The sequence below is a fragment of the Phaenicophaeus curvirostris genome, chromosome 4 (genome assembly GCF_032191515.1).
Source record: "Phaenicophaeus curvirostris isolate KB17595 chromosome 4, BPBGC_Pcur_1.0, whole genome shotgun sequence".
NCBI classification, from domain to species: Eukaryota; Metazoa; Chordata; class Aves; order Cuculiformes; family Cuculidae; genus Phaenicophaeus; species Phaenicophaeus curvirostris.
In genome coordinates, this window is record NC_091395.1 from 21,184,619 (window position 1) to 21,328,797 (window position 144,179).

Genomic DNA, 144,179 nt, shown 5'->3' on the forward strand with positions numbered 1-144,179 from the left:
TATTGAGGGGATTACCACTAGGATCAGGCTGCAATGAAGACAGCCATGGCAGGTTGTTTTCAGTCTGAAAAATGAAAAGCATGTTATTTTTTTAAGCAGAGAAGCCCAGGAAGGTACCCCTTTTAATTACTGGAAATCAGCAACCTGTCTGTTGTCATTTGGTTTAACCGTGAAAGCTTGCCATGTGCAATGGACCTGCTCAGTGGGTGTGATTTCAGAGAAAGAATCGTCCATCTGGTTTATCCAAATGCTGCTTTAAAGGAGGATGACTGACACGGTTGTTTTTTCAGATTGAGAGCACAGCAGACTGCCTAGAAGTTGGTTACTTACCAGTCTGGATACAAAAGATCTCTGTATTAAGCATGCTGTCAAAGCAGTACTAGCTGAAAGTATTAGCAGAAGCAGGCAAGTAGGCAAGTGGAACTATGTGGTTGAGCAGATAAGCCAGAGCTCAGCAAAAAGTTTTGTAACATGAGGTGATGTGCATACATGGAAGAAGAAAGGCTCGGCTCTCTGGATGGACAATGCTTTTCATAAATTACTGTAATATGTAAAGCCTGAAGTAGAGTTTGAGAATGTGTCTTACAGCAAAAGAAAGGTCACAAAAATTAAGAGTGATCATAAGTACAACTGCATCCTCATTTCCTCTCGTGAATATGATGCTTTTGTTCTGATCTAGCTGTTCTGATATTATGTTTCAGAATAATTAAAATATAATTGCAAGTATTTTTCTTACTTAAAGTTCCCAAAGCTACTGCTAAACATGTTGTCTTGCATATTTGTCTGCTTAATTTGTGCCTAGAGAAGCTTTCTCTTTATTTTGTTTTCCCTCTTTGAGATTTCAGATTATTGGTCTGGAGAAAATGGACAGTTTGCCTTTCTGTTATGTGAAAAGCAGAATAGGATCCTGTCACAGATGAAAGTACTGTATTTGTGACTCATTATAATCCATTCATTGCTTCACGGATCCAGAGTTCTCCAGGGAGTGTCACAAGCCCACATCATATTCCCAAGTGTTACACTTTACATTTGGCTCTTAGGTTTAGCTGACAGACACAAAAAAAGGGGGAAAAAAAGTGCAGGAAGGCAGAGGGACTGTGTGATTCTGCAGGTAGAGATGCTGAGCAGTGATAGCAGCAATTTCAATTAAGACTCATCCTGTTGTGCTGCCGCTCCCCATTCCCTCTGATGTGGTAACAACCACGAGGGGCAGGAATGAACTCCAGGAGCGGGCAGAGATTGGCATACATTTAATGATACCAGGCCCATTGCAGTAGGTGAGTGTTGGCATGCAAGTCTCTGTATTGCTGGAGCAGGCTAACACGGTGGCTTTAAAGAGGTTCATGCATTAGGATGCCATCCAGAAGGAATTTTACAAGCTCAAGAAGTGGACACATATGAACGTCATGAGGTTTAACAAGGCCAAATGCAAAGCCCTGCACCTCAGTTGAGGAAACCCCTGGTATCAATGTAGAATGGGGAATGAGGGGATTGAGCAGCCCTGCTGAGAAAGACTTGAGGGTGCTGGTGAATGAAAAGCTGTACATGAGCCAGCAATGTACTCTCTCACAGCCAGAGTGCCAATTGTATCCTGGGCTGCATCAAAAGAAGTGTTGCCAGCAGGAAAAGAGAGGTGATTCTCCCTCTCTACTCTGCTCTTGTGAGACCCCACCTGGAGTACTGTGTCCACCTCTGGTGCCCTCTGCACAATGATTCATGGAGCGGATCCAGAGGAGGGCCACAAAAAGGGTCAGAGGGCTCTACACCTCTCCTATGTGGACAGGCTGAGAGAGTTTGGGTTGTTCAGCCTGGAGGAGAGAAGGCTCTGAGGGGACCTTATTGTGGCCTTTCAGTACTCAAAGGGGGCATGTAAGAATCATACAATCATAGAATAACCAGGTTGGAAGAGACCCACAGGATCATCGAGTCCAACCAATCCTATCAAACACTAAACCATGCCCCTTAGCACCTCGTCCACCTGTGCCTTAAACACCTCCAGGGAAGGTGACTCAACCACCTCCCTGGGCAGCCTGTTCCAGTGCCCAGTGACCCTTTCTGTGAAAAATTTTTCCTAATGTCCAGCCTAAATCTCCCCGGCAGAGCTTGAGGCCATTCCCTCTTGTCCTGTCCCCTGTCACTTGGGAGAAGAGGCCAGCACCCTCCTCTCTACAACGTCCTTTCAGGTAGTTATAGAGAGCAATGAGGTCTCCCCTCGGCCTCTTCTTCTCCAGGCTAAACAACCCCAGCTCTCTCAGCCGTTCCTTATAAGGCCTGTTCTCCAGCCCCTTCACCAGCTTTGTTGCTCTTCTCTGGACTCACTCCAGAGCCTAAGAAAGGTGGGTATAGACTTTTTTTCCAGGGTAGAAATTAATAGTTCTTAGACAGACAGTTGCTATCAAATCTTTCTGCAGATGGGGTGTCTTGGGCAATGGTGACACAGACCAGGTGCTTTGAATGCTTTGCAGATAAGCTGATTGCCACTTTAGTCAACAGCTTTCCAATGTGTTCAGCCGGTGTGTTGGTGCAGTGTCTGCATAGTGGTGTTGGGACTGTCCAAGTAGTCCAACATTAGTAGGTGTGTGGTAGAGCAGGGCTGGCTTTGAGGGTCGCTTGTATCTGAAAGCTCTTTTCTGGCTTGGTTTTACAAAGTCAATATTTCTCTCTCTCCTTGGCTTGGGAAATAGCTTCTGAGCCATATTTACCTTGGACAGGTTTGGGGACTGCTGCAGAGGTTTGGTATATTAATAGGCTTTTTCATTTGCAGCATGTGCAGTACGTCCAAAGCTGTCTGTTTCTAAATGGAAATCTGGCTACACTGATGCCAGCCCTACTCTGTCAGCAAACCTCTGAATGCCTTCATCTGAGGGAATGTCATTTTGGATGCTTGAAACTGGGAGTGTGAGAATCTCTGTTAAGTGGAGGTGGTTTCATTGGAGTGAAAGTGTCACCTGCACCAATGAAGCAGAGAAGGAGAACAGAGATAGCAAGATGCAAGAGGCCAAATTCAGGCCTTTAGGGATATAAATATAGGTCAGGGTAAATGAATGAGGTTTCAGACTTTTTACTTCAATATATAAAATCTATTTCTTGCCATTTCTAACATGATTTGCAATCCCATTGCCTGCTTATGTATGGAGTCTGAGGAATTCCTTGCAGTCACTTCTTTGTCTGGCTCCTTCCGAAGTTATTGCTCGCGCTTCACAGTTCTTTTCCTCTTTTTTTATCTCCGGACCTTGTTTGTAATAGCCATGAGGAGATAGTCACTTCTGATCACTTTGTGGCATCTGTTAATTTTCTGCTGTTACTTAATGGAGCACTTCATAGAAATATGCTCCATTTCATTCTTGCACCACTGTGAAATATTGTAAGGTTGAGTGTGATGGTTAGAGCAAAGGGGAGGAAAATACCATAACTCTTTTTTAAGGAAGTTCATTGCATAGTAGCAGGGATTCTGTATCTGCCATGAAGCGAGGCTTGCATGGGACAGCTGGGGAGTGCTCTTCCACCTGGGATAGAGCGGATCTGCAGCAGCAATGTAAGAGCACTCTTTACGCGAGACTCAGTGAGGTGGGATTACCCTTAAATCTGTCAGCTTTGAAAGCAGATCAGGTCTTCCCCTGTCAATTCAAACTCTGTGGCTCCACAGGTTTCCCTGGGAAGTCACCTGCTGAGACTTTAAAGAAATGTCTTAGTATGATTGATTTGATCTGGGTAAGATTTGATTTAGAGAGCTATTCAGGAATTCAGGGCACTTATGCACTGAGTAAGTATGGATTTAATGGCATAATTTAAAGCATTGAAGTTTCAAAATGTTGGAGTTGAGGTAGTAATGTTTTGTACGAATAATCAGAAGTGCTTAAAATCAGTCTAGATCTGTCCCTTTGCTCTACAGGCAGGATGGTAGTTGCTAGCTAGCACAGCGTTGTTCATATGCATGCAAATACTGCATATGGTGTTTGCCTGTAATCAGAATAGAGAGTAACAGTGATAGCTGAGCTGTGACAATGATGTAGTTCTGGCTGATGCTTTTGACAAGTACATTTGTATGTAGAAATCATGGATGCCTCTCTGAAATGCTGCTACCTCTTGGGAAACACAACTGCAGTTACGTTTATGATGATTGAGGTTGTTGAATCAAAGAATTGTCATCATAATCTTCTCCACTTGGCCAGCTTTATGCTTTGTGATCGCTATATAGGAAAGCTTTTAGATGTATGCTTAACCAGACATCTTCAGTGAGTGCACACTGGAGTTCCTTTCATCAACGTCACAGTTCTCATAAAAATGAAAGCCTGTGGATACATATTTGTATGCTTGAGATTTGAGAGCAACAGTCTGTTGTATTTTAATCCTACTTAAACTGAGCAGAAAAGCCTTCAAGCACTATGGCTACCTCTGTTCTTACTTGCACTTTTGATGCTTCAGTGCCTGCAAATGTACTCAGATTTCTTTTGTAGTATTTACAATTGGCTTGAATTGTTCTATAAAAATTTGACTAATATAGAAATGCATAATATGTATCAACTGGAAATTCCTGGGTAGGAAATGTAATATCTAAATATTTTCAAGACGGATTTTCACAAGTACAGTGAATGATATCCCTGTAGTACTGTTATCCTGCCTTTCAAAAATGTGGTTAGGCAAAAAAAACCCCTCACTGATTTAAAAGAAAAAAAAGCCCCTTTGATATTCTTAATTTTGCAGTATTTTAGTTAAAGCACTTTAATATACTTTTCTTAGGCTAAATGCCAAAACATAGTTAATAATGGTTACACTTAACTGGACAGCCCTGAGAAATTAACCTGGAAAATACAGACACTTGCTTTTACTTGGGCAGGTTTGGAATGATGTGGTTTTGTGAGGAGTTGAGAGCTAGGGTTTCTCAAAACAAGAAGTTGTCCACAACAAATCATAGCTAATGTTGATCTCCCTGTGTTTTTTCATGACTTTATTAATAGGAGTTAGTTGTCATTGTTATAAACATTAATTACTGCTCTTAAGCACAAGCTTAAACTTACCTACTACAGATAATTTTTTTCAGAGAAAACCCTTCCTGCATAGAACTGGCTTATATTAGGTGACCAAAATGATCCATTATGTCATGGTGAATCAAATAATTTGATCCAGGGAAGCCACAGAAAAAAATACTGAGGTTTTTAGAAGTCAGAACTCTGTTTTGACTGTTTTGAGAATAAAATGTTAAGTGGTACTTCAGCAAGAATTGAAAGCTTTCAGCTCTTGGCAGAGGAGCCCAGTTCCCGGCAAGGCTGAGGCTACAGGTAGTACCACTGTGAGAGCAGATTCAGAGGGGTCTGCACATAGCAGATTGCTTTTGTACTGCTAGTAGGAATTTATATGGCAGAGTGGTGGATCCTTGTCAGGAGTGACTCTTCACAGCTCTGCTCCTGTAGTTTTTCTGTTGTCCACTGTGCATGTGTTTAAACTCATATGTGTAGAGCTTTTCCTCTTCAAGCACTAAAAGGTCTCTCACTTCCTTGTCCAGCTGTTTCCAACAACTGCAGGCAAAAAAAGTGCCTTTGAGATGTATGTCTTTCTGCCAATCTTAATTAAGCTGGATCAAAAAGTTCAGAAATATTCATGGAGGATTAGCACACAAACAAAGAGAGCATGCCTCCAGTTTCTTTAGGAAAGCACAGTATTCCCAGCTAGAGAGAATTACTGCCCCTTAAAGCAATCTGGTTTTATAAACACGTTACAGAAGTTTGCATGGAAACTAAGCCATCCTTAGAAAATCAGATTCTGCCTTGGCATATGCCAACGTATTTCTGATGAGCTCGGCTAAGTGACTACCCTTCTGGAGTTATTTATTTAGCCCTTTTCAAATTATCTAGATTTTTAATTAGAAGCTTGATGGCATTGAGTTTTGGCAACTTGATAGTGGAAGTAACTGCATCTTCTTTAAGGAAACAGCTTTCCAATTGACATAACCCTGTGTGAGAGGGAGGGGGAGGAGGTGGGAGCAGCCTTTCCCATAGTATCCCAGGAAGAAAACAACTTCATGGATTACGAGCTTAATTAGGACTGAAATCCATAGCTATAAGTGGGGAACAAATATAGTTAATTTGATTAAGCCTCAGAGTGAATGAGTTGCACACTGCATTGATTACTTTAAAGCAAATAGCAAAGGCAAGGCTGTTTACTTTATGCTACTATTACTGCAAATGAAATCAGTATCAAGCAGGTTGCTGGGGAGTATAGCTAAGACAACCTCATAACCTCGTCTGCTGATAAATGAATCTTTGGCTAATCAGCAGACTCGGTATGGAGGCTACTCCAGTGGAGCATAAGTGAGTCACAGGAAGGCAGCAACCCTCCTAAACAAGAAGGCTAAGAAATAAACAGGCCCTGGATATGGAGTAAAGGTCAAGCAGTCTTTGTGTTTGAGAGCATTCTTCAAAAAAACACAAGTGCTATAGAAGGAATGATATTGTTTTTTTCCAATGCAAGAGTGCAATTTGTAGGGCCTTTTAGGGTAATTTACATCAACAGTTGGACATCAGAATAACCTATTAAAAATAAAATCCTGTGAGTTTTGCTGCTGACATGAGAAGAGAGACTGTTCCATTGAACAGTGGGAGAACTGGAGAGCAATGTCTCTGAGGGTTCATCACAATATCAGTTCGTTCCTACAACTGAGTATGGCCCTCTGTGGGTCTGTCTGGCTAGAGATATCTTGGAGTGCCATTACCACTGCAGGTAGTGTTACCCAAAAGAGAAAGCAGGGCAGTTTTTTAGCTTCCCATAGGCAGAGTGAAGGGAGCACTTCTAAGCTCCTTTTGATGGGTAGTTCAGTGCAGAACATGTCCTTAACACACCATGTTGACTTTTAATTAGCACTAAGCAGGTCCTAACTGCACAGCATTCCCCAAGGAGGTAAGCACTCCCGGCGAAGCTGGTGGGAGTGAACCTGTGAACAGTCCTCACAGAGCTTTCTGCACCTGATACTAGCACAAGAGATATAGCTGAACTCCCACTCACTATAGAAAATGGTATTGCTCCTACATCTCTGAAAGTATGATGGTCAACCACCTGAAATATGGAGACAGGAATTCATCAAAAGACCCTGCATCTGTTGTTAGTCCAAGCAAGTGCTCTCAAGAGGCCAGCTTCCCATAGGCCATCATGTATAATGTGGATGAAACCTCTTGAATTATTGATCTTGCAGAGGCATATAATTGTAGCTTACACAGTGTGTTTACTCTCAGTGCTTTGATTTATCAGATCTTATAATAATGTTCTCACTTCTGGCGCTCGTGAAATGCAATTGGCTTGCAGTTTAATAAATATTGACTTCTAGCCATTTGCTGCTTTGTGATTATTCCTCCTAAAGAACAAACTGACAGATTCCTTCATTCAGCTCTACTGCAAATGGTGCAGGAGCGGAATGCTTTTAATATTGCATTTTTTCCACCAGGGCAAGACTTGGCTCAGCCATGCACTTCCTACACTTTCTAGATCAGGGCACTGTTTCTATTAACTGATGGGCACCTAAAGACATTTGTGGCCAACCTAACAATCAGCCAGACATATCTTCTCCCTAGAGAGAGACCATTTTCCATCCCTTTTTTTTGTGCTGTTCAGCACTTTCAATAAATTAAGCCATTCCTTGTTGCTCTGATTAGAATGAGGAGAATCTTTGTGCTTTACCTGATAGATTTTGTGTTCGACCGTCTCATCACTGAATTGTTGATGTGTGTAGGACACTGGGCTAAGGCTGCCTGGGGAACTCCTGCCAGAAGGAAGGAGACTCTGAGTAATTTCTTTAAGACAGACGTGTAATCCAGCCTCATATTCCAGCTGCTGGAGAGCCCTTTTCTGCTATTGCCTTACCAATGTTGGCAACATATCTTGAAGAACATTTTAGGTCATACTCTGTCTCTAACCTGAGCTGCCCATTTTCCACTTTGCATCTATATAGTTTATCTCTATTATGTGTTACCATGTACCCACACTCCTTCAGCAATCTGAGTGACAATAATTGTAATACTATACTTAATACACAGTGGAACTATGTAGCAATTGACAGTCATAACACCTTTCCAAGAATGCCAAATGCTCATGTTTTGGATGCAAAGCCAAGAAGATAATCATTTTTTTATCATTTGAGGTGCTCCTGCTGTCCTAGAAGATTTTTCCTGGGTTGAAAACTCTGTGTTAGATGGAATACAAACACGCCGTGGGAGCTTGTCAGTCACACTGCTTGCAGCTCAATAAACTAGAAAGCAGGAGTGGAAAAATCCCGCACATGATATCCTAGTTTCACAGCCTGATTAAATGACTTTCCCTTTGTTTCCGCAGCAAGTCCATGGCAGGTCCATACAATGAATCCACATTTCTTGGTTATCAGTCCCATGTTATGACCCACAAGCTCACCCGGCCATACTTGTCAGCACAGGAGTCAGAATAAAGATTTACATTTTTAGCCTAGCCAAGAGAATCACAGTGTTATGGGTTTTATTTAGAATGCTGCCAGCATTGAGTTCCTGTCCATCTTCCTGTTAATTAACAGTAATACCAGAGCAGTCAGTTTAAGGAAAAATTACTTATTCTGTCCTCTTTAAGGAACATCTTCTATCTGTTTTATTGGTAGATGCTGCAAGAGTGCTCTTTGGATTCAATTATATTTTGAAATTAGTTTAATTTAATTTAATTTATTTAATGAAGAGATATAAATTAGAAAAGATGAAAATAAAACATTAGCTATTTTTTTTCTAATTGGATTTATTTTTGACCTTAAGCATGTATTTCCTTCCACTTTGCTCATTGCAAAAGTAGATGCATTCATCCTAGAAAATATCACGCTTCGTCCACCCCCATTGGTGGAGTTTGCTTCGTACCAGGTCAGGAAATGTTTCTCTGCAAGTATTTCTGGCTCTTGCCCTGACTGTTCTCTGGCAGGCACTCTACAGGCAGGGTTGAAGCACTCGGGAAGGATGCATGGTGGGAAACCTCAGTGTTATCTCAACCTGTCTTCCACCTTTCTGTTCCTGGTGGCCTATATGCATTTCCATTTTCTCCTGGTGTCCTGATTTTCCTTCCTGAGATCTCCTTCTCCTCTATCATCCCCCAAGTCAGTGAAAGAGGATGCTGAGCAATTGAGAGGCAGCCCTAGATTCTGTGCTTACCTTCCTGTTTTCTCCTGCCTAAGCCCCAGTATGAGAAATGCTCCATCCAACTGGGTCTCCCTTGGTGCCAACCTACACTTGGATGATAAAAGTTATGATCAGTCCTAAGAAGTTTTTCCTCCTCTTGCATTCTGGCTGTAAATTTGCCATAATTTAGAACATAAGGTATGGAAGCAGACAGAGCGTGAAAAGGGGAAAATGAGTTTTTGACTCTCACCCGTTTGGAAATCTCCCCTAGTAGCTGTGAAGTTGGTGTCAGTTTCTGTTACTGTTATAACAGGGCTGATGTGTTCTCTCAGCTAACATAGATCTCCACATCTGCTTTATCCACTAGATGGATGACACAAAGCAGCTTGCTTTACAGTGAACACTTTATGCCATCTTTAATCTGAAGTGTATTTCTGTAGTCTGCCAAAACGTTTCGGTGTGAATTTCTTGTTAGGTCAAAAGTATGTTTGGAAGCCTTGATCAGTGCTGCAGAGAAAGATTTGTCTCTGCTAGAAAGATTGGTTCAGACAGACATTGAAATAATTGTATTAGCAATCCCATACTTCTCAGCATGTGTGCACATTTTGTAACTGCAGGACAGCTGAGAAACTCGATAGCACAAGGACAGGAGAAGGTAGTTGATTTTATTGCCTGTGTCTGTATCTATCATCTGCCTGCCTGCAGTATCTCCAAGATGTGATATCCAACCTCTGTAACTGAGATCTTTAGCACCAGCTAATCGATCTGAAAGCTTCTACCCCCAGCAACTTTAATGTGAATGGGTCATTGAGATCTTCCTTTGAATTGCTGCATTTTCCTCTGAGAATTCTCCTGATTGTGTCTGTCCACATGGGTGTAGTTTCCTTAAACTGATGCAGTCTTGTAGTTTTATATTGTTAAACATTGCCTCAGGAGAATCTCTGAAGGTTAGCTCTGTCATCTCTGGGTTAGTAATGTTTTGAAGATATACCATATCAAATTTGAGTAGTCTTTCGATATGATGATCCACATTTGTCGGCAAAAAAGTAACCTGAACTACAGTGTGTTTCTTTTCCTTTTTCCTAGCTGCAGGGTAGTCACTGCTTTGTTTTTTTTGGTTTTTTTATTTTAAACTCTGCCTCAGACTTTCATAAGAGATACCTGTGGCATGCAGGCAGCAAATGCTTCTTTATTTTTTTTTAGCAGAGGTATCTGTAAGCCTAGAAAATATTACATGCTTTTTGAAAAGTTATGCAGCATTACACAGGTGATACGTTACAAACAAAAGCATACTAAGCCTTACACATCCCTTGGAGGGTAAGAAGGTAGTCTCCTGGTCTAATTCAGAGACAAACTGAGGAACAAGGATGTTCATTAAAAGTCATAAAAGATGCCACTAGCTGGGCTGCCCAGACAGCTTCCTCTGGAATACTTTTCTTCCAACTAAACCACAAAGACTGCATGCCCTCCCTTCTTTCCTCTAGAAAGAGATGTGCAGAAATTCATTTCACAGAATTGCCTGTCCTTGATAAAATTCAGCTCTAGTTATGACCCTGTGAGATGATTAGTGAATTAGAGTTCTTAATTAGCATTTTGCATAATTCATGGCAATTACAACATTCTCATGGATATGATTGTCAAGGTGCAGATGTGCAAACGTGCAGCTATAATTTTCTCATCTAAATAAGTCTTTTGGTGAAACCTCTAATTTTTTTACAACTCTATTGTGTAAAGGCCATTTTTCCTGTTGTTATTTTTAAGGCATCAGAAAATGGATGTGAATCTCACTTCAGCTTCAATCACTGAAACCAACTGGTTTTTCAGAAGCTTTATATACTGCTGTAAAAGCTTGCTCCTGGGTGAGAACTAGGCATTTGAATTTTCTGAAGGACCAATGCTACCCAGTTTTTAACATCCCACAGGGAATTATATTGCAGTTTTTCAGTTACAATTGTAAAACAAAAGCTAAATTCAATATGTGCACTAGCCAAGATTTATATGGCTGGATTGTTAATGGAATTAAGCTTCCACTCCTTCTTCAGCTGGAGATAGATTTCAACATCCTTTCTGTTGTGAAGATCCTTTCCTTTTGTCAGAAAAGTATAAAGTATCACATATCTAACGTTACTAGGACTAGCTTTTTGAGTACAGGAAAATCTGGCAGTTACATAGAGTGAGTGGCAGCTAAATAAAGGAGGAAAACAGTTGTAGTAACCAACTAACTTCAGAAAACAAATGCAGTGGCACAGAAATCAGGTGATCAAGACACTTGCACGCAACTCAACACTTCCAGGAACCGCTCATATTTTTAAAACATTATTGAGTTCCAACTGACAAATTTGAATTTTTACTTCCTTCATTAAGTGCCTACACAGGCAGTATTAAATGTAATTAATTTTACTTTCATAATTATAATCTAATATGTAAATCCATTTACAGTATTCCATTCTATTAAAAGTACAAATAAAAGTGATAATTTCTAAACAAAAGTTATGAATTTGCTTAAATGAAAGGCATTTGTAATTTCCCACAGGAAATTTTAATAATTTCTGCATTTGTAGTCACAGAACATGTAGACGTTTCATGCAGTCAAGGTCTGACGGAGGGAAACCACAACCATTATATTCTTATTAGAGGCAAATGGCACTCGGAGGAACCTGGACATACATTGTTGGACATACATTGTTTTTAGCAACTGATCCCTCCCTCCAGCATCGCCCAAAGGGACTAGCTCGCAGAAGCTTACCAGTCATTTCTAACAGGAGTTCCAATCTATACAATGATTACTCTCCTTTCTGGCCCCCCTCTACCTATAGAACTTGAAGGAAAAGCTGTTGCCCTGATCAATTGGAGTTTGATTGCGCCCTTCCAGTAGGACTTTTTTACCTCATTTATATTGTACCCTGGAAATGTGTGTCTGTCATTTAGGTCCCTGTCTTTCTGTGCTCAAGTTCTACAACACAGCAGTACCGAAACAAAGAATCACATCCAAAAAAACATAATACCTTGCTTTTTCAAAGTGAAATGTTGAAGAAGCTTCTTATCTATTTTTACCACATTCTTTTAATGTCTTTGTTGCTTTGAGCACTCTGATGTTGCTTACAGCAGCTTAGTCCCTACATGTCATTAATGCAAGTGCTACCTTCAGCAGGTTTATACCCTTCCTTTCTCTCTGTAACTCTTTCTTTAGTCCTAAGGCAATGCATGAAAGTGCATAGTGGTGTCCATGTTTTACTCTGTCTGCTAGTTTGTGAATTCTCAGCGTCCCTACCCAATATACTTACATTTGAAAAACTTTTCATGGATTTTAAACATGTATCTTTTAAATTGTCCACCAGTGCAATTAGTGGGGAGGGGAAACACCAAAAACTCTCAGTGAAATTAAAGCATTTTGTTCCCCAGTATAAGAGGAAAAATTAATGTGAATTATTAACCTTGGAGAAGAATTAGAGGACACAGGAATGCAGCTTCCATCTCAGTGAAACACAATGGCAATTTTGCCTCTAGCTAGAAATAAAGAAACATTCAAACAAAACATTTCTTTATGTATTTTTTTGTTCCCTGACAGTAATGTCTTGTTCATGTTAGCCAAAAGCATTTATGAATTTGGTTTGAATAGTTTCAGCCAAGGGAGGATAAGGTTCTTGAGAATTTGGGAAAACCTTGAAATATTTCAGGTTCTCTTACCTGAATGACATTTCACTTAAGTTCATTTCTAACTTTTTAAGAGAAAATAAAGACCTTCTCCCATAGAGGAGAGTTTTCAATTTTCAATTAAGTGAAATATTTTGACAAACGAAGACTGTAACATACTTTCTCCCAAAATTAGGGGAGGGGAAACAGAGGAAAGGGGAATTGGTTTCTATTGAAGACAAATGTTACAGTTTTGTTTTTATCAGACAGAGAACTAATTCTCTCTGCAGCGGGAATGAGCCAGACACATAGAGCCATGGAAAAAGTATTTGAAACGCTAAATTATCCAGTAATTTGATGCGGTTTCTGTCTGTAACCTTGAAAAATCTTATCACAAGCAAGCAGTTAAAAACCAACAAAAATAAACAATGGTTTCCAACTGAAAGCTGCTACTTGGGAATGATCAGAGCGGTCCACTGGCTTGCTCCAGTTCTCATTCAGGTCCTCTCAGAGCTAAAATACACTGGGGGAAATTTTAAATGTTACAGGGGAAAGTGAAGTATCCAGTTCACACACATGGCAAATTAAACTCCTCTTGACATAGTTCTTCTTCAGTCAGCAGAGCAGCAAGGCAAGGTGGCCTTTCATCTATATGGCCAGACCCTGAGTGTTCCTGGCTTTATTCACCTGAAGGCTCAGAGCTGTTTCCCCATCAGGATGCTCCCCGTGGGTGTGCCTTTCCTCTGTGACTTTGTGAGATTGTAGGGAAAACTGACTGCTCCTCAGATATAATCATGTGGCTGTGAACTACACCTCTTGAACCCTCTGACTCATGAGAATCATAGACTGCCAGGTTTGAAAAGACCTCTGAGATCATCAAGTCAAACTGTACCTGTCCACTACTAAATCATATCCCAAAGCACTTAACCTACACATCTTTTAAATACCTCCAGCGATGGGGACACAACCACCTCCCTGGGCAGCCTGTTCCAGTGCCTTTTCATGAAGAAATTTTTCCTAATGTCCAATCTAAACCTCTCCAGTGCAACTTCAGGCCATTCCCTCTCATCTTATCAAGTGATCACTTGGGAGAAGAGACCAACATCCCCCTCACTATAACCTCCCTCCAGGTAGTTGTAGACAGTGATAAGGTTTCCCCTCCCCCTCCTTTTCTCTAAACTAAACAACCCCAGCTCCCTCAGCCATTCCTCATAAGACTTGTTCTCCAGCCTCCTCACCAGCTTCATTGCCCTTCTCCAGACACACTCCACAACCTCAACACCGTTCATGTGGTGAGGGGCTCAAAACTGAACACAGGCTTTGAGGTGTGGCCTCTGCAGTGCCAAGTACAGGAGGAAGATCACTTCCCTAGTCCTGCTGGCCACACTATTTCTGACACAAGCCAAGATCCCGTTGGCCTTCTTGGCTATCTGGGCACAGTGCTGATTCAGCTGGCTGTCTATCAGCACTCCCAGGTCCTTCTCTGCCAGGTGTCTTTACAGCCACTCTTCCCCAAGCCTGTACCATTGCACAGGGTTGTTGTGTTCCAGCTGCAGGACTCGGCACTTGGCTTTGTTGAACCTCAGCCCATTGGCCTCAGCCCACTGATCCAGCCTGCTCAGATCCCTCTGCAGAGTGTCCCTGCCCTAAAGAAGATCGACACTTCCTCCCAGCTTAGTGTCATCCATGAACTTACTGATTCAATCCCCTCATCCGAATCATTGATAAAGATATTGAACGGAACTGGACCCAGCACTGAGTCCTGGGGAAAACATCCAGCCTCCAACTGGATTTAACTCTATTTAACATAACTCTTTGGGCCTGGCCACCAAATAATTTTTTTTCCACAGCAGACGTTATGCTTGTCCAGGCCAATGGCAGCCAGTTTTTCAAGCAGAAAACTGTGAGAAATGGTGTCAAAATATTACTAAAGCCCAGGTACTGTATATCCACAGCTTTTCCCTCATCCATTAGTCAGGTAACCTTGCCATAGAAGGCAATCAGGTTACTTGGGCAGGATCTGCCTTTCACAAGCCCATGTTGAATGGGCCTGGTCACCTGGTTGTCTTGCGTGTGCTGTGTGATAGCACACAAGATGACCTGCTCCATAACCTTCCCAGCACTGAGGTTAGACAGACAGGCCTGTAGTTGCTCAGACCCTCCTTCTGGCCCTTCTTGCAAATGGGTATAACATTTGCCAGCCTCCAGTCAAGTGGAACCTCCCCAGTCAGCCAGGACTGCTGCTAGGTGATGGAAAGGGGTTTGGTGAGCACCTCTGCCAGCTCCCTTAATACCCTTGGGTAAATCCCATCCAGCCCTATAGACTTTTGAACGTCTCATTGGCTGAGCAGGTCTCTAACCATTTCCTCGAGGATCATGGCTGTCTGTCTTCTGGCTCAGGAGGCTGAGTACCCAGAGAACATCTTATCTTACCATTAAAGACTGAGGCAAAATATGCATTACGTACCTCAGCCTTAACCTCATCCTTTGTTACTATTGTTTTCCTAGCATGCAATAAAGGATGAAGATTCTCCTTGGCCCTCCTTTTGTTGTTAATGTATTTGTAGACAGATTTTTTATTATTTGTCACAGAACTGGCTTGTTTAAGTTCTAGTTGGGCTTCAGCCTTGCTGATTTTCTCTCTGCATGATCTTACTTCATCCTTGTAGTCCTCCCAAGATGCCTACCCCTTCTTCCAAATCTCATAGACTTCCTTCTTTTCTCTGAGATCCACCCAAAGCTTTCTGATCAGCCAAGATGGTTTTCCTCCCTGCCAGCTCATTTTTCAGTGCACAGAGATGGCCTGCTCTCACATCACCAGGATTTCCCTCACAAAGAACATCCAGCCTTCTTGGGCCCTTTTGCCCTTTAGAACTACCTCCCAAGGAACTTTATCAACCAGCCTTCTGAACAGTCCAAAGTCTGCCCTCCGTAAGTCCAAGGTGGCCTCTCTACTGACCCCACTCCTTACTTCTCCTGGAACAGAGAATTCCATCATCTTGTGATCGCTGTGCCCCAGGTTTCCTCCAGCCGTCATATCTCCCAGAAGGCCTTCTCTGTTCATAAACAGCAGCTCCAGTAGGGCACCTTCCCTAGTCAGCTCGCTCACTAATTGTGTTAGGAAGTTGTCTTCCACACACTCCAGGAACCTCCTGGACTGTTTCCTCCCTGCTGTATTATACTTCCAGCAGACATCTGGTAAACAGAAATTTCCCACAAGGACAAAGGCTAGTGATCATAAGGCTTCTCCCAGTTGCTTGTAGAATCAGCCTCTTCTTGCTGCGTGAATGGTCAGTCTATACTGACACATACATCTATACACCACAACGTCTGACTTATTAGGTGTTCCACTGATTTTTACCCAGAGATGCTCTGTTGCTCAGAGATGACTCTGTTGTCATCGCCATTGAGCTCAATGAAATCAAGACACTCTCTAACATAGAGGGCTATCCCACCTGAAGAGTTTATAGCCAACCATGGCTATAACACCATTCTTTTCGATGCTGAAATAAGATGTATCTGAGGACAGTCTGTGTGACACGTTTTTGACCAATGTATTCCTCAGCTGGAGTAAAATACTATAGTGATGTGCTTGCTTTGATTTTGTTTATAGTATTACAGGTTTTGGTCTACTGTACTGTAAGCATTCAGTTTGCCATATGTTAGTGGAGGGGTTTGTGGCCACTGGTGTGTTTGGGTGGCAAATGTAGCATGGAGCACTTAGGATTCAAAGTCTTCACAGTTTATTCCACTTGTGGGATGACAGTTTGATGACCATGAAAGTCCCTCCAGTTTAGTGATCCCAAAATTCTGGTTTCCTTCCAAAATTGCCAATATATCAAACTCCTGTTGTCAAATTGATTTCAGAAGCTGCAATTCAAATGAAGACAACTCAAGAGACTCATTTGCCCTTCAAGGTCTGATACGGATGCCCCTAATTTTTGCCTATCTTTATCAGTGTAGAAACAGCCAAGAGATCAATCTTGAGAGCAAGGATTCAGAAGCTATTTAACCCAGGATTTGAATGTGTTGGCATCCATCAGCTGTATGCCAGATTCCCTGTCAATCCCTCCCTGTCAGTCCTCCAGGGACCTTTGCTTAGATGTGTCTCCCCTGAGGCAGAAAATAAAGTGATGAAACGTAGATCATATATGTATGGAACAGCTGAATGGCAGAGCAAGATACATGTCTGCTGTTGTGTAGGATGATAAGGGAGTAAATAAATGGGTAAGAGAGCAAAGCAGGGTGAAGGAAATCTTGAACACAGATGAAAGCATGATCAGCAGACACAGCAACAAACCCACGAGCAGAAGGATAGTGGATTAGAAAAGAAATTACAAAAGGCAGAAATAAGCAAGAAGCTACAGCTAGTTAATTTGATGTCTACCAGGAGCACTTCATAAACAGTGTAAATTTTATTGACCTGCCCACAAATCTTAAAGCAACTCTCAGTTTTCATACTTTTAAGGTATTGCGATCATTGGGCCTGACCTCTTGGGTGTAACAGACTATTGAATTTTATCCTGTGATTATTGCATCAAGTTTCATGCTTTTTTCCTAGCTTCAGAAGTAAATTCATTTTCAAAGCCTTCCCTTAGAGGCAACATATTCAATTCACCAGTCCTCTTTGAAACATCTCCTGTATTGCTTTTCTCTCTGTGGGTTTTGTGCAGGGAGAACAGAGTATTAGGGACAAAATCAGAGGTTGAGGAGAGTGAAACAAAGCTGAAGACAGTTTGATCAATAGGCCTGTTAACTGGACAGGCTGCGAGAATACTTTGGCTGTACAACTCATCAGTAAAACTGCATTTGCACTGTACCAGAGTGTGTCAATGTACCAGCAGAATTACTGCAGGTTTAGAGCACAATGTTATTTCAGTATTTTCAGTACGGTTTTATTCATTTTGCAGTCAATCTGCTTAGGGAAGACCCTCCAGGTGCAGTAGGCTAAGCAGGTATGTGTAGTTTCAAAGCCATTCCATACCTGTTTTGGTCGTACTGATACTGCCAGCATCTCTCCAGGTGAGCAAGATGGTGACCTATCCAGTCACTGTGGATGTGGCTGCTTAAGGAGCAATAAACCTTTGCTATGGGGGAGAATATTGTAAAGCAGCTCTTAGTAATAAATCTCACTAAAACCTATCTGTCTTATAGAATCATAGAATAACCAGGTTGGAAGAGACGCACCGGATCATTGAGTCCAACCATTCCTATCAAACACTAAACCATGCCTATTTGCATGTATCTACCAGTGTTTAGTGAGTGTGCATTTGGGACATACTTGATTTATATTGTCTTTTCAAGTGTCTCATAGTGGCAGAGAGTGAGAAGGGCCCACATAGAATAGTTTGAGTTGGAAGGGACCTTAAAGATCATCTAGTTCCAACCCGCTTGCCATGGACATGGACGCGGGCACCTCCCACCAGATAAGGCTGCCTGAGGCCCCATAAAACCTGTCCTTGAACACCTCCAGGGATGGGACATCCACAACTTCCCTGTTCCAGTGCCTCACCACTCTCATGGTGAAAAAATTCTTCCTTATATCTAGTCTAAATCTGCCCCTCTCCAGTTTAAACCCATTGCCCTTAGTCCTGCCACTACAAGCCTTTGTGAACAGTCCCTCTCCAGCTTTCTTGTAGACCCCCTTCAGGTATTGGAAGGTTGCTATATGGTCTCCTCGGAGCCTTCTCTTCTCCAGGCTGAACAAGCCCAACTCTCTCAGCCTGTCCTCATATGAGAGGTGTTCCAGCTCTTTGATCATCTTTGTAGCTCTCTTCTGGACCCATTCTAACAGTTCCATACACTTCTTAAGTTGAGGATTCCAGAACTGGACACAATACTCCAAATGAGGTCTCACAAGAGTGGAACAGAGAGGCAGAATCACCTCCCTTGACCTGCTGGCCACGCTTTTTTTGATGCAGCCTAGGATACGGTTGGCCTTCTGGGCTACAAATGCACATTACCGGCTCATGTCGAGCTTCTCATTGACCAGCACCCCCAAGTCCTTCTCTGCAGAGCCATTCTCAATCACATCATCTCCCATCCTGTACTGAAATCGGGGATTGACCAGAACCAGGTGTAGAACCAGTGCTGCTGTTGCCAGATTTTTGAGGCTGAGAGCCTTTCTTTTTCTGAGTAATGTCTTTCTCTACTAATTACCTTGTGTGGTGCAAGACATTTAGGCATTAGTTAAAACATTTGAATCAAGTTCTAATGTGTTTCCTGCATTTGAATGTCATAAAATGGTAAATATGGTGAAGATGAAGCTGATGGTGTAGTTGCTTCTGGAATAAGATGCTACTTCTTGTGGAGATAGCAGAATCTTTCCAGAAGTAATACTGTTACAATACTTTGATTGGGCAACATTATTCAACTGCAGTTTCCATGTAGTCTTAATTTAATGTGATTCCACTAGCAGTTCACTGTAAATAAAGTTGTCAGTGTTTTCTGTAACATAGAAAATAACGTTCATGTGAAGCGAAATGAGAGTTATATATCAGCAAGCCTGGCATATACTCTCAAAATGGTAGGAGGGGAAAAAGTTGTAAAAGAAAATAACGAAAAATATATTCTCTATAATATTGTCAAAAAAGGAGAGTGTCAGTACTTGAAAGAAATATGATAAACTTTAAAGACTTCTTAAAGTGTAAGCAAAGAGAAAACATGAAAATTTCTACACGTTCTGGTATTTGGATAGTAAAGTATCCTTAGAGCTTTAATTAAATGTAAAGGATGTGTTCAGTGCTCAAGTTAAAGACCTGTCAAATATCTTGGAGGAAAGAGGGGTCTGTAGTCTGAAAACAACACACAAACTCAGAAAGATCTGGTTAGATCAGCAAGACAGGTTGTGCATGTGTGTGTGTTTTCAGAAACCATTCAAATGAACAAATTTTATTATGGTCAAGATTTTTTCATCATATTGAGGTACTGAGCAGGAATGGTATTTTCAGACCCTCAGCAACAGATTTATTTTCTTTTTACACACAGAGAAAAGTCAGTAGAATGCTAAGGATATGAATCTCCAAACTCTTAAGTACATGCTTATCTTGAAGAAGCCACAAAGTCCCACTGAATTTGACAGCCTGTCTTTTCAAAGTGGATAGAACAGGATATAAGAGTAGAAGTCAGTTATTTTGTGAACAATGTCACATTATTTTGTACCACTGTCTTGTAACATAGCTGAAAATGGCACCTAAGGAAATGCAGAAAGACTGAGAATGTCTTTCTGGGGCGTGATCTTCCATAGCACTCTGTGAAAGTGGTGCAAGTTCTCTAAAGGCCTTTTCAATAAAGCCTGACCATCTTCTGAGTTGGTTTTACTCTCTTCTATTAAGTATGTTTGTTGGTGGGTTTGGTTGTTGTTCTTTTAAATGATTTATTAAGTTTTATTTATTGTTTTGAAGTTATACTTTCAAATGACTAGCTACACGAGAAGATGCTTTGGGAATCCAGACCAAGTCCAGGCCAACCATTCTAGATTGCTGTTCTGGAAGATTCACAGAACATATCCCTGCATACAATCACTTTTCAAAAGCCCAGGTTGCCCATCCCTGCACAGGTGCTTTGTAAGTACAGGGGGAAATTTTGCAGGAGAATCCCATTTCACAATGTGAGTGTGCGCTTCTCAAACAAAGGTGTAGCAAGTCTGATGATTCCTTTTCACAATCATTCCTATTCCTACCTCAGCTTTTGTGCCTAGAACTGGAAGTGTTGGTACAAAATCATGAATGTTACACTGCTGATAGCAAATCTGTGCTTGTACTCAAGATGTTACGTCACAAAAAGACACAGGTGCTCCCTCTTCCTTTGGAAAAAGTAAACTGTGCAAGCTCTGATGACAGTAATGAGGAAAAGGCCTTCTAGAAAGCAAGAAGGTCTATATAAAGACAAGCATTCTAATATGCCCGGGCAGTTCTAATGCACACTATACCTTTTCTAACTGACATTACTCTGCTTGTATATAAACACTCAGCCCTTTGTAGCTCCTGTGTCGTACTGTTCTTGTTAATGCTTGCATAGATGAACAAAATCCATGGTCCCAGTATACATTTACACATATGGCTCACTCCTATATCACATGTGAGGCCCTAATAGGTCTGAATATTGTCAGAGCTGAGCATTTTTTTGCAGTACACTTGTACAATACGTGCTTGAAAGAAGATCCTGGTGTGTATTTGTAATGTGAATATGACTATAACAATCATGAAGTTTATTTTTGCTTTGAAGAAGAACACGTATGTCAAGTCAGAAGTTTTGACTTTATAGATTTTTTTTTTCTTTACTGTTTACCTTTTTTGGGAGATTTACAGCACAAGATCCTGCTCTCCTTTATGCTTTGGTCATAATTGTCTTTCTGCACATGTTTCTTTCACCAGCCTCCAGCCTCATTGATCAGTATGTTAGGGCGAACTTCTCTTCCTCCTCTTCTCAGCAATGCATCCCAGTGCCCTGGCCAACATTTGTTATTTATTTAATGAAACTATATATCAGGCTATTCTTTTTTGTGGAGGTAAAGGGTCAAAGAGAGCACTGCTAGTGATGGTAGCAGGTTGATTTAGCAGGAAAGCACAGGAGTGACCAAACAGCATTGTATTTCCCACTAGCTGCATGTTCGAAGAGGGCTGAACTCTGTCCTCTTTCTGCATGACTGCTAATGTATACACCAATACTGGTACCTCTAGCAGTCCTTGAATGCCACTCAATTTGACCACCGTGACATCTTTGGCATGTAATTAATTTTGACTGAAAGCTTTGACAAATGGAAACACTGGATTTGTTTAGATGTCTCTTCAAAGATCTCTCTTCTTTTAATGTTCTGAGAGTCAGACGGGTCCCAGTTTAATGAAAACACTTGTCAAGGCCAAAAGTTGCTTGAATTTAGAGCACAAAGCATACCTCCTATTCTTCACATTATGATACCTGAAGAAACTCAGTGTTCCCTTCGCTGAGTCATTCCAGCAATCTGTATGAAGTTTGGAAACAAGTGTGTGAAACTAAAGACTTGTGGGTTCTCAGGTCATCCTTCTGTGCACTGATCACAGAGTGGTCCAAAAAAAGAACTCTTAGACACCAATCCCCTAATATTAACCATGTCATTAAGTACTCCAGTGACTACCTGTGTCCAGTGGACAGCAAATAGTGAGAATAGACATCATGGTCTAAAACTTATTTCTGAAAAGTGGGCTTGTACCCAGATGAATACATTCCAAGAACCAGGGTTGTTTTGCAAACTATATGCTGTTTCATGGCTGAATGCGTGATAAACAGTTGACTAGCCTCACTGACAGCTTGAGTGAGAGGAGAGAATAAGATAACTGGTGGAGCTGTTAGTACCACTCAGACCATTGTACACACATGGTTTGCTGGAAAATTGCACCGTCTCTGGTAGCAGTTAGCTATGCTTTTTGCTGGCATAACTGTTCAAATGTTCTCTAGTTGCTAGAAGTTTATGCTGCTGTTAATAAAAGGTTTCTCCCCTAGACAAGCATTTGATCTGAGCCAAGAACATTACAGAATGGCTACTTTTAGCTTGCTCAGTAAATCAGTGTTTGCTTTTGCATCCTGCCATTGAACTATTTACACAGACCATATTCACTGTGGGGCTTTCAGTACAGAAAATTTTTTCTTATACACAACCAGAGCACTTTTGCTAAATTCCACTGATGTGGGCTATAAAACCCATACATCTACTGTTAAAAATATGGCTTTGATGTGCCAGATACACTCTGGTGTTCACAAGCCTCCTATGTGGTATTATTATTATTATTATTTGGAAGAGAGGTGGTGAACCATAATTATGCTTAATCACAAGAACCCAGAAAGATATCAGAGGAAAGGCACATTTTACCCTGAAGTGCTGTTTGAACTCTTTGGAAAAATGTTGAATTACCCTTACAACTATTGCCGATTAACTACTTAATGAAGCATCTGCAACTGCTGGCATGTCCCAACCATGTCACTGTGATGCTTGAAGGACGATGGAGATTAACTAAAAGATTGATCACATCCATTTCTTAGGTAGCAGCCAATCAAATCTAATGAGGGGTACTTGGAATTGAAACTCGCTTTGGAAAAACATTGTTTTGCTATTGTACAAACACCTCTTTTTAGACCAACCTTGTTTATATTGCTTAAAAGGTAACTATTCCTGCTTCAGCAGCGTTAGCCTTTTACCATATGGACAATGAGTGTTTATTTAGAGCCACTATTTCTGCCTCTTGTTTCCATTTGCTCATGTACAAATATAGGGCAGCAAGATTAGATGTGTGAATTTAGCTGAATTATAGGTAGAAATTCCGTACAGATATAAATACTACATGTGATGCATTAACCTAAGTAAATATGTATCTTCATATGAATTCATACAAGAGCAGCTTATATATGTACATATGTATCTGACCATTACAGAAAGATATGGTTTAGACATATGCACATAGACTATGTAATATTTTAAGCATGTAAAAGTCTTAAATTTATAGAGATTTAGAAAGAAAGCAATTTGTGTATGCAGTGAAATTCGTGTATGCATGAATTTATTTTTGTGATAGATCAAATATTATTTTTCCATAATTCACAGTATTGCCTAGAAGATTCACTGTAACTTTAGCATTGCAAGCTTTCAACATAAAGCTTATTGCATCTAGAAACAGGGACATTTAAATCGAGGCAATCTGTCATTTCTGGAAGAGCTCCTTTCATGTTGAAATGGAGCTTGGCTTATGTAGCAGCTGGACTGTCTTATACAGAGTGAGTTTAAATGTGGTAATGGACATGGGATTCACCTAGCAAGAGCGAGAGTGTGTTCCCTTCAAACATTGCTATAGTTCTCTGCTAGGGAAGAATGGCTCGATGCATTTTTCTGTTTTGAGGGTTTCCACTCTGCAAGGTCTTACTGTAGGATTAAAGATCCCATTTTGTTCCCAAATGAGCAAGAATGGGCAATCACAAAGATGTATTTATAGCATCCTGTGATCACCTAGGGCTCCTGTTGCTTTCAGGCGATCTGGTTTATTCAATGCTCAGCTCCACCTGGTTGAGCAGCCCCTCAGCAGTTTCCCATTATAGATATTCTCCAACCTCAGCTTTGAGGAGAACTGTTGGGAGTACTGAGCTGGTCAAAAAAGCCATTTTTTTTCCCCCTTAGATTATAAATCAGTCTTTCTTCTTTTTGCTTGTGTTCTGTTTTACTCTGACACATGTGATATCCTGTGGTAATAAAGTGTCAAGTACTTATCTCCCACCGGCATTTCCTGGTCTTCTGCAGCAGGTGTTCTTCTCTCACAGAAGTGTATGCTGTAGCCTTTGTTGGATGTATTGAGGGGGATGTGGAATGGGGAAGTGGAGGTTCTGCTAGTCCCAGGCTGTGGGGAGAACCTGAGAGTTTCTCCAGCTATAAGTCACTCTTGAAGCTTAAGAAAGCAATCAGTCAGGGCTGTTGAGGTTGAGTAGAAATGATCAAAGTCTTTTTTGGGAAGATCATGTGTCATCATCTCATCTGGGACTTGCTCTGTCTTGGAGAAAGCAGGATTTCTGTCTTTTACTCACCTCTCATGATCAGGCAGGTTTTGTTATTGCTGGAAGTGTGCAAGATACTGTGAGTGTCTTTGTTGTCTCCTTCTGATGGATGCTGCTGGAATGACTGGTTGAGGGAAGCGCAGAAATGATGAGGCCTAGGTTTCTCATCAGGAGAGCAGCCGTGGAGGTACATGGTAGCACAGCTAGACATCAGTGGATCCCTCAGAGAGGGGTTTGAAAGTAGAGCCTGGTCTGGATATTTCTGAGCACGTAAAAAATGGGGTTTCTGAGGACTTAAATTTTATTGTTACAGACAGCACTGGCTGGAGTAGCAGTCAGATATATGTTTTAAGGTACATCTCAAGCTGGTTTGCTTTTCATATCTGAGATGGAAAGTTCAAAAGTGCCTCAAAAAACTACATTCTTTCTATAACAAGCCATAGTCTGTTCTGCAGAACAACAGAGATGTCTTTGTTTCATAAAAAATTGTCAAAGCACCTGTTCAAAGAAGACTTGCCATGATTTATTGTGTTTCTGCTCTCTGCTGGCCAATAAAGATTTGCATGATTTCTACATAGTCATCATAGAATGCTTTTAATTCCAATAATTGTTTTTAACTTCGTAGACTGCGGGGAAAAAAATAACCCAAAATGTTAATGTTGGTGTTAGCTGTCTTTTATCACTGGATAAGACAAGAACAAGGCTGTCTTATTAAAACAGTCTAAACATACCTTCCCTAGCTTAAATGTTCTCATCTTCCCTGTGCTGATCTTGGGGCCAACCCAGCTTTTTTTTCATGCATTAAACCAGCACTGAGCTTCAAAGAGGGTTTAAATCCTTTACCACAGATGCACTATTCCTAGACAGCCACTTTGGGTGCAGACCATGACTGCTTTTTGTATTTCCTTCTGATGTGAAATAAGGTTGCTCAGAACTGTTCATTTAGGACCTATAGAGTGTGACCTCGTCTCAAGAAAGGCTCTAGGTGCAATTTATTTTAGAAATGATTGTTGGAGACAGTGATAGAGAGCTGGGGAAAGGACAAATGAAGCAAAATGCACATGCAGAGAGAGTTAATGCAGGCAGCCTTGAATCTTCAGTGGTGATTACAGACAGTAACATGTATCTTTGGACTTGTGTGGGGATCTGCATCTTCATCCAGATGAGAGAGGTGAAGTTGTGGCAGAGCAGGTTTCCAGCATCCTTCTCCTTGATGCTGCTGCCTGAGGAACTGACACAGAGCCACATTGGCTACTGCTGGCTGCAGCCCTGCTGCTTGCTTTCTTGACCCATTTGTGTTGTCTCTGCTCAAACATCCCTGCTGCTTGGGGAAGAAATCATGCAACTAGAAGGCTGGCCAAGCCATTGGGTTGGGAGTGAGAGGACTAGCAGATGGCTGATACCTGCTTTGGTGCAGCTTTGGCCAACACTGGCAAGGAAAAGGAAGAGCAAATTTTTCTTCCTCACTTCAATCATCTATTGTATATGTGTCAGCCAAAATCACATTTCTATACCCTCTTGTATTTGTACCCTTTGCCATGCAAGCTCCCAAGTACAGTGGCTCACAGAGGTTGCTGGCTTAAGTATTATGATGATTTTGGCATTTTCCATTTTCTGAGTGCCAGGCAATGAGAATATAGAGCTCCTGACAGACCTAGGATGCAGCTGTCTTTCTGGTACCTCTACCTGCTGTAATAGGATGTGATTGTGTAAGAAAACCAGAAGGCCGAGATATCAAGCAGGTCCCACTTCCCCTTCAGGCGCAGTGGGAGCTTTGCGTTCAGATACCCCAAGATGCTGAAAATCCAAGTCCAAATCCCCCATGTATCTGAATTAACTTACCTTGATTATTCCTTGTATTTTATTACAATCTTTGCTACGCTCCATGGTCATGAGAATGCTTTACCCGTCTGTCCTCTCTCATTGTATCATTGTCTAACTGTTCATTTCATTAATGAAAGTGAATGAGCAGCCTCCCCAGGCCATTGTGAAGTCAAGATTTCAGTACCTGGAGGTTGCATAAACGCAAGCAGTTCTGAATCAATTACCTCCATTCTCACCCACTCTTTGTGATTTATCATAAGTAGCCACAGCTTTGTGTAATAAAAATGTGCTTTTATCCACTGCAAGCTGTTACCAGTGCCCTCACAGGAAGCACTTGCTATCTGAGAGTCATTCTACAAATATCTCAGTTTGTCTGTTACTACAGTTTTTATTTCTCTGTCAATTCACCTGGCTCAGGTTACAACTTTTAATTTCTAAGGTATTCACATTTTCAGAACAGAAACAGGCTGAATTACAAAGATCTAAAGTTTGACAGAATTGATTAACTGCTCCTCAACTGAAGGAAAACAAGCTGAAAAGTGTTTAAATAATAGCAAGAGTTCCTCCCTTAGGTCATTGAGCACTTAGGTTTGTGGCTAACTGTAAACACATGAAGTAGAGAAATACTGTCTCTGGTATAACTGGGGAGCAGAGCCTCGACCACTGCTTGCATTTTACCAATTTGTTTAAGAAGACAGAGCATCTCTGAGAGCTGCACCTCACTTGCACCTCCAGGCAGTTCCTCCTCAGGAAATGGGAGTTATACTTAAATTAGATTTTTGGTTTTCACCTCCTGCTTGAAAGCTCCCCAGAAACTAGACTTTGAGAAGAGGAAGAAAATAGCATATTTCCTAGCAATTTACTTCAGTCTCAGTGGTTTGGTGAAATATTTGGTCTTGGGCAGAAGGGATCTCAGTGCCCATGAAGCAATATTGTTAGTACCTGCACATTCATATTAAAAAACTTGTGTCTGTGCCTGCAGAATCCTTTGGGACTCCAGAGCCCACTCAGAATGAGAACTGAGCTCATGTTTGTGGCCTGTGTTTGCCTGCTGCTCTCTGTACAGTGCTGTTGGCTGAGGCTTCCCCTGTTCCTTCCCAATGCCTCGTGTAAGGGGATTAAATAAAAACATAATAAAACTCTAGGCCAGCAATCTTTCATTGTAGCTCAGACAGACAATAGTAATTTCTTTATTTGTGCCATAAATCCTTCTTCTCTTTGTGTTCCTCGAGGAGATTAAAATTAAGGGCATCACCTTTGGCACTGAGGCCTAGACCCCCAAGGCCAAGTGATGGTTTTGCTGCTTCTGCATGCTCTCTCACCCTCATCTTTTTAGATGTCTGATTCTTCTAGTGTATAGTTTGTCTTTACTCTTTCAATTTGTACAGTGGCTCACATGCTGCAGCCTTAATCTGCAGCTACAAACAATAATACCCTTCTCCTGTTTTCCTAGTGCCTTGCAGATGGTGTGCGCAGGACAAGGTAGGAAAAAGGCAGAATAGGCTCAATAATAACAGCAGAAAGGCAACAATAATGCATAAAGTCTTAATAAATTTTGCTGTTATTTCTCAGAGCATGGCACAATTCGGTACACTCCTTACTAGGCCAGCTCCTGGGAGCTTGGGACTGTGGAAGTGTCAGGCTTTTTTTTTATTTTTATGATTTATTTGGTATTTTTTCTCACTTTATTTGTTGATTGATTTATGTAATGATTTATTTACTTTAGCCGGCAAAGCTGCATAGCAAGTTGTTTCTTAAAGACTTAAAATCAGAAGGTAAATAAAAAAATAAATTGGATTGTTTTTATTAAAAGCTCGTGTAGTTTTTAACCAGTCTTAGGATTTAAAGGGGAAAACAAAGCTGTTTATTTTCCTTCTCAGGTGCAGTAGACTCCTTGGAATGAGGAATGGCAGGCTCATGCCAACAAAAGTAGAGGACATTGATAAATTCCAGCCTCTCCCTGCAGTTATATTTATGAGATTTTAAGAAATGGATATATACTATCTAGCAAAACACTTCTTTGGATAACTAATAATCTAAACTGTCAGATTCTCCTGCATTAATTTTAGTTCTTTTCTTTCACAGCACTCTCATGACTGAAAATAGGACAGCGTAAAAAGTAAATAGGAAAAGTGACAATGTGCTAGATGCTAACTCGGGAGTCCCGGTTACCCCTGCATGACATCCTCGCCATGCCATTCTCCCTGAGCAGTGCACGTAGCCCTCCTTTCTCTCGTGCTTTTTGCAGACTGCTGATCTTCCAAAACTTGTGCAAGTCAGGGACGTAAGGAGAATATGCAGGCAAATTGAAGATGGTGCCTTCCAGCCCCTTTGTTTCCATCTCTGGCCAAAGAGACAAGCAGTATTATCACAGTTATCCTTTGGGACCAGCTGACCAGTCATCTGTAGAGGGCTTATTGTTTCAGACCAGAGCCATGCCCCTCCCACTTGATCTCAGAGTTGACTGAGTCATTCTAGCTAAAACCAGAATTTTCTTCTTTCTCTGCTTGCTTTTCCATTGCTGTTCACATTAGAGGTGAGTGCTCTTCTGCTTACCAGTCTGTATTGCATTGTTGCCATTGTAATTTTGCTCATCTCAAGATCCTCCCCTCTCTTTCACTCCCAGGCAAGGGCAGGTTGGCAGGAGAGGAATCAGGAGTTGTGTTCTCCCTCCTGGTCCTCTGGCCTTGCTTCAAACTCATTCCCACTGCAGTGTTACCCGTGGTCTTCATTCCCTTAAGTGTGGTACATGACATCAGAGAAAGACACTGTGCTGAGAACACCAGCAGTACACTAGCACCTTTGTGCCCCATCTCTTCCCCTTCCCTCTCCATAGATCCACATCTATATCTATTTGCCTTCACTTCCCCAGTCTTTTCAAGTCTAACTTTCTGTCTCACACACACTCTATCCTGTGATATATTCACTGTCTGGGTGGTGGTTGTTTTTGCCTAAGTCTGCAAAGCCAACAAGCAAGGACCCAAGTGAAAGGGTTGCTTTTTCCATAATTTCTAGTGACTGTGGCGTCATTCTGGTCTCTTGGCTCCCAGCGGGTCTTTTGTGACTGAGAATGGAGGCTCCTGGGAAGCCCATCCATGCCCACGCTCTCATGCTTCAGCTGTACAGAGAGCCCTGACTGCCTGCAGTGATGCCCTGGGTAGCAGAGGTGTCTGCTGTCAGGGAGTCTGACACCCTCCCAGCCAGGCCACCATTCCCAGGGCCCCCCGGTGCATAGATATGAGCTGAAAGGCAAAGCCACTTGGAAACCATTTTTTCTTGTTCTGGTGCCCATCTGCTCAGGAAGGTGATTGACAGTCAAAGGGTGAAGGGCCAGACTTTGCTAATTGTCTAGGGCCCTTGCTCAAACATGGCTGCAGAAAGTGGGATTCCCCGCTGGCAAGGGAAGAATGGGAATGATTGTAAGGCCTGACACCGTAAATGCCACCTTTGTGAAGATTTATGCTTGCTGAGGTCTGATTTTTACAACTTGGGATGCTCCAGTCTTTTCCTCTTTCCTTTATCTCCAAAGAATCCTCTTCCTTCTTTATTTCTGCTTCATCAACAAGCATTGTTTCACTCAGGCTTGAATCCCCTTTCAGTGGCTTAGTCAAAGAAAAGATGTCCCACCCTCCTAAACAAGACTCTTGTAGGAGGGGGCTATGTTATTTTTTTGCTTTTCCTCCTCTTTGTCTCACAGGGTGTAAGGAATGTCTCTTGGTATTCTCAGAGGAATGGGAACATTTGCATATTAATTTAATTGTGTCTGTTCATGCAAAACTACTCAACTCACAGTAAACTAGCCACAGTTATTAAAATTAATTTGCAAAGGAAGGGTGCTATTGTTTTTCAAGACAACCGTTGTCAAAGCTTATGTTTTCTTGTGTGCTAAAAGCACCTTCCTAGTTGCTTACTTCCCTTAGAGGCATTAGAGAATAGCTGGAGAAAAATAATAAAGTTCTTTGGAGAAAGTAGTGACCTGAGAAAGTTTTGCACAGGCAAGAGCTCAGGGGAAGTCTCAGGGATTTTCAGCTGTTCTCAGAGCAGGATTTCGTCTCTGTAACTCAGGCCTCCAAGATACTGACTGAGAAGAGAAAAAACAGTCCCTACTACCTTTAACAGAGTAGATAAACCCAGCTCAACTCCAGCAGCACGTTTCCATAAAGCTGCTTCTTAGATATATTTCCTCCTGGTTCAGACATGCCTCTCAAAAGAAACCCGTGTAAAACTTTATTGCTTGGGGTTGCTGTGTTTGCAAGTCCAGGCACTGTCTGTGTACTTGTGTATATGCATGTACACCGCAAGTGAGACAGCAAGACGGGTCATTCACAGAAGTACAGGGCTGTGGCTGAAAAGGCTAGTTGTCTCCCTCTGACAAGCATGGTATTTTGTGATCTGCATTGGGAAAGTTTTCTCAACACCTCCTGATATTGTTCTCTGGAAATACAGCATTAGATAGGAGAAATCTTGTCTCATTTCTCTTTATACTCAGTTACACTCTCTTCTATTTTTTGTCTTCCCTTTTTTATGCTTTCTAAGATGTAAAATATATATATTTCTAAAGTCTGTCATGATCAGCTAGAAGCCAACGTACATTGTTACTCAATATGTGCAAGACTAAATCCTAAATACTTTCCCATGCTTATACTTGATAGCATTTAATAATTATAAATAACATTGCAGACTTGGTTACCAGCACACAGATGTGTGCACAAAGCAGCAGAAGGTTTTCTGGAAATTTTGACAGTTCCATACATAATCCATGGATGGGACATGACCCGTGTCTGGTCTTAAAACGTATTATCAGAACTATCACTGGCCCAATACCCAAAGTAATTTAGCTTCAGGTCATGTACACAGGCGTAATACACAGGTGGTTTGGCCACATTGCTTTTGCAACATTTGCTCCTGTGTCACTGATAATAAAACCATTGAAGTGACCTTGGGAAGGTAATAACTGCTCATTGATTTAGATTTAAAGCTTCCATAGTGGTTTTTTTTCACTGTGTGATATTTGTTAAAGGAAAAGAATACAAAAATGAAGCTTGTTTCCACAATCTCCTTTAAAAGAAATAAACAGCTGGTTTACGGAGATACAGAATGTTTATTCACTGCATGGCCATCTGGAAACTCCCAGAGACTTTAAGTTTCCTGGTCTTGAGAATTCCAGAGGAGAAGGGCACACAAGAGCTATGTACCCAGAAAATCCTGGTTTCTGTAGTAGCCAGCCTGTCAAAGTGCAGGGTGATGAGCTAGTTTCAATGGAATTTTGTTTACTAGGATGAGTTCAAGAAAACTACATCTTTCCAAAAAAACTTTTTTGTTTTAGCAAATATTCAGATCCTTTGGATTGCATCTGTCCTCCTCTTGAAAGTAAAATTTGAGCTGCAAATTTTGGATGTTTAAAGGTAAGCCTCTTTATGTTGTTGATTTCTTGACACTTTGGAAAATCTATTTACCAACTTATAGATATTAGCATGGAGTTAAAAGGGTGATACAGGACTGCTAACTTTGACAGTCAGGGCATGCATGGCTTGTCCCAGTCTAGTGCACATCACACTTCTGACCATCTGGGAAATCTGATGGATAATCCTGAAAGGTATTCATGCTTAAGGAAATCTTCTCATCTGCTTTGAACTAGAAATTTTGATTTCATACGCCATTTCATAAGATGCAACAGTATGATCTGTGTCCTCTTCAGTAGAGATATTTTGGTGGAGAATAAAGTTTTGAACATGTGAGGTGGAAGAACCCAGAGGTTTTAAAATGAAAGTATGGCCAGTGGGAGCAACTGTGATCAAAGGCAACTGTGCTGGGGCATGGGAGCATCCTGAGAGCTTTTGCTGAGGAAAGGTCTTAGCAGGATGCGATTAGTTCTCATCAATCTATTATGAATTACAAGCATCATTCCAACAACTTAGTGTGCAGATCAGAGTCTTTGGATTAGCAGGAAAGGCACATTTTAAGCCATGTCACTCATACTTGTGGCTGGTTTATGTTTAAACACTGCTGCACTATTTTTAAATTGTGCCTTGAAAAAAATACTTTTTTCAAAATGGTGAGTTTTAAGTTATACTTCCCCATTGCTACAGATTTTCTTTCATGAAAAATGTTTTTTTTCAGTAATATGTGCTTTTCTTCATGTCTAAAATAAAGCAGACATGTTTATTTTTTTAATTGATTGGCAAAACACAGTGGCTTATATTAATTGCTTGGTGTATTTTTAGTATGGAAAGGGATACGTGACTCTAAGAACATGTGGGAAATACTATTTCATATATCCCAATCACACTGGCTTTTAAACAGTTACGCAAATTTATATAAAGTTTAACTCTGTTTCTGAATTCCAACTTACCGCATACTGCACTCAAGAGTCAATCATAGTTGGGTTAATTAATTTGATTTAACTACAGAGATCCTTTCCATTTATTTCAGTGGACTGTGGATCATGCTGACATATAATACAAATCGCTGCTTCTTAATTAACCCCTCTACTCTTATCTGATCTCTTCAAGTTACTCATCAGGTGTACAAGAGAACAGGGACTGAAGCCTTAGTCTTATGTATCAATGAATGTCATCAAGAGTGGATTATCCAGCTGTTTCTTCTGTTGCCCTGCAGCTGAATTGGTGGTTGTCTGGTGCGGGTGGTGAGGTTTTGGGGGTGGGTCTGTTTTGTTTTAGTTTTTTAATGCTAGTGGAAGACTTGCAAGAGAAATATAAAGAAACCTGCACCATAGAGGCAGGTACCTGCCATGCAGGTGATGCCTAGGACAGACAGGAACTTGATTCAGATTTTGTTACAATTGTCAGGGCAAGTCTGCCACCAGCTACCACCAACCTTTCTTATCTTCTTATTTTTAGCAAACTAACATTTTATGTTTGACCAGTTAGTATTTGGGGTCCTAGAATAATGGTGAGCCCAGCTAAGAGAAAGACTGAGTGGGTTTGAATGAGGAGAGGTGTTCACCTTTCACCATGATACACAGAATGCCAAATACAGAGATAGAGAATCTCAGGAGACTTTTAGAAGTGAAACTGAAGATATAGAAGATATTGACGATGCAAACTTGAAACACTGTTAATACAAATGGTCCATCTTCACAATGCTACCTTTTGCTCTCATAAATTCTTTGTTCTTTATAACAGACCAAAATATATTGTATGCAAAAGAGCAGGACAATACTGATATCACATCAGACCCCAGTTGTTGTTTCTTTTTTAGATGAGAGGTAAGCTAGATGGCACTCTTGCAATTTAATTCTTTGGATCTTGAACCACCTGTATACCTACTTCAATTTTGAAAATGCTAGTTAGGCTCCTAAGTCACATGGACCTGCTGAAATTGCTTTCATTCATATTTCAAGATGTCAACGCGGAATTGGCAAAATTTCTTAAAGTGCAGGTACTGCAGGCTGGACGTTTCCTTGTGTCATGGGAGATTGAGCCAGACTCCCCAAGTTAATGCATAGTAGGCACAATAGCAAAGATGCTTACTTGCAGAAAAAAAAATAATCTCAAAAAGTACATTTAGCCTGCCTTGCAATACGAAACCACAGTAAATTACTGTAGCCATTTACCTGTATACTTTTACATCCATTCCCTTAAAACAAATGATGCATTATTGATGACCCCATTTCAGAACAAAAATTGATGTCATGCTCTTTTGTAAATTTTCTTTTTAATTAATGCTGGTTTTGAGAATGTTATTTTAGAAACTGCTGCATACTTTCAAAGCCATCATTTGTACATTGCTTCCCCAAGATCTAAGTATCACCAAGTGAAATTATCTGTAAGGCATCAGACTAGATGATCACAGAAGTGTCTTCCAGCCTTGATGTCATCTTTGTGGGGCTAAATTATGCATAATCTTTTAGAGATATCACTATGGAGGCACATCATCCACTAAGTAAATTGGCATCCTGAGCAGGACAGCAATGCCGACCAATGAAGGATCTGACCAATGGGTTATCAGGCTGGTAGAGACCACGTTTTCTTCATGTGCTAGTATTGTGCACAGTGGTACTGCTTATGCACCTCTTAGTTTCTTGCAGAGAATGAAGAAAAGCAAAGAATATCAGAAGGATAATTGAAGGAGGAACAATGGATTTCTGAGAATACAAATACAATGAGAATACAAATTCTGTTATAATCTAACCGGGCTAACTGTGGCTCATACTCTATCCAAATACACAGACTTCCAGTAACTGCCATAAGTTAGTTTCCAGCAGTGGGCAGAACCAGCAATATCAGTGGAAGGGTTAAGATCTGTGCTGCAAAGATATGTTAACAATGATCATCTACTTCCACTTAAGTCTTGGGCTGAGCTGTAATTAGAACAACTTATGTCCTGGAGTTCAAGGTTTAATAGCTATTTCAGTGTGCTTTCTGTTGTTGATGTCAGGCTTGGATAGTCTTGGTATGCACGTAAACACCTAACTTTATGAGAAATCGCATGAAGGAAAGACTTACCATGATACACATTCAGTGTAATTCCACTGACCAAGGAGGTTGCTGTGTAAACCTGGAATAAATAAAACTAGGAGACCAAAGATGGGCCACTAAGTCTTGTGTTCAAAGGGCCCCCTCCTAAAAGGTATCTTTTCAAGAGGAGAGTGTTACCTATTGCTGCTTTTCTAGTTACAATGAATGGATGTGTTCAGTTCTGGAATCCCCAACATAAGAAGGATATGGAACTGTTGGAACAGGTTCCAGAGAAGGGCCATGGAGATGATCAGAGGGATGGAACATCTCTGCCTAGTTCCAGGATGAGGGGGAATGGCTTTTAATTGGAAGATTTAGATAAGACTTCAGGAAAAAATTCTTCACTATGAGGGCAGTGAGGCACTGGCACAGGTTGCACAGGGAAGTTGTGGATGTCCCCTCTCTGGAAGCGTTCAAGGCCAGGTTGAATGGGGCCTTGAGTAGCCTGGGCTGGTGGGAGGTGTCCCTGCCCATGGCAGGGGCGTTGGAACTAGATGATCTTCAAGGTCCCTTCCAACCCAAACCATTCTATGATTCTGTGATTCTATGATATTACAGGAAGAGAATATATGAAAAATTTACAGTATGCATGGGGAAACAGGTATGCTTTACACTACAGATGTTGGGTACTGTCTTACAGTTTAAATGATTAGTGTCTTAGAGAGTGTTTATTCACAAGCTATTTATTTCATACTACGGCAAAAAGGAAACAATTTAACTGTTCAAAATACTGTGCTAGTCATTGAAAGCCAAAAAAAGTGCTGCTTGATGACCTGATTCTTTTTCTGTTTTGGAAAGAGTTCCATGTATTGGAAGAGCAGGGATCAGGTTAGCTCTTCAAGCTTTGTATTGATTATAGAGTACATGGAAGGAACAAGGTGGGAAGAGTAGGAGACAAAACTGTTTTTTACTGTTGAACAAAGCTGAAGCTGAATACTAGACAAAATTCAGAACTCTTTCAAGGAAAATATGCCCTAAAGAAGTTTGGAAACATATGTAATGTGATTTTAAAAAAATAAATAAACCTCACACACTGCAAAAAGAACTCATCATTGTAACTCTTTGCAACCAACTATAATTTAACACATTACATTTGCATATGGAGGAGAGAGAGTGGTACAACTGGAGAGTTTCAGCATATTTTCTCATCAGTATTAAGAAAGAGAACAACATAAGCGGATTGGCAGCTGTAATCATTCCCCCATGCAGAAAATGCACACCCTATTTGTGCAGAATATTTTACTTAATCGTAAAGAAAGTAACACTTGCATCTCAATACTATTAAAAACCTGGAAACTATTGAAAAGCTAGACATACCTATGGATTGTTCTGATTCTGTGACTGTAACTGAAAAGACAAGCTAATATTGCATGCAAAAGTCTGTTCCTTTCATAAGGCCATAAAATGTTAAAAAATCAAGATTATTAAAAACTCAAAAAAACAACAGCCAAGGAGAGAGAGGCAAAATTGTTTTGCATGGTACTAAGTTCAGGACATATATTTTATCAGTGTTGTGCTGGATGATTCAAGTGCTAAACTAGTAAGTGTTAATATAATATTAGGAAATTATAATGATGAATATAGCTGGATACCATCTGGTATTAACTCAGTTCCGAAGGCATTTAAAATTCTGATTGCATAGTTCTTTGTAGGATTACTGGGTTGGAAAGCTGTAGTGAGGAATGTTGTAATTTGCCTGGTGCTAGGATTACTGAAGAGTCTGCCATTGCTGACTTGATGAAAGATATCTTCTTATTTTAAAACAAACAAACAAACAAACAAAAACCAACAAAACCAACCCAGCAAAGTACAAACAAACAAATAAAAAAAACAAAAAAAAACCCTCAACATAGTTCAGGAAAAGAGTACTTTTTTTTTCTGAAATTTCTAATTTTTTTTCTTGTTTAATGATGGTGCTTTCTGGAAGCCACAGTTCTGAAGCCTCAATCTCATTCTTCTTTATAACCTAAATTGTCTCAAGTAGTCAGGTTGTGTTTGCTGTGCTGGGTCATTGAGGACATCGTCTCGCCAGATCCGTGCAGGAGAATCAGCATACGAGAAAAGCAAACTGCATCTCTCAATCTGCTCTTTCCAACAGGACAGTTTTCAGGTTTAGGTTCTTTTTTTTTCATATTTGCTTTTCATACTCCAAATAAACTTTTCTTACAAGAAAATAAAACCCCCTTTCTCTCATAAATGCTCTTTGACTTTAAAGAACCTGTTGAAAAGCATTGGCTGTTATAGGCTAGTGACAGAATAGGTAAAAATCATAAGTTGTAGATTGGTGAATGTGAGTAGCCAAAGCTTAAGTCAAAGGAGTTGGTTAGGTTGCACAGAAGTAACAGATGTAGAAAATATGGGGGGTGCAAGAAACATGTTAGTTTTTCCATGAGCAGAAAGTCAGTCGAAAGAGCTTTAGTACCTCAGTGCCCCATACATATTACACCTTATTAAAGTAAAATAAGATTGTTTCTTTGTAAAACACCTGCTAAAAATTTAACACTTAAGACAATAAAAGAGTTATCTGGTAGCTTGAGTGCAATTCTTCGTCCTTGAGTCTGTGTTTAGCAGTGATTCCCATCTGCAGATGTGGAAATCCTCTCTGACGTTTAATTATTGTGCTTACATAATCTATATTTCTCCCCTAATCCCTAACTTTCTGTGAATGTTTTTTTGGAAACAGTCATTGCTCTTGATTGATTATGTTTGCCTTTCTTTTACAGTGTTTGTTTGGGGTTTTGTTTCTGTGCTGTATCCATAGTTTTCACATATTTCCTGCCTATTACTGCCACACATTAATTTGCTGTTATGTCAGTATTGCATTGCTCTTTATTTACTTATGGCACTGAGTGAATCAGCTCTGAAATAGCAATTGTGTTGTCCATCCTTGGACCTTTGGGATTCTTCAAGAACTTGTGATTTCGCTGTTAATGTCAGGGGGTTTGAACATTAGACATTGGTTCACCAGAAATTGCTGATATGTTAGAACAGGGTGGCAACAATGCAGAACAGCTTTATCTCCTAATAGCATAAATGGCCACTGGAATCCCAGCTGTCTTAATTAAGCCAGTGGCTGTGGTTTGGAGGGCTGGTAAATACTCCTCTGTTTCTTTTCTCAGCAGTTACCTTCAGGCAAAATGAAGGTGCATCTGGGCTTCACATTGTTCTGATAAAACAAAAAGCTGGGATTTTTAGAAGGCAATAGTGTTTTGGAGTGCCTCTCCTCTTAGGCACCTGTCTAAATATTTGCATCATTGGGAGAGACTGAAAAAAGGAAATGATGAAAGGTTTTTTTATCAAGTCTTTGTTCTTCTTCATGCAGATATTTTCTGCTCCTGCCCTTAAAGAACCTTTCATTAGCTGTCTTTGTGTGTGCTTTTCAAAAATACAGAGCAAATCAGGAGAAGCCAGGATGTGTGCATCAGTAATAGGGCAAATGTTAAGAATTGTTCCTCTGAGACAACATTCATTTGGGTACAAGACTCAGATGATCAGACCATTCGACTTTCTTCAAGCTGTTGCTTAAAGATCTTTCTGTGTTATCCCTCTTGCAGGACAATGGTCCAGCTGTCCCACTGATTGTCCTTTGTAATTTATTTCTTACACTAGTAAGAGAATCTGTGGTCAGTCCAGTGCAGGTATTCAGTTATTTCCTGCCCACACTGAGCACCACCCTGGCTGCATATATGTTGTCTGAATGTGTTATTTGCTAGCAGGTCAGGTTCTGAAACACCATAGTTCAAGATATTTCCACACTTACATGTCTGATGGGTTGTTACCACCACAAAGGCAATTGGGCTAAGCCAGAGTGCAGACAGGCTTTCCTGCACTGAGTTCACCTGCAAGGCTCTGCCTGTCTCCCAGGACAAAGGCACATTAGTCAACTCCTCTGTGACTGCCATTCATCAGAAAGGCTCTTTGACCATCTTTTTTGCATGCTCTTGCCTGTTACAACAGATGGTTTCACTTTTTACTGTAGACATAGTCTTCTTCCTTGTATAGCTTTAGAGACAAGGGGTTACTCACCTATTTGATAAATTTCAGCATTTGTTTTGAATGCATTTCACTTAATGCCTTGGGTTTTTCCTGACATACTGGCTTTCAAGGGCATTTAGGCACTTGTCTGTATTGCTGGTGGCTTTTTTCTGTACTTTTTAGTGGAGCTAAAGTGACTGTGATTCCCTCTCTCCTCGTTCTCCCCTGATCCCCCCAGTCCTGATGCTTTTGCTTTCCTACAGAGGAGTGATAAATGGCCCAGAGCGGAGTTTGATGAGGTCAGGTGTTACTGTCGGCCGTAAATCCTTCCTGCTTGTTGGTTCAGCAGCAGTCTCTGGCCTTGGACTTTTATGGCTCTCTCAGTGCGGGAGGGACAGGAGTTCTATGGGCTGTCAACACGCCACAGTGATTAGCAGAAGGATTTTACTTGAAAGCTTCATGCACCTAGAGAAACCGCTCCAAGTCCCAGGAACAGAAAGATATCTTCTAATCAGCTTTGTTCATAGAGCTAGAGCTGTCCTATTTACATAGTATAGGCCTATCTGCTACTCATGGAGTATAAAGTTAAGCAGGGCATCAGGATTAGATTATCTCTTAACACAGACAGCTGAGATACAGGTATATGCAGATATTTGCTGTATTAACAACTGTAGGTGTGTATGTTTGAATCAGCAATATATTCACTTTGGTTGCCATTCAAGCAGAAGGTGAATGTGCATTACTTGTTTGGGACTAAATGTGATAGTGCAGCATATGCTGCAAACAACAAAGTGTTTGGAGACTGTCAACACAAAAATCCATGGTAGCTGGTGGCTACTTGAAGCTCTGCTCTCTCTGTGATGGTTGTGGCAGAAGTGACGAAAGCAAAGGATGGCTCTATGGACTTATTCCAAAGTACCTGTGCCACTGCTGCACATAACAGAGCAGGTGATAGGAAGAGATGAATGGACATTTAAAATTGTAGCGTGACCTGTGTCCTGAGACATTTTCACTGCCACGGAGTCAGCCTGCCATTCTGCATAGATTAGAGGATACAAGTGTGGATGACAAGAGAAAATGTTTCCCTAAAACTCAATAAAATTAGTGCTGCCATTAGCTCTGCATTTAGTCGAGCACTCGTTCTCCCCAGATACCACTATCATCAAGTACGTAAAAATTTGTACATGTAGTTAGACAACACTTCAACAGAAAATGAAGCACATCCATTAGAGGGTGGAGCATAAATTTCTTCTCTGTGCAGAAATCTGTTTAAGATTCAGCAGGAGAGTAGAAAAAAGGTTTTTAGTTATTCATTTTTTCAGTGAGAAAAATCAAGACATATCAGCTAAAGAATGCTTGCTTAGAAACACTTCTATTCTGAAATTAGCCAATTTAAAGGGACCTAATTTCCCGTGCCACAATAGAGGAGCAGCTCAACATGCAGCATTGCTTTCGATTTCTCAATGCAATTTACCTTTGATTTTGTTAATACCATTTTGGTAAAATCGAAACTATTCTGGATGGCTTTCTGTGTTCTGTAATATTCTTAATGTTCAAGGAGGAGAGTTGTAAGAAGATTGACATCAAAAATTATGTTTGTTTATTTGGATTGCTGGAAGGTGTTGATGACTTCTACCTTTTCTGTCTTGTCTCTTTAAACCTGCTGGATCATACAAAGGAACATGAATAGAAGAATTTGCCTCCAGAATTTTTCATTATTAATAATGCTCTATGACTAAATTGGAAATCTGGTACTGTACCCCAAGGGGGTGATTAATTTAGCAGACTAGGAGTTTTGATTAAAAGGGAATGAAATGTCTGACACACAGTCTATTTATCAGTTATTATGATATTAAAACACTCTAATCATTGTAGTGCTTAAATTGAGGCTTCATAGCTATAATGTCACTTCATAGTGCTCTTTTAGATCTGGTTGTAGGATACAAGTTTATTTTCAGCAGATGTGAGAATATAAACAGATGTAGTGGTCTCTGATAAGAACAAAGCAGTTGTTTGGTAAGAGCTCTGCTCTTTGCCCCTTTCCCATTCGAAAAGGAGATGAGGGGAGATTTTAAGATGTGATCTGTACAAGCAATGCACGCATTATAAGATGCAGATATCCCTGATGCCCCCAGCAGCTGTGAAACGAACATTGTCAAAACTGGACAGAGCCTATAGGACACAGGAAAACATCTGAGCATGTAAAGTGAGACTATGTTTATCTCTTTACCTTAAACATTTTGTCTGAGCACTACCCACTCATTGCACCAGCTTGTCTGTGGTGCCGCGGTTCAGCGGGGGCAGTGCAGGAGCGGGCCCCGCTCTCCCTCGCTGCGGTGAGCTCGCGCTTCCAGCGAAGGCTTGGAATCAAATCTGATCAGTGTAATAGTCATGTTGGCAACTAAGATATAAGTTTAGACCTCAATAAGATAAATGCTGTATCAGTACTAAATTTTCCATTGAATGACCAGGATGGTGATGGTGACTGTGACATTCTGTGAGAGAACAGATTGCTTTTGAGAGCAGCAAACACAATAAAGATGAAAAATTTCCTTGATCCTTTTGCAGCTTGGCTAAATGTCATATCAGGGTATAGTGTTGATTCTGCTCTTTAAGATACCATCGGTGATGGCTTCATGGAGCAGCCAGTCAAGGAAGCCACAAGAGCAGAAGCAACTTCTAAAAGCCAGGCCAGTGGACTGCATGACATTCATAACATTATTGTCAAAGGACCGCTCTGCCACAGGGTGTGCAATGCATTTTGATGGAGCGTTCTTGCAGAAATAGGAAAAGCTAAAACCACTCCTGCTTTCTTATTTAGTTTCAAAAAGGAGAAGGTATAAGAGGCTAAAAAAGTTAAATTATAGCAAGTAACATAAGGACTGTTTAAAGAGACGGTGACAGAGCATATGTACCCCATTTATCCAAAAAAAATCCCCTTGAGAAAAAGCCAGAAGGAAGCTGAGATGGCTAAACAGCAGGTAAAGCATATTAGCAAAGGCAAGAATTCATCCTTCAAATAGCTTGGACCTGACAAATGAGAAACATAGAAGGACTCAAACCAAACCACCTTATAAGGGAAAATGCAATAAGAAAGACCAGAAGAGTTAGAGAAAGAACAAAAAAATCCCTAATAACTCCTGCGTCAAACACACAAACCAGGAAGCTTGCTGAAGTCTGTAAGACCAGTAAGCAATAAATACAGAGAAGGAGTGTTCAGAAAAATGAAAAATTTTGTGATTTTGTTGTGGAGGAACATTGGGTGCTTCCTACAGTGGAATGCCTCTCCTGTCAGAGTATGGATGAACTAGGTCAAGTGGTGGCTATAGCATCTCCTAATCTGTGTTCTGGTATCAGAGGATAAGGACCAATATAACACCACTTCTTTGCTGTTTCCTAAGGGAATCCCAGAGCTCCACAGTAGTAAACTTGATTATAAATATCTTGATAGAAGCTATAATAATAGCAGAATAATAACAGAATGCATGGGGCTATGAATAAATATCAAAGTGACAAAGAACCAGACAGGGTTTTGTGGTGAAAATCATGCTTTCCCAATCTGGTGGGTGGCACTGGAAGAGTCGAAATATGGATGAGACAGCTCTCCTACCCCTTTCCTCAGGTTAACCTGAGCACAGATCAGGGGGTTGTGCTTGCATTGATCTCCAAACTATCCTGCACTGCATAAATATGTCTCCCACTCTGAAGACAGGAACAGAAGTGAGTACCTTACTGAAAAAAAGAAGACCCAGAAATGTAAATAATTGGCAACTGGAGCTGTCTGGAGATTAGGATGTGTTTTTAAGAGAATCAGGATGTGAAACAGAAGAGGGAAACTTCAGGGCATAAAACCAGATGTTAAAAGAGATATAATTGGAGAGAACATCACTTTGTAAAGAGTGCTTGTAAGGATGTGAGGGAAGAAGGGGAATGTGCCCTCTGAATCAGCAGCAGATAGAGGAAAGGGAAGTCTCACCTTTCTCCACTTGCTGGATTAATTCTTCTAGCAAAAAAACACAAGGAGACCTGTGGGAGTAAAAGATCTTCAGCAGAGTGTTTGTTTGTAAATAAAACAAATAGAAAAAAGTGTCAGAAAATAAATGCTTCCTTAAAAGAGAAATGTAAACCAAGCCCCAGCAAACTATCCAGCATAAACTGAATGGGCAGCATTTGCCTCCCCTCTGCAAGTGCAGGCTGGCTTGCTGCCTGCTGCTGGAGCTGCTACAGGTGAAGATGTGTGAGAGGCTGCTTGGATGTTCTTCTCCCTCCCTCCTGGTCCCCTGGGTCCCCTGCAGCTGCTTGCTGCTGCATGACAATAATGAGGACATTGCTCTGTATGTGATACTGCCTCAGTAGGGTCTTTAGGAAAGCTCTCTACAGCTATTCTCTCGAGTCCTGCAATAACGTGCAGCCTGAGCAGGCAGTGCTTGTGGGCTCAGCATTTTCCTCTCTTTTATTTGCCTGTTGAGGGAAAATATTGTCATTACTTCCATGATCCCTTTTAAAATGATGGAAAACAATAACTTACCAGAACAAGTGGCTAACATTCCCTGCCAGGATAACGGCAGACATTTATGCAGAGAGGGAGTAGCTTTATGTGACCCAGTAGTTCTTAGTTACACCAAACTCAAAGTACATTGATGGACTGTACCCTGCAGAGGATTCCTGGTGGGAATACTGCCAGCCCAACAGCTAGATTATTGGGCAGTGATCTGTATGCACTTTCAGTTCCTAATGGGACGTATTAAAATACTCTGTGACCACAGCTGTCAACCCTGCCCCTCTGCTGGGGTTTTTATAGAGGGATTTGGATGGTGGTGTCTCAGCCATTGGACTTGCAGCCTTAATGGTAAGTTAAACAAGCAGGGATTGTGATGTTGAGTCCTTGAACGCAGGAGACTGGGTCTTTTTCCCTGTGCTTAGCACAGAAATTCCTAAGCAGGAATTTTTGGTCTGTAGTCTCCTGGAAATCTGGTTAGAGGACTGAGATAGTCCCATCTGGTCAAAAAAATCATTTACTTTATCTTATACACTGAGTTTCTTTTATTTTCAGTGGGATTCAACACAGGAAACCAAGCAAGTGTGTGAGTGAGGCAGAAAAGCACTTGGCCTGATGGAAGCTTCAGATTAACTAACACGTGAAAATGGAAGGAATTTCTGCATTTCTGCGTGAACACTGAATTTTGAGTGCTCTTTTTCAATATCTTTAATTCATTGTTATGGATGTTGTTTTAGTGATCCAGCACTTGCTGAGGTGGAAATTGTTAGAGAAAAAAAAACCTATCCATGAGTTAGTGATAGAAATATTGCTAGACTTTTATCTACTTTCCTGCTTTGATTTCTCTGGAGCTTACCTGAGCTGCCTGTTGTCCAAAGGACATTTTTGCACCAATAAGTGGTCGAGTGCTCACGAAGGGCATAACACAATAGCTGTCTGTAAGGGATGGAGAGAAAGGCTTTCTTTAACACCACTGTACATGGCAAATGCAATTTTCAGCTGTGTATGTCAGCATAGCAAGTCATCTTGTTCCCAGTCAGTGTGCTACAGGGTAATTGAGAATACAGCTTATTGCAGGCTTTTGTTTCTCATCCAAGATTTGTTCCTTTTCATCCTTTTCTGTGCCTAGTATAATAAACAGAACAGGAGCTGAAGGCAGTTTGGCTGGGGAAACAAGATTCAGTAATTAAAAAAAAACCAACTCCACGGAAAACCGAAAAAAAAAAAATCTTGTCAATAAAGAGGTGGAAAGATACCTTTTTTGACAGAGGAAGAGGGAAAGCAGAAGAAGGCAAAGAAACATCTGAGCTGTTACTCCTGACCTTCTCAACCAGTCTGAATGGAGGTTGCAAATAATAAAAAACAGAGATCTCACTATTTCCTACTCAGGCAGACCATATTTTATCAGTGCTTCCTTATTCCTCTTAACCCTGTTAAAACCAGAATGGCTGACAGCAGAGGGTCTCTTGACGACCCTTCTCACTAGAAGTGAGGACACAGGCTAGGTGGAAGGTAAGCACGAAGTGAATACTTCTTGAATCTTGGATGTCCTTATAATAATGAATATTGTCTTTTGGCACTTAATTCCTTAAGCAGCCTGGAGAGAGACCTAGAGAGCCTGAGTGTGTTGGGGAAAAATGAAAAAGAAAACCAAAAAAACCCAGGAGCAGGGCAATGAAAGAGAGGCACATTGGCTCTGCTTTCTTTTTGTACTTAAAGCTTTTGTGTACATAAAAATCCAGTTTTATGAGATCTTAAAAATAGTGCACTTTCACCAATTCCTTCCCTAGTTTTGAGCATGAAAAGCTGCAGAATAGCTACCAGGTACTCTTGTTGATGTGGGGAGGATCATCGTTTGGTTTTAATCCAAGTGCTAACTATTACAGATGAGCCTAAAGCATTGCTGTAGTTACAAATTATCCTGCCTCTTCTTATAGTGATATTTTTGTCTTTACTTTTCTAGAGACTCTTAAACACGAAAGTGGCATAGATAAACCTTGTGGCTGATGTGCTTCAGCAGTTCCTATGTTTCCATGTTTTACCTGGCCTACTGTGGCTATCTAATATGGGTCAGTTTACCTGGAAAATGTTATATAGTGTTTGGTGCCTGGCTACGGATCTGATTCTGCTCCCCAATACCTGCTAGCAGTTTCCCATGGGCACCTGGAAAGTGTGGCAGAACTGAATATCATTCAGACAGAGAGTGCTGAAGGGTTCCTGCCAGGCTAGTCAGTTGTGATAATCCGCTGCCTGTGACCTCATTAAAACAGCCTGATTAGGGCTGCTAATCACATAAATAAAGAATTAAATCATAGCATTAACCTTCTACAGGGAAACCTGCCCTGGCAACACTGACAGAATTAGATCTATTAATTATTTACAGGGTCATTTGATAGAAATGTATATAGATGGCAGATTATGAGCACTTGAAGCAATAAGTTAACTATAAATTATTGCTCGGATAAGAATCTTTTAATATTTCCCTCTTAATGTCCTGAACTAAAAGCCACCTTGCTTTTATTTCTATGAGACAGTAACATTACAGATCATTTATTGTAGGTAGATCCAACAGAAATACTATGTCCCAACGTGAAGGATTTTTGTGCTCCTTTTAGCATTTAAGGCTCCTTGTTTTGTTTGAAATTCCTACTGTGCAAACAGAGATTCCGTATATAAATTCAGGGCCAAATCCTCACCTGTTATATGGCCTGGTACTTCCTTAGTGGCCAAGCTATTCAGAGAACCTGAGCACATTTCTTTGCCACCACTGAACTAAAAGTCACTGTGCAGAAAATCTGTCTCACCAATGCTGCAGAGCATTAGGATGCTCTCTGCTGTGGTTCTATATGTTGGAGGCATTCAATTCCTTTAAATGCCTTGTAGATTTTCCCTTCTATCTCAGCAGTGCTTGGAAAAAAATGCTCTTGAATCAGATAGGATGATGAGTTCATTGTTTTACTGATTCTTCTGGGCTTGCAGGACTGACAATGGTACTAGATAGGCTTGTTTGCTGACCAGAATTTGAATGTGTATCTGCAGATAGCACACAAAAGACTTGGGCATGTGGAGTGGAGGAGGGTGGGGAGACTGGAGGGAAATCTGTCATTATTTATGGAAATATCTAGTATTCATGGAGCCATCTGCTGTGAATGATTCAAGTCTGAGAAGTGTCATAAAATGAGAAAGCATAATGTAAAAAGAAAAAAAAAACCTAAATTTGCATCAGTCAGAAACCTGAACCAGTGAATATATAACCTCAGGATCTGTCTTTTTAAAAGTACTTTTTAAATTTTCTGCCAGATTGAGAGATAAAGATATTTCTCAGGTTCCTTTTTTCACCATTCTTGGAACAATTAATTCCATTTGCTCATTTCCAGTCCTTTAATTATTGATCACATCTTTTCCTTTTCTCTTCCTTACTGTTTTGGGCTATAAGATAATGGAGGGAGTTTAAAAAAGGTGTTTAGGAGACTGCTTAGACCTTAAAGCATTGAGAAGGTCTTTACTGTAGCTGCCATTTTCTCTCTGATAATGAAGAATCAATTTTGTTGCCAGAATTATATCACTATTAAGAATTTCTATTAATATTGAGGGTGGGACACTCATAGCAGTCCTCTGGAGCAAGTTTCAGGCAGAGATTGGTCTCTTCCCCTGTACTATGTCCTCTCAAGTAACTCAGATACCTTATTTATTGATTTGCCCATGATGTTCTTTACACAGTGAGGATAGACAAATAGCGGGGAAACTGAGGCAAAAACAAAGAGGCAATGATTTGCACAGCCACACAGCAAGCTACTGACATAACTGGGAACAGCCTGCATGTTTTTTATTTCCCTGGAGCAAAGACCTGCTCCAAGTCCTTTTCTTGGGAGCCATTGGGAACCCCTTTGACATGTTGTGGTTTTTTTGTCTTTTCTGTATCTCAGTTACACTTTTAGTGGCACAGTATGTTACTAGCAGGTGCTGTTGTGTGGCTGGGAGTATTTGTGTTGCCATACCTACTTTCCTGTCTACCATGGTATTTTCTGTCTACCCATCACCCCTTGCTGAAAAGAAAAGCTGACTCAGCAGAATCATGGCGTGTTAGAGCAAAACTTTATCTTCAGCCTTATTTCCTCTCCTATAATGTCACAGTCCATGGCTATGCATTTACAACAGCATCTGCTTTTAAAAATACTTCCTTGCTTTTAATTTGCTCAGTCATTTGTGTTGTGTTGTCTCGAAACCCAGCAATGTTCCTGTTTTCTGTGCAGGGCTGCCTTTCTTCTTACAGTATTCTAGCTCTATGCCTTAAAAATTGCATCTCCAGCCTAGTAAAGCACATAAGAATATGCTTAAGCACCACAGGTTTCAGTTGATGCAATTAAGCGTGTTCTTAATTGCTTGCTCTTTGCCCCTTTCTTCCTATTTTGGGCAAAAGTCTTCATGAGAAGGCCAACAAAGCAGTTATAGTGATACAGTTGCACACTCACTGCTTCTTCCTCAACGTAGTGATTCCCATTCTCTCCAGATGCGAGCTTTGTGGTTTCCTGAGGCCAATGATTCTCCAATGTGATATTAGGATATAATCATGGCGGGGGGGAAGGAAGGCGGGGGGATGGGAAAATACTTCATTTAGTGTATTCTTATTCCTCAGGGCAGGATCAGCTCTACCTTTCTTTTGCCCAACGTGTTCGTGTAGCCTCAAAAAAGGAACCATAGTAGAAGTGCAGCAATTATTTTCTCATGTTCAAAACATGTCTAATATCAGCCTTGACTACTTGATCTGTTCACTATGCATATAGGGAATAGGTTCTGCCTTTCGTTTCTGCTTTTTGCAGACATGGAAACAGTTAACTGATCTGCTCTCTGGCTTCTCTTCTGCAGACTTGTTTCATTTTTTGAGGAGCTTGTGCTTAGCCCAGGTGTAATGGTTTCACATCTTAGAAGAAAGATACCTTAGCTCCTGCTGCAGGCAATGGTATTTTTTTCTCAGTATCTCATTAGCTCTAGAAACAACTCCTTCCTTTTTTGTATAATTTGTTAGCTTTCAGCTGTGGGGTTTTTCCTATAGCAGAGAAAATCTGGAGCAAGAGCACCTGGCTGTGAATTACAATGCTATGGAATACTCACCGTAAGTTTTCGGACAGGTCATATTTTCCTTTTTTTAATGATATAGGACTTGTTCCAGCCATGTTCATGCTGAGTTGCACCTCATTCAGTCAGTAGCCCCTCAGTAATTAATACATCTGCAGAGGAGGAAATACTGTGTGCCAGGTAAGGGAAAGTTTGCGTCTCACCACAGGCCACTCTTTTTGCTCAGCTCTATCAAAAACTGTGTTTAGGCCAGTATTGAAAAGCTGATTGCACAAAGACATCTGTGAAGTACACAATCGTGGTCTGCAGCACACTGGAGAATGGTCCTTTGTTTTCTTGGGACACCAAACCCATGCAAAAAGTAATATTTGCAGCTAATCACCACAGTAATTTGAATTTTCATTTAGCCATTGTGCTAACAGAGGCAGCTGGGAAAAAAAAAAAAAAAAACCTAACAAAAAAACCCAAAAAAACCCAGCACAAATAACACAGCCATAAGTACTGTCAGTTTTCAGCACCAGGAGCTGCTGGAAGTAATGCTGATGCCTCCAACTCAAGAAATCTTTTTAATGTGTAATGATATATCTGAGGCCAAAAGAGGAACACATTTTGTCTTGTTTGCTTAGACTCCAGAACAGAGCTCTGAGTCTCTGGACATAATGATTGCTTAGGCAAGTCAAACACTGTATATCACCTGCTGAGCATCTGATTCATTGACTGAATGGATTGAAGCCAATTTAACCAGCTGGAATCTGTAATATTGACTTCAATGGTGTGATACTGATCTATATCTCCCGGAGGATTTGGCCTAGAGACAAAGAGAGGTAGGGTTTCCTTTGGGTCACATCTTTTCTGCAAGCCAAGGCAGACAGCATCTGTCTTGTGCAGCCTGGTTGTTATAGAAGTGGTGTGTATGCTCATGTGGTACCATGAGGTTTTGTCATACCATGGATCTTTTGTACAGGGAGTTTCAATCAGGGACTACAATCCTTCTTTCCTGGCTCTTTCCCTTTACTTCACAGCTGGTATCATCTTACAGCGATTCTGGGACTCATTCTCTGAATGTACTGACTCCCATTGTGCAGATTTCTGTGGGCGCTTTTGCTGCTGTGTGGCATTATTCTGGGGGAAGGAAGGAGGCTTAAGCTGGCATTTGTTTTCCCTTCCAACTTCCGAAGGAGGATATGGTCCTGGTATTATGTCCTGGATGGTCCTGCTATATTCCTTGCTCTGTAGAAAGACCCAGCAGAGCCAAGAAGTATGACATATAAGCGTGAACAGCAGTGGAGGACAAGAAAGACAAGACCTATCTCTCTGAGTATTGTGACAGCCCTGGTGCTCAGTACTGTGGATATTACAGTTTTGATACTACGGTGCTGTTATTCATCATTATTTTCTAGCTAGGTGACTTCATTTCACTAAATCTCTACAGCTTTCTGCATCTGTATAACCAAGAAACCAGAGGGACAAAAGGCTAAGCAGAACTTATTATTGCTTTTTATTATTATCACATCTTTTGCCTTCTTTTTAAGATTTATGAGCCTCTATTAAACTCAGGAGCTTGAAAAGCTAGTTGTAGGTTCATGTATTTCCATTGACATGGGCTCATTCCTATACTAGGTGTTAATAATACCTGATGCGTGCAAATGCAGCTGCATTTGTGGCAGCTTGATGCTCAATCTAATTAATATCATTACCCTAGTCCACCCTGAGTAAGAATGGAGTTTGGGTTTTGCATAATTGTAAGGCTAGAAGTGGGCACAATTAGAATCAGGAATCTGAACTCCAGTGCCTTGAAGGCTGAAATCTGAAATGCCAATCCTCCATTCCCAGGGGCCTAGATATAGGAAAACAATGCAAGGGGTTGGCTTTTTACACAGAAGAGGACCCAGGAGAATCTGCAGTGCACTGTCCAGCTATAGCAACCATTTGCAGATGCAGAAGGGATTTAGTAACTCAAACTCAGGATCACTTTGGGTTCCTCTTTGGTCTTCTTTGATCCTCTTAACTCTTAACGCTGTTGTTCCCTTTGAGTCAGACAGAGCCAGACTGCCCACCACAGAGCATGATTTCACATGCTGGGCTTTCTAAAGCAGTATCAGGACTTTGGTGGCTTGTGGAAGTAATGTTTGTTGGGTACGTTGATGGGGTCAAAACCATGTGCGTCATCACTTCATCGCCTCCTCCAGGCAGCAAGCTTCTGCTTTCTTTGGGGAAGATGTTTTTTCAGGTCTGGCTGAGATTTTGTATTTTCCAGAGCAGGTCTCAGCCAAGCACAGCGTGCTTTTATTTTTGTTGTTCCCAGCATTATTAGCACACAGGCTGTTTTCAAAGATAACGATGTGAAAAAACAATAGCATCTTGCCAAACTCCTCCGGTATACTGTTTGCAGGTTGTGCTATTTTATCAGTGTCCCGCTATTCAAACTGGAATGGTTTGTAAACTTTGTCTTGTGAGCTACACACGGAATGAAAATAAATCCTTCCCTCCCCTGCCAAACAGACATACCTTCTTCTGATACTTTCCCGTTGCTATCTTCGTGCTGTGTTGTAGGGATCTTGTTTAGCATTTAAAAAGCGACTGCTGCACTCTATTATCAAAGACATATTTGTTAAAACATGCATATGAAAGGTTTTGTAATTGAAGTACAGCTTTGATATATTTAATAGGATGTAAAACTGCCATCCCTTTTTAATAGGAGATGCTTTATGTGCATTAGAAGTAATATAATAATGCCTCTCCACTGAGCTCTACCCATTAGCAGACTTTTTTCTCTCTTTCTTTTAGTTAATCTTAAAACTTTAATGTAATCTAAACATGCCAACATCTTTTTTTCTCCCCTTTATGTACCTGGAAGCGCTTTGAACTGAACTTTCAAATAAGAGCTAGCTACAAACATAGCATCGATATACAGTGCTCCAGCACTGCCTGACAGATGGCCCATAAACTGTCACATCTCCTTGCCTTAGAAATGTTAACAGTAATAGGAGTGTGGCTATATGTAAGAGCAAGCAAGCACATATGAGAATAACCTTGTAAAGAACAAGCCACTGTATGAGTGTTCTTTTCTATGTTCCCATGTCTCAAATTTAATCAAATACCAGAGCAGCATAAATAGAAAATGACAGAACAATACCCGTAATAATGGTCTCTTCAATAAACTATATCCATGTTTCAGCCTCAGCGTGTTTTACAAGGAATCATTGTAACAATTCGGGAAATGAGGATGTAAGCTGGTAAACAAAAGCATGCTAAATCCAACTAGCTCTTTGCGGTACTCGCAGTTTGGTGTCTCATCTTACACAGATCTGCTCTCTAATCCTTTCAGAACTCAGTACCATAGACTATTTTGCAAGCTGGCTAATCAGAATTAGTTGCTCTGGAAAATCTTGGATGTGTCTCCAGACCTTGTCAGAGGAATCCAGGTAAGAGCCTGCTTCTCCTGATATCTAGTCTGGTGCCCCACCAGCATCCAGCAGTACATATTAGTCATGGTTTTTTAAGAATATTCACAACATGCCTGAAATGTTGTTGCTTCATTTAAAAAATGAGACTTTCCAAGAAGGAACTATTTCCCTTTTGATTTCAATGCCCTGCTGCATTGGGCAATATCAAATTTGCGTTGCAGCTGTGTAAGTGTACTTACTGCTTTTCCTGAAAATATCTTTTGATTTATTTGCTAGTGTATTTTAAACTTGAAAATTTTATGCTAGTGATTTACAGGAGGCAGACAGCTGTAAACAATGGATATAGTCCTTGGCAGAATAACCTTTTCGGTTACTTTTTCATGTGTTCATCATGTTTTAGTAGCTGGGCACACATGTGAGGAGGCATGTTGTAAAGCTCCTGTTTTGGTGACTGTAGGGATTCTGTTGTCATCCAGGTCTGTTTGCAGCAGCAGTTTGCAAAGTTCAGGCTCTCTGTTTCCCAGCAAATTTTTTGAAGAATAACTATTCCTTTAGACTGGCAAAGTAACTGGGATTGCATAAGTGGCTATCATCCCTCAAATTACTCAGCCTGAGCTTTGTTTATAAAGAGTTGTCAGATTCCCATCTTGGGATGATAGTTGCCCAGTGCTGCAGTGCTACTGCTTTTCTTCAGCAGCATTTTTAACCTGGATCTTCTGGCCCACACTGGAGCCCACAAAGAGTCCTGTCAGCAAGGGGACACATTTATTTAAACTATACAGGTATCTGAAAGACCTGTAAAACTGTGTATGTAAATATTTGATTGTGAGAATGTATTCTATGAATATAAATTTATCTTTCATGAATAAACAGACAGAAAAATCCATTTCACATAAAGAATAACAATGCATTCTTTTCATAAAGAAAGGTAGTGCAATTCACTCAATTTGCATTTGGATATTACCATTGTTCAAATAAGTGGTATTTGTTTGGGTTCTTACATACTGCACTAACCACACTGGGTAGTTTCAAAGTTTTCTAAAACTGGTTCTTTTTAGCAAGTGTAAATCCAGCTTCCATCCCTGCCAACATCTAAATTCTAAAAGAACCCAAGTGTATACAGTAAGTGTCTAGCATATGAAAAAAGCATAGCCTTTTTCGCGATGATGCACATCTGAAATTTGGGCTGACGTAATCTAGGTTTAATTAGAAATTAAAAGGAAAACATCAAGCCACAGTTCAAGGATATTGTCAAAGTGTCAGCACACAACTTCAGTAGGCACAGCTTAAAAGCAGAGTGAATTGATTGTCATGAACTCCTCAGGCTTAACTAAATTAACTTTAGTGAAGAGCTGACTAGCTATGTTAGGCTGGGCAGATGAAACATTTAAAAAAAACCCTAAACAACCAAACAAAACCAGTATATTATTTAGGACAAGTTGGTGGAGAAAATAAATAAGTAGTACTGCAGTCAATGTATCATAAAAATTCTAGGATTTTTGTTTTCTAAAAAATTGAAAAAAAAAGCATGCTGGCAGCAAGCTTTGTGGGTGACATGAGTTCATCCCACCAGGCTCTGCTGGACAAAATTAAAAGTTATTTACCCATTTCAATCAGATTTTGGATTATGAATATTTTTGTATAAATTAGCTCTTATCTTATTAATGCAGGACAAAACCATAGAACTGGAGCACACCACTAAACAGTTGTCTGCTGAATGTAGAGTGGTTGTCACTGGGACTATATCCAGTGACCCTCATAGATCTCCAGGACACTTGGCACAGGTAAATTATATAGTTCTGGTTTTTGCTTATATTTGGTTTTGTATTCAGATAGCTAAGTCACCACAGGTGACGTAGAGCACTTTTTTGTTTAACTGTCAGCATATTTGAAGTCTTTCAGTCCTTTCTAAGCTCTGGGATAAATATACAATGGATTTTTAATTCTAGCTCAGACGTTTAGTTTTTCTGTCTTCTCATTACATAGTAGGCATGTAAGGAAGCTGTTTAGGCAGAATTAAGTATAAACATATGTTCAAATAATAATATGTCTTCTCTGTGTGTTGGGCTTATGAAGGACTGAAAGCAATACGTTATTCCAATATGCTTTAGTGATTTATTTCAGGGGGGGAAAAAAAACCAACCAGGAATTACCAAGAGCAAAGTACTCTTAGAAAGATAATAGTTGAAGCAAAACATTCACAAATGTGTTTCTGAACTACGAAGGAAAGAGATTACCTTTACAGAGCAAGGCATGCCCTAAGTGTACTTCAGAGAACTGAATGCTACATGTTGGCCTAGTACACAGGAACAGATTTCTTAAGAAAAAGACCTCTTAGTTTGGGAAAAAAAATACTCAGTTTACAGTAAAGAGGCATGCATATAAGCAGAAAAGGCAGGTATAGCCTTGTCTGAGATGCATTCACTCAAGCTTCTCTAAATCTTCTCAAAACACATCAGAAAACATCTGCAGTTTAATACTGATAACTTCTGTTCACAGGAAATTTTGCATTAGCAACTATGAGAGCTGCATTTGAAGGCGTTACCATCACAATAGTGAAGGGGAAAATATGGATTCAGTGTTAGTTCTTTGCTGAAACACAGTGTGGATCTCACCTGAAGAACCCATGAGTATTAGTTACACCCACAGAGAGGATGCACGGCATTTCCAAAATCAGCGCTTCCCTTCACGCAGGATTAGTCTTCTGGGAATTAATTTCTTCCCTTGCTCTCTGGCACATGTGAAAAATATTTTAACCTTGAAACACCTTTCTGTCTTTCCTCACCTCACTGAAAATAAGCCTAGGAGTCTTAGCCCTCATCTGTGAGGCTGTGGAGGTAGTGGTTATATAGTCTGCTTCCACAGAGTAATTCCACCAAACCTGACAGATACACAGCCCTGGATGTGCAGGAACAGAATGGTAAGTCGCCCATGAGAAGTGATTCAGGTTCAAACTGTCCCTCTTTTGTAAGGTACTAGTTACTTTTTTTTTTTAATAGTAGAACTTTATTAACCCTTGTCTCTCTTCACAGGCATGTGCCACTGGAACAACCCTTCGTCATGCTACGTCAGGCACATTAAGATTTTTAAGATGCCTCAGTTCTGGTCTGTGGCAAAAAAAACCACTAAACCAAAAGGATGTAAGAGAGGATGAAAAATGGTACATTATAAAACAATACAGGTAAATTACTGCAGAGCAGATATCCAGCATTATCAGGGGTGGGGTGACTACATAAAGGCCCTTAAAGTCTGTAAGATATTGCTTACAGAGCAGCAGCAGGCTTCAGGGGCAAGCCCTGCCCTGATCAGCTCACTCTCATGGACAGACGTGGCAAAAAATCCACAGGTCTTTTTTCATAGAAACACTAGGTTGTAAAAGACCTTTGAGATCATCAAGCCCAACCATACCTGTCAACTACTAAATCATATTCCTAAGCACTTTATCTACTCACCTTTTAAATACCTCCAGGGATGGGGACTCCACCACCTCCCTGGGCATCTGTTCCAGTGCCTGACAACCCTTCCAGTGAAGAAATTTTTCCTGATGTCCAATATGAACCTCCCCTGGCACAACTTGAGGCCATTCCTTCTCGTCCTGTCACTTGGGAGAAGACCTACATGCCCAGAGAATTTGTCCCCAGAGAACTGACAGCCTACAAAGGAATTAGGTTAGGGCTGGTCTGGTTGTCTGAGCCTGCCCAATGTTCCCTGATGGAGCCGCTCAGGATAGGTCCTGCCCCCAATGCCCACTGCTGCTTTTAAAGGCAATGCCTTAGAGAATTTAAGGCTCACGTAGGCTCTAAGGATTACTTGTTCTTAGAAGTACCTTGGTGCTGCAGCTGAGTCGATGAGCAATTATTGGTCCCCAGAAGTAAATTTTTTAGCTATATTCAGGGTGGAGCTGGCAAGGCAACAGGAATTCATCTTCTCACCCAGGCAGTGGAAAGAAATAGCTCTTCTCCAACCACTGTGTTGTCAGGTCTCTAAGGGTAAGGTTGGGGCTGGGTGCAGGTCCAGGCGCTCTCAATGACTTACTGTTAATGCTTCTATGGTGCAACGTGTCCTACAAATAAGATAAAAGAGGCATGTTCATCTTGCATTGATATGAAAATCTGCCCCCACTGTGTGCCAATGGGCAGCAGATTCAGTTAGATTTTTAGAAAAAGCAAATTGTTGTTCACACGCATAGTGAAACCAGAGGTCTCTTGTAAACCAGGGCATTTATCCGAGTCATTAAATAGAAGCTGTGGGTCACTCATAAGGAATGGGGTGCTAGGGATAGTGCCTAGAGAGTAATGAAAGCAGGGAAATGCCATCCTGACAATTACAATCTTATGTTGGCATTGTCTAAAATGGAAAAACTAAGAGTCTAAAGGGCTATAACACTGATTCTGTAGAACATTAAGCTATTACTTTATGCTGATGATATCCTACTGTTAATTAAGAACTCACATGCTTCCCCTCCTGCTTATAATGAATATTGCTCTCTGAGTACAAAGTTATCATTGCACAAAATTAATGACTCTGAGACTGCAGTGATTCAGCCTCCTGGAGTTTGCCCTTCAGCCCAGCTCACCTCATGGAATCTTAAGTGGGCATCCAAAAATATAGTACCAGTACTTGGGAGCTGATATTAACAAAGCCCTTGACGATGTAATTAAATATCATTTCAGTCCAATTATCAAGCAGGTATGAAAATATTTGGAGGGATATTTAGTGCTAAATAAAAGCAAACTTGCGTGATTCGGTAGGCCGGATTCTGCCCTTATTTGCCATCCCATCAGGTTGTTAAAGTAGAAATGAGAACACCATGTAAGTCAGCACACTCAAAGTCACTGTATAAATCATAGAATCATAGAATCACCAGGTTGGAAAAGACCCATCGGATCGAGTCCAACCATTCCTATCAAATACTAAACCATGCCCCTCAGCACCTCATCTACCCGTCCCTTAAACACCTTCAGGGAAGGTGACTCAACCACCTCCCTGGGCAGCCTGTTCCAGTGACCAATGACCTTTCTGTGAAAATTTTTTTCATAATGTTCAGCCTGAATCTCCCCTGGCAGAGCTTGAGGCCATTCCATCTTGTCCTGTCCCCTGTAGCTTGGGAGAACCTTCCTCTCCACAACTTTCTTTTAGGCAGCTGTAGAAAGCAATGATCCTATGAACCTATGACATTATTTCCCACTGGCAGCAACAGTTGTGTGTATGTTGAGCTTATATTGAGCATAAATAAATAAATACATAAATAAATACAATGAGAAATTTGAATAGTTACAAATAATTATATTCCAAACTCACACCCCAAAAAAGGACATACAGTTGGAAATACTTCAGCCAGTACTGATATTCAGCTGGTTTTTTAAGGTTATGTAGGTGGATTGTGCAGGTACCATATTCAGCACTACAGAATTCAACAGAGCCTAATCTGTACTACCAACTTCACATTTGCCCACAGCCCAAGCTTCTGATGCTGTAAAATAGCAGACGTCCTTATAGATTGCTATAAAATTTTCAAAACAGCTACAATAAATACAGAACATTTCAGGTGACAGAAATGTCAGAATGTGAGAAAGAATTAAAGATGCCACAGGAAACATTTGAAAATAGCTTATCCTCTCAGAACAAGAAATGTTAGTATTCTTCCTAAACATAATATATTCAACTAAATTTTATGCACCAAAATCATGCAGATTTTTATGGGGTTTTTATTCCTAAAAGGGATCATTTTGAATGAAAATGGCTATATTTTATGTAAGTTTGTATTTTTTCCCCTGCCTCACACTGTAAACTAATATTGCTATTAAGCAGAGGTTGCATTTCAGCAGTAACTTGAATGGAAATATCTTTCTGGAAAGTACATGAAATCCTGTTTGATGAAAAAAAATTATATAAATGTGAATCAATTATTCTTGGAGTGTCTTGAAAAATTAATCCATGACAGACAGTCTTATTCAAGTACTTTATAAACTGCATTATTTTTGGCCATTCAAAATGTTCTGCAGAACTAATTTTATCTCTGGAAAGAAGCAGGTGAGATTTCAACAAAGGTTCTCAGATTTTTTTCAGCCTGTTGTGGCTTTCGCCAGGTGGGGCAAAATAACAGAAATTATCTTGCTGGAAAAATGGTCAATGCTGTTGTTTATGATATCCACCTACCAAACAGGAATCTAATATGTGCTAGATAAAGCAATGGTACATACTTACAATATGGTAGAGGACTGCAAATAAAAGGTGTCAATAAAAGAACAGTCTGGGTGGCAACGGGAAAAACCAAGAAGTTGTTGCTGATATGAGAGCGTGATCCATACTGTACATTAATGACTATGAAGAGGGTATCATCCTGCTATAAAACAGCTTTCATAACAGCCCTACAGCAAATACATAGAAGATAGCACTGTAAGTACATAATAAATTTTGTAGAAAATGCTCAACACACTGTAGTTTCTCTTCAAAACTGCAGCCTAAGAGGTGTACTTTTCTCCTCAGATTTCCACATTTACTGAGTTATATTCTTAGCAAATTTCTGCATGGGAAAGTGGCAGCTTTCTGCACGTACATTCAAGCTGCCTGACTGTGCTCTAAAAATTAAATTCACAAGAATATCTAAATTGACAGAGACATCTACAATAATCAAAGACCTCATGAAGATGTTAACTTTATTGTTTAAGGATTATGGAACAACAGAAAAAGCCTCAGGGACATTGCAATCCTTTTTCCTGATCCACGTTTGATTGCAATAAACAAAAAGTCCTCTGTAGATCACTGGATCTATAAGTAATGGAGAAAAGAAGCCAGAATGAATAGAGGCAGCTTAGTGCTAGAGTTCCTTCAGAGATGATTTGAGGTTAACTGGTTCAGTTTATTGGTAAGAGGTTATGCAAGACAAAGTAATAGAGTCTACTTATATTCCTAAATTACTCAAGGTTTTTCAACAAAAAAATAACTGTAAATAGTTGTACAAAGATCTGTCAGAAACCACAAGATAAAATCATGGATGAAGGTCAGGCTTAATAAGTGCAAAAATAAAGCACATAGTTAAAAAAAGTAGTGGTTATACATGCTCAGCAGTATGCTCTAAATCAGTTAAGAGAGAGACACATCAGTGTTAGTCTCAATAAATTAGAGGAAATTAAAAAAGAACAGAATAGGCGACATCACTGTGCCATTACATAACTCTAATATGTGTCTTCACCCTAGATAACAGCTGCAGTTCCGATACTGGTCTCAGAGGGAATTCAAAAATAACTGGAAGGGTTTGGAGATGGATTATGAGAACAATGAAAGGAAGTAGGTAGTTTCCTGTCCAGGAGAGATGAAAGACCATGTTTTGGTTCTGTAGTAAACAGATGACTAAGATGGTTATGGGGAAAAAGGTCTTGGCTCGCAGATTAGGGAAAGAAAATGGTTATTATCTGGTGTCTTTCAGAATACAAGAATCAGAGGCTATCACATTAAATGTTCAGTATGCAGATTTGAAAGAAGTAGACCAGTATTTCTACACAAGCTGCATAATTAAACAAATTACTTCTTGACACAGGATGTTAAAAAGAAAACCTGCATGTTCAAGAGTACACCAACAATTCACATGGGTGCAAACTCTAATTGTACAAACTTGTACAGGCCAATAGATCAAAGGAGAGAGAAAGACACCACAGCTAGCTCGGGAAAACTCCTAAACATGGATCACTAGAAAATGCAAGGATATTGCTATATGCTTGCCCTGACCTTACTCTCCTCTTTGCCTGTGTTGACTACTTGTGCGAGAGTAAGCTCTGATCAAAGAATAGAACCATAGAATCATTAAAGCTGGAAAAGACCTCTAATATCAAGTCCAACAGTCAGCCCAATACCACCATGCTTATTAGAGTGCATCCTGAAATGCCATGTTATTTGAACACCTCCAGGGTTGGTGACTCAACTGCTTCCCTGGGCAGCCTATTCCAATGCCTGACAACTCTTTACATGAAGTAATTTTTCTTAATATCTAGTTTAAACTTCCCCTGGCCATTTCCTCTCATGCTAGCACTTTTCACGTGGGAGAAGAGACCAACACCCACCTCTCTTCAACCTTCTTTCAGGTAGTTGTGGAGAGCAATAAAGTCTCCCCTCAGCCTCCTCTTCACCAGACTAAACAACCCCAGTTCCCCCAGCCACTCTTCATAAGACTTCTCTCCAGACCCTTCACCAGCTTTGCTGCCCTTCTCTGGACATGCTCAGCAACTCCATGTCTTTCTTGTAGTGAGGGGCCCAAAACTGAACACAGGATTTGAGGTGTGGCCTCAGCAGTGCTGAGTACAGGGGTACAATCACTTCCCTAGCCCTGTTGGCCACACTATTTCTGACACAAGCCAGGATGCTGTTGGCCTTCTTGGCCACCTGGGCACACTGCTGGCTCATGTTTAGCTGGCTGTTGACCAACACCCCTGTGTTTTCCTTAGGGCAGCTCTGCAACCATTCTTTAAGCCTGTAGCATTGCATGGCATTGCTGTGACCAAGGTGCAGAACCTGGCTCTTGTCCTTATTAAACCTCATGTAAACCTCAGATCTACACTCCCATGCCTACCATCCAATTAGTGTCATCTGCAAACTTACATAGGGAGCACTCAATCCCCTTATCCAGATCATTGATAAAGTTTTTAAACAAGGTTGGCCCCAACACTGAGCCCTAAGGAACACTGCTTGTGACTGACCATCAGCTGGATTTAGCTTCATTCACCACAACTCTCTGGTCTCGGCCATTATTTTTTTTTTTATCCAGAGAAGAGAACACCCGTGTAAGCCATGAGCTGCCAAGCTGGCCAATCAGGACCTGCCTTTCATGAACCCATGTTGGCTGAGCCTGATCCCCTGGTTGTCCTGCACATGCCTGATGGGTGTGCTCAAGATGAACAGCTCCGTAAACTTCCTGAGTACTTAGGTCAGGCTGACAGACCTGCAGTTTCCCAGATCCTCCTTCTGGCCCTTCTTTTAGGTGGACATCACATTGGCAAGCCTCCAATCATGTGGGACCTCTCTCATTAACCAGGGCTGCTGATAAATGATAGAGAGTGACTTGGTAATCTCTGACAGTTCTTTCAGTACTCTTGGGTGGATCTCACCTGTCCCCATAGACTTGTGAGTGTCCGGGTGGGGTAGCTGGTCATTAACCTCTTCCTCCTGTCTTACGGCAGGGGGTTATTCTGTTGTCTGTCCCTGTCTTCCAGCTCAGGGGCTGAATACCCTGGGGATATCTGGTCTGGCTATTAAAGACTAAGGCAAAGAAGGAATTAAGTACCTCAGCATTTCACTCATCCTTGGTGTTAATGTACCCTTCCATATCCAGTAAAGGATAGAGATTCTCCTTGGCTCTCTGTTGTTGATATATTTGTAAAAACATTTTTTATCTCTTACAATAGTGGCCAGATTGAGTTCTAGCTGGGGTTTTGCCTTTCTAATTTTCTCTCTGCATGACCTAATGCGATCCCTGTACTCTTCTTGAGTTTTCTGCCCCTTCTTCCAAAAGCGGTAAACTCTCCATTTTCCCCAGAGCCCAGCAAAAGCTCCCTGTTCAGTCAGGTCATCTATCTTTCCCACCAGCTTGTCTTGTGGCACATGGCAACAGCCTGCTTCTGCACCTTTAAGATTTCCTTCCTGAAGAATATCCAGGCTTGCTGGACCCCTCTGCCCCTCAGGACTGTCTCGCAAAGGATTGTCTCAACCAGTGCCCTATACAGGCAAAGTTTGCCCTCCAGATGTCCAAGGTTTTGCTGGCCTCTCTCCTTACTTCACAAAGAATCAAGAACTCTATCATTTCATGGTCACTAAGCCCAAGGTGGCCTCTGACCACCATATCTCCCACTAGTCCTTCTCTATTTGTAAACAGTAGGTCAAACAAGGTACCTCCCCTGGTAAGCTCCCTTACCAGCCGCGTCACGAAGTTATTTTCCACACACTTCAAGAACCACCTAGACTGTTTCCTCTTTGCTGTGTTGTATTTCCAGCAGATATTTAGTAAGTTGAAGTCCCCCACAAGTACAAGAGCAATTGTGAGGCTTTTGCCAGCCACTTGCAGAATACTTTGCAACACCTTCATCCTGATCAGGTGGCCTATAATAGACTCACAGTAGGATATCTGTCTTGTTGGCCTTCCCCATCATCCTCACCCATGAGCATTCAACCTTATCATCACAATCATTGAGCTCTATGGAATAGAAACCCTCCCTAACATACAGAGCCACCCCATTGCCTCTCCTTCCATGGTTATCCCTCCTGAAGGGATTATGGCCATCCACTGCAGCACTCCAATCATGAGAGACATCCCACCATGTTACTGTGATGGTGATTAAGTCCATAGCTATCCTGTTGCACAATGGCTTCCAGCTCCTCCTATTTGTTGCCCATGCTGCATACTTAGACATGCATAAGTGGGGCTATCAATTTCACCCCTAAACTTGCCATGCCTGGTTATACACCCTTCCCCCTTCAAACTTAGTTTAAAGCCCTCCTAGTGAGCCTTCATGACAACTCATGAGTGAGAACCTGTTTCCCGCTTCAAGACAGCCAAACTCTATCTGTCACCAGCGGGCCCAGTACAGTGTAAACCTCCCCATCATCAAAAGAACCAAAATTCCACCGATGGCACCAGCCTCTGCACCATGTGTTAATCAGGTGAATTTTCCTCTTCCTTTCAGTATTCTTCCCTGCTGCTGACAGGATTGAGGAAAACACTACCTGGGGGTAGTTGTGACCCAATAATGCTGTTGTCTTGGCAGATGAGGTAATCAAGCATGGTTACCCAAGATGAGAAGAAATACTTCTGCAGTACATGTCTAATATTACAGCTCTTGGATTCTGCATTCATGCTCATAGCATGACCAGCTAAAAATTGTGGAAGGAAGCTTTCCAGAGTGGTGCATACATCATTTAGACTGTAAATAGAGATTAAAAAGCCAGATCTAACAGAAGATAATAAGCATAAGGGGACAGGAACAGGTTAACACACACTTTTGACACACAGTACACAAGAGATGAATTGTTAATTCAGACATGAGGACAACCAGCTAACATATGGGCTGTGCTAGATACTTAACTGAAGACAGAGCCAGGAGAGAGCTGTTTGGAACAGAGTTAAAATGGGAGCATGCAGTCTGTATTTCTAATCTGTTAAGGAAATAATGCAGTGAAATACTGTCTAAATGATAAAATGGAACTTATATCAGGGACTAGTTTCTCATCTCAAATAAGTGACAGTGGCAGTAGTGAAACAAGAGAATCAGCTATCTGGCAGATCTTCACCAAAGTTGATACCCTTTTAACACTGATATACCCAAATTGTCTCATGCTACAGAAATCAGTGTAGCTGTGTTAGATTTTACCTATCCCAGTCAGTCTGCCAAGGTTTGTTTTCTTTCACCAAAAAACCCAACTAAGCACTCTGCAAATAGGCTCTAAACAGCCTCAGCAGAAATTTTAGCTTTATTTGTTGCTCTAGTTTTTTATGACAGTGACAGGATCTAAAGTTACTAAAGATCAGGCTATAGTGTTTTATTATGCATTACACAGTACAGTTTAGAGTGAATATTTTAGAGTGTTTCCATTGCAAAACTTCTGTGTTAGAACTCTGTTTGGTAGCCATCATAGCATGAAGCTGTGGCCTTTCACAGACAGAAGAGGCCAATGGACCTCTTGACCTTCAACTTTTCTCACAGATTTTGGAAGGTAGACTCTTGCTTTTAAATTCTTGTCCCATCATCCATCTTACTGACTTCAACTGCAGGTTCTGTGGAAAAGGAATCATTTGACTCAGTACAGTGTTTGTGGTCTTAGTTTGTGTCTCTAGGTACTACCATACTACAGATGTGATGCAATAATAACTTTTTATTTTATCAGCTGCCTTGTGATGGCTTTTTTTTCTTCTGAGCTTTAAACTTTTTTTATTTGATTGTATCCTTGCCCTAATTTCAAAGATAGAAAATAATAGACAGTCTAAAGAACAATCCCAAATGTCATAGCTAGAGCCGATCTGCAATTCAATATAATAATTCTTTCGGTTTTGATGATTTTTTTTTCCTTTCAGATTTGAATAATATCATTTGGTGATGTTACTCTATCTCTCTGTTTTAATTTGAAATCCTATTTTTAATCAATTAGGAAAAAATGACCTAATTAAGGAGTAATTTAGGCCAGCAACTTAAACATTGCTTTATAAAGTAGCTGCGTTTAATTGGAAATGTGCTCAACTACTGCATTGCATTAGCAAGTAATTTGGAAGAATTAGCCAATGGGATCCCCTGACTGCTAGTTCAGAAATGATAGTGACAAAGCTGATGTCCAAAGCTGTCTGATGAACTTGGGTTTTATTAATAGCTTTGCAATGAGCCTTCAGGTCCAAGCAACTACAGCCTCTCATTATGCAAGACACACACAGCAAGTGACTGCTTGCTCCCAGGAGTGAGCACTGAATAGTTCTAAAATGATGTGATGGATAAAAAGTTCAAGAAGCAAGAAGAACAGTGAAGGAATCCAGCTAGCTCACCCACCATCACCAGCTCAGTCAGTGGCAAAGCTAGCTGTTTAAAAAGCTCACTAGCCATTTCTAGGGAAAAAAAACCAACTTTCTCTGGAGCAGTACCACAATACATGTGGTTTTAACATCAGAAAGATGGACATGCACACCTGTCTGATATTTCTGTGCTGCCTATGATGCATTTCATTCTCATTTATTATTGTTGCTTTTAGCATTCTGTTCTTAGAGGAGCAGAGTGGAATAAACAATTATGACTCTGCTCTGGGCATCGACACACTTCTGAGCAGCCACTTGCTTCCAGCTGATCACCTAAGGTTGCCTTATTGCAGAATAGGTATTGTTGGACAAACTTATCAATGCATCATTTATACATGCTGGCTTAGAGTTTTTCCTCAGATAACAGCTCTCAGGGAAACACAAGGCCCTTGCTGATGTGACTGCTTCATGACTGGGAGCAAGAGCACTGTAATCTTTAGAGAAAACAACCACCCAAAGAATTCTTGCAATCTTGGATCACTTCAGTTTTACAGTAATAATTTCTGTCACTAAATTTTATGTCAGGCCATTATTTGTTTTCTGAATCTTTTGGGTGGAATCTGAACTACTTGGTATCTATGTGGCTGCAACACCAAGGAACACCCAGGAATCCGAGAGCTGCTGTACAAGGCCCTAGCAGGAATGCATGCACCTTTGTGATGCTGCAGAGAGGACAGATATGTGACATTTGGGTGACTTAGTACACAGCTATCGATGCCTTACTTCTGGCAGCAGCCAGTCTCACTTGGTCCAGCAAAGCACAGAACAGCAGGCACGTAAAACTCCCTGAAATTGAGCTGTACGGCAAGGCTGGTGCTCTGCATATCACCTCTAAAATCAAACGTGCCTGGATAAAAGAACTCATGGCTTTTGTAGTCAAATATTGAGTTCCCCAGGAGATCTAAGTGAGGAAAGCACGCCTCCTGCTCCTTCCTTTAAGTCAATAGTAGCAATACATTATCAGATAGCCTATTTTCCCAGATACATTAAATCTAGTTTGACAAAGGTGAAAATGTTAGCTGTTTGCAGCCTGACACAGAGTTGGCAAAATCCTGGGCCCTTCAAAAGTATCATCTTTGATTTTAAATTGTGTCATACTTCAGCAGAGAGGATATGCAGTCAACTAACCTGGTGGGCTACTTCAGTGACAGCTTCATTTCAGCCTTCAGGCAACACGAGCTCTGGAAACAGCAGTGCAGAATCCCAATCTTGCTGAGCTGTATTCATATATGAAACTCTCCGCTATCAACGGGATCTATAGATTTTCAAAGGAATTCAGTGCAAGACATATCTCACCATAATCCATCCATCTTACATGAATGAGCTAAATTGCCCTTCTGGAGGTGTTGACCTCACCCATCTCAGTTATTGACAGAGAAGAGGCAGCTGTTCCAGCATGCGTTCTGACATTTTAAATAACAGAAATTTGGCCATCCAAATTCTACCAGAAGAGATTGTAGCAAAGACGGGGCCTGTTTGCTGCATAAAGTACAAGTATACAAAGCAAAGTGTAATCAATATTTCTTTGCTTTCAACCCAAGCTTAATTACACTGAGATAGTCTGACATGCACAGTGTGCAAGTGTTTTGTACCACAGTAGCACTGTCAATTATAACCAGCAACACAGTAAGACTTTGTTACATAGCTGAGAAGAAGTGTCTAAATTGCATGGAATTGTAAAACAGGGAAAGAGAGGCTTGAATCCTAAAAATAAGATGAACTATGATGAGATATGAAAGTCCAATCCCTTCTCTGTCTGGGGTGAGACAAGGAGCATAACAAACATGAAGGGGGAAATGAAGTAAAACAGGAAGAAAAATGTCATGCATTTCTCTTTCAGCTTCCCTCCTGCAAGAGCTCTTGAGTATGATCACTATGACCTCAACCACTGAAACCATCAAGAGCTATAACCATCAACTGTAGCTACACAGCGTGAACCTCATTCTCACTTATGGCTAATTTAGAATAAGACTGTTAATTCTAACTAATGGTTAGAATAAGTAGTGTTAATGATTAATAATGATTAAGAGCTAACCATTGGCAATATGCATTTGCTAATGAAGGTCAATATAGAAAAGTGCTGTTTTGAAGTTTGAAACTCACCTGATTTATCAGATGCTTAAACACTCCCATCACAGCAACTACTAATTCCCTAACTGAAACACATATATGATGTACATATATTCATTTGCAAGAAGCTGTTATGTTCCAAATAACCCACATAGAATTCAGTACACAAACCCATTGAAATTTAAGAAGAATTTAAAGCCCAAATGTCTCTGCATTCTATCCAAACACATCAAAATTGTTGCTTCAGCAAGGCTGGCAACTTTCAGACAAAACCCACATAATTTTATGCATGCATTGAAGATCCTGTTGGATGCCTCTGCCTAAAGATACAGCCTAAGGACAAGGATATCTTCCACTGCTTTAGAGGACAAGGTTTTTGACAAAGAGCATAGAGAGAGAGCACTGCCTCAGCAGGGTGAATCCCAGTGCTGGATAGTCCACTTCGGAGGCACCTAATTTTGTCTTGCAGCATGGAGAATCTGTATCTGACCATCCTGTGCTAAGCAAAGGTTTTCTAACAAATCAAAATTACATTATCCCAGCTGTATTACTGTCATATGATCTTCTGACACAGAATAGGAATGGGCTGATGTCTCTGTTTCATAATACTATCAACCAAGAAGTCTGGGTACTGGTAAAAAAAGTTGTAACATGAAACAATATCTGGATGCTAAATCCAGATAATATCTATTTAGAAAACAGGGATGTGTGGGGTTTTTTTAACTAAGGATAATTAACCACTTCACAAAAGCATGAAGAGAAGTAGCAAATTAGAAAAAAACAATGGTCCATGATTAGTGGAATATGAAAAGCAAGTCAATTGTCCCTTCTGCCCCTGAAATCAATGTGTTATCCAAACTCTCAGCGGGTAGGAAAGAAAGGATTTTTTTTTCTGAAAAGTAAAAGCAATCAGTGTGGACTAATCAGCACCAGACTAGACATTTAAGAAGGTCAACAACTGCAACCTTTAAAGACTTACAAATCACTGTCTTGACTGAATATAATAATATTTTACAAAATAAAACCAATGTACATAGTGTGATATTCTGGCTGGTTTTCTTTGCTTTATATCTGGAAGGGAAGGCTGGTTTTTACAGAGTAGCTCTGACTTTTAAAGCTAATTTGAAACCAACCATTTTCAACCAATGGCATCAAAATTGGCATTAAAACTGATTTTTCATTTGTTCAAATGAAAAACATTAACATTGTATCATTTTATTCCTACTTACAACACATATAACACTTCCTACTTATAACAGTTGCTTATAAGCTGTACAGAATGTGAACCCTTAGTAATTAAAAATCATTTGCACAAGTCTAAACCAGTCAGAGAGTATAGGAAGAAACAGAAAGCAAGTAATTTGTGTTGGAGGTAAACTCAACTCCGCAGATGAGCAGCTTTCCCTCCCGTAAGGGAGAGGTGCTGCTTCTATCTCCTTGTGCTAGGGACAACAGTAGTGATGGGCTATGAAACAGAAAGTCTGAGCTGTGGGGTGGGGGCACATTACAGGTGTCAGGCAAAGTCAGTGAAATGTGCTTTTTCAGAGATCACTGGTGCCAGAATGTGCTGATTTAAGAGGTAAAACAAAACCAACAGCAAATAAACCCAAATGAAAAAAAGGATTAGACAGCAGGCAAGGGTATCCTGTAAATAGACCCTCACTTTTGCTTCCTTTTAATACAGCCAGGGAGCAAGGAGACCCATGTTTCCAGTGCTTATAGGCCTAGTTGAAGGCATTAAGATATTTTGTAAAGAATGAGAGGCCGGGGGATTAGGAGTGATGGGAATTCACAGAGCATTTGTGAATTAGCACCAAAGGCTGTCTGACTCTGTAGAAAGTTTGAAAAGCAGAGGTAAAAATGGAGATATCATTATAGAAGTAAAATAGCATGAATATTTCTCTAGTTAGAAACAATGTTGTTATTATTTGAATTTAGCCCATTATACATGTATGTTAATTTCTTCCTGAAATTTAAGATATAGAACAGACTGAGAATTTCTATTCACTCTGGCTTATCGTGAAAGCACAGGGGATATTAACTTTGGTAAGAGGATTAGCTGATACTCAGGGTATGGGTCTAGAGTGGGACTTCATGGTGTGACTGCAGCCTGCAGAGCCCATACAAATACTAAATGCTGCAGCTGTGTGTGCTAAAGAAACACACATAAAAAAAAAACCAAAAACAACAAACCCCACAACTTTATTTCAGGAAAAATGGCTAAGAAAAGCAAGCCTCTTAGAAGAACAGCACTGTACTGTTTACAAATAGCTATGTAGGAGTGGGGTTATGTGGTTGAAAAGCCCTTTGTCTGCCAGGTCCAAGTGGCACAATGTCCTGATGAGCATGCAGATGCTGAAAGCAATTTCTGAACTTGTGTTCAGCTGGTATAGAGTCAATTTTCATTATCTGGGATGGGACATGTCTGGGGCAGCTGACCCAAACTGGCCAAAAGGGTTATTCAGCACCATAATGTCATGCTCATTATATATGGAGGAAAGTTAGCTAGGAAGCTACTTTGTTTAGTGTCTTGGTTTTCATAGCTGGGTTTCATGGCTGGCTTCATGGCTCAGGTGCATGGCAACAGAGCACAACTAGGGACTGGAAGCATGTCAGGTGAGGGTTTCTGGATGGTGAATGGTTTGCATGGTGTATCAACTGCTTTTCATATTTTTCTATTACTATAATTTTTGTGTTTTCTCTTCCTTTGCTACCCTCTTAAGCTGTTTTTATCCCAACCCACAAGTTTTACCCTCTTTGTTTCCAATTCTCCTCCTCATTGCACCAGTAGCAGGGGAGGGGTAGGCAAGCAGTGAAGTGATGCTTTGTTGCCAGCTGAGGCTAAACCATGACAGTCCTTTAGGGCACCAAATGTGGAGCACGAGGGTTGGGATAATGACATATCTGACCAGACCATGTTAAAACAAAATTATATTAACTAAATACTTACTGGACACAACATTTTACTATTTGTTGACATGCTTGTATATGTACATCTTTATGTGTAGTACATATTCCCTGTGATGCTGTTTATTCTCTAAGAAATGGATTAAGATTATCATGTTGCTGTCTTGTGTAATATCAATTTACAATATGATGACATCATTGACCATGAGTTTAGGCTGGTATGTGTATGTGGCATTGATGTAATTTCCATACCTTGGATACCATCTCTTAGAATTTGTTAATAATCGCACCCAATCTGTGGGGAAAGAAAGGAGGGATACTCACCTCCCCTTTCTTCCTTGGGCTAGTTGCAACAGCTTTTGAGAATTTTGAATATCCTTGAGGTGTTCAAGCCAGCATGTTCTTAATGCAATGTCTCCTGAAGGTGTCCAAGGTCTTGTTCGGGATTATAAAAAAAATATTTTTTTAAGAATACTGTCCAGAGATCTGCTCTAGGACTGGAGAGGCATGGGTGGCATGGCATATAGGAGAATATGGGCAGGTATCTAGAGAACTTCACTCCCCCACAGCAACAGGACCCCAATGGAGTGAGAGAATATTTGAAAGAAACACGCTGTGTCTATTCCAAAGAGGCACAACTTACCACATTTTACTGGGCCTTGGCCAGTATCTACCAAACACTGTTCGATATTGTGCAGCACCCTCCAGGGTAAGAAAGAGGAAAAAGATAGGCAGGCACTGCAACAGCTCCAACCCTTGCCACGGGCACTGCAGCTACTTCAACTCCTAGCGCAGACACTGCAATTGAAACAGAGAACCATCCCATGCCAGTATCAGTGGCCCATGTACAGGAGAAGAAATTCACAAAAAAATCAGTTTGTATAGTGAGGGATTATGATGAACCAGGGTCATCAAAGAACAGGAGGAAGAGACCCAGAGATAATCACTCAATCCCTGTCCCCAAGTAAGCTGCAAGATAACCCTTTCGGTGAAGTTTTTCCTAATGTCCAGTCTGAACTTCCCCTGGTGCAGCTTGAGGACATTCCCTCTTGTCCTGTCCCCTGTCACTTGGGAGAAGAGGCCAGCTCCCTCCTCTCCACAACCTCCTTTCAGGTAATTGTAGACAGTGATAAAGTCTCCCCTCAGCCTCCTCTTCTCTGGGCTCATCAACCCCAGTTCTTCAGCCACTCCTTGTAAGTCTTGTTCTCCAGCCCCTTCACCAGCTCCTGAAAGTTTTCAGGCTGCTTCAGAAATGGTTGATACTGAAACACAGCTCCTTTTAGCACCCCGACTGATGGTGCTGGGCTGGATGGTCAAAGGGCGGGTCACCTCTGTACATCATGCAACTGGTGCTATGTGGAGCAAGTGGGTCACACTGATCACATAACAGTCTCAAATAGGAAATTCCATGCTCCCAGGAGTTTTGGAAATGATCATGGACTGGCCAAAGGCAAATACTTTGGAATGTCATCAGAGGAGGAAGTGTATTTAACTCCTTTTCTACATGTTCACACAAAGGCGTTATCTGTTTATTTTGTGATTAGTTATGTCATCTAAGTTGTCCACAACAATTATTCCTGCTCCCGGTTTTGTGCACCACTGTAACACTCTTCCTTGATTTTGTTGTATGAGATGTGACATAGAAGAAATTTGTCACACTTTGCTTTTCTTGAGGGATGCCTGTGCGACTTCTGGTTTACATAGGCAACTATTTTCCAGTGTGAGAGAACTCAACAAGATGTTGAGCTTTGATGACAGGTTGCTGCAAAAAGTGTATGACTTGTAGGGTGTCATGGCAGTTTAATTCTCAAAGTTGAAGGGATTTTCTTGGTAGCAAAACCTGCTTTGTTGCCTGACATCTGGGTCTTGCTGCCAAAGATGTGGAGCTGTAGTTTCAAAATTGCTTATATGTTACCAGTATGAATTTTTTCTCCTAATGATATCTGTAAATCAGAATAGGCACATAAATAGTGCCTAAATTCTGTTTCTGAAGTGACTTGGGCCAGAGTGAGAGCAGTATTTTGGAACCTAGAGTTATAAAGTAGCTTAATAGAAGGATTGTCAAAACAGCTCATAAATGCTTCGAAATCTGCCATTGGGACCATTTTGGAGAAATGCACTTGCCAGCACCCTTGAGTTCTCTTTATCTTTCAAAAATTCAGGAGTTCGTCAGAGAGGAAGGGGTTATTTAAATACTAAGTTAATTTCAAAGCACCAATTTTTTTTAAAATGCAGGTTTCCTCTACAAGCAGTGGAACATAATTGTGATTTATAAAGGGGAGGAGGAAAAAGGTTTATTTTTTTACAAAAACATGGAAAGTTTCATGCAAAATATAAATTAATCCCTTTCAAATGGATAATTTAGACTTTATTCCTCACTTCTCATCCCATGGATTTTTTGATGGGAAAAAAAATGACTGACATAGGAGTAATCACCCCTGAAGGCTGGTTAGTGAAGGAGGCAGAATGGCCTCCAAAACCAGGCAGCATGAGATCATGGCACATTATTGCCCAGACTAGACCCAGAGCAAACAATATCCCTGCAGCTTCTAGACCTGTGATGCACCTTGCTTTCCCATGAGAGTGAAACAGCCATGTCAGGCACTGAATAGTTATCTTAGCCTGGGGCTGTGTGGCAGCATCACCCTTCTGGGCCATTTAATGTTCCCTGCACGTTTCCCTGCCATTCAATGTTCCATGCAGAACTCATAGCAATTCCATGCACTTCCCCAGCACCACTACAGGCAAACATTTGGACATGATTTCTGTTCTCTTACTCTAGCCTCAGCTGCTCATTAGAGAAAGCTATGTCAGCAGCAATGCTTCCTCCCTGTCCTTCACTTTTTAAGCCTCTGACTAGCTAGTGCACAACTTTCATTTTCTCCTGCTCTATCTCTACCGGCTGATGGGGTAATAGAAAGATAGACGTCACTAAACACACCAACAGAAAGAGGTAACAGTAGAAAGAAACACACTAGCAACTTTCATTCTCCCCATTTACAGACAATTTTCCTTCTTGTCAATCCTGGGATGAATGTGGCTGCTCCCTTTCTCATAACTCTGACTATCAATCTGACTAGCAACTGCAGTGCCAAACACTCAAGACTCAAATTGCTGGAAAAATAATATCCTTTTTCTCAAAACCAGGTGAAAGATGTATTTCTTCTGACCTAAGAGTACAAGAGAGGTAAGTAGCATTGTTGTGTCATGCGGCTGCCTCTGTCTTTATCAGTCTGCTTTTAGTCACTGTCGAATGAAGGAAGCTACTTGTTTACTGTTTTCAGACTATAAGCTACCTGTCTCCTTGGAAGACAACCATTTTATCATGGCTTTCCTCTGCTCCTGTCCCCTCCACCCTGTTGGTACTAGCTACCTTTTACGGTGGAGATGTGTAATTCCTTGCAGAGCTCACCAAAGGTGTGCTCCCACTCACGTTACGTCTGCTGCTCCTGTTGCAGACCTCAAAAAGGCAGCCTTTTGTGCCCACAGGTATGACCACCTTTTTTTTCCAAGTACTGAGAGGCTTGGCTTACAGAAGATGAGAGTGAAACTTGCATGTCTAACATTAAATAGTTAGGCTCTCTACTCGTTATATGCTCTATGCACGCTTTATATACAGGGCACTCTATACTGAGAGATCCCTCGGCAATCAACAATGACAGAGATGACCTACATAAAATAAGTGCATATTATGCTAGTTTAATGCACATACACAGCCAACTACTTGCATGACAGCCACTTTAAATCTTCATAGCTTTACAGCATTTACTTGTTTAATGCTTTTTAAAACATAATGAAACAATCAGTAAACTTCAGCTTTTTTTTGTTAGCTCACAAAGGAAAACATCAAAGATGCTAATAAGTATGTAAGAGTCAAGTGGATGATCAAAGGGTCCTGACAGTAAATGTCATGCATTGAAGTATGTGAGAAATTAAATGTTTCTTATGGTCTTTCTATGAATCATATGGGTGGCAAAATGAGAAAAAAAAACACACATATCTTCCCACACTGCAGGTAATACCAGTCCTCTTTGAGGCCACCTCTGCCCATCACGTATATTATATTACAAGAATTAAAACATTATTATAGCCACATTGTATTGATAATGCTTTTTATTTTCTTAACAGCCATGCTCTTCCTAAGCTGCCTGTTTCACATGCTGGAAATGAATGCTTTCACTAGCACAGACTGAGCTTATTGGCACTAACCATGTTGGGAATATGGGAATAAAGAGCTTCCCCCAGCAGGGCAGCCCATGTAGAAGCTCCCTCCTGCCTGGAAAGAACCACTGGGAAATGCAGATGTCTGCACTGGAGGGAGTGACTCACAGAAAGGGGCTATGATACCTGGCATATAGGGGCATGCTCTGCTATCTGGCATCACCGCTGTTTCTGGGAATGTTGCTTCAGCATTTCTCCTGTCTAGACGTACCATTATTTTGCCTGCGCAAAGCTGCCTGAGCCATCTCCTGCCAATTAGTCCCCTAAGAGGCCTCCACCAGACATTCTGGGAAGCGGCTGTATACACACACACTGCTTTTGACAATGTCCTTCAGAGGAGAGAGTTTTAGCAACTCCTTGCATGAGAAAAAAAAAAAAAAGATACTTAAATCACTTGTATAGGGTCCCAGGGGAGCACGGAGTAAAAGTCAGTTGATTTCCAAGGCAGAAACAAAAGCTGAGGGTATAGAGCAGCCAGGATAAAAGCACAGAAGTACCAACTAGGTGACAATCCACTTGCAAGGCTCCTGTGCTCAAGGGCTTGCTGTCCTGCCCCCTCTTTTACATGGGATGGCCAATTCCGTTTCAAACACAGCAAATTTAGGTTCAAATACTACCTTGTTCCTCCCTCTCGCCTTAGTTGCAAGGAAGGGCAAAGTTGCTGACCATGGAGCAGAGCTTCGCATGTTTTGATCTGACTCTACTTCCGTATATTTGATGCTGTTTATTCTCACTCTTTCTGCATACTAGGTTTCCTCCTCAGGAACTGAAGCCAACAGACCTATTTAATCTTTCATAGTGGCCACAGTGATAAGTTCTTATTAAATATTTCATATTGTTGTACTGATAAAGAACATAAGACAAAATTTTGCATGAACACAGTTCCAGAGGAGTATCTGCTTAAAATTATAACCCTTGGGAGAATGCAGAAAGAAAAAAGTAGCTATGTGGCTGGGAAAAAAAAAATTAAGGTAAGCAGGTCAAGCCCATAATGAAGTGCTTGTAAACAAAGAAAATCCAAACATTTTCAGTAATCATCAGCTCTGGTTGTTTCACAGGCACCCTCTCAATATACATATTTAGTGGTTTGTGGCTATTCTGCTTTCTAAATTCATGTGCTGTTACCTTTTTAAAGAAAACACGTAACTCTAGAGGGCTGAAAAGCGGACAAATGCAAGCAGCCCAGATGCATTGGCTGATAGCTGTTGCTTTTTACAGTTGGTATGGAAGTTGGGAACAATATGCTGCCATCACCAAGTGTGTGCCTTCATTTAACACACCATCGCAATCCAAGATGGATGTGGACACTTGAAATTACCTCTGTGGCTCCAACATTAATGGGATTCCAATGTGGGAACAGCTGCCCCATGGCAAGAGGGACCCTTAGCTGAGCTAAAGCAAAGTTTCAGACACCCAAACCTATTGCTGCAGCTTGTTGCTCCCCTCCTTTTCCGTGGAGTGGGGGGGGTGAGGAAATCACCTATAAACTAAGTCTAGGGACTACAAGGGACTACAATCTACAAGGCAATTCAGCAGCCCTGTTCTCAGACACTCCATGATAACATCCAAAGTCTCAGCCATCCCCCAAGCCTTTATGATTTATCCCAGCGACAAAGCCTGAGCATGCCACAAGCCAGATACAGACTTGGTGCTTTCAACATGGCCCTACGATGCTGCACTGCCCCTTGCAGGCTCTGGTTCCCATGAGGGATAAATGTGGAAGCGCACCCCAAAACACTGCTGACACAGCCCTGCCTGCCCTCCTGGATGCTTTCCCCATAGGCCAACACCACAGGCTTCACATCCCTCAGTGTAAAAATAAACATAGCTGCCAAGTTTAAAAAAAAAATAAAACAGAAGTTCATAATATTCACTGGCAAAGACCAAAAGCAAAGAAAAAGCAACCGCTAAGCAATTAATTGAAAAATTATTGGCAGACCAGGCCAGAGTGTTGCTGCTGCCTTTAATGATAAATGATAATAGGGGCAGTCAACGCCATACAGCAGGATAATACAAACACACCCTCTAGAGTGAAAGCACAAAATGAGACATACTATTATCATAAATAGATTAATTAACTAGAAATAGAACATTAAAGAACAGGGGTTATTAGCGTGCAGACAATAGCTTATTCCAAGCCTGAAGTTGATGAATACAGGTAGCCAGAAATGCGGCACACAAACACTGAAACAGATAGCAGAAAAATGTTTTGGAAACTACAAGGCAATTATCTCCTTGTGTGGCTCCTCACTCCACCCACAGGGAAGCTGCCCGCTCTGGGGGCTGTGGGGATCCAGTGCTTAGCTGGGAGCTTTCTGTTGCACACAGCTGAAAGTCAAAAGCAGAACTTGGCCAAAATATGGTGAGACTTTTCCACCTGCCCACAAAATGCGGCTGCCTGGTAGGAAGGATCACAGGTCACACTGAAGAATGACATAGGATATGTAGCAGGACGTTTTAAAGTTTCAGAGAGAAACACTTTGCAAAATCAGTAAATGTCATCTTTTATTCCTATTAAGACTTATCCTGGTGAAAATGACACTGCTTTTCCCAACAGCAGTTTGTCAATTCTGCATCAAGAAAAATGCAATTTAGAAATGTCCAACAAGGTTTCATACTAAAAACAGGTAACAAAGAATTCCTGTAAATACAGAATCTACTCAAAGAAATCTCAGTCGTATTGTGTTCAGAACTGGTATGGCAGAAATACCTATAAAGAAATACCTATAAATAAATATACATTTTAAGGTGGTTACCATCCTTCTCCCTGGGTCCTCTATAAACTCCCAGGGTGCTCTACAACAGGGAAAGATGGATATATTCTCCTGCAGAGAAAAAAGAAAAAAAGTTTATTTCATTTCCAGATGAAAGAAGGTATTTTACTTCACACTTGATTTAATTTGGGGAAACTCTCAAGACACAGAAATTGTTCCCAAAAGGCCTAATACTGTTCACCCTAACACTGAGGTGAACTGGAACAGTGCCGTGGACCTCCAGAGGTATTCACAGCTGGGACAGAGCGAACCCTCCATGTCCAGCATGCCTGGATAGGGGGAGGATGTCTGAGTGTATGGCCCTTGCAAGATCCATGCAGGTTTTATTCCTGATTTAGGAGGAGTTGCATCAATGCAAGGTTCTCCTGAGGCTCCTGTGCAGAACTGCAGAAAAGAGGGACTTTATTCTATGAATAAACTCAGTGTAGCAGATGTGATCCATGTTAACAGCAGAATGATGTAGTTGTAATGCTGGGTATAATATTAATATTTGTCCCGGAGCATGGCAGCATTTCTGACAGGCTCTTGGGATTCCGCTTCTATTAATGGAGATCAGGCGTTTTTATTCTATCATCTTTTCTTGCCCAGTGCTTCTCGTTAACTGCGAATAAGGGCTCAGCATCCTTTGTGTCAGAACTGGACTCTGCAATGCAGAGCCAGAGATTAAAAATGCATTACATTTCCCCTAAATATAAGGAAAAAAAGACGCCGAATCCTCATACAGCTGGCTTATTTTCTAAAACAAATTCAGACCAAAATGAAGTGAAAAGATACTCGTACAAAACGCACACTTTAAAGACAGTATGCTACCATAGCCTATTGCTATCGTTATTATTACAACAGTTCTAGCAGGAATCAGGACCCTCCTTCATCACAGATAGCCTGCATGGCCTTTATGGAGATGTATGTGTATATTTATACATAGAGAGAGACAGACATATGCTTTTTAATATAGATGTAACTTATAACATAGATGGCAAAGCATAAATAGCTAGAGACTTCCACATGCTAGAGAAATACATCACCCAGGCTGTTTTAATCTCATCTTTAATTCTCCTTTTACTTTCCACAGAATTTATGAAAAGATTGCAGAGATCCACAGTATCTCATCAGATATTTATTTATTCATTTAAAATATTAATACTGGAGAATCCCATTGCAATATTGCCAAGCAGGAAACACCAGACAGAAGCAGAAACATACTGCAAACCAGTAGACTTGGCTGTATATAACACCTTCTTAACATCTTTCTGGGCTTTATTTCCTCGCTTCTTTAAAATCCAGCTGTGGGGAGACTTTCAAGCATTTTCTGATCTTGCAAGGCAAATTGATTTGTGCTGATATTTGAAGGGGGGATTGTGTCTGGCAAGGATTCAGAATAGGACTAAAACCTCTGAGTTCAGTTTCTTCAGGTTTTGAGTGCTCACTTGGACAGGTCTCCAAGAAGAAAAGCTCTGCTGAGCATACTGTTTGCCCTCTAACTACCTGACCCCTTCTCTGTCTCTTATGTCAAGAAGGACATGGAGCTTTTTAAAAAATACAGGGAAAGGTGAGATGTTTCACCAGGGAGAGGATCCCAAATCCCAAATATCTCAACAAGATGCTACTCATTAGTCTATATTCTTTGAACTGTTAAGGCATTTAAATCTGATTTCCCACAAATCATAACACTGATTCAGCAGGCTCGCTCAAAAACATCACTCTCAGACTTAAGAAAAAGGTGACATTACTCTGCCTTGCAGATCACCCTGGAAAGCTCTTTCCTCCCAGGCCAGCTGTGACACTCATATTCCTTATTTGTAAGAATTCATCTGTAGGATCCCGCTGGCTTCCACTCAAGCCCCTTTCTCAGAGGCACATCCAACACCACTGTGCCAAAACTGGATGCAGACCTGCAAAGTAGGATCTGCAGCTTGCAAATGTTAATTCACCTGTAGCAGAAGCAGACTGGGGATCATTCAAGGGGCTGGTCCCTGTTATGCCAACAAACTCAAGAAACAACAGTGATAACAGTGAGACCTCTGAGGGCAGGGGTTTGAAAATTCAGACCCAACAAAACATGCCTCTCCACCTTGGCAATGAAGAAAGCTGCTTATTTTCATACATAGCAGACTCTTGACTTCTGCAGGTTTGATCCCTAAGAAAATTTGGTGAGATCCTGGTGTGTCAGCCAGGGACCCTTCAGATACCTTTGCCTCTGCCTCCTACCAAAGGCAGCAATAATGCTGGTGTTAACAGCAGCAGAACCCCTCTGAAAAGCTGATCTTCACAGCAGAGCAAAAGCCAGCAGAAGGGGGAGAAGTGTGTATGTACTCTATTTGAGCAGGCAACCCTTCACTTAATTCAGTAAGCATGATGTCAAATTTCTTTCACTCAGAAACGGGATAGAAAACGTAGCTTTAAGCAATTAACACAATAGCAAATGTCCCTAGCATTGCCCCATATGGCGTGTAATTTAAATCATCTATCTTGTTCTCTATAAATGCTGCTAAAATTGATACATGACAATTTTAAAGCCAACTGAAGTTTAATTAATGTAAATTTTCTTAACATCTGAGATTTAAAATATTAAAAAAAATAATTAGAATAAAATCAAAGATGTTCTGCTCATGCTGAGCTTTGCAACATAAAATTGAGGGGAAAAAAAAAGATAAATTATAACATATGATGGAATTTCAGCTTTTCCCTTCACTTAAACAACAATGTCCAGGAGATGGTTCTCCTTTCTCTCTGTAGGACACAAGGGGTGTCACTGAAAGGTGTACCCTCCCTGTACAAACACAGCTTGCACAGGGAAGGCAATATTATCCAGGGAAAATGGACCACTGAGGGTATATGTATGTGCAACTTCAACACTGGAAATTCTCTCTGATTCTGTCCTGGACCTATGTGACAGGTTTCAGAGAAAACCTAGGGAAAACAGAAGCTTTGAGTAGCTTTGAATGAAATCCGTACTAAAATGCTATATATGTAGTTATGCACCTAGCAGAGTGGGTTGAGAGGCTTCAGGCACGTGTCTGCAGAGAGGGAATAAAAATAAACCTGGCAAACCCCTGCTTCTCAATATCTGACCAACAAATTGCCTGAACAATGGAGTGTCTCAGGACAGCAGCTCCACAACAGCTGGAGGGATAGTACCCATTTCTGAAGTTGTATTTATAGTACTTTTATTATTACTACTAATACCACCACCTCCAATTACTATCTGCTGCCTCTACTGTGAGAACATTGCTTACGAGTAAATGAATGAAAGCTTATAGTGGGGGCAATTCACACCACTGAAATCCACAGACTATAAATAAAAAAGGTAGGAATCACCCAGGATGCTTCATTTACTCTTGTAGATTGTGGCAGATTATTTGCCTACAGCATAACTTCCCCAGGTTCTCTATTCTCTCTTTTCCTTAAATATTTGTTCAATACTCCCCCCCCACTGTGAAAGGACATCCCTTTCAAGGTGTAGCCAGCCCCAGGCGTCTTTTGACAGCAGCGATAAAATTGACCTGAGTTATTTCTAACTCCAAACACTAGACCAAATTCAAAAAAAGCAAAACTGAGCAAGTGGATCTGTTATCACCAGAGCGTATCTGCAATCATGAGAGTACGCAGGAAACCCTGCATTTGCCTGTCTGGTTGTGGCATTTTAATCTGAGCTTTTCCTCTGTTTCAGAATGCATGTTTGCCACATATTCTTTAAAACTATACATATTTATTTCTCAGGCTTTTGAGGATGGACACAATTCCCTGAAATAAAGATTGCTATGAATGGCTGAAATGTCCCTTAATTACTCTATCAGCCCTCCCATGTGTGCTCTAAACTATAAGCTGGTTTAATTTCAAAGGTAGAACAATATGGTCTGTAACTCATACTTGCAGGAACACTGAACAGCATCATAATCTGTTTCCTTTAAGAGTCTGAATTTATGGGAGGAAAAATAACACCAGAATCAGGCCAGCCTATAAACAAAATAGTGACTTAGTAATCCCCATTCAGTTTTCATTCTTTCATACAACACATTTCTGCATATCTTATTAATGAAGATTTTGCTGCTGCAATGTGCCTTCTGTGGGGTAGAATTCAATACGTAATTGTTATTACTATTAACGCAACTAAGCTTAGTGTAGTTTTCCCTTATCTCCAAGGTAAAATATGATTCTCAGGTGAAATATACAGCTCTTTAAATCTATCTTACATCAGGACTGCTGTTGATTTGAAAAGGGTTTCGTTTGAGTGCACTGTGTTATTCCTAATGATTAATCAGTGTGTGCTGCAGCACACCCCACCCACGAATGTCTGCAAGTTCTTAAAATTGAAATTCAAACGAAAATAATTGCTAGATTTGGGTTAGGTTGTTTTTTTGTTCTGGATTGGTTTGTTTTTAAGTAAAACACAGCTAGAAGATGTAGAGAAACACCTCTTTTTAAAACTAAAATGTTTACATGTGCATGAGCACAAAAAACAGTACTTCATTATTTTGCCAATATTGGCTGAGTTTTTCACGTCCACTACTGCAGTCCTAGAAGATTCAGCTCAAATGCATCGGCTGTATGGGTGAAACAGCTTTTCTACAGAACTATTTAATATCTCAGAATGATTTCAAGATAGACTGCAGCTTTGCTATAGACACAGACATCATGAATGTACACACATAAAGGCACAAATTACTGTATGCTTTTCTCTTTTGTTAATGACCAGGTTTGTTCTAGCAAAATGTAGGTCGTTTCACTCCTTCTCACTTCTCTTACTGACAAATTCACATGCAGCCGTTTCCTCAAGCCGTCTCCTCTGTGTCCATTTGCATATTGCTCCAGTCCCCAGATCTTCAGCTGTGAGAATATTAACCCTGCCTATCAAGTGCAAGGGAGAACGGCATATTCCCTACTCCAGAATTAATATAAGGCATCTATTTTTGACAAGGTAAATAACCCTGCTTAATACAGACTAGCAAAGACTGACAGTTACTTACAAAGGAGAGAAAAAAAAATGCAGAGTGACTGACTGTGCAGACAGCGCTGGCACTTAGACACGAACTCATCTTAAATATCAATACCGGCACTCATGACAGCCCTTGGAAACACATTCTGGCAATAAAAACTTCAGGATGCTAGTCTTCAGTCTAAGAATAATTTTTTCTAGAAGTGTACAGTAGAGGCAACTAAACCCCACCAAATGCCTGTCACACCCTGTATATCTATTAAAAGGAATACATAGCCCACTACTCCATATAGCTGCTTTTTATTCCACCTGGCACAAGAGATTAAGGCACAGTCACATGTGGCAAAGCCCGATTTTTTCCTCTACCTCTCCCCAGTCAAAACAAATTTCCAAAAACAAAAGGAAGGCTTCTAGTGCTTGGTACTCGCCCTTTGCCACCCATGTATCACACATAATTAGCAAGCTAAACCTACAAATTAGATGTCGTAATTTGGTAATTATGCCACAATCTGGTGCTTTTTAACCTCTTTTAGCCCGAAGGAGAACATTCCAAGTTATGTTTTGCTATTGAAATCACAGTCAAGTGGTCTGTCCTTACTGCTGATATTTCATTCTCAAGTGAGAACTTAGAGGAGGTTGAAAGCATGCGAGTTTCAAGTTTTTGTTGTTGTTCTGCTTTACTTAATATCTACAGCCAAGACTCTCATCAAAAGATATATTGAAAATGCCCACAAAATACAGCCAGCATACATTCTGTTTCAGTCCTCAAATGATATAAGATGCAAATGCTTTTTCAAAACTCTCTTTAATATACAAAACGCAGAGGTTTTACTTACAGGGGATAGTGGTAATAAATGTCTAGAAGAAACCCATTCCTTTTATTCTACTAGTGAAACATCCGGATTCTTTCTGTGCACTGACACTAGAGTTATATTTCCTTAAAATTGTCAAATTGGAGGTCTAAGATATTTGCTTGTGTTAAGAATGTAGGGTACAACTGTTAAAAAATGCTTCTAACCTCTCAAAGGAGCTTCCCAGTATAAGCAGCCAGTTCAGTGAGTTCTTCAGAAAAAAATGTGCAAAGCTGCATGGTCCAGAGTCTCAGGAAAATCACGGCAGCACAAATAGCAGCAGACAAGAAGCCCCTTTTGGAAAATCTCTCATTTTCCCTGACTTTGTAATCAGCCCTTTGTGAGCAGCTCTTGAGCCTCTCCAGTTCCTAATCAGTGAGCATGATGGAGAAGTGGATGCTAGATGTATTTTTTTTTCCTGCCTTTAAAAATTGCCCCATACACTGGAATGGTTATTTAGAGGAAAGAAAAGCAGGGTTCTGTCCAAAGCTTGCATGTGGAGGGGGGATGCGGGGAGCAGGAGTAAGTCTTAAAAATTACGTGCAAATGCCCAGTAACGTGGGTAGCCCCTAGCCATAGGGTGCCGAATGCTCCTGATCTTCAGTTTGTTTCCTATTACATTTGCTATCAACATCATTATTATCCCTCAGCCGTGGCTCTGACTAGGGAAGGTACTCAAACAGGCATCTCATTTTAAGCACATGGGAATTCCCAAAAGGATTAACGAGGTAAAGAAATATTTGGCAGCCGTATTCACCCTCCCAGACCCCAAATGGTGATTCTCACCGTGTCCTGCAGAGCTTCCAACAGGGGGGTTTATGTAAGCAAAGGTTTGAAAACAAAATAATTGCCTTTCATTTTGTTCCCCCTCCACACCTCTTCTCACAGCACCACCATCTGAGCATCTCACTGTTTCTCTAGCTGGTTATGCATTTTGGATAGTGTTATATGGGAAAGAAGTAGTGCACTGGAGCTCTTTTTGAATATTCGTGTTAATGAGCAAATATTAACTAACCAGAGCAAGACATTTAAAATCGTTCTGGATCCATCAATAAAATCAATAATACAAATAATATTTTTGCCTACCTTTTCAAGTATGCTAACTGGAAAAAGTGACTGAGAGGCTTTGCTGGTTTTACTTAATTGGTGCTGCAGAGAAATATTTGTTCATTCCTTTGATAAAGTCTCTAATGGCACAAGTAAATCAAGGTCAGTTTTCCCAAATCATGACATAAAACCTGATAAATAACTGACAGCACTTTCTTTGCAACACTTCAAATGAGCAATTTCCCAAAATGTCAGGAACCACAATAGGAATCAAAACGAAGTCAAATGATAAAGGAAGCTTTTGCCTGATTAAACTGCTTGAGAGAATGTGTATGGAAAGGAAAAACAAGCCTTCAAGGAAATACTCCACTATTTTGCAGTGAAATTTTTTAGTTCCAGGTTAATTAATGCTGCTGGAAGTTATTGTTTTTTTCCTTACCCACTTCAGTCTGATATCTTAATATGGCTTTTAACGCCAAGTGTTGACTTTATGTAGTAGATTTAGGAATATAGAAAGCAAATACTGTCATAAATAATACTACTGCATTTAGCATGGCTCTGGCTTTCCCCTTCAAAGCACTACATTTTTAATCTACAGAATTAGCCAAAGCCGCAGCTATTGTCATTGGCTGGCATGCCTAAAAGTTAAAAATAAATAATATTTGCTGTTTCTTTTAAAATGGCTATTGTCAGTCCCCTAGTAATCAGGAGAAGCAGAAATATTCACCCTGATGTCACTGTGAAAATGAAAACCAATACAGAAGAGAAGATGTCATATTTGATTTAAGGATTACAGAAGCTTGAGCTACCTGCTGGGGAGTCCACAATGAGAGGGCAGAGGCTTTCAATAATTTTTTAGTAAATTTGGTGGAAACTCAGTGGGTCCTGGGATCCCAAGGAGCCACTTTGTTTTGAAAAGTTTTCAACTCACATTTTCAGCAGCAGCATTTTCCCATGTGCTTTGCTGCAGTGCAGACAACCGCAGAGGGATAAGCTGCTAAAGAAAAATTAAATATTTGGCTGAGAAGATGGTGTAAAAATCAGTCCTCCTGCAAATATATTGCAAAACTAATTGTCTTCCCTTTAGGTAATAGCTGCAGTCTCTTTGCTCTGAGTGTCCCTCTCCCCTCCTGTGCTCCCTTGCCCTGCTGCTCCCTAAAACCGTCTAAGTCTTAGCTCTGGGAAACTTCCAGCATTTCTCCTCCAGTGAGCTGCTTGGACATCAGCTTCAAACATGTCTCCCAGAGTTGGATCCCCCAGACCTTCACCTGTAGATGGATGCACGGTACAGTGGAACAAGCAGGACAGCCCTTGGAAATTATTATCCATCCAAGCTCTCCCCACCTGGGCTTGTCAGACAATCTCAGCCTGTTTTTGAAATTCCCAAAAAGTAGGTGCAGAAAGTACAAGAACTACTAAGAGGCACATAGGCATAATTACTCCACATTTTGGGTGTATCATTACTGAAATACCTTAGAACGTAGTTCCACCAGATTCACAGGATTTTGCCACAGATGTGTTTTTACTCTCTGCCATGACCTTTGCATGTTCATCTCTGCCCTGAGCCTATTGCAGAGCCTTCCCATCTGTCCTCCTCACTTCTGCAAACAGTTCCCATAAAACACACAACCTGAGTGAAGCCAGAAGGTGTGTTTTCATGGCATGCAGGATCCCCATCAGTTCACCTGGATATTGCACACTCTGGGCAAAAATCCACATGCCAACAGGAGCTGCAGCACCCCAGGAACATTTCCAGCACATAATCTGTGCTCAGCTACAGAGCAGGGGTTGTCCTGAAGCAACAAGGAGTTTACCAACCCATAATTAAAGGCGGAGTGATGGAAGTATTGGCCTTACAAATAAAAGAAGCCCAGGAGGTTTCAGGAGGTGCAAAAATTAACCTGATTTATTATTCCCACCATTTTGGTATTTCCTATGGATTTTCAATTATTTCAGCTTCAGAAGGAGGAGGTTGAGTGACCCTTCTACACCTCCCAGGCTCCAGAAGAAAAGTTTTATTTGCATTTTATTTCTTCGTATCTGGATCAAATGAATGTGGGAGCTCAGGCGATTAAAGGAGCGGGACATGTTTTCCGTGGTGTTCCTGCAGAAAGCAAACTTTGCCTATATCAAACCTTCAACAAACACTCCCACAGTTAAGCAAAGCTTTGTCACAGTGATGTGCCCCTCACCAGAAAACATGGGCAATCTGCTCCAAGTGTGTTTGAGCAAACCTGCCACAATCCCCGGCCAGGGACCCCCATCCCTCATGACTAAAACATGAGCCACTGCCAAATCGCTGACAGCGTTACCCACTGGAGACCCCGTGTAATGCTGCATTTTGCTGGTGTGGGAAGTGCTTTCGCCTGAGGTAGCTTTTGTGGAGGCCATGTTTGCGTGCAAACCTTCACTTACATCAACACAGGGCAGCCGAACCAATGTTCATACAAGTGTAAACTTACAGCAAAAGGCAGGAGCCGCCGGAGACATTACAGCGCTCGAGCCAGTCAGCGTGGTGAGTGGCCTCATCTTTTATTGAAACCTTCCCCTCAAAGGAGAGCTAAAAATTCACTTGACATCGTCAGGAAAGTGTCTGTTTTGGCTGCAGAGAATGGTTCCCGATCACGGAAAGATAAAAACATCAAAATAAGCTAATAGGGATATGCCTTGAAATTTGGTCCCAGTGGGCAAGGGGCCAGGTTTCCTGGGGCTGCATTAAGCATAGCTCAGGGCTTCACAGCACGCAGGCGCATTGGGGCCAAGAGAGGCTGAGTCAGGCAGGGATAAGATGCCCCAGAAAGGATATCCAGCAAGGCAAAAAAAAACCAAAAGAAAGAATAAAACCAAAAAAAGATCCTCTCTTCTCTAATCCCCTAGCCAAGGGGCAGAATGAAGTTGCCAGGCAGGATTAAAGCCTGTCCAGGGATGAGGGATTGGCATCAACCCTTGTTAAGAAGCCTGGACCAGTTCCCTCTTGTAACCTCCCCAAACCTCCCTTGCATCCCTATTCTCACATACTACTTTATTTGTCCTTATGAACCTGTTAACATTAACACAAACCTTAACATCTTAACATTAGGTTTTAGCCTTCTTCACTGTCTCCTCCTCTTACTCCTTTTAGATATCTTCTCAGCTGAGATGCTTACATTTGTGTTCTTAGGGAAACAAGGGTCATGGGAGTGCAGTGATGATGTATTGAGTCCACCACTCGATTTCAACCAGTTTTTCCTTTCTGCTATGTGCTTTCTGCAAGTTTCCTGCAAATTGATGTTGAAAGTAAAGAGGGTCATCCTCAGAGTCTTCACTGAGGGAAAGCTTTCAGAAAAGTTTACCACTTATTAGACATGGCAAAACCAATCTTAGAGACATCTTGACTGCACTCTGCTAGTTCTGGGCTGATGTAACTAGTGTTTTTCCAAACCTAGTGCCTATTTCTCCAGTTCCACTCCAGTTCTATACACCAGTTACTATTTTTAAGTAACTAGCTTGGTCTCCAACATAGTGGAGTAGTACAACATGGTGTAGCAAATGATGGTGCCTGGTGTTACACAGGCAAGCAAGAAGATCAAGTTCCTTCTCCTTGGAGCTTCCTATTTAAGTAGATGTAAGTCTATTAACGCCAGTGTTAGAGTAGTTAAAAATAAAATGGAAAAAAAAAAAACAGTAAGGTCAGATTTCTAAACCACAGATGAATGACCTGCTAGTATAGGGTAAGAATCAGGCAGGGAATCTGCAGAGGTCTTCAGATCTCGCAGAATCCTATGCAACAGATTTATCTTATTTTTCTTCTCTAACCCTACCAGCTATTAATGGTTTGAACAGTGCAGTGGTTTTTTTAAAAGCCAATCTAACTCATAAGCAGACTTCTTGATGACATTTACCCAACTGAACTATTTTAAAAGATCATTTAATAAAATACCCTGCCAGAACCAAGTACCAGAGGTTAAGAAAACATATGTTACAGCTGTGTATCTTTCTTAGCTCTGTACTCGTGCATCAGCCTAAGCTCTGCCTAGCACTTACTGAGCGTTCCAGCATTTAATTATTGCAATGTGAAAAATCATTCAACAGTATGATGATTCTTTAAGATGAAATCTACAATCACATGGAAAAGTTGGATAAGGTAGCCCCAAAGTAGACCTTAGAGAGTGAATCTGCTCACTATTAGCCCAATGATGCTCAATTTTAAAAGTAAATTGACTGTAAATCTTTGTGCTTGTCAGTCTGCCTGACTTTATTGTACTGTACTGGATTTTGAAAGAGAAAGACCTCATCTCCTTGCAATAATTATGCTCGCCTTTAAGGTCTCCTCACAGCAAGCTCTGAAATGAAATGTTTTCAAGTTTTCATTACACTGATTATCTTTTTTCTTTGCTAAACTGTCATGTAAAAGCAGACTGAAAACACTGAGACTGGTAACATTGTCTATATTGCCACTTATATCTTTCAGTAACACTGCTGCATCTACCAACAGCACGATTTACAGTACAGCATTTTATGTCCCCAGTTGTGCCATATTAGGGCTGCACATTATCCCACCTTTTTTTTTATTAGGACAAAAATGTGCATGATATTGAACTAACTGCCACCTCCAGTAATGCCTTCCCTTGCAGACACATGCCAGTGTTCCATTGGCTTTCCTATCTGTTTCCTGACCCTCAGGTGGAAAGCACTCTCTATGTCGTGATGATTATTTTCCTGGCTTCTAAAGCAGTATAACTTGGCTCCAACTCTGTGAAGCCTGCCAAGCTCTGCCAGCTTATACCAGCTGAGGACCTGGACCAGATTATCCCAACAGCTCCTATGAAAGCCAACTATGGACCATTAAAAAAAAGTATAAAAAGAGCTATTTCTACCCTCTTCCATAACACAGTACTTCCACTCTTGAAAACACATCACCATGAAGTTTTTAATTAAAAAAAATTGATTTCAAATTATTTTAATTGTCCTTTGATTTAGTCACACTGAGTTTCAAGGGCAAAAATTTTCTTTATTGTCATGAAGGCTGGTGTTCTGCAGGACTTGGAAGTTGCCAAGCCCAGTGACTTACAAGATCACCGGAGCCAGCTGCAGGGCAGATGCTTACTAACAACACAAAAAAAAAGAAACAACACCAACACAGCCTGCTAACCTAAAGTCCAGCAGTAAGAAACCTTGCCAAAATACACAGTGCCCGAAGACTTACAAACCCACACAGAGCCTGCAGCAAGGACCCATCTCCTCAGGGGTGGGATTGAATGATAACATTTGCTTTTTCCTTAGCTTTTGTTTATTTTAAAATAATAACTCCTGCAGAAATCTCCATCACAGAAAATGAAAGTTTTAAAGTACTGCTGACACCTCCTGGAAAACTTTGAAAAACCTCCCTGATCACTTCAAAATCAAATTATACTTCTATGGCACTTCCGCATTCTTTTAATTCTTGCTAAAGGGCATTTTTGTAGGTATAGTAGCCAAGGTTAAAAAAACCACATAACTACGGGAAAAAAATATTATTACTACATTTAGCAATTTGTTTCAGGTCTTGTTCTTTCATGCTACATTCTCCATGTTTCCTTTAACTAGAAGAAAATAAATTAAAAATGAATTTTCCCATGCTTGTCAAACTTTCCTTTGCCAAGGCAGCATTTTTCAGGCCTGTCCCTGGACACTGGGGTAGCCAGCTCATGAGCACAGGGTGAATGGTAGCAGGGGAAAACCAAGGAGCTGCCTCACCCCTTTGGGCTACAGCTGTGCCAAGCATGACCTAGGGTCCCATTTATATATATATTTAAAAATATTATATGCATATACACACATTTTTTGAGGACTCTCCATCCTGTCTTATATTTACAAATTCATGTTGCTTTGCTCATAGAAAAGAACTGTCTCAGGCATAGCTGAGAATAAGCCATTTTGAGACACGTGAAAATGCTCAGTGGGCAAACAGAAGTCACCCAAGACCTTGATGCATCCAAGCTGTTGTTTTCTTTCAGCCTGTGCTAATTCTCTCGCTTTTTAAACACAGTGAAAGCACCATTTATTAAAAACATTGAGACAAGCCCCCGAACCCCACCCCAAACCCAAGATTTAAACTTTAAGCATTTCGTTAAAAGTATAACATGCTGGGTTTCTCACTCATTTTCTTGTTTCAGGTAGTTTCTTTCCCATTTTCAAGCTCATTTCCATAGCTGCATGTACAAGAAATATCAAGTTATATGTGAAAGTTGAGACTCATCTTGAAGAAACTTGCCCATTTTGGAAAGGAACTTTTTCAGAAGCACCAACTATTTAGGAAACATTTTATGAAATTAGGAAAATAAAAAAAAAAGCAGCTATTGTACTGATGCATTGATTCTCCTACGCTAACTGCTCAGCTTTTTTAATAAGGTCTAACTAAAAGCTATCCCATATTAAAGAGCCTCCTGTGAAATAGGTGTGTGCTCAGCCAGCCAGGGAGAATACTGCCCCATTTTCCTTTCTATCTGTATCACCATCAAATCAACGTTTCAGGTTTCCCTTTTGTCCTTTTAGCTCTTGGCTGCTGCTGAGTCTCCCAAGGCTCAATTCACCCCCTGAGGAGAGAAAATGTTAGTGGAATTCTCAAAGCAGGGATCAGAGTATGAGAAATGTAAACCCAGCCCATTTCATAGCCTTTTAGCCTAGGCATGAACAACCCCTCAAGATACAGAAGGATTGAGACTGTGAACTGACACATTCGTCATGTAACCAGAAGCTGTGCAGAATGGATCCATTTTTAATTTCTGTTTTGCTGATTTTATTTCTTTTGCTTCAGAAAAATGTTCTTGTCCTTTGCTGTGAGTGCATACACATTATTTATTTATCATCCTATGAATACCAATTTGATTCTTGTCCATAATTAAACTCTGCTGCTTTATATCAAATATACCCTGTCCCATCATTTTGAATATCTGTCACCACCCTGCTAGGGCTGTGTTGGCAACAGTCCTGAAAAAAGGGTGGTCCTCTTTGGGCATCCCTTGGGCCCAGGGCTGCCACTATGGCTCTGTCCACAGATGGATTTTTTCTCCCCTGCTCACAACGTCCTCCTCTCCTGATTTTCAAATACATGCAGTTAGGTATTTCAAGAAGAATTTGCACTTGCAATTTTGTCAACTGCACCTTCCTTCCAGCAACTCAAAGGGGAGGAGCTCATAGCTTAGGTCTGAAACTATACTGAAACTATATTTCACAGAAAGTGTCATTGGGCACTGGAAGAGGCTGCCCAGGGAGGTGGTTGAGTCCCCTTCCCTGGAGGTGTTTAAGGCACGGGTGGAGGAGGTGCTAAGGGGCATGGTTTAGTGTTTGATAGGAATGGTTGGACTTGATGATCGAGTGGGCCTCTTCCAACCTGGTTATTCTATGATTCTATGATTCTATACGGGATAGTATTAGATCCATCCAGAAAAAAAACAGCATCAAGCAACTGATTAAACACTGATATGGGAGGCCTGACAGCAGCATTGGTAGACTTGCACAAATAAATATTTAATCAGAGGGATTAGTTAGTTCTATTAATGGTAAAAACTAATAAAGGGGGAAAGTTGGAGGGGGAGCTCATTTGTGCAACTCCGCTTTTTTTAGAGAAAGAAGAAAAACAAGAAAAAGAAAAAGAAAAAGAAAAAGAAAAAGAAAAAGAAAAAGAAAAAGAAGAAAAAGAAAAAGAAAAAGAAAAAGAAAAAGAAAAAGAAAAAGAAAAAGAAAAAGAAAAAGAAAAAGAAAAAGAAAAAGAAAAAGAAAAAGAAAAAGAAAAAGAAAAAGAAAAAGAAAAAGAAAAAGAAAAAGAAAAAGAAAAAGAAAAAGAAAGAACTTCCTTTGTCCCAGTGCGTTTGCAGCAACAGAAGGGACCTGAGAGGGGGAACATGGTTTTGCTTTTTTTGAGTGTTTTGTGGCGCTGCCTGCTGATCCTCTTTGATTAGTATTGCCTGCCAAAGTAAAGGACTGTAAGGGCTCTTTGTGTGGGTGTTCACCACATCAGAAAAAGCCCTGGTCGTTCCTTCCTCATCAGTGTTGATTTACAAGCTCTTACCCGTATGTTACCTCTTAGAAGGAAAAGCACAGAACAAATGGTTTTGGCAGAGTTTGTGCTCCACATTTTGTAGCTTGTGCTTTGACATATGATCAGAGTGTGTAAGCAGAAAAAGGAAAGCAGCAGCACCTGTTTCTTGTGAGAGCACTGTCCTCTCTACTTCAGCCTTTCTATTTCTGTCCCAGCATACAACATGGTAACCCACATGAATTTGAAATTAAACTGTAAATGAGTCTTTTCTATTTCCTGCCTAAGTAAGGATTAGCATATTTTAAAACACACTAAGGGGGTTTGTACTTTCTGTAATGAAACCTGTTCAAACAGATAATTGATATGCAGCCACTAAACAAACATCTGACTCGAGAAACTGTTCGCTCTTCTGTAAAAAAAAAGAATTATTATTCTCCTACTCTCTGTAAATATTTCCTGCAAGCGATGCTCCCTATTGCACTATTGCAGTGGGCAGTGTCCACAACAAATTTGAACAAGTAGAAAAGCAGACCAAGCATCCCAGCCTGAGTAAGAAATATTGAAATCCTCCAAGCACAGCAGAGAGGGGAAAGAGGGTTCAAGCCACATCTCCTATCCTTTTATGTCACTAAAAAAAACCATTTGTCCTCCATGTTGTGGCATGCAGGAAAAGTCCCCACATCTCAGACTAGGAGAAATCTGTCTAGAAAGCTGCCTGGAGGAGAGGGACCTGGGGGTGTTGGTTGACAGCAACTGAACATGAGCCAGCAGTGTGCCCAGGTGGCCAAGAAGGCCAATGGCATCTTGGCTTGTATCAGAAACGGCGTGACCAGCAGGTCCAGGGAGGTTATTCTCCCTCTGTACTTGGCACTGGTGAGACCACTCCTTGAATCCTGTGTTCAGTTCTGGGCCCCTCACCACAAGAAGGATGTTGAGGCTCTGGAGTGAGTCCAGAGAAGAGCAATGAAGCTAGTGAAGGGGCTGGAGAACAGGCCTTATGAGGAGCGACTGAGAGAGCTGGGGTTGTTTAGCCTGGAGAAGAAGAGGCTGAGGGGAGACCTCATTGCTCTCTACAACTACCTGAAAGGAGGTGGTGGAGAGGAGGGTGCTTGCCTCCTCTCCCAAGTGACAGGGGACAGGACAAGAGTAAATGGCCTCAAGCTCAACCAGGGGAGGTTTAAGCTGGACATTAGGAAAAAAATTTTCACGGAAAGGGTCATTGGGCACTGGAACTGGCTGCCCAGCGAGGTTGTTGAGTCACCTTCCCTGGAGGTGTTTAAGGCACGGGTGGAGGAGGTGCTAAGGGGCATGGTTTAGTGTTTGATAGGAATGGTTGGACTCGATGATCGAGTCGGCCTCTTCCAACCTGGTTATTCTGTGATTCTATGATTCTATGATCTCCTTGCCAGAGGCACCTCTGTACCAAACAGGTACGGCTATGCAGAGAAAGACAAGCCAAGGACACCTCTCCTTAGGTTTTATTACGATTATGCTTGTGGTTGGAGTAACTCCCTTCAACCAAACAACTTTTGCAGCCCCCAGCCTGCCAGACCCCAATGCCGCCCTCTGCAAATGTCTTCTACACACAAGTTCACCCAAATGATGCAACAGCAATTACCCAAATAATACTTTGTACTGAATAACTGCAATTGAGCTTAATGAGTTTGTGAGTGCATGAAGAAACATGATCTATCATATGGGGAACAGGGCACCTGCTAGGCTACTGTGTCCTCTGCTTGGCCCAGGTCCAATAGTTAATTAATCTGTCATCTTTCATTACATCGCTAGGAGGCATGTAAATATATTCCAAGTCCCACATCTATCACAACTATGTCACCATGCTGAAAAAAGCTTTGGCAGTTTGGTCCTGATGGTCTCTAAATATCCATTTCAATTCAAAGGCACTTCAGCCTCCAATTAAAATGGGAAGGCCAGCAAAGATTCAGCAATGAAGCACTTGTTTTTCAGGGGTTTTGGGTGATGATGCAGGGACACAGATTAATTACCATATGACTGTATTTTAGAGTAAAAATAGGAACATTATGCACTTAGTTCATAAGTAAATAGCTATAACAGCTCCCTTACTAAAAAGAAAATTACTCCAAAATTAAAACCAGGCATCTCTGAAGTACCTAATAGTAGATGCATAGTATAAACCTTCCTGGTAAAGTCTTAATTCCCCCCTCAGACTGAACCTCCATGCAGTGCAGCCAGTAAGCAAGGCAAGATCTTTTTGGAAAAAGGAAAAGAGCTTGCAGACTGCAATGGTTTGTGTGGAAACCGTGGCACAGATCATGAATTTGCACGTCAGCTTGGTTAGAGACAGCACACACCAGCTGACAGTTGTGGCAGGTGAAAAAGCATATATTGCCTTTCGAAATGCAAAGAAGGACTTAATGTAATTTGTGGGGGAGGGGTTTTTTTTGTTTTTAATCAGACAGCTTCTACCATTCTGTCACCAGCACTAATGGCCCTAGCTGCCATGAACATTTAAATGTGTAGCTGTGCTACCTTCATCCCCAATCTAATAGTACAGAAACCAAAAGAGTGGGTTTGGGATGTACTTGCTGCTGTTTCAAACTCTTCACTGTAAGCTAGACAGGTACAAATTCATCCATTTGAAAAAGAATATATGGAAGGACTGGTTTCTTATTGGATGCAGAAAGCTGCAAAGAATGTCCTGATTAATTCGATCAGAGACTTGCAAGTTAGCTAATATCAATTCCCACACGCCCCAAAAAACTTTAGTTTGCTAGTGGGGCACTAGACAGACCTGAAATACAGTTAGATGTTCATGTTGTATAGAAAAAGCTTTGCATATTTCCATTAACAGTGATCCCCTTTTCCCTTTCAGGAAGGAAAATATCTCCAAGGAGTCCCTTACACTCACCAAGGACTTGTTTTCTGCTCAGACAACATGATCCTGTCCTTCACACCAACAACATACCTTGAAAGTCTGCCGTTCAGCAACACTTATTACTTCACTCTGAAATACCTTTCCCTTGGTTGTCCCTATGCCCAATAAATAGAGCGCACTTTGCATCCAGCAAAGCACACGTGTGATTGAGGAGTGTATTACCATTTGTGGTGATGAAGCACCTTCAGGAGTGTTCTTTCATACACTACTGACCAAGCAGCCAGCTGGAAACCCACCAGTATGAATTGAAGATGAGCTACAAAAAAGCCGACTGTGGTGTTTTAGGGATTTGTGCAGCACAAGCCATGATCAAAAGCCCATAAGGAGCCACCATGCTTTCCTGTGGAATGAGTGAGCACCTTGCAGGCTCACTTCTGCACCCTGTATTGCCTTGTCAATGCTTGGACTCTTTTTCCCCTCCTTAAAAAACCAAACACATTTGAAAGTGAACTGTAGATCACATCTTAAAACACATGGCAGGTAGACCTGCTAGGACTGGCATCAAAATCGTATTACTCAATAAGAATATTTTCTATTTTATTATATGTCCATGCAGCTATGCCTACTGGGCTTATAACATTCAGGACAAAATAAGTACCTGCTGCCAGTGTGCAATGATGCTCTTTCCCTTATTTCTTGCTCCAGTCAGAATCCTGGAAAATTAATGCTTTGTTTTTAGCTCAAGGTCAAGTGAGTGTTTAAACAAGAAGAAAATTTTTATTTCATACTTTTAATCACCTTTCAACTTCCCTCTCTAAACACATAATGTAGGCACCTGTAGTATTTAGTTGAAATCAGTAGCAGCCCAGAAGGGGTTAATCCAAGATGCAGAGGTTAAAATGTGACTTGCTGATAGATCACACAAATGCCATTTGTTGTGTCATGCTTTCAGTGGTTACTTCAAGGAAATTGCACATAATTAATTCTCCATATCTATCTTGCTTTATGCTAATTAAATGTCTGAACACTTATTTTAATGCAAGTTTTTTAAAAAATTAACACAAGTTCAGGGTATTCTTTTTAGAAGGTAGCAATACCGTGTTTATTACTAACGTAAATTCCCTTAATTATACCCTAACTCGGTTATCTTCTTTACTGAATTTCAATCCTTTTAAGAGTCAGTAGCTCTTTAATTAAGTTGAGAGAGCAAGAGGTGTCTTGTTAATTGTAAATTAAATAGATTTAAATAGACAATAGATTGCAATTAGTAGATTTACTTTTAAGTGATATTGAGGAGTCGCTGGAAAGCTTCAGTGTACCATCTGCCTTGGTTTGTCAGCAAAAAGGGAACCATTCAAACCCTCTTACCTTTGTTCCAGAGAGGCTCCAGCACACTAGTGGCCCTCCAGCCTTCAAAAAGCTTCTCAGTAAAAATATTAAGAAAGTTTAAAAAGAAAAATAGCTCTCATATCAGTCCAGAACTGTGATGATACTGTAAACAGGGAAAGCAGCCTCACTAAAAGTGAAGTTCAGCTTTGAAGTTAATTCATTAGATTTTTTTGCAGGAGATTTGCATGTAGCTGTTGCACAGACTGCCATGGTTCACCTGGCACTGGTAGACCAGACCATGGGCAAGTTCACCTTTTGGTGCACAACTTCAAATGCCTTAAAAAGATACCATGGGTGCTCTGAATTATAGGCATATTGAAAGATTTACATCCTTACATACTTATATGATATTGTTGACGTTACCTCTGAGACCAGTGAATCGAATACATTTACATACCTACAAATAAATTATAGTTAAAAGCCATTAACTGCTAATCATTACTGCTGATGTCCCAATGTTGCCACAAAGACAAGCACAACTATTATTCTGCAGTACAGCAAAGTGTGTAATGCGTATGTGCTTTTACTTCCGAATTAGAAGTCAAATTGATCATCTCTGCCATTAGGAGTTATGGCTCATGGAATTTTATCATTCCTATAATGTGCTGTGAAAATGCAATAAGGGAATAAAACAGAACGGCAACTTACAATAATTCTTTATGGAACACAACAATATTGAATGTGTCTAGAGTGTATTGATAAACAGATCTATTGTAACAACCAGTGGATATTATGATTGTACTACTGTTAATCTTCATACGATCAATTTTCCTCATGGTACATTGGGGAAGCCGGATGCACAAATCCCATTAACGTAAATGGAAAGTGAGGGCAAACCCATGACCAGTGTAAATCAGTATATCTCCTCAAAGTCACTGGACCTACAGCAACTTATACAAGCTTATATACATTCTCTATTATCTCTTCCTCTACTTCATGTCTCCACATAATGCAATAAGAGGACGGCACTGCTATGTATTTGAAACATCTTAGGTTACTGAAGGGCATTAAACTTAATAATTACATATGTTAAAATATCACTGTTTAAGATATCCCTAAATGTGTTCACTTGATTTAAAGAAACACTCTGCTTGAGAGGGATAAATAAGTTTAAGATAAATAATCCAATTTTTCCATATGTAGAAAAAAACATACTCATATCTCAGAAAGCACAGAGAGCATAGTCATACCTGTGAAGGGCTCGTCTACCTTCTCAAGGAAGACATGGCCAAGCAAAAGTAGTCAAGAGAGGACAGACACAAATCCATTGCTCAGCATTTATAGCTCCTTAAACACCCATGGAGATAGGGACAAGGGGAATAAAAATCAATGTGCTACAAATTATTTTCCGAACTATTTCTGACCTCTCCTAGCTCACCAGCAGCTGCTTGTGATCAATTAGCTTGCATCCCTCTGGCTACTCACTGTAGAGATTTTCTAGTTCATTCAGAAGCCTTTATAAATGGAAAACTCAAGTTTTCTCTGTAGTATTGCAGGGAGTAGTAACGCAGTGATGATTTATTAACATTAATGGCCACACAAATAATCGGGCTACTTGTTGTAGTAAATAAACAAGGGTCTGACAACCTGAACAACAAGTCTTACATCAGTAGTGAATGCAGCATCTACCCTGCAGAAGAAAGGAGCTATCACTTCACAGATAGTTATACAGCATCAAACACGACAAAATTTCCAGATTGAGGTGCCTGGGACCATTACTAACAGAAGACACACAAAATGATGCTGTACCATCAGCACGAATGACAGTTGAGGCATTGTTCTGAGATTTCTGGAGGGATGATGGTCACACCTGGGAAAAGCAGCTCTGCCCAGCCTTGCCTCTACATTGTCCCAAGACTCCCTGAAATTCAACCTTTACCTTTCTCAAAGGCATTGTCATGGCTGGAAGTGCCGCAACAACACTGGGAACTATCCCTGTATGATGACGTTCTGGAGCAGAGCTGGGCTAGCATGTACGGATCTGTACCCCTGCAACTCAAACACGGACAGCATTTTCTACATCTCCACAAACGGTGAAATTGCATTTTCTACCTGTTTTTGGGTTTTTTCAGCTACAGTGTTTGAGCTCTTGTTTGAGGAGGATTCTGAAAAGGAAAAGATGACAGCTCTGCTAGACATGTGATTTTCAAGCTGACAGTCTCCCTTTCATTTTAAGGAGCTGAAAAACATTTCCAGTGTCAGATAGATTGAGTTTTAACAACATGACAAACAGGCCCATTTGTTGATCTCAGGTCCTCACTATCTGTCTTCAATTAACGTGGTAAAAAGGTGGCTTGCATCCAATGGCAGACATTTGTATAAACAGCACATGCCATCACAGTTGGAATCGATGTTTGCCACTGATAGATCAGGAAGGATAATTTATGGTATGACACTGGGCTCACATAATCAGAAGTAATGAAGTACTTTGTGAAAATATGACTCTTCCAAAATCCAAAAGTCCCTCTAAGATTTATAGTGAGGAAACAAATCATGATGTTATACAAACATGGGAAAAAAATTGTAATGAATAATCATGAAAATGTGCGGCTGATTTTGGAGCCAGCATGGAGCACACCAGTGATACTACTAATTCAGACGGACCAAGACCATTTCTGTCCAGGACCTGATCACAATGGGCTTTCTGATTTAGTTTCTCCCCTACTTCCTGATAAAATTAGGATTGGCTAGTCCTAATTTAAAACCTCACAATATGTGAGTTTTTACATAAGAAGAAAACACAGCTATTAAAAAAAGTTCATTTCAGAAGAAAGAAAGAAAATAGCTCTAACTGGAAAGATTTCAAGATTAAGTGCAATGGAAGCCAGTGCAGAAGTTACTTGGACAACTGTGTACAAACACAATGTGCAATGTACCAATACTAGAACATCTAGTTTAAAACTTATGGATAATTTCTTATTTCAGCCATCTAAACATTTGTCAGATCACATGGGACAGTGTTTCTTACTACATCAAGGATTTTAGTGAGATGAAGTGTGGTTAGTGGGGGCTGAGCTACCATAACAATCTGACTCCATAGCAATACTGCACATTGAAAATATTTCTCAAAGGAGTATCCATATAGATCAAAACAGCAAGGAGAAAAATTAAGCTATTTTTTATTGGAAAGGTTATTTTAATGGCATTATTGATTCCAATACAACAATAACAACTTAAACATCATTTAAGATTAAGGTGCAAAAATTCTTGATGGAGTCAGCAAGTCCTGAAGTGTTACTTATGTTAAAAGACCTGAGGTCTGCTCAAGTAATTGAAAGCGCATAAAGTCTAGTAGCATCTAGCAGCACAGAAGTGACAAATACATACTCTAAATTCAGGTTTTTTGGAGAAAATAGTAACAGTTTCTCCCTGTCTGAATGCATACAATAGAGGAAGGGTTTATAGTTAGTGAAAACTGTCCTCTTTTTGTGCAATAGTGGTGACTTAACCAACATTTTAAAATAAAAATAAAATCAAGTCCAAATGGTGTTTGGCATGGGCACTTATCAACTGACTTATACAGCAAATCAAGCCATCTGAATATCCAAACATCCCTGTTCTTCTTTGTATGCAGAAAATAAAATTTCAGACCAAAACATTTTGAGCAGAAACCAAGAGATGCTCATTAAACCAGCTCTCCCAGTCACCAGTGTCTGAACTGCTCAGATGGGACAAGGCTGAGCTGAGCTCCAGCAGGGGAGCTAGGTCATTTTATTGTTTGGACTATTAGAAGCATCCAGCAACCTCTTTGGGTCAAGTTTACTAAGCTCAACTTTACCCTTCTGCCTTGGATGACTATAACAGGTGGAGGCCAGATAAACCTATTACACAGCCTTATATAGACTTGCACCTTATGATGCTCAAGCTTAAATATTACTGTAGAAATATAATATAGATCACTGGTCCACTGAGGGAACATTTTACAGAGAACAAGGCCTGGATGCTGTGAGACTGATTGATACTAAACAATTCTAACAAGGCCTTGCAAACAGAGAGCCCAAGGATAAACAAAGGCCAGCTGAAAGGAATACAACAGCTAGTTCAGTGGGAACGAGTACTAGCTGAAAGAGAAACAATTAAAGAGAACTATCAACATAGTTAATTTTAGTGTAACTTGGTTTCTTAGCATGTGCAGTAGTTTAGCCAATAATATGTTAGTAATAGCTTCATGGACAGCTACCTTTAACCAATAATACACTGTAGATGCCCCCGTGGGCACCCAGTTATGTAACCAAAAAGGGTTTATAAAGAAACAGCTAAGCTCAACAAAGTAAACACTCGCTGATCATATTGATCTCTGCATTTGATTCCGTGATGCTCCCATCAACAGTCCATCTGACCATGCAACCTGTCTCCAACAGCAGCCATCAGCAAATGTCCAGAAAACACTAAGAACAGGACTAGCACAGAAGAACCTTTCCTCAGGTACCCTCTGTTCCTCTGTTTTCAGTCAAAGAGATCTCCCGAATCAGTTACTGTTTCTGGCTATTCAGTGGCCTCCAAATAATGCAAACACCTTACCTCCTCTGAAAAATTCAAGAAAGCAGATAATAAGCAAGCAGGCTGAAGTGTAGCTTGGCTTCAGCAGAGCTGACTGCAGACTAGTACTGACTGAGAACTTTGTGGATATTTGGCAAAAACATGAAGAGCAGAAATTGGATAAACTAGAGGTTTGCAGTCTGGGTTCCTCGCAATGCTAAAAAGCTGACTTGTTCTCAGAATGTGGGGTATTTTTAGACCAAAATGAAACGCATATAATTCAAAGCAGCACATTGTCAACAATGTCAAAAACAATATCAAAATAATTAGCTCAAGCTACAGGAAAATGATAAAATTTAACTGCTGCTCATATTTAACTAATAAAGACTTCCAATATATGTACAAGCAAAAGCAAAGAATATCAACTCAATACCACGGAGAAAATCTCCTTCCGATGTACTAACGAACTTCTGTCCAGGCAGTTCCTCACTATACTGGCTTGGTGCTGCAGAAGCTACTGTAAATAATACTGTTATTGTTTTTCTTTTCCCCTTTAAGCTTCAACTGCATTGCCTGAACTTATCCTGCCATCAGAAGCTATTAATAAAAACGTACTAGGTAAAATCTTGTTTCTATCCATATCTTACACATTTAACATAGCTTAGCTGAACACTTAATCTGAACTGTGGTATCAAGTCAAGCTGCATCACCATATAACAAATTCTTACAAATTTATTTATTAAAATAAACAAGAAACTATACATCATGCAGACAGGACAAACTCTTCAAAGTCAGTTTACTGATATTATACACCTAATCCACAATTTCCTTTGTCCCAGTGGTTTGATTTATCATTCAAAGGCACAGATTATCAGCTTGCTCTCACTGACTTTAACAGTATTCCTTACAGTAGTCTTTGAAATAGAATTAGATAACTCAATTTGAGAACTCAGGCCTCACAAATTAATTTTGGATACAAACAAATGATACCTAGCATTTTTTCTCTGCAGAAGGGAACAGAAATCATTGGTGTCTTTAACTGTCATGAAGTAATTAGTTGAAGCTCCTTTCCCAAAGATACTCCCTTTCAGGAAGTTCAGAATTTCAGTTTTATGAAAATACGTTGTGTAGACATTACTTCATGGTCATCACCGATCTTCCTGTTTTGGATATATGAGTTCCTTTCCTCTCATGGCTCCAGTTCTGTGTCCTTCACGATTGAAACTGAGCCCTGTAGCTGTGATTTCCTATGACAGTAAGGGTCTCCAAAGCAACAAGAAAGCTGCACATTGACATATTTCCTCACCTGTTATACTTTCTGCTAGGTCTAGGCTCATGCTGAACCTGCTTTTGTACCCCTTTTCTTGTTTGGCTACAAGTAAGAAAGCAATCTGGCTCATGCCTTAGCCATGTGTCTAAAACACCCTAGTTGGTTCCCTGCAAGTTCATCCAGCTGGGCAGCTGTCATGGGAGCTAAGATTCATAAGGCAGTTTAAAGAGCATTTGGGGATCTTCAAATGTCTATTCAGGTCAAGGCCAGGAGAGCAAGACAGAGATGGAGAAGAAGGCTGAACAAGTGTCAAGAAGCAGGAGTGCTTATCCTGTAAGAGTCGGGTATCTACCACCAGTTTTTGTAACATCACTGGAGTTAAGTGAGCTAAGCTGTCTCCCCTTCTGAGATTTACAATCCACAAACCAATAGGCCAAGGAGCTCATTGTCCTAGGTAACTACTTTGCTCCAAGCAAGAAGAAGGCATATCACAAATGAATGAGGCACAAAGTCCAAACTAAGGGGGAAGCCAAGGCTCACATTATGTTACTTGCTGCCATGTTGTAAGTTATGGGCAAAGTGCCGGGGATGTTTTTGCATCTCCCTGGTGCCAGTTTGCTCAATAATCACAGATAGAAATAAAAGTCTTTTTCAAACCCTGCAGGTGGAGTGGGGAACTTCCAAGCCCTCTATGAAGCTGACTGCATCACAGTGCTGCTTCATCTTGCATTTTTGACAGGAAGACAACAAAAATATGTGACACACAAATTTGATTTACTTTAAGAATCAGCTCACAGATGCAATTTTTCATTCAATCTTTAAAGTTCCTTTTTCTCCTTAATTGTGGCAGGCATGTTTCCCTGCTAGATAAAAAGAGGACCCAAGCAAAATAGATCTGTAAGTCCTAACACAAAGGTCCCATTTAAGGAAAATAAATGCAGCTCCTCCTTTGCAAGCCGGCATCCCCTCCATGCAGAGATCTCCAGCAACAATATAGTTTATTACCTGTTAGTTTCACTTTTAAAGCCCACATGCAATCTGGATGAACTGAGACCTGGCATGATGATTTATGTGCTACAGGTAACTGTGAAAGCAGGGGGATACTGGGTGCTGCATGGAAACGCGAATGCTAGCTCATCACAAACCAAGCAAAGCAGTGGTAAGAAACATGAAGGATTCAGGACAAGTGCATAAGTGGGAGACCAGGCAGCAATAGATCAGAAAAAGTCTCCTTGTCCAATTCAGGTAGATAAGAGGAGTAGACGGTTTCACAGAGAACAGCAGACACATGGGAAAGATATTTCATCAGAAGTTGATCTCCAGGAAATTAAGGTTAATAAAGAGAACTTTTAAGGGAGCTTGGAATCCAATTTCTACATTGCCAAAGGGTCACATCTCATGCAACAAAGGAAATACAGACACTGCTTAGGTGACATGACTGTGTCAAGCTACAGCTTTACAAGCAGGAGGGGAAACCCACTCGTGCACCTTCTGGATGGATGGCAAGGGCTCCTGTCCCACCTACTCACATCCAACTCAGCATTTTCTGTCTGGGCACTGGTGCTGTGTGGAAACTTGTTTCCCTTGGACAGGGGCACCTCTTTCCCCTGACTCGGGGAAAAGTCCCTGGGTGCTCCCTCCCCACAGTCAAAGCAGGGGTGTATGTTTTGTGTTGCACAACTCGAGAAAGCAGCGCTATAGCTCTGTGAGCAAGGAGATACAAGGAGCAGTAAGGATCACCTGTAAAATTATTTAGTTGTCTAAATATAAGAACAAATTGTTTCAATTACACATCTAACCAGGTCCAAGCAACACAAAAGTTACAAAAAAATAAAATAAAATCAAAAAAACTAAGGCAAACTGACCATGCAAAACACATTTACTCACAGGATTGTGTTTTGCAGTTCTTGAGGATATGGAGAGACTTCAAGAAAAGTCAGCTTAGATCAGTGGCAGTACAGAGAGGAGATGGAGAGGCCAACTAACTCTAGAAAAGGCCAGGGTTTAGCACAAGCAGCTAGGCAGTCTGAATGCTGCATGCCCAACACACAAGGCTGGTGACTGCTCTGGAGTGTAATGCAGGTCACACACTTCCATTTCATCTGACACCTGGAGGTACCTTTGCAGTGAACATCATATCAAGCCAACACATTTCAGTAAAAAATGTTGCTTTGGCAAATCACTACTTCGCAGTGGAAAAATACTGACATTCAGAAAAGTTTCCCAAACAGCTCATATCTAAGCATGGTTAGGAAAAGTTGCTCAAGACTTGAAAATTCTAAAAAAATATTTGTTACACTTTTCTCTCCAACCAAGTCTGGCAAAAACATGCCTTTACCTGAATTAGCACATGATGCACACTTGCCAAAGCAAAAGTATTCTATTTTTCTTGAGAGCAGGGTAAAGAAAATACAAAAATTTCCTGGAGTTGTTTGTTGCCAAAATAATGCTGATGCTAGGGTTGTCTCAGGGGCATGATTGATCAGTTGGAGGACATGCAATGTGCTTTTCCAGTAATCACCGTAGAGCTGACAGAGAGTGCTATGCGTACAAAAAAAACAAAAAAAAAAAAAGCCACACCAAAATAAAACAAAAGAACACCCCACTGACCTTCAAAAAAAAAAGGTCTAGAGAATTAATCACCTCTGTGCTTTCCAGTTTGCAGTAAGTATCCTGTCTTATAGGCTTTATCAACTAGGCAGTGATGTCTACAATTGTTATCAAAGCCTTCCAGGACGTTCAGGATGCCATATATTTAGATGCCCAAACAGATTTGCAAGCTCAATGGTACTCACCTGCTCTGCAGATGTTGGCCATGAAATCCAAATCACATTCTGGTTATTCTGCAGAAAAAAAACCCTCAATTTGCAAAAGCAAGGAAGAAAATTAATTTTTACTGACATGTTGATTTATGGAGATTTTAAATCATGAATCTGAAAAAGAAAAGGGATAAATGGATACAGATTTAAAATACAAGTTCCTCTATAGATAATTCAAGGTGCTGAACTGGAAGTTATGGTTACTGGCCTTTGTTTTCACTCATGCCTCATGCGAGGCTGGAGAGCCACCTTTGGCAAGATACTTTCTGCTCACCATCTCCAAGCACTATCCATAAATACTTTCTCCCACTACCTCTACTTAGATTAGAGATCCCTAAGAGCAAGAATCACCTCAGCATGTTCATACAACATCAAGCATAACGACATTGTTCCCTCTCTAGACAACAATGGAACAGAATTATAAAGAATGATAAAAACCTTAACACCTGTCCTACAGCTCCTATCAAGCACATCAACAAGCGCAAAGGAGAAGAAAGAACCCAGGATTGTTCAAAAAAGCATAATTTCCAGCACAAAGTACTCTTTAAGGGCAGAAAATATCTGCAGTTTAGAAGTCTGTGTTTCTTTGAACCTTGCTAACCTAGATGCAAGGAGGATTTTGCCCCTGTGTGAAAGATGTTATTTGGCCAGCTGCAAAGCAGGGATGCCTTGGGGGTAGCCTGGCTGCTGGGCCCTGAGGGTAGCCTTGCCCAGACATGGAACAGGGCCCACCTTGGTGCAGACACCTTGGTCTTTGCCAGGGGATTTACTGGGGGATTTTCACCTGAAAATGGACACCGTATATCTACTCTCAAGGAATTTATGTCCTTCCAGACCCCAAAAGGAAAAGAGCTTGAATCAATTGATCCTCACTTGATGGTAAAGAGCAAGAAAGATATCCTCAAGTGGTAGATGCATGGAGGAGGGATTTGTTTTTAAGCTCAAGGAGTGAAAATCTATGTTCTTAACCTCATTTGGCTCCATTGTCTTTGCCAGTATGAGCTTGCCCTCTATCTTCAGTGTCTTTATACTTTTTTTTAACTTATCTCATGAGATCACTAAGCTAAAAGAAAGGATTTTTATTAAATCTGGCAAGTCGTGGTAGTGTCATGAGAGTGAAAAATGTCAGCCTACTGAGCCTGGAAGTGAGGAAAAAGCATGAGTTGGAGGCAATTACAAAATGTTAATTTGACAGCAAAGGCACAACTTTTGAAGGAAAGAACAATATAAGGCAGACAAACAGAAGAAGAAGAAAAAAAAACATAGCAGGAGCTTATGAAAGAGAAATCATACAAACTTAGTTCGTAGCTTTCTCTAAAAAGATAACTCATTTTCTAGATAAAGGACATGCAAGAATGGAGGCTATTCAAACTTCAATAAAGCATTGGTTATAATGTCACAGGGGAAATATTCAAAATGGAGAAAATGAGGATTAGCAGAGGGATTGAAAGCAGCTACGAAACCAACTAAGAGGCAACAGATTGCACTGAGGAGAATGAACCACTCTAGTAGGTAAAAATTGGTTTAGGGAATAATTTACTGTATTATTTAAATTAATAGCCTCTGCATGGCTTCTGGAGCGTACCAATGTGATTTGCTGATGATACAATGTTGGAACGAACTGCCAGCACATGGCAAAGTTGGCATATTTTGCAGCTAAAATTAGATGGGAGGAAGCCTGGAGGATGGAGCTGAGCAGGGTCCTGGCAGTAATTTGGGATTGCTGCTGAAAAAAAACCTACTGTGAGTTCACTACTTGAAAAGAAAAGACGTGGGAGAACAGGCTGATTATAAAATAGTTTTGATCCCCCTGTCTGAAGGTGCTGTGAGAAAGTCAAACATTCAGACCTGACAGTAAATGATGGACAGGACTCCCATGGGATGAGCACAGCCCAGAAAGCAGGAGGGAGCTCAAGTGCCATGGCACTCTCCTGTGATCAAGACAGGAAAAGGTATGAACTAGGGCTACTTGACTAAGGCTAGTGGCCAGCCCTGATTAGAAGGAGAAACTAAAATAACTTGCTGTGTTTTGCAAAACGAAAGCTGAGAGGGCATGCAGGTTGTCCTCAACTCTCAGAAAAATCAAAGGGTGGCTATTCAAACCGATGTTAACATAAGCATGGCTAGATTTGTCTCCAGTGTAAATAAATTTAGCCTAAAAGCATGATGGGTTTTAACAGGAAAGGTAGCAAACCCTTGCAGTAAGAATAAATGAAGATATAGTAGATACAGACTGGGGAATCAAAGATTACAACTTCTTTTCCTCATTGCAGCACCTCATTTTCTATAAGCTGAGAAACCAGCAGGACTACTTCAGATTTCTGAAATACAGTGAAACTGTGATAGGATTTTCTCCAAACATTTTTATACACATAAATTATTGCCTGTTTTAAAATCCTGCTCTTGAAGACTGAGAAAGCTCTTCTCTTCTAATTAAACTTGGATATTTAAACCAAGGAAAAGAAAGTACCAGTGTGAAGACATTCTCTTATGCTTCTGTAGAAATTACTATACTGGTACAACTCAGGCTGAGGCAACCTGCACTAGAGATTTCTTACGCAACCACTCACAGATAAGGAATATGCTGCTAGTGGGGGAAAACTCTCACAAAAGCATCACTGCCTCACTGATCCTTCAGTCCTAAGCCACTTGGGAGTCCTGCAAAATGCCATCCACCAGGAAACATGAAAACAAGACTAATAGCTGTGCTAAGTACTGAAAAATTCAGTATAGGTATTAGTCTTAGAAGAAAATATAATCTCTTCCCTCTTTAATCTTGCCGCGTTTCACAAGCTACAAAGGACCATTGTTTTCCTCCAGGAGATAAGATGCTATTCCTTTGCGAATACTCCTGCTATGGTATACAGTATATGGTATACAGCCTACAGTATAATATATTCTTTCAAGGATACTTTAACTGGTACACATCTAAGTGGATTTTCAGTCGATGCTTTAAGCTTGTATTCAACTTTGCAAAAGGCTTTTGCACCTAGAATCATACCACTATTTTTCAACTGTATTAGCAGGTTTAACAGAAGGTGCTATTTCTGTTGCCATCATTCTTTGACCATCAGACAGTTTTGACATCAAGACTTTCAGGCTGCAGAAGGTGATCTCTCAGGGTACTCAAATCGAAAAAGTCGTAAGGGCATCCAGGCAAAGGTTCAGAATATGGTTGGAATCTCCTAATTTCTCATAAAAATGCATAGCTACTCAGTAGAAAAGTTTTGACCTTCCAGTCATCACATTTCCAGTAGTCTAGGTAGGCTTTCACAGCACAAATTATTTCTTCCCATTACAGAGTACCATAACTCCACTAATGTTGTCCACATAAGCAGATAACCAATAACAAGTTAGACAGCTAACAACAAAACTTGAATCTGGTGTTTTGAACTTAATCTCTTGGGAAAGATTTGGGTTGCTTTCCAGCTTACAGGAATAAAACAGAGTAATCCTCCCAGGATGTGAGAGGCACAGCAGAAGCTTCAGATGCCAGCACTCATTTCCTGCTTCATCGCAGAGGAGCTGCTCCATTTCTTGTTATTTATGAAATTTATCTCCATACATTTAGACAGTTTCCTCATGACCAAGTCTTCAGAAGAGCTGATAAAAATATTCAGACTCAACAACCATCCTCATGAAAAATGAAGTTTCAAAATAAATAAATCCGTTGCCATCCAATAAAACGCTGATTTTGATAGGATGGTGAGATTTTCTCTTGATTAATGAAAAAAATACTTCTAAATAGATTCCAGGAGTTTTCTGTCTTTAAAAATATACCCTGAACAATAGAAATTTGGAGTTGTTTGTTATCCAAACAAAATCAAGAGTAGAAGGGAAAGTACAAATTCATTATCTTTCTCTCTCACACTGTGTTTCAAGGTGTTCTTGGCAGGAGTTAGAGAAGCAAAATTAATTATCAATACATTGTAACACACTGAAATTTCCACCATTAAAGCCTATGAAAGCACAGAATTAAATGGATCCTACTTATTACCCTGTCCATTTTCCAGTATTGAAAAGGCATGTAAAAAGATAAGCAGCAAAACAAAAGATATGTGGCTAATCCTAAGATGCAAGGACACAGAAGATAACAGGAATGGGATGTATGGAGACAGGGAAAATCCCTGTCCCTCCATTTCTTCTCTTCCTGCACACACACTCATACGTATTTAAATAAGATTCAACTAAAAGCACAGTAAATAGAGGTGGATTTTAAGCTACTACAGAGTCCGTATGTCCTGGCTCAATTCAAAACACTACAGCCTAGCATGGTCCCTTGAAAGTTTATACAGGTACTACAGTGCTGTGTAGAGGGTAGAAGTACCTACTGGTGCCAAGTCCTGGGGATGATTAGAAAAAACCTACTTTTCTTCATGGCATAGGTGAGCATTTTTTGACTAACCTAGTATGCTGTTTCACAAAGTTCAAACTGCTCAGTCACCCATCAATTAAATCTGGGATCAATACTAAGAGGGATTTACTGCCTGCCTCGATGCATACATCTGCAGCAATCAAAGTTTATTGGAAAATCTGTCACTTTAAGCAGAGTTTTTCTTCTTTCCATTAAGGAAAAGAAATGCATTCATTTCAAGAATACAATCTAGATGCGAACAGATGTGAACTACAGGTGTTAATACCTACATGGTCGTCTAAACAAAAGCATCAACAAGTACAACCAATGGATATTTTCAAGATGGTAGAATTACAGTAAACTACAGAATAAACACCTAACTTTGTCTTCTTACAAAATATCAAGTGTCAGTTCAAGTAAAAATTTTTCTAGAAAATATCTTTTCTAGTGAATTTAGCCTACTTTTCTTAAGTTAATTACACAAATGTACGTACATTTAAATTTTGAAATGTTTTGTTAGTTTGGCTTGGGTGCACAAGTTGTTTGCAAGTAGCTGAAGACAGCGGATAGCAAAAATAATCAAAGCAAGGCAGATCGGTCATTGCTCATCACACATGGATTGCCACCTTATAACTTCTCTTATGTGACAGCTGACATGAACTTCTGACCCCTACAAGCCTGGACTGGGTGGCTAAGGCTGCTCAGAAAACGCACACTTCTTCCAATACAAGCTTTCATGCAACCAGGATGCAGATCACAGGACTGACCTGTGCTTCTCAAAAATAATGGGAAAAAATAGCAAGAGATTAGTAAGCAAGTGTCCCTGAAGCCAGAATATTGTGCATCTGAGCTCTTGGGCTTTATGTTCAGCATCAGGATTAAAAGTGAACATCCTGCTTTTTGCAGGTGTGCTTTGTATTTGCTTACTTCCCACTCTTTCAAAGAAAGTTCCTGCCACTCAAACTGCTTATTAGAGTATGGAAGGCAAACACAAAGAATAGATGCAAAAGGAAGGGAGTATATGTTCAACATGGATGATGTACAAAATTCTTGCATTCAAAAGAGCTTGGCTACTCTTTTCAGGAGGAATTGAAGGGATACAAGTCCTTTTGGAAATTTGGCTCCCGCAGCCACAGTAAAGTAAGAAAAAGCATACTTTCTCCTGTGCTTTAGTTTTATTACCTATTTCATAGGAAACACATTTAGGCAGATTTGGAGTGTTTCCCCTTCCCATTCTCCTCCCCAATTCCTACACTTTATTTTGCCATCTAAAGATCTGTGGCATCAGAAGGAATTTTCTCACTAATGGTAATTTAGGTCTCCTTTGGTCTTTTTGTTTCATCTCTCTCCTCTATTTTCTTCCCAGGGACATATACAGCCTTACATTTTCAGTTAAGGCAGGCATATAAGCAAGGATGTAAACAAGGGAATGGAGAGATTTCTCTCCACTTTTCCACCAAGAGAAGATTTCATACATCTCCATCCTGTTGCCTGAAAAGTTGGTTAACTAGTTCTAATGAATCTCAGTGTACTGATGTGGGAAAGTCAGGAAAATACCTTAAAGTGGTTGACCAAACCCTCCCTACAGTTAGTTTAACCAGTGTGGTTGTCTGCAGATGGAGAAGGTCTTGACTGAGACTTTAACTTCCCACCTGCTTAAAATCACTCTTAAGAGTTAAATTTCTCTGCCCAAAATACAAATTAACATACTGAAGAAACTGACTCTGATGGGATGCAAGCATCAGGTTTATCTACTGAGCCCCAAACACTCTGCCTCAATATGTATTTGCAAACTAGCAGTTGCATATGAGCAAAAGGAGCCCTGAGAACTGCATATATGGTAGTCTCAGTGTAATCACTGCTGATGAAACTTGATGCTCTTCCATAATCGCTATAATTTTGAGTAGATTGAGTGCCATTTAAATGACAAGAGTGTTATGACAGATGAAATACATGGTTCCAAAGTTATATCAGCTTCTTTGACATTCATGGCGTGGAATGCTTAGTGGCATTTAATGTTTGTAAATCTTTAGAATCAAGTTAAATATGTTAATTAAAACTGGAAAAGTCTCTCAAACTGAAGTACTCAACGACTGTATCACAGTATTTGTTAGTGCTATATTCTTTTCTTCCTATCCACTGAGAAAGCATGACATATCAGGTCAGTGATTACAGTCAGTATTTGCATTTTTAATCTGTTAGTCCTTCTAGGTAAGTCAGTAAGCTGGCACCCAGCTCACACTGGCTGCTTTCCTCTCTCCCACGTTGGCTGGGTGCCCCAGCCTTCTGGCACTGCTTCTGCCTTAATCTGAACAGGCTTGCAACTTTGCAAGGTGCCTTGTGCTCCCACCCTCATTCTCTTGCACTCACGGGCTGAGCACAGCAGACAGCAGGTTTCAGCAGAGACCTGCAGAAAAACAGCCACAGCTTTGCGGCTGTGCCAGCATGTTCAACAACTGGGGCACAGGGCAAGCCCAGCATTTCCATCCCCTTCCCCAGATGCATCAGATCACCTCTGGCTGTCACAGGGGATGAGGACTTGGGGCCAAACCCAGCAAAATGTTTAGACTGCTTTAATCCAAACTCAAAAAAACAGGATGAAGAATGGAGGGACGCTGAGCATTCTCTAACAGCAATCTGCAACATATCGTAGTCAAAACAAGGATGACAGGATGAGGCTGGTATAATTTTATGTCATACAGACCACAAGCTAGCTTGATGGAGAGAAATCATCTCTCATAGGAAGCACCCCTCCCACTGCAAACTCTAGATGACAGATTTTACATCCCAAAGTAATTTTCTGCCTAGAAATAAACATTAAATTTCTTGAAATGTAATATGAGACAGTTGCTCTGAACGAGGAACAGAAGTTATCAGAACAGGACAAGTGATCAGGGTATGAAATAACTAAGCAACATATTCATTCCATGACATTTCAGCAACAATTTGAAAAATTATCCAGGTGAAACTCCTGTAAGAATTGCAGGCAATGAACAACAGTAATGGTAGGTCAAGGCAATTGACTTCTTTACAACTTAAAACATCCTGTCTGAAAATGACTAGGGATACTATTTAAGCATTTTAAAAATAAGTAAGATATCAAAATGAAGCAGAACATTTTGTAGATTAAGCCTTTGCAGGCCCTCAGTGATAACTTTCCCTTCCTTCATTACTGGCTTCTTTAGAAGGCAAAATTACCTCATTTTACAAAACCAGCACCCTCAACTTCATATTTTCAAGTAAAGCAGAGAGAGTTAAGGGTGCATATGCATGACTAGTTTGCAAGAAGCACAGAGTATCTGACTGGCAGGTCAGGCTGCTAATTCAACTCTTCCTTTCCTTGAGGTTTCAAGGAATTATCCTCAACAATAAGGCCCCCAACAACCCCACACAGGATGAAGAAAGTCAGGATAGAAAACTGTAATCCGTTTTAAGCGGCACATTGGGCACTGACCAGAAACATGGCTTACAAAAACCAGCAAGTCCTTAGCTCCATCACACAAAGTGACCTGAAATTCATGAAATGAGCTATTAATAAGTTAATGCAATCATTATTTACTCCATTATCATAACTGTCATCCATTGTTAATTTCAATGTATGAGCTGCGATTCTGATTTTCACAATTCTGATACAGGAAAAGGAATAAAAAGCATCCAGGTTTGGCAACAAAAGGCATGTGCTCCACCTTGAACATAAGCCTATTCCTAATTTTATGCACACACTCAAGTACTTTTCCAAAGAAAAGCCTAAAATGCCATCCTGCAAACTCTCAGGCACGTTACATTAGACCGGCTTCATTGACACCGAGAGGAATTTTTTAACTCAAGGTAAACTGTTCATGAGGATGTTTGCAAGTCTGAGTCCTACCCAATTCCAGACCAATGAGAGATTCGTAATGTTGATATTGCTTTCAGAATATTTCCCTTGTAGGCTGAGCCTATTTCCATCAGATATAGACTACATTTTATGAGGTAAGTATTGGCAACTTTGATATGAAGAAAAATCCTCTGGGCTGTATTATTCCCTGTAATAAAATAAACTAAGATAGAAATGAAATGGAAACCTGGAATAAGGAATGTAAATGAGCTGCATCATGAAAGCTATTTACAGGTTTGAAATAATCAGATCATCATGCAAGTCAAAAAGTTTTGCAGTTAAAGGCATAGATTTCTAAACCAGCTCAAGACAGGAATCAGAGAGAAATTCATAAAGGAGCTCAGTCCCATTTGAAGCTCATGTAGCTTCATGCTGGGTCATTGCAGTTCCCGGTGCTCAGAGTGGGAGCTACTTGATGCTGAGCATTTCTGAAGACCCAAAGGGTCCTGAAATGACAGTCTATTAATCTTTTGCTCTTTGTCCTTCAGGTACAGTATCGCCCTGCAAGGCATACAGGCAGGCAAGCAGTCACATTTGCCTACATTTGAGTTAATCGGAAAGAATGATGTTGCTATTGAAGGTTGTCACCTCTAATGTGACTCTGCCTTCTTTTGTGCCACTAACCTAAATCTATGAACTATTCAGTCTACCCTTTCTAAGGCTGAACTGACAACTTCATTTACTCCATCCACCAAACAATAAACCATCAGCTCAGAAATGGGCTTAGCAACATTAACAGGAATACCTGTTGAGTAGCCAGTCCTTTGTTATTACTTGAACAGAGACTCCTGATGCCAATATATTTCTGAGATGGCAGTGAAGAAATTGTTCTCACATCTCTTACTGTTTAGTAGTTACACAAAAAATGATAGAAGTACTTGCAATACAGAGGGTTTGTAGAACCGCTTATGTGGTCCCAGTCACCCCAAAAGTTAAGCATGTACATCATTCGAAGTATCTGATTTGGCCTATTGCTCTCAATGAAATATTACAAAAGATTACAGCTACATAATGCAAAAAAGATCACCAGATCTAGTTTTCTCATAGAAAGCTGGGGGTTTTTGGAGAAGAGAGGAAGCAGAGGGTATATGCCTTATGAGATATATTACTTTTTATTAAAAAAAAGGAAAAAGTTGAGAATACAATGTGTCAGTTTCAAAAAGGATTTATCATAACTCTACTGAAATCAGTGGGGACTTTGACATTGACTTTAAGAGAGATAATCATAGAATCATAGAATCATAGAATAGTTTGGGTTGGAAGGGACCTTATGATCATCTAGTTCCAAATCCCCTGCCATGGACAGGGACATCCAACTGCATCAGGTTACCCAAGGCCCCATCCAATCTGGCCTTAAACACCTCCAGGGATGGGGCAGCCACAGCTTTCCTGGGCAACCTCTTCCAGTGCCTCACCACACTCATGGTGAAGAAATTCTTCCTAATGTTTAATCTAAATCTGCCTCTCTCCAGTTTATACCTGTTCCCCCTCATCCTATCACCACAAGCCTTTATGAATAATCCCTCTCCAGCTTTCTTGTAGGCCTCTTTCAGATACTGGAAGGTCATTATAAGATCTCCTTGGAGGCTTCTCTTCTCCAGGCTGAACAAGCCCAACTCTCTCAGCCTATCCTCAAACGGGAGGTGCTCCATCCCTCTGATCATCTTTGTAGCCCTCCTCTGGACCCATTCCAACAGTTCAATCTCCTTCTTATGTTGTGGATTCCAGAACTGGGCACAATACTCCAGGTGACATCTCACAAGAGAGGAATAGAGGGATAGAATCACTTCCCTTGACCTGCTGGCCACACTTCTTTTGATGCAGCCCAGGATACGGTTGGCCTTCTGGACTGTGAGCGCACATTGCTGGCTCATATCGAGCTTCTCATTCACCAGCACCCCCAAGTCCTTCCCTGCAGGGCAGCTCTCAAAAACATCATCCCCTGTGTTGACTGCAGCAGTTACCCCATCATAGAGAGCCACTAAGTTGGTCATACAGGATTTGTCCCTGGTGAAGCCATGCTGGCTGCCATTAATCACCTCCATGTCCTCCATGTGCTTTAGCATAGCTTCTAGGAGGATCTGTTCCATGATCTTCCCAGGTATAGAGGTGAAGCTGACAGGTTGGTAGTTCTCAGGGTTGTCTTTTCTACCCATTTTACAAATGGGCACAATGTTATGCTTCTTCCAGTCACCCGGAACTCCTCCTGATTGCCATGAATTTTCAATTATCATAGGGAGTGCCTTGGCAACCACGTCCGCCAATTCCCTCAGGATGCTGGGATGTATCTCATCAGGTCCCATAGACTTGTATATGTTCAGGTTCCTCAGGTGGTCACAAACCTGATCCTCCTCTACAATGGGAGGGTGTTTACCGCCCTGGTCACCATCTTATTGTCCCATGACCCAGGAGGGATGAGGAGAGCAGTTGTTGGTGAAGACTGAGGCAAAAATGTTGTTAAGTTCCTCAGCCTTCTCCTTGTCTGTTTATACGTGATCACCATTTTCAACCATCAGTGGGTGTACGCTCCTCTTTTGATTGATGTATCTGTAGAAGTCATAATATTTCATCATGAGTTTTCAGATGCTGATCTGATTACGTTAATTCTTCAACACACCATTTTCCTGTTTGTAAAAAGAAAAAATGGGGAAAAAACCCAAACCCAAGCTGTTCCATTCTCACAGAGCTAACTCCCCAAGATGATTTTCTGACATCAAAGATTTTTAATTTTAATCCTTTTCAGAAGCTAATGGCTTAATCTGATAATGGCCAAAAACTTATAAAACAAGCCTTGGTGGTAGATTCTAAAATGTATTTATTTAAAGGTTACATCTCAGTTTCTTCTCCCTACTTCTACTTGCTCCAGAGGCAGGGCCAAGCACACAAAACCTGATGATAATAAGAAACATTTTTCTCACTAGAAAATCTGTGAAAAATGAAACCTTAAGGAAAACAAGCATTTGTGGGAAATTAGTGGCTTTCACTGAAATTTGAATTAATTAAACTACTCACTTAAAGAAGTTTTCAGTAGTAACTTGACCTGTCTCAGCTAGCATTGCATTGGTAACAGTCTGCAACAGGGGAACAGGAGTCGTGACCACTGCTAGTTAGGCTCTCTGCACTGCTGCTAACTTCCATGTTATTTTCTTAGGAAAAATCACCAAAATTACTGAATTAAAATGAAGTCTGAGTAGCTGGGGCAGCAATCAATCAGGATCTTAGGAGGAAAGCAGACTAGAGATGCAAAGGGATTAAAAGGCAATGGTTTTTATGTGCCTTCTTAAGCAGAAAGGGAAACACAGATATGTTCAGATACTGTTTCCCTGGAAATAGCAGAATTTTTGAGAAAAGTCAAGAGGATACAAATCTGAACTCTCTGATGAGGAAAACATAGCAATGCCCATACCTGTTCTCCTTTCAGTCTTGTGATCAGCTGGAATATGTTCATACTGTACCATGTTAGGTAAGGCATCATCTTTGTCAAACATAAAAAGGGCTTCAGGCAAAACAACACTTTTTTCCACCTACATCTCATTTATAACTCTGAAATATCATTGTCATAGTTTAACCCCAGCTGGCAAGTAAGGACCATAAAGCCACTCACTCACTTCCCCCAGCTGGGATAGGGGAGAGAATCAGAAGAATAAAAGTGAGGAAGTTCATAAGTTGAGATAAAGACAATAAGTTCAATAAGTAAAGAAAAAGCTATGAGGGCAAGCAAAGTAAAATAAGGAATTCCTTCACTATTTCCCATCAGCCGGCAGGTGTTCAGCCATCTCTCATAAAGCAGGACTCCATCACATGTACCGGTTACTTGGCAAGGCAAAACACCACAACTACGAATACCCCCCGCAACCCCCTTTCTCCTTCTTCCCTCAGATTTATATATTAAGCATGATGTCTCATGGTATGGGATATCCCTTTGGTCAGTTGAGGTCAGCTCCATCCCCTCCCAGTTTCTTGTGAACCCACAGCATACTCACTGGCAGGGGAGAAAAGGCCTTGACACTCAGCAGTAACTAAAATATCCCTGTAATATCAACATGGTTTTCAGCACAAATCCAAAACATAGCCCCATACTAGCTACTGTGAAGAAAATTAATCCTATCCCAACCAAAACCAGCACAATCACCATTTGGATAAAAAAAGTGGGGGAGCCCACAAGAAACCTGTAAATAGTGACATTCACCACCACATTGTAGGGCAGAAAATTGCCACATGAGAATGTGCACTAAAATTGAGCCAGGAACCTGACTGTGCCAGATGATTTCCACCAGAAGCAGAAGGAAAAATCTCACTAAGGCAACAGGAACAGGAATTATCTTTTTCGAAGATAACCAAACTGGATGAAATATAGGTAAGGCTATACATGATACATGAAACACAACACTATGTGCCTGCATCGAAGTAAGAACATTCCTTTTAGGACTGGAAAACCTAGGCTTTACCTTCCAAACCACACCATAAGATCTTCCCATTTAAATCCAGCAAACAAGCCAGGAAATCAGAAAATAGTACTTGGAGCAAACTACACTCACTCACGCCCAACCTGTGCATGTTAAAGTAGCCCCCTCTTCCTGTGAGTGCAGGTCATGCTCAATCCATCAAATCTGTGTCTTTCCAATTTAGAGACAAGAATGTTATGTGGAAGTGTTGAATGCTTTGCAGAAGTCCAGGTAGATGATGTCACTCTTTCCCTATCCACCAGTGCTGTAGTCCCGTCGTAGAAGGCCACCAAATTTTTAGGTACAATTTGCCCTTAGTGAAGCCATGCTGGCTGTCACCAGTCACTTCCTTCAGTTCCATGTGCCTCAGTAAAGTTTCCAGGAGGATCTGCTCCATGCTTTTGCTGGGTACAAAGGTGAGACTGACTGGCCTGGAGTTCCTCAAGTCTTTCTTTTTCACATTTTTAATTATGAGGGTTATATATGCCCCTTTCCTGTCAGTGGGAACCTCACCAGACTGCCACAACTTCTCAGATATGATGGATAATGGCTTGGCAACTCCATCCACAAGTTCCCTCAGGGCCTGTGGATGCATCTCATCAGGTCACATGGACCTGTGCACCTTCAAGTTCCTTAGATGGTCTCGCACGTGATTTTCTGCTACAGTGGGTGGTTCTTTGATCTCCCACCCTCTGCTTTTGCCTTCTGTGACTTGGGCAGCATGGCTTGAGTCCTTACCAGTGAAGACTGAGGGCAAAAAAGTCATTGAGTAATTCAGCCTTATCAGTATCCTGGGTAATCAGGTGTCCCATTTCCTTCTAGAAAGGGCCCACATTCTCCCTAGCCTTTTATCACCAGTGTACCCATAAAAGTTGCCCTTGATGTCCTTGGCCACATTTAATTTCGTCAGGCCTTTGACTTTCCTAACCTAATTCCTGACTGCTTGGATAATTTCTCTGTATTCTTTCTAGGCTACCTGCCTTTTCTTCCACCCTCTATAAACTTCTTCTGTAAGTTTTTTGAAGGGACGGATGGATGGAACAAGTCCCTTGTTCATCCAACCAGGCCTCCTGACATTTTTCCCTGAATTCCTCTTTGTTGGGATGCATAGTTCCTAAACTTGGAGGAGATGATCCTTGAATATTAACCAGCTCTTTTGGGCCCCTTTTCCCTCCAGGGCTTTATCCAAAAGTAATCTATAAAGCAGATCACTGAAGAGGTCAACTTCTGCTCTCCCAAATTCCAAGGCAGTGAGTTTGCTGGGCACCCTCCCTGCTGCCCTAAGGCTGTTGAACTCCACCATCCCATGGTCACTGCAGCTTTGGCAAAATTTGTCTATGATTAGCAATATGCTGTTTACACCCTTGGATGGGTTGAACTCAGATTTTTTTGTTTCCATTCTTCACTGTGTTTTGGAGTTATTTTTAAATTTGTTTAGCAAGTCATATAACTCTGCTCCAAATGCCGCTACATTTTACAAACCTAGAATGCAGTTGGTTTATTTTTCATTGTGAGGTACACTTCACCCTTTGAGTTTATTAAGCATGGTGGTTGACATATATATATCTAGCATTTAGATGATGCAATATTCAAAAAACTCAAAAGATTTTTCTAAGACCAATCAAAATAACATTGGCCAGCTCTCACAGCCTCTGGAACATCTATGAAAATCAGCAGTGGTGATCCTCACCACCTCCAACAAGGCATACTTTTATCAGCCTTTTCAAAGGCAGATCTGTAGTACCAGACCTAAAATTTCAAAGAAAAAAAACATAATTGGGGGGCAGGGGCATACAAATCAGGAGACTGGAGCCATGGACACCAGCAGGGCAAATCCAGATTGTCTCAGGACCTAAGTGAGAGCTTTGCTTAGAGCATAGATTTTGGGGAGAGAAGCTGCTCCCTTTGAGTCTTCCCACCTCTACAGCACACATTAGGGGTATGCTGCTGCTGCTCATTTTGCTTCTTGACTAAGTAGAGGTCAGCTTTCAATAAATCCACCTGACTCCAAGTGACATCCAGTACAAACCTCTTTTTTCTCTTCTTTCTCTCCCCTTTTTCCTTTGCCCATAAATCAAAGAAGAAAGGATCAAATGGACAAAACAACAAAGTGGTAAAGTGCTCACTTCAGGGTTGTAGCCAATCTAATTAATTTTTCATTTAGGTCTGATGTATTAGAGGCCAATCAATCAAGGATTATGTTTACAGAGTTGTAGAAAGAGAGGAGACTGAGTCCTCATTTGTTGTCTGGGCTGTCCAAATTAGTCAGTTAAATGATCCTGGGGGAGATCATAAAGGATATGAATAGGTTCTTGTAAGTACCTTTCTTTTAATTACAGACCAAACAGTCAACACTTCCCGCAGTCCTTGACTTCCCGCCTGAAGGGCAGAGTTGGCTTCTTGGAAGCCAGATGGATGGTGGTGACTTAAGTCACCCACCTTTGGGACAGTGCAGAGTTTCTTAATCTATGAGAGCATCAGAATAGCCCATCAGGCTTAGGATAAGTATCCAGCAGGAGCATGCAGTAGCTGGCACCCAGTGAGTACTGCCAGACTCAACAGGCTGCAGTATTTATCAACTCCTAGAGAACATAAAAACAAATATAAAACTGCAATCAGACCTCATTTTCAGGACTGTCTATTTCCAGAAGGGCACAAAGAGGTTTTATGGAAATCTGAGTAAAATCTGTCTGCGCAGAATTTTCAGTTTTCAGTTAAAAGCCCTTTTTGGGCGTGCTTTAGAAGATCATGCCCAGAACAGTCACACAAGTGCTCTCCTATTGCAGCTTCCACTGCTAGACTTTAAATCACAGCATTGACAGAGGTCTTCTAGGCTTATTTCCCCAAAAGTGCATGACTTTTGCAAGGCACCTGTTTTGTCTTTATAATTAATTATCCAGCCTGCACAGTTCATGGCTCTTACAATATTAATGATCCTTAATAGCAAAGAGTCAATGCAGTGACAACTGAGTGGATAGATGGCTTTGAATGACCTGATAAACATAGGAGGAAGACAAAAAGAAGAGAGTGAGTCACTCAGTCAGTCTCACATGACCTTTTCCTACAGTCATTTCACATGGCAGGTTCCCAAGGAACTTTTCAGACCAGAGATGACCATCACTGAAAAGTCATTTTCTGTGTTCAAGAGCCAGGCATGATACAGGGCTCCTATTGACATACACTGCTTGAGTAGGAGCAATACAAATTAACTCCAAAAACAGCTCCTCTGCCCTGCAGCACGGGTGCTGAAATCCAGACTTAGCACCTACAATATCCACCTTCCACTACATATGCCAGACACAATAACTAGAGCTAACTGCTGTAATTGTTCAGGACAGAAGCAGTCCTGATGGCCCCAAATACTTCAAACTCTTTATAACGTTATGACTCTCAAATCTCAGCAATTTAGTCCATCAAAATCTCAAATTAGCAAAAAGTTCAGTACAGTAACAAAACAGTGGCCCCAAAATGCCATTCCTTTAGCTTTCCCTTCATTTGCCACAGGAATGTACATCTTGTTACTCAATGTGTTCCCATGTCTGTAAACTCACAGAAGGAACTGGGGGCACAAGGAGCAATAAATAACAGAGAAACGTAGAAGGGATTTGGCCATTTTTGGCCAAATGGATTTCTATATTCAAGAACAGAGCTTGAGAGAGCTCAGGTTTGGTTTTTATTACATGCTCACTGACTAGCCATGATAAAAACACAAAACCAAAGGGTAGCAATATCCCCAAATAGCTACATACCCATGCCACCCAAAATATGCAGAGATATATTTTGGATTTACTGGCACCAAGTGCCATCCTGATAGCCATCCTGTCCCAGCCTTGTCAGACTGGAACCCTGTCTCCTCTTGCAAGGCAGAGTCTAATCTGAATTAGTTCAAGCTGACACAGAGCAGCTTTAATGTACATAAACCCTGGCCTGAGAAGGACTAAAGCTCTTACAGAAAATGCCTGGATGTCTAATTGCTCTAATTAACATGGAAAATAAGGAAAGCAATTACATTCTCTCTATTGACCAATTCTATTGTATCCAAATCAGCTTTTCCAGCACGGTCACTGTACTTGCTGTAAAATGATAATTTATATTCTTTGAAAATATGGTCAACATGGAAGTCAAGTTGCCTTGAAAATCCAGTACCTACAGACACACCAAAACTATAAAATTCTCAACACTTGGAGCTGAAAAATCCAGACTTAAATCAGAAAAATCACTTAAAGAACATCTGTACTCATAACACTATGGTCATGTGCAGCACCAACATCACAGGTCAAAACACACAACTTGATTTAAAAAAAAATTGCTTTGAATCAGTGGATCATATGGTCCTGTGTTTTGTGCCATTAGTTTTGTCTAGTAAATAAAGACTGAGATTTGCCAAAGCCTGCATCTTCCCTTGTATGGACTGTTGGTTTGCCTTTACTGACAGTTAGCCCAGGAAGGCAGATGTGTAGTATCTGTAATTATTGCAACAGGACAAGGTAGGAAGGATAGGCGTCTGAATCCACTCTGAAGGGAACAGGTAAAGATGACTTGTTCTTGAAGGGATGGCAATGCAGTGGTGGAAGGCATTTACTCAACTAGAGCTGAGTAAACTAGGCTCAACTAGAAATCAGATTGGCAAAGTCTGTGAAAGAAAACAAAAAATCTTTCTATAAACATATAAACAATAAAAGGAGGACTAGGGAGACCATACAGTCCCTATTGGACACAGAAGGAACAACAGTAACAGGGGATGAGGAAAAGGCTGAGGTACTTAATGACTTCTTTGCCACAGTCTTTAATTGTAAAGAAAGTTGTTCCATCTGTGTACGAACTCAGGAGTTAGAGGAGCAAAATGAGGCTCCCATGATCCAAGAGGAGGTGGTCAGAGCCTTGCTTGCCCAACTAGACACCCACAAGTCTATGGGGCCAGATGGGATTCATCCAAGGGTATTGAAGAAGCTGGCGGATGTCCTGGCCAAACACCTTTCCATCATCTTCCAGCAGTCCTGGAAGACTGGGGAAGTTCCACTGGACAGGAAGATGGCTGATGTGGTACCCATCTACAAGAAGGGTCGCAGGGAGGATTCAAGGAACTACAGGCCTGTCAGTCTGACCTCAGTGCCAGGGAAAGTCATGGAACAGGTGATCCTGAGTGCTATCATACAGCACATGCAAGAGAACCGGGTGATCAGGCCCAGTCAACACGGGTTCACAAAAGGCAGGTCTTGCCAAACAAACCTGATCGCCTTCTATGACAAAGTGACTCGGCTACTGGATGAGGGAAAGGCTGTGGATGGGGTCTTCCTGGACTTCAGTAAAGCCTTTGACACAGTTTCTCACAGCATTCTGCTTCGGAAACTGTCAGCCTCTGGCCTGGACAGGCACACACTCTCCTGGGTGGAAAATTGGTTGGATGGCCGGGCCCAGAGAGTGGTGGGAAATGGTGTGAAATCCAGCTGGAGGCCAGTGACAAGTGGGGTTCCCCAGGGCTCAGTGCTGGGTCCAGCCCTGTTCAATGTCTTTATCAATGACCTGGATGAAGGCATTGAGTGCACCCTTAGCAAGTTTGCGGACGACACTAAGCTGGGTGGAAGTGTTGATCTGCTGGAGGGTAGGGAGGCTCTGCAAAGGGATCTGAACAGGCTGGAACACTGGGCTGAGACCAATGGCATTAACAAGGCCAAATGCCGGGTCCTGCACTTGGGGCACAACAACCCTGGGCAGTGCTACAGACTAGGAGAAGTCTGGCTGGAAAGCTGCCTGGAGGAGAGGGACCTGGGGGTGTTGGTTGACAGCGGCTGAACATGAGCCAGCAGTGTGCCCAGGTGGCCAAGAAGGCCAATGGCATCTTGGCTTGTATCAGAAACGGCGTGACCAGCGGGTCCAGGGAGGTTATTCTCCCTCTGTACTCAGCACTGGTAAGACTGTTCCTTGAATCCTGTGTTCACTTCTGGGCCCCTCACCACAAGAAGGATGTTGAGGCTCTGGAGTGAGTCCAGAGAAGAGCAATGAAGTTGGTGAGGGGGCTGGAGAGCAGGTCTTATGAGGAACAGCTGAGAGAGCTGGGGTTGTTTAGCCTGGAGAAGAGGAGACCTTATTGCTCTCTATACTACCTGAAAGGAGTTTGTGGAGAGGAGTGTGCTGGCCTCTTCTCCCAAGTGACAGGGGACAGGGCAAGAGGGAATGGCCTCAAGCTCCACCAGAGGAGGTTCAGGCTGAACATTAGGAAAAAATTTTTCACGGAAAGGGTCATTGGTCACTGGAACAGGCTGCCCAGGGAAGTAGTTGAGTCACCTTCCCTGGAGGTGTTTTAGGGACGAGTGGACGAGGTGCTGATGGTCATGGTTTAGTATTATAATAGAATGGTTGGACTCGATGATCCAGTGGGTCTCTTCCAACCTGGTTATTCTATGATTCTATGATTCTATGATTCTATGATTCTATGATTCCACTCAGGATTTGCAATATTTTTGTTGTCAGTTTTCCATTGTGGTGATTTTTCTTTTTCTTTCATACAAAGGTGTCTTGACACTTCAGGTGAAGGTACAGTAAACATATTGGCTGGTCCCAGCACTCAGGCCAAATTGTATTTGTGCTCTAAAATTGGATCTTGCATGACATAAGAGTGGTTGCTTGTAGACTCTTATCAATATCCAGGCAAGCACAATACATACTTAAATCTTCTACTGCTTTAATGTAAATATTACAGACTAGAGATGGATGAGCCTCTGGTACCATATTTCTGCAAACCACAGGAGACCTAGCCTCACAAATCCCTATGAGTGAAGTCCAGAGATGTTTAAGCAAGTAAGTGGAAGAGGAGTAGCTTTTCATTGCCTCTCAGGCGCTAGCCACCAGCAAAAGCCTGTTGGTAGTTAGTAATCCTTGGTGACCTATGCTGGGAAATGAGGAGTCAGGTAATTCAACTCCACTACAGGGACTGTCATGAACCGTGGTGTGGTTTTCCTCCACTAAATGCATATGATAAACTTGATCTATAGGCTGGAATAATGGCTTTGTGGCAGATGGAGATGTCTTTTGGGCTTATGCAGGTGCACCCACACAAGCATTTGTCCAGCAGGGTAAAAACTTGAATCCGCAGCTCCTCTGTGCAAGGTGGCAGCTGTTCAAAATCATGCCAATGGAGAGCTGTAACATGATGCTGTGTGGCTTGGCATCTACCGTAATAGGATTCACGATGAGCTGGGTGGCTCTCAGTCCCCAAAGCTGTAATAGAAATCCCTGTGGGCTCTAATAAGCAATCCTCTTCCAGTCACATTACAGTTGTAATGCTGTATATGGGATTTAGCCTTTTAATTACCAGCCTGGAATAAAGCTTTAATCCAGTGTTCATGTTACTCAAAGGAAACTGCTTTTGAAGTGACATAAATCCAAATTGTTGGGCTGAGAAAGTTACTTTAATCCTTGAGCACTTATGTTATTTTTTTAATAAGACAAAAAAATGATTAAAAAAAAAGCACTTAGGAAAAAAAGAAGAATGAAATGGCAGAATAGAAACTCCCTCCCATTTGTGAAGTTATTGATCAAAAACACTAAGGTTCCAGTAAAAAGTCGATCCAGCCCTTCCTGGCAAGAGCTGTCAGCAATGCCTTGAAAAACAGTGGTTTCTTATTTTTGCACTTGGGACTATACAGGATGGGAACTAAATGCAGTTTAAGGCTAAGTACTTCAGTCTCCTTGCTTTAGTCAGTTCCCTCACGCATCCTTTCTTGTGGAAGAACAGTTGGGTATTTCCCACCAAATCCTTCCAGCAACTACCTACATCACTCCCTGCCCAGCTTTTGCTGAGGGGATCATCAAGGCCATAGAGGCAGACTTCGCCTATACTCAGTTCTTATTTACCAGACATAGAAATGATTAACTATAAAAAACACAGGAGCATGTCATCTACTGTTCCAAACCAATGTATTCTGCCTTACACTTGCAAATTTTGAAGGCTGGTCTGTGTCTCATGAAGTCTTTTACTCCTCTAGTGCCAAGAAGATCTGGTACAGAGAAGCACTGGAAGGGATGGTGCATCAGGTATGTATAAACATCAGGAGGTGTGCCACAAAGCCTGAAGAATGGGCTAAATTATGTGACACTTGTCATGTGAAAGATGACAAGCCAATGGATGTGGACCTTCCAGAAGATGAGTTTGAACCTATGGAGGTTGGCTGACCTCCAAAAAAGGCAGCAGAGCACACAAGGGTGGTACTAGTACAGCCAGTCTGCACATGTCTCCCAGTCATCAATAAAAAACTATGGAGTTTCGAGTTCTGCTTGAGTCCTTCTTCTGAACCATGCATTGTGTCTCTTCCTGGCCCTGGAGCCTCCAGAGGTGTTTTCTCTTCTGCATGGAGTCCCAGGGGAGAGGGGAGGATAAGACCTGAATTCCCTGGGGCTATTGCATGGATGTGAGAGCACAAACCCATAATACAGCCACTAAGGCCACTGGGGACCTGAAGGTAAGTTTCGTGTAGCATTGGGCCAAGAAGCCTCTTGGGAGATTGCTGCCTTCAGCTACCAAATGCATCCAAATTTATAGCTGGAGATGGGCTTAAATCCCCTTACCGCCACACGATGATGCACAAAAAATAATGTCAGCTTAATCAAAGAAGCTATATAGAAAGACAAAGAGGAGAAAAGGGCAAAATAAACTCTCCCTGCTACACGCTGATAGCTGCAAGCCCCAACAGCACCCCCACCCTCAGCATACACAGCCTTCCTAAGCTCCTTAACCAACAAATACAGAATTTGCACTAATGCTGCAATGAGACAGGCATACAAATTGTGCTGATTTTTAAAATTCAGTTTAAAGTATAATCATCAGTTTTGGGCCCTCCAAGGAGTAAAGGAGGGTTCCTGCTTTGAGAAATATCCTTTACTTTAGGTCTGCATCTAAAGGGCACTGCTTGTAGCTATGAGGCCCAGGAAATTTTTCTTCTAGAGAATAAACAGTAAAGGCTTGTTTCTGAAAAAAAATAATTTTTTCATACTGGCCACATCAGCATGTCAAGCATGTGCATCTGGGAGGAGAGTTGACTGACATTTCTGAAAGAAAATCTTATGCAGCTGCCCCAACTTGGGATGTCAGAGTTCTTTAGTTATGATTTTAAGTAGAAACCTGCAAAATTTTATTTCTGATAACAGCATCTGACACCGTACAAAGATAAATTGTTTCTGTATGCATTTGCCTACCATTCTTTCATCATGACTGTTCAATCCATATGAAATCAGAACAGGAAGGAAAAAAATGCCACAGAGACGAAAGGAAGGAGGAACCCCTTTCCACGGTATGATAACCCACTTCAATACTCAATATAAGAAAGAAATTGCTACCCACTCAGAGCAGATGCTCCATACAGCTCATAAACACCCATCAAATGCTAAGACCAAGTCATACATACACTTCCTTACAGCTTTGATCTCTAATGTTACCCATGTGAGTGATTTCAGTTACCTATAATACCTCATATAAATAGGCACCTGTTGTTATTTGAACTACAGCAGCATGGACATACTCCAGGTAGGGACTGGGGCTCAGCTCTGCTAAGGTATGTATGAAGCACCTGCACACACACAGAAAAATGAACTGAATTCCAAGATACGTAGGCTAAGGGAGTTTTACTTTAGTTTCTATAGCAAAATGAACTTGTTGTGATGTAGCACAGGCTCACCCACTCCAAAAAAGTTCAGAGGACCTTGCCTTCAATGCTACTTCAAAGAATCAAGCAAACTAAAAGGCCTGAAAAACACCTTCAAGCACTTGCATGGGATTTCCCAAAGAACCTGGTCACACACATCATACTGTTTCATCTAGCTGTGGTGCTCTATTACTAATGCCTATTTGAAAACAAGTCCTGATTTTAATTAAACTGTATATCGTATAACATAACTGGGTACCAGTCATTGTATACTTCATGATTGAATGAGAACTCATTTAGTAAAATAAAAAACAACTGAGTTTTCACAACTGCTCAGCAGTACTACTACCCCCAGACAAGTCCAAAGGACTGAAACAGGTATTGGGATACCTGTTGTTTGTCACAGGCATGGACAGTGGGATTGAGCGCACCCTCACCAAGTTTGCCAACACCAAGCTGTGTGGTGCCATTGCCACACTGGAGGGAAGGGATGCCATCCAGAGGGACCTGGACAGGCTTGGGAGATGGGCCTGTGTGAACCTCATGAAGTTCAACAAGGCCAAGTGCAAGGTCCTGCACCTAGGTCACAGCAATCCCAAGCACAAATACAGTCTGGGTGAAGAAGGGATTGAGAGTAGCCCAGAAGAAAAGGACTTGGAGGTGCTGCTGAATGAAAAGCTCAACATGAGCCAGCAACTTGTGCTTGCAGCCCAGAAAGCCAACCATATCCTGAGCTGCATCAAAGGAAGTAGGACCAGCAGGTCAGCAGAGGTGATTTTGCCCCTCTGCTCTCATGAGACCTCACCTGGAGTATAGAGTTCAAGCCTGGAGCCCTCACAACAGGAGGGACATGAATCTCCTAGAGTGAGTCCAGAGGAGGGCCACAGGCATGATCAGAAGGCTGAAGCACCTCCCATACAAAGACATGTTGAGAGAGTTGGTGTTGTGCACCTTAGAGAAGAAAAGGCTCCAGAGAGATTTTATAGCAGCCTTCCAGTACTCGGGGACCTACAGGAAAGCTGGGGAGGGATTCATTATCAGGGACTGTAGGGGAAGGATGATGGGCAACAGTTTTAAGCTGAAAGAGGATAATTTGTGATATGTGTAAACTGTAATATTACATATTACAAAGAATTTTTTTACTGTGATGGTGGTGAGGCACTGGAACAGGTTACCCAGAGAAGTGACGAATGCTCCATCCCTGGAGGTGTTCAAGGCCAGGCTGGATGAGGCTTTGAGCAACCCAATCTAGTGGAAGGTGTCCCTGCCCATGGCAGAGGGGTTGGAATTGGATGACCTTTAGGGTCCCTTCCAGCCCAAACTATTCTACAATTCTATGATTCCATGAAAGTACAGCAGCTCCTATTATCTAGTCTGTGTCTAAATGAAAGCTGAGATCCCAAATGGCTGGACCCCATCAAGACCACAAAACTTGTCTTGAATATTGACCCAGATAATATAAGGAAATCTGAGCCCCATTAAGTTAAGCATATGTATTTCATAGACTTGTGCTTTATACATTTTTTTAATAGCAGAAGAAGCTTCTTCTATTACTAATACAGTTTTCAAAACCAGCTTTTAAGAAATGAGAATTTGGACAAAGGAAGCATATTTCAAGCAGTTCACCCTAAGTTCATCAGCAGTGATGGATTAACCAGAACATGTATTTCTTTGACAACATAGTTTGAAGGGCTTGGTGAGCCTAAGTTCTTTTCCCCTCATTCATGATGGCATCCATGGGAGATTTCTTTTTTCTTCCCTCAACCACATTTACAACATGCCTTACAAATTCCATGGCTACTCCCATGCACTCAGTGAATGGCTGTCGTCTTCCCAGTCCAAAATCCATCCGCTTCCAATGGCAAAACTGATGTGTCACTCCCCTAAAGAAAACAGATCATTCATCTAGGTTTGATGTCATCAACACACCATTTTTCTGTCTAATGTCTTGAAAGATATAGTAGAAGGGCTATATCTGTAAGACTATACCTCTATCCACATCTCATGTCAGAAAACTTGCCTGCTGTTGGACAGCAAGAAAGTTTCAGACCTAATTAACCAGCTGAGGCCATCCATTATTTTAATGAGTCAGCTGAAGAGCACTGTTCCCTGATAAAAGGCACGTGGAAGACAATAACCCTCATTACCTCCCAAATGGAAGCAAACTGCAAAAGTGAAGGAAAGTAATCCTTGAACAAAAAACAGAGAGAGGAGGTAGACTGCCTCTGATGTCATGTTTTAATCCTCCGAAGATAGAGGCAATAGTAATGTTGCCATTTTCCCGGCTGTGACAGATGGTGGAGACCCCTCTCACTGCAATGTTAAAGGTGGCATTAGTATCTGAAGCCACAGGCTGTGACAATTTCCATCCATTTGCAAAAGTCATCTTCAAAGAAGAGGATGTTAGAACAAGGAGCGCACAGGCTCACCATCAGCAGAAGAATTAATTGCCTTTAGTAAGCCTGACTCCCTCCTCTTTGCTCATGCTCTGTATTAAAGACACATGTCAAGCTTTCTGCTCTGCAATCACTTTTGCAAAGAGATGAGGGAATTGCTCTTAGCTAGGCCAGCAGGAGCGGCAGGTCTTTAGGGAAAAAGGAACTAAATCACAGCCAGGCATAATGCAGGGCACAGCAGCACTTCTCACCATCCCCAGCTGCCTAGCGAGTCTCCAGCTGACTGTCTGCCACCCAAAATATAGGACAGGCAAAGCTCTGCCAAGAAACAATGAAAGTGCTAGCTATGACTGCATAACTTCAGGTCTCCTATGCAGAAGATGAGGACATAATTCAGGCTGTGAGAAACATCCTTGGGAAGACACAGAGAGGAGGTAGTTAAGGGAGGAAAGAACAAAGGTGGGTGCAAACAGCAGCATTAACAGACTTGGGAAGCTGGAAAGACTACAGAGTGACCAGAAGAAAGGCTCCAGGATCTGTGAACGTGCAGCATTTAAACAAGCAGACTCTGTGCAGATTTCTGAATACCTCTACCCTCCTTATACTATCAGACATCTGGCCAGAGGATTAGAGACATACTGAGCTACACAAAACTCAGCAGCAACATGTATGGAGGCAGTAAAACTAGTCTGTCCGCAAGTAAGATAAATCCAGACCATTGTCCCCACATGGCTCATGCTGGTAGAATGCCTTCAATGGCCCGCTTAAATGTTTTTGGAGCCAAGAAGCATTTCTATCAACCTCACCTAGCAAACCTCCAAGTGTCGTATAGTATATCCTAAAGAAAGCAGCTGTGAAGGAGCCCAGGCTGAAGAATGCTCTTGTGTTGGTTGCAGCTGCAATGAAAGAAATTGAGACAAAATTAATAAGCTAAAATGTGTGTTTTGTTTGTAGCAGAGATTTGCAGTAGGACTCAACCCAAGGGAGTCCTGAAAATGGCTGCCAGTGCATCCAGGGTAATTGTGCCAGACTGATTACTAGCTGAAAGGTTAGCTAAGCAAGAGTAGCTCTGAGTGGAAGCACAAAAACAACACGTTACAGAGGTCATAAAATCACTAAACCTATTAGCTCACTATGTAATAAACATCACCCAAAGCAAAGAGATTACAATGCGTAAGAAGAGCACAAAATCCTGATGTGCCAAGTTATTTTCAGCTAATCTCCATTAATATGGTAAACCAGCACATTAGCACTCAGGATTAAAGTGGAACCCCAAAGGCAGGCAGTTGGAAATGTTTTGTTTTAAGAGCAAAGATGACAGTTTCTAGCACCAGAAGAGCAAACACAGCACAGCCTACTGAGGCTACTGAAGTAGCATCCTGCGTTCCTACATCTGAGGCAACAAATCATCTAAAATGGCCCAGCAACTCTTTTCAGCTGCATGGCGAGTAAAGTGGGATAATCACAGTAAATAATTATATGAACCATCTAGACAGACAGGTTTGCAAATAAATTTCTGTATAGTCCTGACCTCTCTTGCTCACTCTAAAAGGTTTCATACTACCAGCATGGCTTGCTCGAGGCCTTGTCCCTAGCCATGCCTAGCCCTAGGACTTCTCAATTCTGGCAGCCAAAGTACAGAGAAAAGACAAGGAAGGGCCACGGTGAAGCTGGATAAGGAATCGGCACAGCAGGATTTCTGCCCCTCACCCAAGTTTCTGTTCCTAACCGATTGAAATTAGGTATCGAAGCACCAGACCACTGCAGAGTGCCCAGTTCTCAGCTTGAGAGCTGTGTATGCACTACGGTTTCAAAGTATTGCAGAAAGCACCCAACTCACTTCCTGCCCCTGACATCCACCCAGTGATACAGCATCTCCAGCAGCAACATTCAGCAAGGGACAACCGAGTTAACAGCCAAGAATCCCCTAGATTATTGACCATGGATCCAACTCTTCCCCATGCTGAGTCCCACATGAAATTTGGGCTCTGAGAAGAAAAATCAGGTGCTAAAATATTTCTTATGCAAACAAGATTAACAGAGAGTATGACAGATTTGATGAGAATGCTCTGGCTGCATGAAGCTAGAAAAATTTACCTAATTCATTTACAGTTTCACCATTCAAGTGTGTTATTTGGATTTCACTCCTATTAGGCATTTTGACAACTTGACAACATCAGTGTCTGTTCAACCATCCTCCCTAAGTACACAAAGAACTGAAGTTATTATTGCTATAAAGACAGGAAAACAAGCCAAATTGAGACAGTTTTGCACTGCGACGCTATAGATTGCAGCCTGAGCGGTTTATGAACTAGTTTTGGGCTTTATAATCACTGTCTGGATTCAGTTGTTACCGCTTCAAGTTTGTACTCTGGGAAGGTATAGATTCCCTTCTGCTCTTTTGAACTCATCTGCTTTTATGTAAGCTTACGTTATTTATTTTTTATGTTACCTCAAGGGGACATGCATGATGTAAAGAAGTCTGCTCTTTGATGGCTATTCAATAGGAACACAGGAACTTAGGTCATTAGATGATACATTATTTTATTCAGCCTGGTATACAAAGGAAATACCATTTCTACTATACATTATATTAAGCAGATGTTCCTTTTAATTAACTAAGATATACAGCCTAGCTGTCACTCCTGTTCCACATGTGACACTAAATAATTGCTGAAACTCTAGGTTGGAGGGAAGTTCTGATAAAGATGAGGACCACTTCAGTGCTTCTGAATCACATCTTATGTAAAATTTAAAAGTGAAGAAATTACAATATAAAGTCCCTTGTGTCTTCACTCCAAAATCACATGTGGAGTTTTCATTCCAATAAGCAAATGAAGTGCTATTGATTGATTCGGTTTGAGTTTTCCTTTGTTCCTGGGAAACAGGACTTTCAGACTTTTCTTCCTCAAATGCCAAACCTTTTCAAAACAGCAAGAACGAGCTTATCATCAGAATACCCCTGTGTCCAGATGACCTGAAATGAATCAGCTCCTTGCTTCCTTGCCTGTTTTGACCCCTTAGCACAGGACACAACCTGGAATAGCAAAAAAAGTTCTCCAGAAGATAAGGACAGGGGCTGTGAAGTTTTTCTCTAACAGAAAAAAATTAAGAAAACAGTAAGAACTTCTACATTTCTGTGTATGAGCCTCAATAAGGCACAAGGCATGATGCCCTCAGAAAATAAATGGGTAGATAGAATAGGTATTGGCCACGTCCTGGGAAAAATCCCATTTCCCGGCAATTAGGTAGGATCTCAGTGCCATACAGAGTTTTTGATGCTATTTTTCTTATGTTGTACTGAAATGGGAAGGGACTGTTTATCCAGGAGTACAGTGATAGGACAAGGGGGGGTGTTTTTAAGCTGAAAAAGGATAATTATGGATTATATATTAGGAAGAAATTTTTTACTGTGAAGATTTTGCCTAGAGAAGTCATGGATGCCCCATCTCTGGAGATTTTCAAGGCCAGGCTGGATGAGGCTTTCAGCAACATGATCTAGTAGAAGGTGTCCAGCTGGCAAAGGGGTTGACAGTAGGTGATCCATTCCAACCCAAACCATTCTATGATTGTATGACATAAATGTTTGTCTACAGAGAGGTGTAAGAAAGAGGAACAAGGAGGTCTTTGAATGTGGCCTTTATGGCATTCTCCATAACAATTTACGTATTAGTCACTAATTCCACAGTTCATAAACTTTAAAGGTTTCAGTTATGAACAGGTCCAGTAGTCCTGGATAAGAAATTGTCCATACAGAACAAGAAAATAGGTTTATGTGATGCTGCTTTCAGCTGATTTTAATTCTCAGATTTAGGTGTGTGTGACAAGAGAGAAAACATGTTCAAGAAACCCTTTCAGCAACAATACTCTGCCATCTGAAATGGAGACACATCTGCCTGCATCAGCTTGCTTGCTAAGAGACCTGGTGTGTCCATTTTCATATACTTCATAAGAAAGGTGTCTTTTCTTACAGATAATGGCTTATATCTGCAGTCTGAGCACTAGACTCAATGCATAGTTGAATAATTATGTCACCTCTCCCATTGCTATGGAAGTTTTTCCTTCACCGGAAAGTGGCTAAGTCTGTCTCCTTGCTATTTACATGTGTAGTTACAGGCTTTGAGCTGCTCATATAAAAGCTCTGTTTCAAGTGCAATGCAACTGGAAAAATTAAATCCTAACATTATTAATAGACTGTGATCCCATGTCACAGATGAGGTGTCTGTGGCACAAAGCTTTCTATAACTGGAGAACATTTAAAAAGTCACAGTAAAATTCATCAAGTTCACTACTCCTGTTTCTCAGGAGGATTCCTGCTCTTCTGTAATCAGTAGCTTTATGCAAGCAATGGCTTAAATAGGAAGAGTTAAAAGAAATTTTATTCCAGGAATGCTTTTTAAACCCTGGTAACAGTTCGCTGTTAATTTCCCTGGGCACATAAACAAAATCACTTTGAAAATGCAGGAATAGGCTGGCAAATGTCAATGGCACAGTAATGGATACATCGTGGAATTTGCCCTATAGGCAGAAATTCATTTGCCATCACCCCTCAAGCAAAAGCCTGAGTAAGCAGATGGATTAGTAAGGTAAAGGTCAACATTTGGGGAAAAAACGTAACATCTGAATATCCACAGACATTTTAGATATATTCATAGAATCATAGAATCACGAGGTTGGAAAAGACCCATCAGATCGTCGAGTCCAACCATTCTATTATAATACTAAATCATGCCCCTCAGCACCTCGTCCACTCGTCCCTAAAACACCTCCAGGGAAGGTGACTCAACCACCTCCCTGGGCAGCCTGTTCCAGTGACCAATGACCCTTTCCGTGAAAATTTTTTTCCTAATGTCCAGCCTGAACCTCCTCTGGCGGAGCTTGAGGCCATTTACTCTTGTCCTGTCCCCTGTCACTTGGGAGAAGAGGCCATCACCCTCCTCTCCACAACTTCTCTTTAGGTAGTTGTAGAGAGCAATAAGGTCTCCCCTCAGCCTCCTCTTCTCCAGGCCAAACAACCCCAGCTCTCTCAGCCGTTCCTTATAAGGCCTGTTCCCCAGCCCCTTCACCAGGTTTGTTGCTCTTTTCTGGACTCACTCCAGAGCCTCAACATCCTTCTTTTGTTGAGGGGCCCAGAACTGAACACAGGATTCAAGGAACAGTCTCACCAGTGCCGAGTACAGAGGGAGAATAACCTCCCTGGACCTGCTGGTCACACCGTTTCTGATACAAGCCAAGATGCCATTGGCCTTCTTGGCCACCTGGGCACACTGCTGCCTCATGTTCAGTCACTGTCAACCAACACCCCCAGGTCCCTCTCCTCCAGGCAGCTTTCCAGCCAGACTTCTCCTAGTCTGTAGCACTGCACAGGGTTGTTGTGCCCCAAGTGCAGGACCTGGCATTTGGCCTTGTTAAACCTCGTGCCATTGGACTCTGCCCAGCGGTCCAGCCTGTTCAGATCCCTTTGCAGAGCCTCCCTACCCTCCAGCAGATCAACACTTCCACCCACCTTAGTGTTTTCTGCAAACTTGCTAAGGGTGCACTCAATGCCTTCATCCAGGTCATTGATAAAGACATTGAACAGGGCTGGACCCAGCACTGAGCCCTGGGGAACCCCACTTGTCACTGGCCTCCAGCTGGATTTCACACCATTTCCCACCACTCTCTGGGCCCGGCCATCCAACCGGTTTTCCACCCAGGAGAGTGTGCGCCTGTCCAGGCCAGAGGCTGACAGTTTCCGAAGCAGAATGCTGTGAGAAACTGTGTCAAAGGCTTTACTGAAGTCCAGGAAGACCACATCCACAGCCTTTCCCTCATCCAGCAGCCAAGTCACTTTGTTATAGAAGGTGATCAGGTTTGTTTGGCAAGACCTGCCTTTCATGAACCCGTGTTGACTGGGCCTGATCACCCAGTTCTCTTGCATGTGCTGTATGATAGCACTCAAGATCACCTGTTCCATGACTTTCCCTGGCACTGAGGTCAGACTGACAGGCCTGTAGTTCCCTGGATCCTCCCTGTGACCCTTCTTGTAGATGGGCACCACATCAGCCAGCCTCCAGTCCAGTGGAAATTCCCCAGTCTTCCAGGACTTCCAGAACTGTTATTATCTTTCACAGACTTAGCTAATCTAATTTCTAGTTGGGCCTTAGCCCTCTTGATTTTTCCCTGCATGATCTCACTTCCCTCCTGTAGTCCACCCAAGACACCTGTCACTTCTTCCAAAGCTCATAGACATTTCTCTTCTTTTTGATATCTCTCAAAATCTCCCTGCTCAACCAAGCTGTTTTTTTCCACTGCCGGCTCATTTTCTGGAACATGGGGATGGCTTTCTCCTGAGCTGCTAGGATTTCCTTTTTGAAGAGCTCCCAGCCCTCATGGTCTCTCTTGCCCTTGAGGACTGTCTCCCATGGGACTTTGCCAACCAGCCTTTTGAACAGTCCAAAGTCTGCCCTCTGGAAGTTTAACGCAACTGTCCTGCTAACCACGCTCTTCACCTCACCTAGAAATGAAAACCCTATCATCTCGTGATTGCTTTGTCCCAGGTGTCCTCCTACCACCACATCCCCCACAAGGCCTTCTCTGTTCACAATTCTTACCTTCAGTCTCATATCTTACCTTCAGGCTCAATTCTTACCTGCAGTCTCATACCAGTTGCTATGACTAGGGCTAGCAAATACTTGCTCTTGGTTTTCATGACCCACTACCAGATAAAACATGACTGACTGCCAAAAGCCACTGGAGAATCTTTAGCTCATGAAGGAGAAAGAGCAGTCCAAAATGGGAGTATGCAATGTAAAAGGTGAAGAAGGGTACGTGTTAAAACCTGTGATGGCAAGGCATAGGCTTGGAGAATTTGGAGGCTGAAGGAAACAAGTTATGCTGAGGATCACAAAAAAGAAGCTTTAAAAGAAAGAAAGAGGAGAATTATTTGTTGAATTGATCAGAATAGCAGATGCCTAAGGTGTTCAAGAAAACCAAGTAGGAAGCATAGAGGACAAATGACCTCCTACACATATCAACTTCCAGCAGTGTCTTCTCCATTGACCAGGACCTCATCCCTGTAGCTCTTATGTATATGACAGAAGTGGCTAGACAATAAAAATCAGAAAACAAAACATTACAGCCATTAACTTTTATACTCAAAAACTATTTTTTCAAGTATTTGAAAGCACATGGCTAGAAATAACAACCAGCAACCAAAATGTATTTCAAAAGGCTATCAAGTGCTCTGTTGGTTTTTGGACCTCACACTTGGGGACTTCAAAAGTTTGCTTTTCAGGAAGAGAACGCCTGAATTTGGTAATGTGCCAAAAATCAGAGCCTTCCAAGGATGAATCCCTGTCACAGTTTAGCCCTGGCCCAGCTTGTTCAGCAGCTAAACACAAAGAGTTTTGATCCCCCCGTCTCCCCAGGGAAAGGAACAGTTAAGAAAGACTCGTGAGTTGGAAACTAAAACAAATATAGCTTTAATGAAACAATGATATTAATAAGGAAAATAAAATTAATAAGAAAATAATAAGATATCTACAAATATACAAAATTACCTCCTTGCCTCAATGACTACATCACCACAGATGCTTCAGAGCAGGCAGGGGAGAAAAGGTCTCAGTCTGGACTTAGCATCAGTAGGGAGTGGGACTCAGAAACCGGATTCAGGGATTGGAGCAAAAAGACAGATGCTGGCCATCAAAGAAGAGAGCTTGACCCTTGTGTTCCCTCAATTTTATACTGAGTATGACATATTTGGAATGGAATATTCTGTTGGTTAGGTTTGGGTCACCTGTCTTGTGCAGGTGTGACCTTTTTTCACCCTTTTCACTTACAGCATTCCACCAGCTCAGGAACGACCTTGGTTTCTATAGGAGAAAGTATAAGCAATGGCCTTTCTGCATGCCAGTACCCATGTTATCACCTCTAGAGAGAAACACTGTCTGAAAAACATGCAGTTAACTTTCAGGAAATGAAGTTATTTAGATGAGACTTAGCTGAACAGTTAGAAAACTGATTCTACTTTAGCTCAAACCAGAACTGTATATCACCTGATAAGCAAATGGTGATCCACAGATCTTCAGGCTTTTTGATCTCAAATCTTTGAGATAGTGCAGTGACATTTTAGAGCTGCACCCCCCACCACTTGGAAAGGAGGATGAAATGAGATTTCCTCTTTCTTTCTTTCTTTGGTAATGGATGATGAATATACTCTGCTGACTACAGTTCAGGAAAAGAATAAATGCCATTTTAGGCTCAGTCAAAACGTGGGCTTCAAAACAAGCACTCTGATTTTTTAAAACAGTCAGACATTTAGTACAACAGACAAGTCCCATTTTTCTAAATTAAGCATGTTAGGTTGGATTCATAAAGTGTTATTTTGATTTCTGAGAAACAGTGGAAATTTGATGGAAGCTATATAGCTGCTGAGTTCTAATCATCTTCATAGCTGGGCTAAGTTATTTAGCACTGCAAGCAACTTTTTTCATAGTTGAGCCCTCAAAGGTTAAGGGAGAAGCAACATTTCTGTAACATTGCAAGTGATTTCTTGAAAATACATGCAGAAATACCAGAACAGATGTCATTTCCAAGAAGAAAATAAACTATAGGAAAGAATATAAATTGACAAGTATCATTATTCTTTCCTTGACCAGTCCTTGGTATCTCTCAGTTGTCCTACTTTTTATTTTTATTAAAGGAGGTTGCCATAGTGATACTACAGAACCTGCAAAACTGTCCCAGCTATTCATCATCAGAGATTAAAATATATTATGAAATGGGTTTTAATATGTTATAAATTATACATACTGCAATACCAAATTCTGTTATAAAACAGGCTTTAAATAACATATTGTGCAGTTAGAGTAGCTGTCCTGCAGTTCAGGTGGAAGATTACTTTGTATTATAAAGTCTGAATTTTCAGTCTCGCTAATGGCCCCAATAAGGAGTCATTCACTATGAAATTTTATCTACAGGCTTTTATTCATAGTCACAATTCTTCTGAGCAGTTGAGGCTGGAGGGAGACACAGAGTTAGATTCACTGCTTCTGCCTGGGCACCCAGCGTCATTCAAGGTTCTGCAGAGGAACCAAGGCTTTCAAGTGAGGCCAACTGGGCCAATAAAAGAGCTATGGGAGAAATTCGCTTTTTTTTCAGTCATCAGCTGCAAGCGAAGGGTGATGCCCGGGGGATCTCTAATGGCACTAGATGCCTATTTGAGACCAAATGTTCATCAACAAACTTTCTGTCATTTGTCAGCAGTACTTGCTAACTGTGGAGGTCCCAGCTGAATGGGGGTTAGCAAATGTGATGTCCATCTGTAACAAGGGCCAGAATGAGGATCCAGGCCTGCCAGGTCCCAGACATAAACTATCCGATCTTAAAATAATGGGACACCTTGCTAAGCACTAAAAGCAGGAATCCGCTCCATCAGCTTGGTGATAGCTGGTGTTGCACCCCATTACTACAATCTGCTGGGATTATTAATTCCTCCAAGGGGATTTTATCCCTATAAGCAACAGGAGATGCAAAGAAGTGAAGTGGTTAAAAAAGGTCCCCTCAAGTCCCCAGAACAACAAAGGGATGCAGTCACTGATGTAGAGATGTTTGCAACAGTTACAAAGACCTTAGCTTGCACATTGGTGATAAATGGCTCACTGAGCATCATTTGCACACAATTTGCGCACTGCCGTTAGGCACAGAGTTGGCAAAGCTCACATCAGTTGCAAAGCACATGCGGCTGCCTTATGGACACAGGCTGTAAGCTCTGTGGAAAGGCAACTCCTGTTGCCTTTTAGAGCAACGTCCAGCTGCTTGCAGGGCTCGCAGAGCCAATAATCAAGACAACTACAGAGCATGTAATTCAACAAATGACAATCATTTTAACAAAAAATAGTTTCCCTTGCCAAGCACAAGCTTTGAAGTGCCTGGTCAGTTTTACATCCACTTTAAATGAAGATTTTGAGCTTAAAAATCATTGATTGCAAAATTTGTGTTGTTAAAGTACAAACACTTGCATGATCCTAGGAAGCACAAAGAGGGGTCCAAATGTCTTATCAGTTCAGTGCCAGCTCCAAAGTGTTTTCATCAATGGCCAACTCTTTTGGGTGCTCCTCAGTGGCTGGACAATTAGTGGTCAGTCTAACACACATGTAAGGGCTTCGTACTGGAGAATTTATACCATTCTTCAATAAGCTATTTCAAATGCAGTTTTCATGATTGCACTTCAACATTGTGGCTTTGAAGCTAGGAAACAATAATGGGAAGAATTCTAAATGGACCGTGTCTCTAAGCAAACAAGTCACAATCATTATGACCATTGTAATCTGTCACTCTGAGACATCAGGGACTGTAAGCTTCAGCAGAGCCAAGTGATGAGTTATTTTCCCCACAGAAATTCAGTGCCTTACGTTTAGAAGGCTCACATGACACCGGAGTTACACCAGAGCTCTGCATAAGACTCTGTGGCATTTACAGTTTTTTCTGAGTAGCAGACAGGTTTTTTCCCAACTTGCTACTGGAGCAGCACAATTCATTAACCTGGCTTTTATTCATGTCAACTTGAAAAGTCAGAACCAGTTGCCTGAAATAGTTTCTACATTTTAACAATGAGGTTTTCCTGCTGATGAGCATGAAGCACTGAGGAAACCTCAAAAAATAAACATTATGCTTATAGGTCCCTTAAGCATAGTAAACTCTCCATCTGTCTTGTGGCTGCCAAGCAGGAGAAATCCGCACAGTCTCCCATTTGCTGCCACAGATACATCACTTTAGATCTAAGCTTTACCAGCCTTTTCTTTAGTTTTAATAGCACACCTTGTGCATTAAACACATAAAAACACGAGAGCCCTGACATCATTTGTACTTATCCTAAGTCTTCTTCGGGAAGAAGATGTATTTGATTCGTGTGATCTGTAGGTTGTTTTTACTGCTGTCAGAAACCCTTCCTAAATAAATTCAAACTCTGAGGTTTTTATGCTCTTACACAATCCGAAGGTTCAAATAGGCAACAATTTCCCATTCAGAAGATCACACATAGATCCAAAAGAGTCAATTTGCTGTGCTTTCTTACACTGCCTCTTGCTCCTTTTCTTGCCTTGCCCCTAAGCAAGACTCATACTCCCCTAGATTACGTGGCATTGTAGGTCAGCATTTGTTGCCTGAAGAGATGTAAATAAAGATATAAACTTTATAGGAAGCTCTGTCTCCTTCTAAATAGACAAAAAAGCCCAAAATTTCTCCTTAGACTAGATTAAAGTTTAGCCTATCATGGGGGTTTTTTTGGCACTATCTTCAGTATTTGTGAGATTTTCAGTCTACAAATAACATTTGCTTAAAGTAACAAAAATTACCACTTCTTGTTAATGTCCAAATTCAAAAGCAAATGCCTAATTGATACAGGGATTATGAATTATAGCATCCTCAAATAAGAATGCCAACTCTGAGGACCCAAACTTAGGGGCACCTATGATAAAGATCATGTCTCTCTTTGGTATGCTGAGGCAAACATACAAAGATCCCAATTTAACATTGAAAACTCAGGCTTCTTTTACAAGCACTATCCAACACAAGGAGAAATTAACCCATAATTATCCCTAGTTCTCTCCAGCTAAACTAAAAACCCCGTTTACACTGAATCAGTATTTTCTTGGAGCATGAGGAAAAATAAAGACAAAAATGAATCAGCATTTTTGATCAACAAATTTTACTGGCACAAAAGAAATTTTAAAAAGTTTGAACCAATGCAGATCTGATAAACCCTCAGCAGGGAGCACTGACTGTCTGGGATGAGCTGCTCAATGTGTGATTTGATCATCATTTCATAGACACTAAATAAACCCACATAAGTCTGGTGATATTTAAATTAAAGTAAGCATCAATTAAACTTCAAACCAACTCTAGTAAAGAAACTACCCTTGAAAAACTGGAGAAATTTAGCCAAAAAGGTAAGTGAAATAAACCAGCAGTAATTTATGGAGATATAAGTTTGACAAGTCTTCCAAAAGAATGTCTTGTTCATGTTTAAACACTTTGAGCCATATGGAAATGAAGCCACGTATTTTTCAAGGCAAACAGAGAAAGCATGGAGGGGAAAAAAAAAAAAGGATCATCAACATATGCTGCTTGGCTTACAGCTGTCATCTCATCTGACTACACAAAAGGGTGCAACCTGGGTAGGATGCTCGTGCCACCCGAGGCTGTCAATCAGTGGTGTCACGAGATAACGAGGATGCAGTCTGATCACCTCCAGCACTTTTGAGCTTGCAGGTCAGTAGTAGTCATTTCCTTTGTATGTTGTGTGATTACAGACAAGCACCAGAAGAAATAACCCTGCAAAGCCATGAATTAACATATGAAGAAAACTTATAACATTCACAGTTGGTGAGGTACTAGGTTTGCTCTGGGTGATGAAGTGGCTTTACATGCATTACCAACTGCAGCCTGGCCACTTACAAAGGCTGGAGAAAGCACCTGAATAGTTACTGCATGTTCAAATATACATCACAGAGCTTGGAGGTGAGTGTGAGTGATGCCAAATGATGGTGATCAGATGTGATATGATTCCACAATACTGATAAGTGGGGAGAAGAACATGGCTCACACATAGTTCCCACACTTGGGCACACACTGCTGCCCACTCCACCTTACTGTACTGAAAAATATTTAATGCAGAAGGGTTCTTCCACATTGCCAGTTGCTCATTTTCAGCATCTTCATTCAGAACAGTGGGCCCTGAGCCCAAAATCCCATTGCACAGATACTGGCACTGCTTACTGTGAAAAGAAACCTGGTAATTACTATAATAAACATTTACTCTTGCTTTAAGGCCATCTCATCTTTCCAAAGAGCGATGAAACAACAGGCATGTAAATGAAAGTTAGAAGTTTTCTCTGTTTGTTTTTTAAATTGAAAATGTCCATGATACTGTTGGATTCACCAAGCGGGGGGAGGAGGAGGAGTGGGAAATAGGTTTCCTACTTTCCTTACCAATGTTTCTAGAAATGATTGAACAATTTTAATCTCTAACTTCTCCAAAGAAGCAGTTTCATGTAGAGAGCAAAGACTGAAAATCACAGGACCGCAGGAAAGCCCTAAATACTGGCTCTCAGTTTAAAGTCTCCTGCAATGCCAATTACTGCTATAGACAACACCCCACAGCACTGCCAAAGCTACTTCATCGATGTGTACTCTTCCTTACCAAGATCTGGCACCTAGGGCAAGCCCTGTGAAGGCTGTTTTTCCTTTTCTATGGAAATTTACTGCTGGAAACCATACAAATACAAAACCCACATCTCTCAGCAGCAGCAGAGAAGAAAGTGCAATGCAGATAAGCCCCAAGCCTTCCTGAAAGCCTCTCTGGGTGCCGCAGGGGCAGAGCGCTCAAGGAAACTGAGCTCAAAACAGTACAAAACAGCAATTGCAGGTGTTTTTTGCATGCTTCTGGTCCAGCTTGCTTCTTGGCAAGCTGCGAACATGTCTGACTTGATTGACCAAACTACAGTAACTGAACACCCTCAACAGCCTCACCACCAAGAAGTTTGTGTATTTGTTGGAGCAGATGCAGCTGGTGGTGCAGTCATCAGCTTCATCAAGACCTAGAAACATGAGTTAGTGCAAGCAAACACAAATTTGCTCTGTGTCATTATTTTGCAACCTCTAAACTGCGCTACTATCAAAATGAGATTGGCATTCCTGAAAGACTGACAAATTCCAGGAAATTACAAATTTTTGTTGACTTTTTTTAAAATGGCTGGTTTAGAAATAACAGGTGTTGAAATTATAAAGACACATTGTACTGGGTTTGCATGATAATTTTTTTGGTAACAAGGGGGGCTACATGAGTGGTTTCTATGTGAAACTGCTAGAAGCTTCCCCTATGTCCAATGAGACCAATGGGCTAATGTCAGCCAGCTCCAGGATGGGACCCACTACTGGCCAAGGCAAGCCCATCAGTGACAGTGATAGCACCTCTGTGATATCATATTTAAGAAGGAAGGGGGAGGAAAACCTATGCAACAGCAACTGCAGCCCAGTTTAATTGGACTCAGTTGGAAAATAGATGGAGGGAAGAAAGAGCCTAGTGATATCTAAGATACTCCTTCATTTCTCTTGTAATTTAAACATTCAAAATTGCATTGAAATTACAGAACCAAAAATATGCCACAGAGCTTTAAAGTCAAATTATTTGCCTCCTGCTTCTATCAAATCCTTTCAGACTGGCAGCATGCTATTGTGCGAAGAATTAAAAAAAGAACAAAAAAAGCAAACAAACAAAACCAGAGAAAGCAGAAATCTCATTTAAATTCATATTATTTTTGCTATGGGAGCTGGGTGGATAGTGGTTAGGCATCACTGCTATCAGCACAGGGCAAACATAGCAAAGGACAGACATTGCCTCAACATCTTCATATTCAGAACAGCTAAGGCATTCAGAAATTGACAGGAAAGGCCACATATACATATGCAGAAAAGCCTAGGAGATTTTTCTGGCTCTCAGTTCAGCCCACCAGACTTGCTCAGGTTTCCCCAGGGAGAACACAGAGGAAAGGAGGGCGCTTTCACAAAGTTCAGTTAATACTAAAGAAAAGGCAATTTTCTGAGGACTGGCACTTCAGTGGTGGAAATGAGTAATTTGAGTTTGTCTTGCAACAAGAGTAAACAAATTTTTTTACCCATGTGGTCACCAAACAGCAGCTGTAGAGGTTTCCCTGATTTCAGACTAATTGTTGGAGGATGTTGCCTGTTCTCTGAGGGGAGACTGGAGAGGGACAGAAAATGTGGACTTTCTTCACTGTCTCTTACCAAAGGATTGAATTTCACTTGCAGTCCTAGCTTATGTTATGAAAATAGAAACCTCAGCCCAGAAACGAGACTTGATGGAGTGCACCCCAAAGTTCTTTGTCAATACATTACTCCATATATCAAAACTGCAAAACTGTGTCAGCACCAACACTGTGGGAATTATCTCCTGGTTTTCCATCAACAAATCAGACAAGAGGTGAGCTTGAAGCACTTGCATTGCAGCCTATCTTACATCTAGTCCAAAAGGCACATGGGGTAAGTTCCTCTCGATGTCATTTTACAACATCAGGGGGCACTCTTTAAAAGTCCAATTTATTTATTGAGATCAGAGGTAATATAAGTATTCAAAATCATGCTTGACCAATCTGATAGCCTTCTGTGATGGTATAACTGGCTGCGTAAATGTGAGAAGTAGATGTTGTCTACCTTGATTTCATCAAGGTTTTTGACAATATCTCTCATAACATCCTTGTAGGTAAGCTTAGGAAGTCTGGGTTAGATGAGTGGACAGTGAGGTGTATTGAGAACCAGCTGCATGGCAGAGCCCATAGGGTTGTCATTGTTGTCATGGAGTCTAGCTGGAAGCCTGTGGCCAGCAATGTCCCCCAGGGGTTGGTACCCAGCCAGGTTTTGTTCAACATATTTATCAATGGCCTGGATGGAGTGACACAATGTACCCTGAGCAAGTTTGCTGATAACACAAAACTTGGAGGAGCGGTTGATCCACCAGAAGGCTGTGCTGCTATTCAGTGAGACCTGGACAGGCTAGAGAGCTCAGCAGAGAGAAACATAATGAAGTTCAACAAAGGCAAGTACAGTCCTGCACCTAGAGATGAACAAGCCCATGCACCTGTATAGGTTGGGGGTTGACCTGTTGGAAAGCAGCTCTATGCAGAAGGACCTGGGAGTCCCGGTGGACAAGTTAACCATGAGCCAGCAATGTGACTTTGTGGCCAAAGAGGTCAATGGCATCTTAGGGTGCATTAAGAAGACTGTGGA

General features: G+C 41.1%; 1 long non-coding RNA gene across 2 annotated transcripts; it reads right to left on the reverse strand.

Moving 5' to 3' along the window:
• Nucleotides 1-39,931: 39,931 nt before the first annotated feature.
• LOC138719892 (uncharacterized) lies at nt 39,932-115,698 on the reverse strand. 2 transcript variants are annotated; one of them, XR_011337335.1, is made up of 4 exons: nt 115,321-115,698; nt 103,660-103,698; nt 43,894-43,973; nt 39,932-40,199 (listed from the first exon to the last, which is right to left on the reverse strand). It is a non-coding gene; the product is annotated as an uncharacterized lncRNA (long non-coding RNA). The 2 variants fall into 2 exon arrangements; XR_011337336.1 differs by having other exon boundaries at nt 39,932-40,202.
• Nucleotides 115,699-144,179: the final 28,481 nt, after the last annotated feature.